The 131,677-nt window shown below is 38.3% G+C and overlaps 4 protein-coding genes, 3 long non-coding RNA genes and 7 pseudogenes across 30 annotated transcripts; 4 read left to right on the top strand and 10 right to left on the bottom strand.

Annotated features, from left to right (window-relative positions):
* Nucleotides 1–2,935: 2,935 nt before the first annotated feature.
* Nucleotides 2,936–5,430, bottom strand: LOC147517865 (putative protein S-acyltransferase 12; annotated as a pseudogene). Its single transcript, XR_015213093.1, has 5 exons — nt 5,307–5,430; nt 4,863–5,213; nt 3,425–3,671; nt 3,099–3,193; nt 2,936–3,015 (listed from the first exon to the last, which is right to left on the bottom strand). The product of XR_015213093.1 is annotated as a putative protein S-acyltransferase 12 (transcript).
* Nucleotides 5,431–6,572: 1,142 nt separating this feature from the next.
* On the top strand, nt 6,573–7,152 carry LOC147517866 (uncharacterized). The gene is made up of 3 exons (XR_015213954.1): nt 6,573–6,655; nt 6,757–6,825; nt 7,017–7,152. It is a non-coding gene; the product is annotated as an uncharacterized LOC147517866 (long non-coding RNA).
* Nucleotides 7,153–11,743: 4,591 nt separating this feature from the next.
* Nucleotides 11,744–12,684, top strand: LOC147517867 (octanoyltransferase LIP2, mitochondrial pseudogene; annotated as a pseudogene). Its single transcript, XR_015213955.1, has 2 exons — nt 11,744–11,874; nt 11,958–12,684. The product of XR_015213955.1 is annotated as an octanoyltransferase LIP2, mitochondrial pseudogene (transcript).
* Nucleotides 12,685–14,203: 1,519 nt separating this feature from the next.
* LOC147517868 (uncharacterized) lies at nt 14,204–16,078 on the top strand. Its single transcript, XR_015211590.1, has 4 exons — nt 14,204–14,493; nt 14,701–14,777; nt 14,857–15,006; nt 15,871–16,078. It is a non-coding gene; the product is annotated as an uncharacterized LOC147517868 (long non-coding RNA).
* A 366-nt stretch (nt 16,079–16,444) lies between these two features.
* LOC147517869 (DExH-box ATP-dependent RNA helicase DExH10-like) lies at nt 16,445–17,987 on the bottom strand. 4 transcript variants are annotated; one of them, XM_086589930.1, is made up of 3 exons: nt 17,047–17,987; nt 16,792–16,940; nt 16,445–16,648 (listed from the first exon to the last, which is right to left on the bottom strand). In XM_086589930.1, the coding sequence occupies exons 1-3, from the start codon at nt 17,054–17,056 to the stop codon at nt 16,508–16,510; spliced, it is 300 nt and encodes a 99-aa protein (XP_086446056.1). In that variant the 5' UTR covers nt 17,057–17,987; the 3' UTR covers nt 16,445–16,507. The 4 variants fall into 4 exon arrangements, with proteins under 4 accessions (XP_086446056.1, XP_086446055.1, XP_086446054.1 ...); XM_086589929.1 differs by having other exon boundaries at nt 16,753–16,940; XM_086589928.1 differs by having other exon boundaries at nt 16,792–16,951.
* Nucleotides 17,988–18,130: 143 nt separating this feature from the next.
* On the bottom strand, nt 18,131–25,823 carry LOC147517870 (octanoyltransferase LIP2, mitochondrial pseudogene; annotated as a pseudogene). 10 transcript variants are annotated; one of them, XR_015211596.1, is made up of 4 exons: nt 21,099–21,233; nt 19,445–19,499; nt 19,155–19,283; nt 18,131–19,071 (listed from the first exon to the last, which is right to left on the bottom strand). The product of XR_015211596.1 is annotated as an octanoyltransferase LIP2, mitochondrial pseudogene, transcript variant X6 (transcript). The 10 variants fall into 10 exon arrangements; XR_015211593.1 differs by having other exon boundaries at nt 19,155–19,331; nt 21,099–21,232; XR_015211597.1 differs by lacking the exon at nt 21,099–21,233 and adding an exon at nt 19,823–20,213.
* On the bottom strand, nt 21,596–40,015 carry LOC147517871 (uncharacterized). The gene is made up of 4 exons (XM_086593736.1): nt 40,003–40,015; nt 39,715–39,770; nt 38,934–39,184; nt 21,596–22,305 (listed from the first exon to the last, which is right to left on the bottom strand). Exons 1-4 carry the CDS (start codon nt 40,013–40,015, stop codon nt 21,825–21,827), a joined length of 801 nt encoding a protein of 266 aa, XP_086449862.1. The 3' UTR covers nt 21,596–21,824.
* Nucleotides 40,016–40,112: 97 nt separating this feature from the next.
* LOC147517872 (metal tolerance protein A2-like) lies at nt 40,113–48,060 on the bottom strand (annotated as a pseudogene).
* A 403-nt stretch (nt 48,061–48,463) lies between these two features.
* Nucleotides 48,464–68,007, bottom strand: LOC147517873 (ABC transporter C family member 2-like; annotated as a pseudogene). Its single transcript, XR_015211601.1, has 27 exons — nt 67,441–68,007; nt 66,941–67,119; nt 66,498–66,537; nt 65,956–66,112; nt 65,313–65,427; nt 65,160–65,241; nt 64,694–64,718; nt 63,212–63,268; nt 60,915–60,980; nt 60,091–60,165; nt 59,825–59,932; nt 58,906–59,041; nt 58,303–58,409; nt 58,119–58,212; nt 57,563–57,731; nt 56,533–56,673; nt 55,330–55,530; nt 54,820–54,918; nt 54,566–54,718; nt 53,226–53,609; nt 52,538–52,718; nt 51,861–52,186; nt 50,714–51,470; nt 50,413–50,534; nt 49,895–50,139; nt 48,998–49,424; nt 48,464–48,850 (listed from the first exon to the last, which is right to left on the bottom strand). The product of XR_015211601.1 is annotated as an ABC transporter C family member 2-like (transcript).
* Nucleotides 68,008–72,676: 4,669 nt separating this feature from the next.
* LOC147517874 (putative transcriptional regulator SLK3) lies at nt 72,677–77,947 on the bottom strand. 6 transcript variants are annotated; one of them, XM_086589933.1, is made up of 4 exons: nt 77,524–77,947; nt 74,995–75,057; nt 74,051–74,224; nt 72,677–73,911 (listed from the first exon to the last, which is right to left on the bottom strand). In XM_086589933.1, the coding sequence occupies exon 4, from the start codon at nt 73,714–73,716 to the stop codon at nt 72,964–72,966; it is 753 nt and encodes a 250-aa protein (XP_086446059.1). In that variant the 5' UTR covers nt 73,717–73,911; nt 74,051–74,224; nt 74,995–75,057; nt 77,524–77,947; the 3' UTR covers nt 72,677–72,963. The 6 variants fall into 6 exon arrangements, with proteins under 6 accessions (XP_086446059.1, XP_086446063.1, XP_086446058.1 ...); XM_086589937.1 differs by having other exon boundaries at nt 74,051–74,212; nt 77,518–77,947; XM_086589932.1 differs by having other exon boundaries at nt 77,518–77,947.
* A 207-nt stretch (nt 77,948–78,154) lies between these two features.
* LOC147517875 (putative sugar phosphate/phosphate translocator At3g14410) lies at nt 78,155–80,871 on the top strand (annotated as a pseudogene). The gene is made up of 7 exons (XR_015211602.1): nt 78,155–78,584; nt 78,663–78,697; nt 78,876–78,988; nt 79,239–79,500; nt 79,586–79,843; nt 80,288–80,448; nt 80,532–80,871. The product of XR_015211602.1 is annotated as a putative sugar phosphate/phosphate translocator At3g14410 (transcript).
* A 560-nt stretch (nt 80,872–81,431) lies between these two features.
* On the bottom strand, nt 81,432–82,382 carry LOC147517876 (putative F-box protein At4g22660). The gene has a single exon (XM_086593738.1). It carries the CDS (start codon nt 82,380–82,382, stop codon nt 81,432–81,434), a length of 951 nt encoding a protein of 316 aa, XP_086449864.1.
* Nucleotides 82,383–83,363: 981 nt separating this feature from the next.
* On the bottom strand, nt 83,364–94,201 carry LOC147517877 (uncharacterized). Its single transcript, XR_015211603.1, has 2 exons — nt 94,107–94,201; nt 83,364–84,314 (listed from the first exon to the last, which is right to left on the bottom strand). It is a non-coding gene; the product is annotated as an uncharacterized LOC147517877 (long non-coding RNA).
* LOC147517878 (eukaryotic translation initiation factor-like) lies at nt 88,447–89,932 on the bottom strand (annotated as a pseudogene). The gene is made up of 4 exons (XR_015214479.1): nt 89,897–89,932; nt 89,757–89,810; nt 89,594–89,597; nt 88,447–89,475 (listed from the first exon to the last, which is right to left on the bottom strand). The product of XR_015214479.1 is annotated as a eukaryotic translation initiation factor-like (transcript).
* Nucleotides 94,202–131,677: the final 37,476 nt, after the last annotated feature.

Raw genomic sequence — 131,677 nt, forward strand, 5'->3', positions numbered from 1 at the left:
TCAAGTTTGATCCCTAGTAGATTTATCTTATCTCTAAGACAACCTACTAGCATGTGGACTTATTATGGTACTCTATCTCTAGAATACCCTAACAAGTCCTAGCTTGTTATCAACATAAACTATTTTGGAGTTGATATTGATAACAAGCTTGTGAAAATTTAAAGTAATGAAAGACTCCATTAATGGAGCTTCTCTTCACATGAGTATCATTAATCCTCCACAAAAAAGGGTTTTAGCTCATGATCCTAGGCCTTATGAACTACTTACAAGAGAATTAGAGATTGAGAAGAAGAAGAAAAAGAGAGTGATGGGCAACAAGGCCACAAATCACAAGTAAATTGGCAAGTTTATTTAGAGCACCACCCTCCTATTTATAGTTTCAAAGGATGAGATGGGTGACCAAGATTACATCTTACATTTTCAATCCAAAGGTTACAAATTAATCTACTTTTTTATATAGAATTTATTTAATCTAAGTGGAGAAAAGTGGGTGAAATAGTAATTCCCATTACAATATAAATAATTAGGAGTGGTTTGTGCACTTATTATGGATAAAGTGGTGATTACATAATCTTCCACTTAATGATATCATGATGAATAGTAATTAGATTTTTACTTGTCTTGGTTCGGACCTGTTTTAATTCCTAGTCCAATAAATTGATGGAAGCTGTATACCATTGTGTAGAGATTGTTATGCTGATCATTTTGACAGGTCACACCCAAAACGGAGTTCGAGTCAAAAGATATGATTTTTGAAATTTCGTTGACTTTTTCAAGTAAGATTTGACGGGGGTTGACCGGGAATTGACCATGCTTGATTTAAGCTTCCAATGGGCTTCTTTTGGACTTGATAAAAGGCTTTATTTCCAATTAACATATTTACCTTGTTTCCATGCCAAAATGCCAATTTTGTTGAAATTTCATCGTTTATGCGTATTTAAACCTGCAAAAACATGGAAATACAATTAATTAGCATTTATTACACACATAATTAACCAATATATAATGTCTCTACAAGGTTTATATTATAGTTTTGGGTGCTTTATCACAACACCCCAAACAACATTTTGCTTGTCCTCAAGCAAAGAGACACTAAAACGATAAGTGGCCAAAAATGCTAGTCTAAGCTAATTCTCGCTTCAGAAATACATTGCATTGACCATGCATATGCAACAAGGCCTTTAAACCACTAGGAATTTCCTAGTAGACGAGTTATAGCCTCGTGAGAGTTTTCCGTAGAAGATACTCACAAACTTCACCTATACTACAACGACTCAAGAACAAAGGGCTTGTTCCCTTTAGTTGATCTCGATATCTATACATCTCATTAGTAGGGAACAAGAACTAATTCCTATGAAACTTAAGTTAATACATTCACAATAATTAAAACATCTACATATGATCATGTATGCAGTGATTTTTATAATGAATGAATCGCAAGCGGGCCGCGTTCTCGATCCTTTGGAGAGCGTTCTTAAGTAGGTTATCACGTGCATGTGTAAAACACAAATTCTTTCATAATTTTTCTACTCAAGTTTCGCTAACTCCAGTGTGCAGTGGGCACACGTTTCCTCACATACTCAATGACATTCAGAAGAGTCGAGGTTGATCGATCACAACTACTACTTATTATCACACTACCCTACTCCTAGTTGAGATAGAGGTCTTTAATAGGAATTATGGGGCTTAAAGTGATAGTGTAGAAGAAAAGGAAATGGAAAATCAAAAATATGATAAGTATGAGAGAACAGGGTCTTCAAAAATTTAACACTAGAGAAATCCTTTGTTTGCTGCTTCTAAAATATATTTTCCATTCTTAGCCCTTTTTGGCTTATTAACTCCTTTTGATTTGATTTTTAGGAGTTCTAACTATGACTTTTACTTGAAATTTTATTTATATTTTCTTTTCCTTTTCTTTTGAAGCAAATAACTAATTTTTGTTTGGACAAGTCTTTCTCTTTACTTTTTGCATTCATCCTATTTCTCATACTCATCAAATAGGTGGCTTATTTTATCTTGGGGTTTAATAGATGGGTAAGGGGCATGTTTGGTGAAAACAAAAAATGGCTAAATGAAAGGTTCAATGGGGGCTTACTAGCGGTAAAATTTGTACATGTATGTATTTATGGCTATATCGATCCAAAAAAAGCCTAAATTCTCTTCTAGGATTAGGATGGTGATCAAGTAGAAGTAGACATGTGATTTCTACTTCGAAATAACTACTCTTCGTGCGGTCATTACTCATAAATCACTCTCATTGGAGGCTTTTAGGCTAGATTCTCACTAGATTTGAAATTAAGTAGTCTAACCATGGGTCCCATAAACTTCTTTGCTAAGTACAGTCAATGATACCATTAAATGAATGTTCATGAAAAGATGTAAATCCATTGCCCACGATTAACCTAAGTTTCAAGGAACAAATTCTCATCCTAGTGCTAAGGTGAGATTTCTAGACAATCTTCTCATCACAAAAAGGAAACAAGACTTTGTATAAACATGTTTTTTATGGTCACCAAACATTCAAACCATACAACATATTAGAGTTAGTTTTGTCTCATAAACCCCACCTTTCATTCTTGAACAAAATGGGCCTATCAAATGGCACTCCAAATGAACCCCTCCACTTTAACCAAACCAACTACAATTCAAGGGAAGCATCATCCCCACCTACCAATTCTTCTGAAAAGATAGACCAAAATATGAAAACCCGTGATTTCTCTTTCTGCTCAAGTTGCTCAAGTCATACACTATCTTGCTTCAATTAATTTTTACCTCTCTTAAACATACAAAGTTCTTTACATTCAACCTTTCCCTAAGTAAAATCAACAACTACTGCATCAGCTGCAAACTTGCAAATACATCTTCTAGGCTAGAGCATATAAGCGCTTAAGTGCCAATAGGTATAAGCAATTATTTTCCTTCTGTTCATAATTCATTAGTTACAAAACCTATGTGAAAATAAAATGTAAACCGTAAATGCATCTTTCCCCACAACAATTTCTGCACAAGAAGAAACTTGATAAAACAAACAAAAGAAATTTCTACAAACATGAAAAATTTCATACTTAAAAAAAAAGAAAAAAAAACCATGCACTTACAAGGAAAAAGAAGAAAGAACTTGTTGTAGTTCAAATTGCAACACAATTCACAACCCAAACACAGTGATGATCCATCTTGAGAACACACCTCTGACCTATGAGAAACACAATCAAATAAACAGGTTACACATAAATTACGAAAGTCTCCCTAAGCTAGATTAACAAAACAAAATGGACTAAGTTATAAAATTGCATTACCAAAAGCATGGATATTAAGAGGTACCAGGAGTTGTGGTTCGTTTTTTGAAAATGAAAAGAAGATATCTTTTCATTCTAACAGATTAAGGGAATATTAATTATATATAAAGTAAGCAGGAAAAACTTACAAACAGAACAATGGTGACATGGGTGGCTGGCTTGCTATTCTGGCAGCTTAATACAGTAGCTTACACATGGTCTTCTTTCCATCCCTTCTGTGGGACAGGAACTAGGTTGTGCAGAAACATACTGTTGTGATGGCATTGAACCACCTGCTTCCATACTCTCCTCATCCAAAATAGGTTTCCAGTTTCCAGGAACAGAACCAGGATCTCTAAAGACTACCATAAAATAGCTCCATGTTAACAAAACAAGCTGCAAGAAAGAATGCTCATTAAAACATACACAAAAGTGCTTTAGAAAAACTATTTTTATTTTGTTCCATTCACGGGCAATGAACATCACGGTTCATGTAAAAGCAGTGTCTGAATCAAAATGTCAAAGATACATTATTATGGCTAGCATAAAAATAATGGAAATATTGTAAAATTATTCATTCAAGTTGCTCAAAATTGATAATGCCCATGGAAAAAAAAAATATCATTAAGTTATTAAGTAACACAACAATAAACTAGCAGCAGTATAGAAAATGCTGATCAACCAAATCTTCCCTTAATATGGGGCCTAGACATCTCTGAGCATATCATCAAACAAATAAGTAAAGAAATAAGACTACTATGTCACATCAACTACATAAGTCATCTGAATACATAAACCAAAAATATGTCATGTCAAATATATTGATCATAATATAACAACTATTAACTGTTTTAGTAGAAGAGGATGAGAAAAGGAACTATGTATGCTAGATTTTCTTAATTAATACAGGTGGGGGTCTGCTTAACCCTAGCTTATTTCTATAAAAAAAAAATTATTAACTATTTTAGCACACATGTGAACTATCATAATGCAGTGGCTGGGTAGACCATGGGTTGTTCATAGATCCACCTCAACATTTTAAACTTATGGCCATCAAGACAAATTGACAATTCCCTGAGTAAAATTATCTCCTAAGCTTATGAGTTATGAGCTCTCCAAAATTTTCCATATGAAAAATATCATCGACATGACCTCTCCTATAGGGGATTACGTAGATCAGTCCAATGCATACTGGATAGGTGTTTGACAGCTAAGACATTCAGATTCAGATACTACTGTAAGCAATCATACAAGATACACCGTACAGATTTTCACTCTCAACTCTCTCAGACAACGAGACACTTATAATATATGCAAAAATCCTACTTAATTTGTCATGCGATGCTTTATGCCATCTTATTCACGTTCTTTGTAACTAGTATCTCATTCAATGTCATCTAACAATTAGTACTGATAAAAAAAATTCAATATTAGTTTTTGGTTGCTATGTACTATTCAAGCATCTACACTGATAATACAAACAAGAAAACTATATAGCATTAACGCAATAAATACAAGTACACCATAATCTAGAGTAAACACATAATTCAAAGTAAACACAAATATTGAGTTACAATACTGAAGTACCAAGACATGGAAGACAGCTACAATGAAGAAGGCCAAAACGGAGATCATCCCTCCATGGAGTAACCTTGGACCCCAAGCAAGAACAACAACAGCATAATACGAAACCGCAATAATAGCCCCAACAAGTAGAATCATAAAATAGCCAAGTACTCTAAGACCAGAACATAACTTGAATAAATTTAAAGCCATTCCAGAACTAATTGAGCTACTACTTCCTCTATTATTCAATTCTATATACGGAACAACAATCCCAATTGATGATTTCCTTCTGCTTTGTTTTGGGAATAACCATTTCAATGTATTTGAATCCAGGTTTACCCAAATTATGCCAAATTTCAGAGTTCTTAGTACCTGTAATATGTTTAAAAGTGATAAAAATTGTTACTTTATGGTGCTAATTGATGTAATTTGAAGTAATTGAAGGAGGGGGAGTTGAAATTTTACCTTAAATGCATTAAATTTGATGCAATTTTGGTTTTTAAGTTGACCTAAATCGGTTGAGTGTGACTCAGTGAGTGAGTCTTTGAAAACGATTTTGTCTTAAAAAGTCAGCAAACGAGACTCTTCCTAGTTTTTAATATCACGATTCTCGAAAACAGACAAAGATTTGAGCCGCCACATAGGACAAAAAATGTTGCTGCGGCATATAAAAATGTCCGAAATATCTAGAGATATTTCGCTTTGGCATTCTATTGAAATTTCGCCAGCTGACCAACGCTCACATATTCCCATATAAAGCCTTTACAGATGGACAGATGGTGTATTTCCAAGCTTATAAATTAAACTAATGCTCTCTTTGAGAGATCTCTCATCTCAAGTTAAGGGAGGTTGTTAACCCGTGCTCTTGATTATGATCTAAAATCTAAACAAACTTTGATGATTAATAGATTTTGCTTTGGTAATTGCTAAGATTGAAAGCTGATCACCTGGGTTAGAGATGAAGCCTTTACAAAAAAAAAAAACATATAAACAAATACATGAGTTTCACTATGTATGTATTTTCAAAATTTCGCGTGTTTGTTTCAAATCAAGTTGGTGTACAGAGAGTGACTCTCCATGACAGATATGGTGAAAAAATAACTCTTTGAGCCAACTTTTTTTTTTAATCACTCACAAAGACTAGGTAGTAGATGAAAAGTCAAATATACTCTTAAGGTGAAATTAAAAACGGCTCGGATAAATGAAAAGTTAAATATACCCCTGAAACGAAATAACAAATGGTCTGCCCAGCCGAAACGACCCGATGTATATAGGTATAAATAATCACTGTTCATATCTAAACATAATGTATGATAACACCTATTGGAGTATGAACAATCACCTTAACATGAGTTATATATGAACACTCGTTGTTCATACCTATTTGGAGTATGAACAATCACTGTTCATACATCAATATAATATATGATCAGTAATAACACTTATTGGAATATGAACAATCAATATTCATACCTATTTGGAGTATGAACAATCACTGTTCATACATCAATATAACGTATAATCAGTAATAACACTTATTAGAGTATGAACAATCATTGTTCATACCACAACTTATGAATATTTAATATGAATACGTTTATTGTCTCATTCTCTTACTTTTAATTGAATACATTTATCAACTATATAGTTGTTTTATTAGTTTGTGGTAATTTTGGTCTGATGTTATTTTTGTGTTTTCCAATAGGTTGGCTATGCACGAGGAATCATCAAGTAGGCACAAGGTGGATGATGAAGTTCATGAAGGAGCTCTTCCTGCTTATCTTCTAGAACGTGAACAAACCACGCGTGCAAAGGTATTCCAGCTTAGTCCAACTTGAGGAAGTTTGGAAGCTTTTCATTTTTATGCAAGTTTGTTTTTATGTTTTGCGAACTAATGGTAAATGCTTATTTCCAGGTTCTAAGTAACAGTATCAAACAAAAGAGGAAAGAGAAAGCTAGTAAATGGGATGTTCCTTTGCCAAAGGTATCGTTTGCCAAAGGTATCGTGCTTCTATTTTACTATTTGCTGAAAATGCATTTTCTTGAAACTCTTGTTCAAGCTTTAGTTTGTTATTTATTTTTATGTAATCTAAAGATGAACAAGAGCTTCAAACCTCCAAGTTAGTGGACTTTTTTTTTGAAAACTTGATTACTTATATTTTGCCCCTTTATTAGGTTCGGCCTGTTGCTGAAGAGGAAATGTTCAAGGTGGTCAGAACAGGTCAACGGAAATGTAAGTTTGGTTTATATGTTTTATGTTATGCTCGAAGTTTATAAGATGTATATGCCTCGACTTCCTCTTAGCTTTTTTTTTTTTGGTAAAGACTTCCCCTTAGCTTTGTCATGCCATATGTTTAAATTATAACTAATCTATCCATTTGAAGATACGCTTTCATTTTATAGTTATCATTGTTCTGTAGTCTAAGTTTACACAAGTTGGCATGCTACGCTGAAGAATTAAATTAGCTTTTTACTGATGAGATTATTCTGTGCTGTGTAGTGGCTTTCATATTCATCACTCGATCACAAAACGAAAGCTCATATGCATGTCATATGCATTAACTTCTTTGGCGGAATTATAATTAAATGTTGCGATTAATTAACATTTTTTTTGTGCCTAGCTCAATTCTAAGTATGTTAATGGTTAAGAGAACACAGAAAAAAAAATGTAATAAATGCGCCATGCTAAAGGATGAAGATCGAGCCAATTTGCAGTCAATTCCAATGAGTACAACGTACAAACATTCAATTATATATTCAACTATTCAACTATTCAACTATTCAAGTAGGTGGCATGTGGAGATGATGGTTCTTTAATAAAATAGAGGGAAAACCCCGACATTTAAAAGGTTTGCCTAGCTCAATGGGGAAACTCATAATTCAAGCAATCAATAAAGAACCTAAGCGTATCATCCATCTAAGAGTCTTCCAAGTCACAAAGTCAAAATAATATGCACTTTGAAATTTTATTGAAAGTTGTGGTGTGAACTGTGAACTAGACGGGCCTAGGATTTTCTAATTAATCAAAGTATCAAACTAAATTTGAGTACATTGTGCTAATGTAAACCGTGTTTTCTTATTTCCAATTCAAAGTAATTCACTAGGCTAAGTGCCCAACCAGGTTTCAGCTCAAATTACTCTCGTTGATCTCGCAATCTGAGTACCTTTTCCAGTACGGAAGGCGCATCCACATTCCACACGTACATTAGTCATTTTTTCAATGGGAATGTCTTTCATCGAAGGCAAGGAAAAATTGGCGAAAATTGAAAAAGTAGAAGACTAAAAATTGGAACTTGCAAAACGTGCCAAGGAGAAATTGAGCTACGATTAATGTCAACTCCAACAATTAACCAGATCTCCAAAGGAAATATTTCACTAGGAACTAACCATCCTAGAACACCCCCACGAACACGCAAAGCCCAACAGACACACAGGCTATGTTTTAGGTGGACATAAAAAAAGGCCCAACACAAATCCAAAAGCATTGTAAGCCCAAGTCCAGGCCCAACCCATAAACCGACTCGTGAATAAGACCACTATCGGCTTTAGACTTTTTTTTTTGGGTTTTTAGGTTTTGGCCTTTTAATAATAGGGTAATTAGGCTTTGGTCCAATAATGATCGATTATTAGGTTTTGGTCCTCCTAAACGTGAGTTGACTTGGTTGACCAACGATGGACGTCCACCCATCTCACATATTTTGTTATTACCCACGATACCCTTATGAGGTCAATGTTGACCGAGTTGACCATCTCCAATTTTGTAGTTTGACGCCAATTCGGCGGTATGTGATGAGACACGTGGTCAATTTTTAACGGGTAAGATCATCTAGATCTTGGCCGTTGTTATCAAAACACGTGTTAATTGTGGATTGATCTCGATAAAATTGGCGGGAATACACTCACTAACTCATGCCATTTCTCTTCGTTCACTCTCTCTCATTTATGTTTCTCATCTGTTCTGTCATTTTTCACACAGAGAGAATGACAGTGTTAACAATCTCTCATTGACGTAGTTTGGATCTTCGAAAGAAATAACAAACTTGGCTAGGAGTTGGAGTTTTATATATTAAAAAAAAACTTGGTTAGGAGTTGGAGTTGGAGTTGGAGTTATATATAAAAAAAATAAAAGAAGCAAACTTGGTTAGGTAAGTTGTCAATGCTCCTTCTTTTGCATGTTTAATTTGCATGTCAATGATTGTTTTGAATATTTAAACCCTAATAACGTTTAATTAGGTCATAAATATTACGTATTTTTTTATTCTAATGGATTAAACCTTTTTGGTCTGTTGGTTATGTTATTTAATTTAAAATGAGGGATTCTCCATGCTGTTGCCATTAAATAATTATTTAAGAATAGTGGATTTATATTTCAGTTTGTATTTTATTGATGTTTATGTCCATTCCTTATTATATAAAATGTTGTGTTTTGGCTTTGGTTCAGTCATGTGGTATGACAAAAGAAAATTTGTTGTTCATTTGGGAGGTGTATGGAAAAAAACTATGCTTGGTTTATTTGGTTTGGAGGAGTACTCTGGTGGATTGAGGAGAGTATATTCAGTAGAAGAAGAAGAGTTAAATTGGATGGAATTCATCAAGGAAATTAGGATGTTTGTTCCCAGGAAAAATGTATCATCTATTTAATGCATTTTAGCAGGGTATTTGTGTCCACTGAGTATTGACAAACAACTTATGGATATGTGGGAGAACATAATGGTTGAAAGTGACAATAAATTTCATCTGTTTGTGTCTTATGATTACCAGAATGTGCAATGAATGACCCAAGATTGGGAGACAAACCCTAGGGTCATAGGTGTATGTCCTTCAATGCCCACACATGAACCTAATTCAATGCCCACACATGAGTCCACACTTAATTCAAAGTCCACCAATTGATGAGTCTAGTTCAGTCCCTTCACATCATCCAAGCCCATCTCTCCTCTTTGACTTGACCATGCCAAATGATGAGTCAAGTAAAAATGTTATTATAGACTTAACCACTTCCACGACCTATGCCAAATGATGAGTCAACTAGAAATGTCATTGTAGACTTAACCACTTCAAAACAACCTATTAGACCAAAAAACCAAATGCAAAACTTCCTAGAATAGTAGTATTCTTTGAAAGATGGGATTCAAAGACTTTTTACAAAGCAAGCTTAATTTCTCATATTTTGAAAAGTCGAGTGATGAAGATGATGTTGAACCAATTCTGGAAGCAAGTGATGAATCATTGGATGAAGGATTTAAGGATGATCGGGGGGGGGGGGGAGGGGGGATTGGCTTTGAAAGTCAAAGTGAGGATGGAGATGGTATGGAAGCAAGCATTGTTGATCAACAAGTTGTTGGGAGTATTCAGGCATGTGTAGAAGAAGTTCTTTATCAATTCAATGATTTGTTTGAGAGTGGTGAGGCATTTGAAAGTCAGAGTCAAAGTGAGGATGATGTTGAACATGGAAACAATGATATATTCCTTGGTGGTAGCTCAGATGATGAAAATGATAGACAGTTTGAGGTGGTTGCTAGATTTAGCCCTTGTAATCAAGATACATTTAATTTGGGTGATCCTGAATTTGAGAAAGAAGATGAGGATTGGGATCCTGTTGATGCACATTCAAGTGAGACTTCCGAAGGTTCACTAGTGTCAAATAATGAAGAAGAAGATACTAAGATGAACAATTTTGTGATATCAACAAGAAATTGCTATGTGGAAGAAGATACTGAGAGGACTGATAACCCAGAAGCAACAGTCTCCAAAAAGAACTTGAAATTGAAAACAAATATGGAATAGAGACACATTGGAGAGTGTAGACAATTTATAAAAGATATGACAGTCTCCCACAGATTTAGTTTCAAATAGAATAAGAATGATAAGGAAATGTATTTTGTAATTTGTAAAGATAAGGACTGCAAGTGGTTTGTGAAATGTAGCAAGAAGATAAATGAGCTTACAATGAAGCTCAGGAAATATAATGACATCTATACTTGTGAAGCTAATGAGGAGAACAAAGTTATGCAAGCCAAAGCATTGGAAGCATTTGCAAGGGCCCATCCAACCTTTGCTCCAGTTGACTTGTTTAATGAGATATATTGTAAGTATGGTGTACACATATCTTATTGGACTGCTTGGAGAGCAAGGATCATGTTGCTAGAGAAAATGCATGGTAATTATGAAGAGGGGTACATGGTGATTTCAGAAATGAAAAAACAAATTTTGGAAAGGAATAAAAGAAGCATTGTTAAGTGGTACAAGGATTCTGTAAATGAGTTTGTGGGTTTCTTTGTTGCATACAAGACATCATTAGATGGGTTTATTGTGGGAAATGTCGTAAAAGCTTGAAATGGAGTAAGATATGATCTAAATTTAATAATTTGTTCATGATGAAGCTATTGCTTACAGTGATGAAGATAATATGTTTCTTTTTGCTATTAAAGTCTTTAGCAGGGAATTTTTAGTTTTTAAATCAACTTTAGTCTATTAGATAGATATATGTGTTGATAGAATTTTTGGTACATTTGACCATCTTCTTGGCGCAACTCGAAGGAGGTTAAAACTACTCGGGGTGATTAGCAATGTGTTAGCAGGGATGCTTAATGCATTGGAAGGTGAATGTGAATGTGAATGTCAAGCATGCGTGACATGCATATACATTCTGAAAACTCTTTGGCATATCAACCAGATCAATTAGAGATCTTTACAAATACACCCTATTAGTTCAGGTTCACTTCTATTTTGGACGAGTTAAAGTCCTTTTCATTATGTGTTTAAATTCGTAGTTCCATTTTTATTTGGTAGTGTTAGATCTTTTTCTCATTATGTTTATGATTTTCCAAGTTTTTATCGTGTATGTTCTATCTAGGAGACTTTGCAATTCCTAAGTCTCGATGAAGAATTTTTGTGGACTTAGGATCTTTGCTTCAGTCAGGCATCTGTGATGTTTTATTTTATGTTGTGAGGGAGAGTTGGGATAAAGGTTGGAGACTTGAACGAGGAGTCTTGGTTTTCTGAAACAGTGTGATAACTGAAGCGTAAACTAGTAAGTTTTAGGGTTTTTGTTTTCACAGCCATAAACAATCATATGATGGAAATTTGATACCATTATCAATTGATGCTCTACAGGAAATGAGAATACCACGGAACCTCAATGTCTGGAAAATGGGGATGGTCAACTACTTGGATGCACTTAAGCTTCAGGAGAAGCTCGTCTCTGACAGAAAACTAGGAAAAATTCCTGACACCATCTTGTCCTTACAACATCCTCCTACATATACACTCGAAAAAAGGAGAACAGATCACAATTTACTTGTTCCCGAGGCTGACCTACGAACTATGGGAGCGGAGCTTCACTACACACAAAGAGGGGGAGACATAACATATCATGGTCCACATCAAGCAATCTTATACCTCATTATATCTCTCAAGGATAAGGGTTTAGGCGCTCGGAAGTATGTTGAAAACCTTGAGTCAATTATGATTGAATTGGCGTCTCTTTATGGTGTGAGTGCCCTTGCTGGAATGAATAAGTGTGAGACAGGGGTATGGGTTGGAGACAGAAAGATCGGTGCAATCGGGGTTCGGATTTCTTCGGAGATCACTTCTCATGGAATGGCTTTTAACATTGATCCAGATCGGAACTACTTTAAGCACATTGTACCTTGTGGAATTGCTGATAAAGAAATCACATCTCTAAAAAGAGAGACAGATATGGTTCTTCTAGCCGAAGAAGTGATTCAGGAGCAGCTGGTTTCTTGTTTTGCTAGATCGTTTGGTTATGATACTCTTGTGCAAAAGGAAAACGTAGCCATAGCGTTGGGAAAAGGGGAATAAGATGAGAATTTGTGACGAATGTTTGGTGTCTCATCATTATTTGGAATGTTTGGTCTCCCATCATTACCCCACTTTATTTTGAAATTTGGAGTGTTAGATCTTTTGAGACTTTATATTAGATCGGACGGTTTACCTTGTATATATACAGTTACAATAAGAGTGTCAGTAGGGGTGGGAATTTGGCCCTAACGACCCCTAACCCGACCACGACCGACCACCTCAAAAGCCTAAAGCCCTCCATGGCTAAAAGCCTCCACGAGTTTAGGGTAGAACGGGTCTACCTAATGCTTCTAGAGGCGGGGCTAGAAATTAAGATTCTAAAACATGGCGGAATGGGCCTCTAACAAGGCCCTCTTACCCATGTTTTATACTTTTACTATAAATACACATCTGTGGTAATCATTCAACTCTTTGTTAAATATTTTCAATTAAAATAACATTTGTCGGCTTTGTAATTTATCACTTACACCCTAAGGGTCTTCCAATAACTTGTTTTATATAACAAAAACTTGTCGACTTAAGCGGTATGAAGAACAATGAACATTAGCCTAATAAAAAAAAAACTTTTATTCCTTTGATCATCAAGTCAAAGTCCATAACTTATTATTCCGATTTAACTTCCGACTATTTCTTTATAAATTATATTTTTATTCACATCCAAGCCAAGTCTAAAACTAAAGGTTTCCTTCCACACCATTAAAGCAAAATACGAAGCGACATTTGTAACATAAAAACCAAAAACAAAAAAAAAAATGACATTTGTAATCTCAAACCTTTCTCCATCACTTGTTCAAAAGCCAATATTTTCATTTCCATATCTGAAAGCTTGAATCACTTTTAAATTAGAAGAAAGGTAATATTATATTTGTTTGAATCTATTATAGAAATAATTTATGATATTACAAATAGTTTAACAACTTCCAAACCCTTAACCAAAACTATTATGTTTATTTTATATCTATTACTTTGAAAAATGATAATATAATTATTTATTTTATGTATTTGATGTTAAATGTAATTTCATTGAGGTTTGAGTCTGAGGAAGAAACAATTCAACTCTCGATGTCTTGATTCATTAGATTGTGGATGTGCATTTTAAATTTTGAACTTATACAAGATTATTCTTAGATTGGTTGGACTTTGAGTTTGTAGATTATTAGACATTTTGTAATATAAATGAGTTTTAAAACGATGTAGTAAAAAGAAAATATATAGGCTAAAAGCCTTAAAAAGGTAAATTTGATTTAGATTTTGTGACATACTATCTACGCCGACTTTAGATGGGCCGACCCGCCCTAATATCCGAGAAGGCTTTAATGTTTAAGGCTTTGTAGCCTTACCCGCCCATTGCCCACCCCTAAGTGTCACTATAGTCATACTTTGTATATATACACAGTGACACGGTATGAATATAGTGACACTCTTATTGTGACGTCCCTATCTCACACCTCTCCTAAACCGTCCGATATAATATAAAGTCTCAAAAGATCTAACACTCCAAATTTCAAATAATAAAGTGGGAGTAAAAACGTATTTTACGTCTCATCTTCTCAACAAAAAAAAAAGAGTTTACCATTGAAGATCTCCGAAATTCACTCTAGTTTTTTCCCTTCTCTTCGTCAACAAAAAATAAAACATGAAGTGAACACTCTCTCTAAAACGAAATTGGAGAAAAACCAGACTCTTGTTGAGTTGTTGCTGACTCTTGAATCAAAATGTCCATATCTACAAATATAAATCAGTTCCTTAAGCTTTCCACCCCAGAATTACCGTGGTTAGATTTGCGGAATACACTGAGAACTTGAGGAAAATTGCAGTCCATCTCAAGGTATGCTTTTCACTTGCAAATTACTGTCTTTACATTTAAAGGAATCTGCGTTACTAATTAGGTGGACGGCTGGACGCTAGGGTGTGCCCACACTCTTGAAATGTTTAGTCACTGAGTTATCCTTCAACCAATTTGAAATTTATCTTTAGATGTCCCAGATGAAAATGGTATATTGCAAGCATTCTAACCTAAACTTTTCCGATCCAGAGCCTCTCAGACAAAACACGCATTATTTTTCTGAGTTGCCCTCCTATCAACGAGGACCAATTCCGTAAATCGACAAGGTGCTCCAATGCCTGTTTAACATTCTTTTTCTCTATCCGCAATAACAATCTGAATTAACATGTCTTTTTCTGAAATCAGTACCGTATTTAGTGAACTTATTCGCTCTAATGAGCTTTGTGGGAGATATTCAGAAGCTTGTGTAGAGCTATGCAAGGATCTGGACGTGAAGATTATTGATCTTTGGACCGCCATTCAAAAGAGAGAAAATTGGAGGAGTACATGCTTTACGTAACTTTGCTTATATCCTTCAAATATCTGTTTACATTTTACATTTCTGCATTGACGATCTTCATATGAACCCCTACAATATTGAACATAGATGTCTGCATTTGTTTCAAGGTCAAATTTAGAGGCTGCAAATTTAGCGACACTCTTAGGGTGACACTCTAATCTCACACCTCTCCTGAACCGTCCGATCTAATCTAAGTTTCAAAAGATCTAACACTCTAAATTTCGAACAACAAAAAGTAGGGGTAAAAACATCTTTTCATGATTTACTATTCTAAGGGCATCTCCAATAGGGGGTATAAAATTACACCTCCACCTAGGCTCCACGTAGGTGCCATTAGGATTTTACACCTCTAATTGTATATTATTGTATAGCTTATAAATATCCACACTCTATACTCTCCAATGGAAGAGTGTAAAAAAAAATAGATTTTAAACTGGGTGGAGTGACGTCCGAGTTAAAAAATTACTTTAGAATTAGAAAGGGACGTTACTCTAAGTGACGTCCGAAAATTATTTCACTCAGACGTCAGTTCGAGTGTCGCCTGGGATTTTTATTAACTAATAGCGAGAGGGGGAATTTCCCACCCTCTCTATTAGCTAATACACTATTACCTACGGTACAGCACCTCCATTGGAGAGAGTTTTTTTATATTTGGGGTGTAAAATTTCCACTCTATACGGTTTACACCCCCCATTGGAGATGCCCTAATGAGGCGTTTTGGAAATAACAATGCAATAGGTAGAACGTACACCAACGCCGCAGGGCAAGCATATGCTTTGTTGATCAGTTAAGAATAACTCAATGTTCTGTTTATGGTCACTGTATTCTGAATTTTGATGCTAATTTTCCAATACTTGCAGGCTTGCAGCAAACATTATATAAGTTCGAGCCAAATTACGAGCAGATGGTCAAACACTCAAACTACAAGCAGTTGCAGGACTCCGTATACCAAATCACTTAGTTAAGTAGTGTGAGAGATGGTCAAACTACAAAGCCAAATTATATAACAGATTCATTGGTGTAAAATTACTTCTTCTCATTAAATAGATCACCAAAGTTGCATCTTCCCAGTTACGGCTTTGTAATCGAGTCTTGCATTGGTCGGTCCCAGATTACTGCAGTTTACTTAAAGTTTTAGTCTCTTGAGAATTTATTCGTCCTTCCTGGATTCTCAAAAGCTTCATACATCTGTAGTTCAAACATGTGGAAAAAAATATTGCGATATAACTACAGATGCATTCGAGCCACTCCTGGTCTCGAAGAACCCCTACATGCAATGTCCGGCCTTTACACCCCACAGGGCCACGTACACTTGGTCTCTTACTAAGGTCAGCGTCAGTCTAACAAAAATAACCTTGTAATTTGGACATGAATTCTCTGAGCATGTCACTCAAAAATGGATACCATTCTAGCATTTTATCAAAAGACGGCTAATCAAGCGAAAACATATTGCTTCAAGAATATACATCACTGTTGCGTAACAGCTTACAACAGACATTATAGTTGAAACACAGACAACGCAAAGTCATGTGTGTACACGGAGTTGGCAAACATAATACCACGCCACAAGCTTTCGCTACTCACTGCAAACTTGCTCTCCAAATCAAGCTCCCCCACAGCATGATCAGCAGAGCGCAACTGAGAAAGACCATACGATAGGCAATTTTAATAAGATCTAACAAATAAACATGTATCTGAAACATATTGAACCAATCAGGTATACCCTTTTTAAGAGAATTTACCAAATCAAGAGTCATGAGGAGTTCTACAAATCCACACACCTCTGCTATTCTCCTCGCACTGTCTTGAAGTTCTTGGAGAGGTTTTGCAAGTTCAGTTCTCAAATGTATTTGCTCATTTGATCTATCTCCAGGAATGAAACAACTTGCTAGAGCTGCAACTTGGCGAGGATCAAGATCGTTAAACGTACCTAAAGAAATACTTGCCCAAATTAGCAAGGCAGATGAATAGTTAATACTGAAGAAAGAAGGAAATAGCAACAAAAGAAGCTGTTGAGTCATAACTCATAAGCTCACCGTTGAACATCAGTTCCGTAACAAGAAGTACGTCTCCTGTGTCTATCAAGCATGCGGCACGGCCCTTTAACTGGACAACACCATCAGCATCAATATGGCCAAGCTTCTACAAAACCCCTGAACGATTTTTTAGTTCATCACAGAAGTTTTGAAGCTGCACAATGAATACCGCAACTCTCTTTTTTTAGACAGAAGAAAAACTTTAATTACTATTGGAAGAGTAAAAGATCTCATCAGAAGAGTGAATCACGAGAACAAAGCAGAAATCACATGGGTAGAGGATATATAAAATCAATGAACAAATCCTCAGGTGACACTGACAGTAATGCTTGACAAGCTAAAGCAGAAGTTTTTTCATACATGACTGACAATTTTTTCCTTCATACATTTCACATGATGCTAAATTTATATCTAAAACAAAGAATCACACGTGACAAAGAGAGACCTCTATCTCTATCAGTTACCAACTGACAAACAAAGCAGCTGAACTAATAGTATAGTAAAAAAAGCAAATGTCTAGAAGAGACCTTCTGATTTCAAAATTCAAACTTCTACATGGGGTATTTATATCTGTAAGAAAGTCGAATCCACTTTGATACGGCTTTTTCTATCAGTTGTAGATTGCCTCAAGATTCGCGTCCCACTTCTCGATGATTTTATACATTGCAAAAAGAAAAATATGGAGAACCCTTAGAGATCAACTTCTTGAAGCATTTGGAATGAAAATAGGAAATTTTTACGCAATATAGATCTGTGGCTATTGGCTACAACATCGTCATGACACTGACACCCTTCTCCTTCGGCCTAAAAGATTCCCCCAGTGAAAAGGGATTCACTACAGGGAATTCTTCGAGGCAGCTAGCAATATCTGGTATTGTAAGTACTGTATTTTGGTTATCATAGTAGGAGGATGTCTCGTTCACTAAAAGTTACAGCTACATGATATTTTAACAGGATTCAGTTGAACAGAGAAATTACGATACTGAGTGCCTTTTTCTTTTCTTTTTTCGTATTTTCTGCTCCCTCTTCTAGTATGCATGAGTCTCCCCCTCACCTTTTTCTCTCCTAATCAATAAGATACTGATTTACCCAAAATAAAAAGACATACCAATGTGCATGTTTCAGTTCTACTTCCTATTAATAATTACAGTTTTTGTCTTAAATGCCGTGAACCATATTATACAAGTCCAATCAGTACAGGGCGCAAAAAGTGTCATTCCAAGTAATCAAATTTCAAACAATAAAGTGGGGTAATGATGGGAGGCCAACCATTCCAAGTAATGATGGGAGACCAAACATTCGTCACAAATTCTCATATGATTCCCCTTTTCCCAACGCTATGGCTACGTTTTCCTTTTGCACAAGAGTATCATAACCAAACGATCTAGCAAAACAAGAAACCAGCTGCTCCTGAATCACTTCTTCGGCTGGAAGAACCATATTTGTCTCTCTTTTTAGAGATGTGACTTCTTTATCAGCAATTCCACAAGGTACAATGTGCTTAAAGTAGTTCAGATCTGGATCAATGTTAAAAGCCATTCCATGAGAAGTGATCCCCGAAGAAATCCGAACCCCGATTGCACCTATCTTTCTGTCTCCAACCCATACCCCTGTCTCACACTTATTCATTCCAGCAAGGGCACTCACACCATAAAGAGATGCCAATTCAATCATAATTGACTCAAGGTTTTCAACATACTTCCGAGCGCCTAAACCCTTATCCTTGAGAGATATAATGGGGTATAAGATTGCTTGATGTGGACCATGATATGTTATGTCTCCCCCTCTTTGTGTGTAGTGAAGCTCCGCTCCCATAGTTCGTAGGTCAGCCTCGGGAACAAGTAAATTGTGATCTGTTCTCCTTTTTCCGAGTGTATATGTAGGAGGATGTTGTAAGGACAAGATGGTGTCAGGAATTTTTCCTAGTTTTCTGTCAGAGACGAGCTTCTCCTGAAGCTTAAGTGCATCCAAGTAATTGACCATCCCCATTTTCCAGACGTTGAGGTTCCGTGGTATTCTCATTTCCTGTAGAGCATCAATTGATAATGATATCAGATTTCCATCATATGATTGTTCATGGCTGTGAAAACAAAAACCCTAAAACTTACTAGTTTACGCTTCAGTTATCACACTGTTTCAGAAAACCAAGACTCCTTGTTCAAGTCTCCAACCTTTATCCCAACTCTCCCTCACAGCATAAAATAAAACATCATAGATGCCTGACTGAAGCAAAGATCCTAAGTCCACAAAAATTCTTCATCAAGACTTAGGAATTGCAAAGTCTCCTAGATAGAACATACGAGATAAAAACTTGGAAAATCATAAACATAATGAGAAAAAGATCTAACACTACCAAATAAAAATGGAACTACGAATTTAAAATTTTATGGCACCATACCAAATGAAAAGGACTTTAACCAATGTTGCATGGACGCGGATGCACGGCGACTCGGCTGTAACTCAAAAAAATAGGACGCGGACACAAATTGGACGCGGGAATTAAATAATATAATTATTTTATTTTATTTTAATAATTGAACATTATAATTTATAAACTAATTCATATGTATCATAAAATTCATGATTACTCAAAATAAACATCCACAAAATTAAAACAGTAATATATTTCCAAAGAGGAGGTTTTTCTTGTGTACTCATTTCAGCGGAATTTTTTAAACTTAACGGTTTAAAAAATGGCCGTGAATTCACTCTAAATACATTCTTTCTATACCTTTTTTTTCCTCCTATATAGATATCCAACCAAAGAAAAAATTACTGTTATTGCCAGTGATTCCCATTGTGAACAAGACGTGAAGGAACCCTCATAGCGTTTCCTGGATACTGATGATAACACGTCTTCGTTGTCCCTCTCCTAGAACTGGAGTAGCAGTAGCAGAAGTAATTGGAGTAATAAAACTTATTGGTATAAGGGCAGGGTGTGGGGCGTAGACATGTGGGTAATAGAAATAAGTTTTAGCAGTGGAATTGGCTTTTAAGTAAGTAGCTGATGGAGGTGGAGAGATTTTCAGTGGAGAGCAAGAAAGGAGATCAGGAGATTGAGAAGCTAGGTCGGTGTGTTTTTTTTTTTCCTTGTCTATTTTTTTGACCTTCGTCTTGACTTGGTTTGACTCGTCCAAAATAGAAGTGAACCTGAACTAATCGGGCGTATTTGTAAAGGTCTCTAATTGATCCGGCTGCCTAAGAGTTTTCAGAATGTATATGCATGTCACGCATGCTTGACATTCACATTTGCATTAAATATCTATAGAAAAAGAAATGCATTCGCACTTAATACTGTTAGCCAAAATTGTACGGGAGCAAGTCTCCTCTTCACTATGACCTTCTAATGCATTAAGCATCCCTGCTAACACAGTGCTAATCACCAGCGAGTAGTTTTAACCTCCTTCGAGTTGCGCCAAGAAGATGGTCAAATGTACCAAAAATTCTATCAATACATATATCTATCTAATAGACTAAAGTTGATTTAAAAACTAAAAATTTCCTGCTAAAGACTTTAATAGCAAAAGAAACATATTATCTTCATCACTGTAAGCAATAACTTCATCATGAACAAATTATTAAATTTAGATCATATCTTACTCCATTTCAAGCTTTTACGATTACTTCCCCACAATTATCATTGTCTTACATTGTTATCTTCTTATGCATCATAATAAATGAAATCCACCTCAACTGCAAATTTAACTTATAAGAACTCCAATGGGCGAATGCCCCCAGTGTCAACAACAATAGCAAACAGAAGGATTGGGTGAAGGAAATTATATGAAGGAGAAGTAACAGATGAATTACTCTTTGCATATATTAATTTGGTTAACATGGATGCACTATACTCATCAGGAACTGAAGCCAAGAACTTATAGCAAGAACCGTGAGGATTTGGATAGCAGATCTACCATTGGCACTGATAGCTGTGAGAATGAATAGTATTAAGGTGTGTCTAACTAAAATCATACGCTTTACAGCTTATATCAAGCATTTCATCAAACACTCACTAGATATTAGAAAAAGATAAATAGAGAAAGTATGCATACCACATTTAGTATTGGTGGTGACCCACTCTCTCGTATCTGATCAAAATAAGTGTGTTATCCGAGGAGAAAAAACACGGACAGAGAGAGAGAGTATTGCAATCTTTTAAGTATGGCCTCAAATTTCAACAAAGTTTCGGGCCTACTTTTTAAGTATGGTCCCCCAATTTTGTCATCTTTGTTTTTCCGTACTAATGAAAAAAGGCTAAATCTACCCTGCGCAAGGCGTACCATACGCTGTGAATTCTGGGCCACTCATGCCAGGGGTGCGTGTGTATTGGACGGCTGAAGTACTGAATCCAACAGCCCATATTACTTGCGCACGATACAGCTCGCGCACTGAAGACCAGCTCATGAAAAAAAAGTGATTTGTGTCTTAATAATTAAGTTGTTGACAGATACACGCACATGAGAATTAGGTCCTACCAGGGAACAGAATGATGTTGACATATATATACTACCTTCTTTCTTTATTTTTATTTTTTTTTTCGATAACCCATCATCTTTATATATAGATCAAAGAGCCAAAACAGACTTTGCAAACTCAAGACACAAAGGGGGCTGACTCCCTGGAACTTGCTTGAGGGCCGAAGATGCAAGTCCATGTGCCAACCCATTCCTTGCTCTATTGACCCATACAAAAGAGCAGCCCTGAAGGATCTTAGTTAAAGATTTAACAAAACAGACAATAGACGAAATGTTCCAGCTAACAGAGGACATATTACAACCCTAAAAACTAGAAATAACAGAAGAGGAATCTCTCTCAAAGATGACAGAAGAAAGCTTCAGATTAAGAGCCAAAAATGCAGCTACTTCAGCTCCTATTGCTTCAGCTTGTTCCACATCCTTCGCATAGAACCTCCTAAAAGCTGCTCCTAGAATCAAGCCAGCTGCATTTCTACAAATAACTCCAGCTGCTACCTTACCATTAGACCTGTCAAAGCCAGCATCGAAATTAATTTTAGTCCAAGGTGCATCAGGAGGACACCAAGATCTAATAGTATTCTGAGGCAACACATCAGAGAATTTGGGGTCATCTCTGGGAAAGAAGGCATCAAAGCATCTCAATCTTGATGCTTCAGTATGATATAAAAGGCTTCTGACATCCACAAAGACCAATTCCATTCTAGCTTTATTCCTTTTAGACCAGATATCATAAAGGAGCAAAAGACAATAATATCCTCTGCGATTTACATCCTCATTCTTCACCCTACACCAACCAATGAATTCATTAAGCCAATCCAAAACATTCCAGTCAGGATGCATATTAACATCCAACATAACTTCCGAAACATACCATAATCTCTTAACCTAATCACAAGAGAAGAATAAATGATGAGCAGTTTCCACACAATTCTGACAAAAACCATAGGAGATGTCACCCCCAAACTTGTGCTTGTAAAGAATATCACCAGTTGGTAACCCATTAGAATAGATTTTCCAAATAAAACAAATTGTGAAGCAAAGATCTAACCTTAATCTCGAGTTTTTAATAGTGAGAGGATTGAAAGACGAACTTGATGGGGGATCAAATTGATTTGTGAGACATTTATATGCAAGCTTAACAGAAATATGACCAAACTTGTTAGAAGGCCAAATGATATGATCTGAACCAGAATGTGGTCTGATAAGAATCGATTGATGGACAAGACAATCCGATTAGGCAACGATTCTCTTAATCTATTTTGGTTCCAAGAAAAAAATCTTCTTGGGAGATGAGATGATTGACTTTAAGATTAAAATTTACGGTCCCACGATCAAGCAAGTCTTTAAGAATAAGAGGGTTTACCAAGATGAAAAAGCCAAGGATCCCGGAAAATAGAGATGTTACTCCCATCCCCCCCCACACGAAACCCTTTTTTTGATGAGCTTGAGGGTTCTCACTATTCCTCCTCAAGAAATAAAAGACATCCCGGGGAAGAGTTTTAATATCCACCATATCTTCCCACACAGGGATAAGTAGCTTTAAAAAGTTGGACCCATTTAGACTGTTCATCTTTCATGAGCTTCCGTCCATGTTTGCTAATCAGAGCTTGATTCATCTCTTTGGTCTTCCTGAACCCCAGACCTCCTCCCCCTTTGCTCCTACATAGCTTATCCCAAATGCTAAGAGTATGATAGCATTTAGACTTATCGGTCCCCATTCCACCAAAAGTCTCTCTCGAGCTTATTTGTGATTTTAAGCTTTTAAAGAATATAAGTACTCATAGCATATATTGGAACAGCTTGAGCAACAGATTTGATAAGACTGGTTCTGCCTGTAGTAGAGAGAATTTTAGCTTTCCATCCCCTAATTTTCCTATGTACATTTTCTACTAGAAATTCAAAATCATTTGCTTTCTTGCTGCCCAGGAGAATAGGTACTCCAAGATAAATCTCCTTCTCATCAAACTTTCTAACTTTCCACCTTTTCATGAGCATCTTCCGGTGCTTAGAAACAACATTACCACTAAAGGAAGCTCTAGATTTATCAAAATTAACAGCTTGACCAGAAACTTTACAGTAATCTTCCACCACTACTCTCATATTTGCAGATTCAATGAGATTTGCCTTATAAAAGATGAGAGAGTCATCAGCATAAAGCAAATGGCTAATTCCTGGGGCTTTTCTTCTGATCTTAAACCCATAAATAGAACCTTCATCCTCAGCAAGTGCAATAAGCCTTGAGAAAGCTTCATCCACCATAATAAAAAGATAAGGAGAGAGAGGATCCCCTTGCCTGATACCTCTTTCAGGAAAAACTTTTTCAATAGGGGATCCATTCAACATAACATTATAGGACACAGTGCTAAGGCATTGCTGAATTAATCTTCTCCATTTCTCAGAGAACCCTAACCTTTCCATGATCTGATCCACAAAGCTTCATTCAACTCTGTCAAAGGCTTTGGTCATATCCAACTTAACAGCCATCCAACCCTATTTCTATTTCTTTAATTTCCTCATCCTATGCATAATTTCACTAGCCAGGCCAATATTGTCCCCAATAGATCTGCCTTTAACAAAAGTCCCTTGAAGAGGTGAGATGAACTTATGTAAATGAGATTTCAACATAGAAGCCAGAATTGTAGAAATAATCTTATATAAAAAAATTACAAAGACTGATAGGTCTAAATTTGGTGATATGTTCTGGATTAGGGATTTTGGGGATGAGAGTGATAAAAGATTCATTGAGGCAAGGTGAAAGTTTCCCATAGATAAAAAACTCTTTAACAGCTAGTGAGATATCTGGACCAATAATATCCTAATATTTATGGAAAAAAATGCCTTGAAAATTATCTGCCCCAGGGGCTTTTAGAGCACCCATGTTTTTAATAGAATTCCAGATATCCAAATTAGAAGGAACTTGGGTGAGAATATTGTTTTCATTTGGGGTGATACAAGAGCTGAAAAGATTGAGAACTTTCTCATATGGAGGAATGTTATCAGAAGTGAAGATATTTTTGAAATATTGATTGACATTCTCACATATATCCTTCCTATCACTGTCCCAGCCTCCTTCATCATTCCTGAGCTTCTTAATATTATTCTTTCTTCTCATGTAGATAGTAGATAAATGAAAAAAAATTGGTATTTCTGCCCCCTTCAACTACCTAGTTAAACCCAGCTTTCTATTTCCAACAGCTTTCCTCCTTTTCCAATAAATCTAACATATCTTTTTTTCAAAGACTCAATCTTAGAATAGTTTTCTTCAACCAGCATATCCTCAGACATAGCCTTCTCCAAAGCTTGCCTAATCTTTTTAATATTTAAGGAAACATTCCCAAAGACTTTCTTATTCCATTTCTTCAGCTTCTTACTAGTGAACTTCATCTTTCTGTGAACAGTTAAGGAAGGCATGCCAACATAATTATCAAGAGAGGAATCCCGCCAGGCATTTGCAATGGTGTCCTTACAAGAAGGATCATGAGTCCACATCTCAAAGAAACGAAAAGGTTTACACAGAGGAACAGTAGAAATACTAAATTCATTGCTATAAAAGTGAGAGAAAATTCCTTATATGGGAGGGGGCAATAAGTCATCTACATGGTACAACGGTATCCTGAGTATGTTCACAACCATGTCCAGACTCCAGGCTTTATACATGATGGTTCAAAACCAAATCCAATCCAACTGCTATTGGCTCAGATTTAACACAATATGGTCAAGTAAGGCTACACTAGGATGCCTCATTGATTAGGATATAGGACCCTGATATATTCAAAATCAACCTAATGACAGCCCTAAGTTGAATGGCATTATCTCATTTAATTGTAAAGTTACTATTGCAACATTTGTGACAATAAGTTAGTGTAACTGAGTAAGACAAATTCAGATATAGGAAGTGTTTGGTCCACGGACTTGCATTACTTCATGGAAAACTTATTTCTAAGAAATTGGTTTTCTAGAAAGTACTTTTTAAAGATTACATTTGTTTAGTTCAGCAAGATTATATAACCAAATAGAGAGCATGTATTTGACATGCCTACAACTCGACAAATATAACAATTCTTTTGCAGCTCTAAATTTGACCTTGAAACAAATGTGGACATCTATGTTCAATATTGTAGGGGTTCATATGAAGATCGTCAATGCAGAAATGTAAAATGTAAACAGATATTTGAAGGATATAAGCAAACTTACGTAAAGCATGTACTCTTCCAATTTTCTCTCTTTTGAATGGCGGTCCAAAGATCGATAACCTTCACGTCCAGATCCTTGCATAGCTCTACACAAGCTTCTGAATATCTCCCACGTACAAAGCTCATTAGAGCGAATAAGTTCACTAAATACAGTACTGATTTCATAAAAAGACATGTTAACTTAGATTGTTATTGCGGATAGAGAAAAAGAATGTTAAACAGGCATTGGAGCACCTTGTTGATTTACGGAACTGGTCCTCGTTGATAGGAGGGCAACTCAGAAAAATAATGTGTGTTTTGTCAGAAAAATAATGTGTGTTACGGAACTGGTCCGCTCTAGAGCCTTTCAGACAAAACACACATTATGTGTGTCAATGAATCTTTTATCACTCTCATCCCCAAAATCCCTAATCCAGAACATATCACCAAATTTAGATCTATCAGTCTTTGTAATTTTTTTATATAAGATCATTTCTAGAATTCTGGCTTCTATGTTGAAATCTCATTTACATAAGTTCATCTCACCTCTTCAAGGGACTTTTGTTAAAGGCAGATCTATTAGGGACAATATTGGCCTGGCTAGTGAAATTATGCATAGGATGAGGAAATTAAAGAAATAGAAACAGGGTTGGATGGCTGTTAAGTTGGATATGGCCAAAGCCTTTGACAGAGTTGAATGAAGCTTTGTGGATCATATCATGGAAAGGTTAGGGTTCTCTGAGAAATGGAGAAGATTAATTCAGCAATGCCTTAGCACTGTGTCGTATAATGTTATGTTGAATGGATCCCCTATTGAAAAAGTTTTTCCTGAAAGAGGTATCAGGCAAGGGGATCCTCTCTCTCCTTATCTTTTTATTATGGTGGATGAAGCTTTCTCAAGGCTTATTGCACTTGCTGAGGATGAAGGTTCTATTTATGGGTTTAAGATCAGAAGAAAAGCCCCAGGAATCAGCCATTTGCTTTATTCTGATGACTCTCTCATCTTTTGTAAGGCAAATCTCATTGAATCTGCAAATATGAGAGCAGTGGTGGAAGATTACTGTAAAGTTTCTGGTCAAGCTGTTAATTTTGATAAATCTAGAGCTTCCTTTAGTGGTAATGTTGTTTCTAAGCACCGGAAGATGCTCATGAAAAGGTGGAAAGTTAGAAAGTTTGATGAGAAGGAGATTTATCTTGGAGTACCTATTCTCTTGGGCAGCAAGAAAGCAAATGATTTTGAATTTCTAGTGGAAAAGGTACATAGGAAAATTAGGGGATGGAAAGCTAAAATTCTCTCTACTACAGGCAGAACCACTCTTATCAAATTTGTTGCTCAAGCTGTTCCAATATATGCTATGAGTACTTATATTCTTCCAGTTAAAATCACAAATAAGCTCAGTAGAGACTTTTGGTGGAATGGGACTGATAAGTCTAGATCCTATCATACTCTTAGCTGGGATAAGCTATGTAGGAGCAAAGGGGGAGGAGGTCTGGGGTTCAGGAAGACCAAAGAGATGAATCAAGCTCTGATTAGCAAACATGGACGGAAGCTCATGAAAGATGAACATTCTAAATGGGTCCAACTTTTTAAAGCTACTTATCCTGTGTGGGAAGATATGGTGGATATTAAAACTCTTCCTAGGGATGTCTCTTATTTCTTCAGAGGAATAGTGAGAACCCTCAAGCTCATCAAAAAAGGGTTTCTGTGGAGGGTCGGGGATGGGAGTAACATCTCTATTTTCTAGGATCCTTGGCTTTCTCATCTTGGTAAACCTCTTATTCTTAAAGACTTGCTTGATCCTGGACCAGAAATTTTTAATCTTAAAGTCAATCATCTCATCTCCCAAGAAGATTTTTCTTGGAACCAAAATAGATTAAGAGAATTGTTGCCTAATCAAATTGTGTTGTCCATTAATCAGATTCTTATCAGATCACATTCTGGTTCAGATCATATCATTTGGCCTTCTAACAAGTTATATGTATATGTGAAATGTTAGTAGTCCATGCACAAGTAGTTGGCTCCAATCCAAATGTCAGAGTACAGCAAAAAGTAACTTCTCCCCATATATATATATATATATATATATATATATATATATATATAACATGTTGATTTGTTCCGATAAATTCCAAATATTTTTGAAGAAACTAGTTTAAATGTAAAAAAAATATAATCAAACAAACATATATACGATGAGGAATGCTAGCGTCCTGACCCTTGAGAGGGGTAGGACCATCCTACCGCTTAAAAAACAAAAATATTCGACCACATAAGGGTAGAACAGGTTAAATGTTTAACACTTTGGAAAATAACTCAGTATCTTTTCCACTTCTCTACCCCATCTCCTCCCCCCACTCTTCTTCTAAATCTTTTAAATCCTTCATTAAATTTCTCTTTTTCCAATATTTTAACTCTTCTCCAAAATCACAATTTTTTTTAATAAATCACCGCTTTTATTAAGCTTCCATGAAATTGTCAATCAGCTTTATTTGAAGCATCCTTAGCAGTAGATCTTCTAATCTGCTTCTAAATATTGATTTTAGTCTAAGATCTATTGGTTCTCTAAATATCTCTCTTTGTAAAAACGAATTTCTCTAAGAACATTGGGTTCTCTACCTTTAACATCATACATTTAAGATATGGATTTGATGTTACAATTGTTAAGATATGGATTTGATTTTTTTATATAATTATATCCACATTTTTAAGTGGTGATAGAGAGGAATTGGTTATTTTTAACAGTCGGTGGCGGCATAAAAATAGTAGAAGAAGAAAAGACAATTCATCAGTAGAAAAAGGAGGAGAGTCGGCCAACTGTACTGGAATAGAAGTGGGAGAGATTGAGTGAAGTCGATGGACTGTCTATTGTTAACAAAAAAAAATTGAACATGTAGAATGGGTCAACAAGTAAGTTTATTTTGTTTTTATAGGGTTAGAATGGTCCTACCCCTCTCAAGGGTCAGGACGCTAGCATTCCTCATATACGATTCCAGAACGTGGCATTTCAAGTTGGCTTTTCTGAAATTTATAGAAAATCATTGGATATGCAACAAGATCTTTAAAGTTAAAAAAATAAGTTTAAAAGTGATTTTACTTGTGACTCTTCACATGATTTTCGAGATTTTGAAGAAGCAGAAACTTTCTGAGATTTAGCAGTGGATGCTTTCCAAGATTTATCTACCTTACGACGCTCCTTCAACCTCAATGCAACTGAGGCGATGACATCATCTCCCCCTTGTGAAATTGCACTTGCTCTTTTCCTTTTACCCATTCTTCTTCAACAACAATTACTAGAAAATTGATTTGCAGTGGGGCGCAAGCGGAGTAATCGGCTTCTTCCTTTGTCGAGAAGAACGAAGTAAACCCTGAAAGGGGAAAAGCAATAAAAAATGATAACCAATATTTAGTCATCAATAAGGCGAAAATGAGCGCTATAAACCGAATCCAGACTAGTTAGACTCCGTCACCAACTAAACGTCACTAAACTGACGAATACATGAAAATAAAATTAATCGACAGCACAAGAATGAAAAGGTATCATAAGAATCAAACTTCTACCACCCCAATTATCCAAAACACCTACAAAATCTATATAGAAGCAATCGCATAGGACACTGGCCATAAACAATCACATAGGAGAAGAATTCATGACGTGCATCGTCTTCCTCTGCACCAGGGTGGACGCCGGCCAGATAGTTCTGAAGACTCAAAATGAACAAATTGTTCAACAATTTATTGTCAAATTTACCTAAAATTGGATTGTAGGCATTAGATGAATGCGTTTATCAACAATTTATTGTCAAATTTACCTAAAATTGGATTGTAGGCATTAGATGAATGCGTTTATCTCCTTGGCAAATCAAGTTACAGTAGAATAACTGCATATGGGGAGTGAGCGGAGCCGCCCCCCCACCCCCCCAAATAATTCTACACTGACACAGGAAATTGACACATTCATTCGACACTACGATGTGTCGGATGATACATGTCATGTATAAACATGATATATGACATGTATACACAATGATACATGCCCCCACCCGAGAACCTTAAAACCAAGCACAACCTGAACAATATCGATATATTAAATTCACATCAATAACTAACAATGAAAGCAAAATTGAAGAAAAAATAACATAAAAAAAAATCGAAGCAGAATCAATGCAAGCAAAATCTAAGGTAGAGAAACGAAAAATCATCAATTAAGAGAGATGAAAAACAATTTGTTAACAGTTAATTGAGAGATGACTGAAGTATCCTACTTACCCTAATTTGTTAACAGTTAATTGAGAGAGAGTGTGATTTTCGGTTTCCAAATTTAGGCAAATTTTGCAGTAGCTTTGGTTTCCTCTTTCACACCAAAATTTTGAAATTTGTATTTACAGTATGACTACGACAGGTGAAATTTGACTAAACTGATTTCGTCCAACTGACTCGATTTGGGTCTAAGTCAAACACAGCCATTTTGAGAACTTGTTTTTTGACCGGATCAGGTTAGACCGGGGTTCAAAGTCTTCCAACTACTATTCAAATAAAACCAGAGCGGTTATTTGTTAAGTAAAAATTGTGCGCCATTAATTTTGGTACAACCTGCACACAGTAGATTTAGCAATATGAATAGTATACTGCAAAGCAGTTGGGGCGTGAGCGGAGAGGGAGAGGGAGAGGGAGAAGGGTGTGGAGAGTGGAGAAGGAGACAAAGAGAAGAAAACTGAGGACAGGCAGACAGAAACCAACCAAATCACATTTTTTGCCTCATACCCTCCCTCGGCCCAGAATGTTCACTCCGGTCACTTGACTGTAATCTCTAATTATAATTGAGGCTACTAAAGGAAGTATTTGGTTGAATCAACTCGGCCGGGTTGAGTAGAAACTCCCAAGTTAAACACCTTTTATTTATAACATTCGAACAACCGAGTTGACCAGTTCATAACTTGAATCGGGCAGTTCAAACTGTAAAAATTTTTGTTCAACCCGGTTCAATAGTAAAAAGTCAATTTGGGGAGTTTCCAATCCAGGTCAAGCCGGGCGAGTTGTAAAACCATGCTTACAAGGGCTCTGTCAACCCGGGCTTGCCAGCATTCTATGTATTAATAAGAGATATGTACACACCAGAGATGATACTGAACATGATGTGTATTGGTGTAGGTTTTACAATTCATTGTGTTCGATTAAAAAGTTTCTTTTGATTGGATACATCACATTTAGTTTTTTAGTTTTTTTTAAACCAAAATCTAGAGTACGCAGGCTATACCTGCGCTATCACATCTGGGCCCTCTAATAAGCAAGAGGTGAGGGTGTATTGCATGGCAAAGTACAAATACCGATGTTTTTTGTCCTGCCTAAGTCTCGAATTCTGTTATAAAAATTAGTACATAACAAATTAGTTACATAAACTAGTATACAAAGTCAGTCTGTATGCTACTCCATTGCAAAGATAGGTCAACCTAGGCTTTTACATCTGAACGAATATCGAACATTGTGTATGAATGAGAGCACCAAAATTTTACACTTCAAAAAGAACACTACAACAAAATGGTGGAAGACTGTCTCGTCAGGTTGGAGAGAGCAATATAATGCTAGTGAAGCTTAGATTTAATTCTATACTTGGTTGGGGATGTTGGAAGGGAATTTATTCGATGTAGAAAGGTGATCCAAGGAGGTAACATAACGGTTTAAAGGCTATCATGATTCAGTATGAAAGTAAATACATCGATCTAGAGAGCAAAACCCCATGGGAAGTAGACTGATTATTCCACATGTGGAAGCAGAAACATGAAGCCTGAATTCTCACGAATGAGTGGAGGTGGTTCAATGTCAGATATGTCAATCCATTGACTTCGATATGTCATCAACTGAAAAGGGTATGCTGTGAGGTAAATGGAAGGAAGAAAATGATCACTACGTTATCAGATTTGCATGTATAGAGTCAAGGAAATGAATGGATAACAAAATTGATTAGTTTTACCTATGTACCTTGAATCATAGGTCAACAAAAAAGAACTGCTGCAGCATTGTTTGAATCTTCAGTCATCAACACTCTCGATCATGTTGGAAATGACCTAGTCAAAGACAATCACTACACCATATCAATCTATTTGTAATGGATATACTACCATTACAAAAATATTAGTAACGGTTATCTTGCGTTGACACAAAAGCGTGACAAATATTAGTAACGAAAATTAGTAACACTTAACATCCGTTAGCAAATTTACTAACGGATATAAAGTGTCACTGAAATTAATTTCAGTAACAGATACGTAACCGTTACAATGTATTAGTAACGGATACCAAATTTTGTAGTTCTCCATCAGTAACGGATATAAGTGTCACTATGATTTTTATAGTAAAGGATTTTGTCCGTTAGTGTTAGAATGTTTCTAACGGTTTTGTATCCGTTACTAATGATTAATTTTTTTTAAAAAAAATTATTGTGCTATATTTTGCTGGCACACCACCTACAGTATTGTTCATGGGCTACCTGCACCTGCTTCTACCATACATTCCAAATATATTACACAACCTGTCCATCCCATTAGACACTAGGGTTTGTCCGTGCCGTATGGCACTGATAACTTCAGCACACCTTTGGCGCTATCTTAAAAACCAAATATTAGTACATACTAAACTCCCCCAGAGGCAAAAGCTTAGCTTACCTCGTGCCCTAGTGAGATACATATACTTGGAGCCACAAATTCAATGATCTTATCTTCTAAGTACATGTGTCATCTCCTCCAGACGTGGACAAAATTACAGCATTGGACAAAATTATAGCATTCTTAAAATTTAAACAATATCCAAATAAAATTTCATAAGAATCTACCCACTAACCTAGCATTTGAATAACGATATAATTTTGATTAACTGAGAAGTAACACAAAAGAAAAAAGAAGTCAGCACAACTGAAAAGTGTGCTCATATAGGTTCTACTATAGGCACAATCTGGTTTGCCTACGAATTGAAGCAACAAAATAACCGACAATTCAACAAAGTCAAATAATTACAACACCGTCGAATTGCATCATGAAAACTATATATTCAATTTGGATTTTGCAGTTCACATTTTCAAGTGAGGCAGTAAACTTGAACACATTTCTCGAGCAAATATGGCTGAATAACTATTTAGCTGCAATATGTGCATGAGATTTTCACTTAAATCCGTGATCTTGAACCTATTGCCAATAAATAGAAAGCATGAATAAGTTGGCAAATAAAAGAGATAAGCAAGCTAGGGATCGGAAAATCCAACTTAGGGGATTAAAAAATTATTCGAAAGGCAAAAGCATCAAGTTCAGACACTCCCGAAAGAGAACACCATCATCTAACTGAGATTGAAAACCCAGTATGACGAGAATAGCTAACATGCAACAAATATCTAACCACAATCAACCTCATTGACTCTTTACTATACTGAGTACATGAGATTGAAGTTAAAAAATGAGACTCGATCCAATATCGATGAATCGCTAAAGCGAAAATTTGATATTAACCAATCAAATTGGTTAAATAGTTTCAGCTTTAGGATTCTACTAATCCACTAACACTGAAAAACTTGTACCCAATAAACAAAAAAACTAAAGTATAAAGAGTAAAGCTAAAACTGACAATTGTATCTTTGAGTACAGGAAAGGGAGCATTCAAATTGACAACCTTTGTCATCAATGCCACACATTCTGACAACAACATACTAAGAATTACTAAACAAATCAAACTAATTGAAAATCATTTAATTGCTTATAGAAGAAAGAGGACAACAACAACATATATAAGAGTGTTTATAATGAGATCCATGGCTATATAAGAGTAAGACCGAGCATAACTTCTGAGTATCGTAGCCAAATGCAACAAAAGAAGATTCACTAGAAAACAATACATAAAATGCTATCTTTTTATGTAGGCTCCTGAAACCTAAATTTGATTCAAACTATGTCAAAAGGCTGCTAGAAATCAATTCAGTGCTACTGGACTGGGCAGACTACAACACCATGTAAAAAGCTAGCTAGCTAGAAAACAAGCAAGCAAACTATTCTATGAATAAATTAGAGTACGTACTTATTATTAATATGTTGACACAAATTACACGACCTGGCCTGTCATCCCAACATTATTAAAATCTATAAGCCTCATCTTGACCTCAGAATTATCTTTTTTTATAATGAATTAAATTATAATCACCATTGCGACTCCATTGTTTCTCCCTCTCATCTTTTTCCTATTACACCTGTCTCACCTTAATGCTATCTCAAAATGACTTAAAAAAAATAAACACAGAAAGACATAATTCTAAGCCTCATTGTCAACTTCAAAATACCCTTAATTTGTCATCCTTCTTTCATCTGAAAACTCGTAAGTCAGAGTATCCCTCATCCATATACGAAAAATTGTCATCCCAAGAAAAAAGGAAGCTACATATCACTTACTTTATGTAAATAATTAGTAATCCTACATTCCTACTCTTCCCAAATCATTTTCCCAAAAGAGGATCCCTTTCCTTATAGGTAGAAGTCACTTATAATGAATATACAACAAATCTCCTATTACATGAATACTCCCAGATAACCAAACTTACCTAGGCAGTCCCCAAAAACTCCTCAATCTAGCACTCAAATATTTAAGTCATGAAAGACTCCATACCAAAAGCTTTAACAGGAAAATACATGTATATTTGTTGAAAAGTACTGAACAACAAAATTAATGGAGTTTAGAAAGTGTGCTTGGAGTAGTTGACACTGATTCACATTTCTCAAATACATGTCGTGCATTTTGGGAGATCTCTCACATCTCAGTATCTTACCAATCTTCAAAATTGTACAGTCTTCAAAATCTAAGAGACTTGAGGCGAGTTCCGAAGGTTATTGAAGCGTAAACTCAATGTCTAAAAACAGCACACTATAAAACTCTAGAAATTATAAGTAAACTAATAACTTTTGCAAAAACATGTAACTGTAAGGCTATTGTAGTATAGCCTCAGTGTACTTTCCCAATGTGAGTGTACGACGCTCTAAGGCAAGCCTCAAGCTGTAAGCTCTGATGTGTTTTTCCAAGGTCTACCTACTCTCTCATCATTAGAGGTCAGTTAAGCAAGGCTAGTCTTTCTTAAAATAGCAATTCCAAATATGGGATAGATGGAATAATTGTTTTGACTGCTGGCATTGTCTACCACTAAACTGCTTTCAATGTCCAAAAAAGTGCACTTTAAGAATCCAGACAATAAATAAATAGATAAATTAATGACTTAAATGTATGGGATTTATATGAGTAAAAGTAAACACAATCCAAGAAGTTATGCCTCTCGCACTGTATGTGAGGCTATACCGCTATAGCCTCAGTCCAGTTTTATGTGTGCAGCCTTGAAGAGTAAGCCTTAATTCACTTTTTCCTATTAAAAACAGTGACTACTCTCTCAAGTCTCATCATTACAGGTCAGTCGAGCAATGATTGTCTCTTTTAAACCACAAGTTCCAAATATTGAACAAATAAAAAGTTACAAATAAAAAGTTTGTTTTGACTGCTTGTGCTTGCATTGTCTCCAATATCCTGACAATATTTCCTCCCTCCCGTAAATTAGTGGTTCAGTTACAATGAATCTAGTTTCACGGTCGTGACCACATGTTTTTTAACACCACTCTCTGTAACTATAACAACCCTATTTTTATTCTCCTTTTTAATTATATATATATATATACAGCCCGGCTCCTAAAAGGACCTTAAATAAGGACCTTAAATAAGTACCAAATCTAAAACACCCATAACTTCACCTACAAAATGATTTAAAACCTAATCTTTTGTGCATATGATATACTAACCATAAAGAACATCTCTACAAAAATTCAACCCGTTTGACAATTTTTAACATTGGCAAAATATTATTGCAAAAACTAGACATTTCTGGACCTTTATATATATTTTCAAAAGTGGAAAACAATTTTATCTAAGTTAGAGGATATCAAATGAGTTGAATTTTTGTAGAGATGTTCTTTATGATTAGTAGATCATATGCACAAAAGATTAGGTTTTAAATCATTTTGTAGGTGAAGTTATGGGTGTTTTAGATTTGGTACTTATTTAAGGTCCTTATTTAAGGTCCTTTTAGGGAGTCCCGTATATATATATATATATATATATATATATATATATATATATATATATATATATATATAAAGTTAAATAATAATAAAAAGAAAAGATAAAGATAAAGATAGAATCATAAAAATGTGGGAAGTGGGATGAGTAGTTGCTAGAAATAAGGGATGGGGGTTTCGGGTGTTTTGGTTTTACCAAACACTCGTTCTTGTTTTTTGGGGGGAGTTTTTTTTAAAAGAAAAAGAAAACAAAAAGAGAAGAGACGTGCTCTAAAAGGGAGAGAGAGAGCTTACGGTTGTGAGAGAGATAAAAGCCGGAGGGAGAAGACAACCTTCATATCTGGCAAGAACGGTGTGACTTTTCGAGTTCACGTTTCTTTTTATTTGGTTTTTGCTTTTCTGATCAATTCACAAGTGAGTAGTCTAAATCTTTTCTTTACAACTTTATTTGATTGATGGGCATACAACTTATTTTAGTTATTTATTTAATTTATTAATTAGAATTTTGGGATGAAAAATTATTAATTGGATCAAAAGAGATAAATGGCGTACTGAGTTACTGACTCAAGGTTTACTTCTGCTATATTTTAGATATTCGTGGGTATGTTGTTATAGCCATGGGTGTTCTGTAGGCTATTGGTTGCTTTCAAGTATTTCAGTATATATATATATATATGTGAGAAGTTTATATTTTCTTTTGTAAGGCTTTGATTATAGCTACTGTTGTAATTAGTAATGAATTGTATAAGTTGAGGTGTTGGCTCTTTAGAAAATCAGCATAAGTTAATGAGGAAGTAGCCTAGAAAACCTATTAAAGCTCCAAGGCAGAACGTAACAAGTTGTTGAGGCAGACAAGATTTTCTTTCAGAGGTCCGTTCTTGTTGTTGTTCAACATTATTAATACTATATATCATAATGAGTTTATATTTTTTTGAAGATATAATATTAGAAATATTACTGAGCTAGAACTCCTGCGAAGGATTTGATCGGACTTAAAAGTGTATGCAACTTTTTGTACTCATTCATATCCGAGTCCAACTCTTCGAATGCCCACCCCCATCATTCTCGTACTCATTCTGAAGGAGATATTATCTTAAGAGCCTCAAACGTGGGCTACAACGGCTTGGACGATTATTTCTCCATTAAATTATAAGATAAAAATACGAGTGTAGAGAAGTTCGATCTTAATATTGCTATTCCTGAGGTGGAGATGGTATTTGAATCAATGAATATTGCTTAGTGGGTTTAATTGTTGGAATTCATACATATGTTGATTTCATGAAACTAAAAACTAGAACACTTATACTTATGTCCTGTTTTGGAGCTGATTTTCTTATACTTCGAGTTTAAGTTAGATTTTCCTCTAAACACGAAAAAGTAAGGTCTGAAAGTCTGCTTTCCAACCCAATTGACCTCGTTGCATTCCGAGGTTTGTGGATGGTTACGGTGTTCGGAAGTTAGCATGTCAGAATTTGTTGACTGCAGAAATCCAGTTTGTGCCTGGTTTGGAATCGAGTTTTCACATAGTTAGGGTCAGATTAAAACTCTCACCAAAACATAAAAAAATGAGTTTTCTGAGTCTTCTTTCCAACCCAATTGGCCTCGAAACATTCTGAGGTCTGTGGAGATAGATATAATATCTGGAAGTTCGGTTGACAGAAAATAGTGCGTCAGAAATCAGTTTCTTCGCACTGTGTTTAAGTCCAGTTTTAAAATAGTTAGGGTGAGAGTTAGAATTCTTATAAAACATAAAAGAGTAAGATTTGGAAGTCTGCTTTCTATTCCAATTGGCCTCATCGCATTCGAGGCCCGTGGAATTTATTTTGGTGTTTGGACGTTTGACTGGCAGAAAACAGTGCGTCAGAAATCAGTTTCTTCGCACTGTGTTCGAGCCTAGTTTTGGCATATTTAGAATGAGATTGGGTTTTTTTGTAAAACATAAGAAATTAAGTTATGTGTGTGAGCTTTTCAACGCAAAAAGCTTCGATGCATTTAGACACCTGTGGAAAGAGTTGTGTCATTCGGAAGATAGTCCGTCAGAAATCTAGTTTGCTGAAAAATTAGGATTTTTACCGTTTTCAACTTAAGTTTTCTTCTAGATGGGCTGAGGTTGGGCCTTCGAGTTCTACATGAAAAAGTATGTCTACATACCCTAGTTTCTAAATATTTAAGTTACATGTCATTTGGATGAATGTAGGAAAAACTATAGCATTGACTATGTGGTTGGTAAGAACTACGAAGGCTTGATTCCAATCTTGAAAGATTTGGATACGTAGGCAGCTTTGAGCAAAAGTGCAGCCACTACACTACACTACACTACACTATATCTATAATATATATATTAGTTTGTGTGATAACTATGTGGTTGTGTTAGAAATTACTGTTGTTTTGAGACTACATAAATATATATGTGTGAGATAAAAATTGTATATGAATATAGACTTTAGTATATGCGGATCTGTTTTGGACATTAGTGTGTGTGGACTTGAATTTGGGCTAATGAACTATTTGTTTATGATATTGTGTATATGAGTGTGGTTATGTAAATTGTATTTGTTTGATTATAAGTCTGTTTACATTCAATGATATTTACGTACTTAATTTGCCTTGACGCGCGAAAATGACTCTCTGCATGTATGATCTGTTTTGACATAAGTAATGCTAGTATAATTATAAGTGATAATAATATTTTAATGTGTCACCCACATCTTTAGAACTCTCCACGCCTTAGAATTTGGTAATGAGATATTATGACTTGTGATGTCATGTGATAGATGGGTATTCATTGAATGTGTCATGAATGACCCGAGTATTCATTGAATATGCCATGAATGACCCAATAGTTTGGACTGCCCTAGAGTCAATAAGTACATTCGCAAACTATTCTTGATAGACACACTGTTCAAACTATGCTACCAAAAAACCCTGAATAAGAGATGATAATAGAGGCCTAATAATGAAATTGGTTTTCTTTTTGTTAAGAGAAAAGAGAAAGGAATACACAAAACAGTTATCATTTGGACATGTTGGTTTAAAGCTCCTCTTTCTCGTGGGGGCTAGCTATGAAGGTACTTTCTGAATAGATGACTAAGCTAGTGACAACCTATCATTTCGAGAAAAGTTAGTTGTGAGAGGTAGGGAGAAAAAAACAAACCTGCTAGTAGTATGTTCCTGCCCGGGAGACCCTGACTCCTTTCCCTCACTAACTTTATCAGGGGTAACAACAAACTGATTTTGTTGTCCTTCCAAGTGTAGGTTCTCGATTGATGTGGTTGGAAGCCATGAATGAAACTTGGTATTTGCTGAGCCTTCATTATGAGGTAGCACAGCCTTCACTCTCCCTGATGCTTTCCGGATCTCAACGGGAGTTTCCAAAAGTGCACCACAAGATTTGAGGAACTTGGCCTGTGAAAATTTGGTAAAACATTTTTATCAGGTCCCATTAAAATTTAATAGACAGAATTTACAAGAAAAGCGATTAGAAGACACTAGTTTGAGAATGCTGACTTAGCTAATTAGCAAAAACAAAATTAGACCTATTCTCACACTTTGAATCAGTGTGTAACTAATCAAACATTGATTCTACCACAGCACACAGCTGAACAGGCCAAACGATTAAACAACCAACTAAAGCGGTGTCACTCCACCATCCAACAAATATATAACATTCCCAATTTCAGGCAATATGTATTGTGACAATAATGAAGCAAAAAATCCTTAGTGGTGACTGTCTAGAAAATTGCGGTATATAGCATCACCATCAGACCAAAAACACAGCTACCCTAATGCTTCTAGGAGTGAATAGTATGATTTAATTAGCACCTTGTAAATGAAGTGAGACTAGTTCTTAAGTATGTTTTATCCTCGATCATCAAGATTCAACCACACACAGTCTAGCAAACTTAACAGAAACTATAATATAGACCATCACTGACCTCAGCCTTGAGTTCACTACCAATACTTTCTTGGCAAGGAGACGATCCTTCATTGCCTACAAAGTAACAACATTAAAAATTCAACTCAGTCACAAAATAAAACATCAAATCAGAATCAGAATCAAAATGCAATATAATTTGGCCAAATGTTTTTAGAACAAAACCTATCTGTAGCTAGAAAGAGAAGCAAACAAAATGAGGGGTTTTAGAAATTTAAATTTTGGGTTTAGAATTAGAATGAGAGGGAGTACAAATTATTTTTTCCTTATTAAAATCAGTGCAGCTCACCAAACTCATTCATTTAATTATTTTCACTCGTGCCTTTACAACAAATTGTTGATTTTGGTTTGAGATACACAACAGCCAAACGTCTAATTTGCAAAAAAAATAGCTACCACTACTAAATATATGTACTTGTTTAGTTGGCCGAGAAAATAATGAAAACGGATACAATATAAAATAAGTTGTCTTCAATTTATGTGCTTGAGAAGCACATCCCATGCAAGAGTTGAATGATCTTCTAGTACGTGACGCATTTCTGAATTGCAGAACTCAAAATAAAATCCTACTCGCGTCCTATCTGTATGGTAACGTGACTGATATTATACTCCCTATTGAGGTAGTCCACCATTTTGTCCAGCACAACATCAGCATCCGCATCTGGCTTGATCTTCACATGGCAAGCCAATAAGATCTTTCCTACAATTATGGCCCAGATGTGCAGCTCATGAATGGCCATCACCTCATGCATCTCACAAAGGCCTTTCTCAATTCTTGTCACGTCAATCTCCTTTGGTGTACTCTCCATTAAGACCTCAAGTATGTTCCGCAGCATCCTAATTGTTGTACCCAGCACAATCACAGAAAAAATGAGGGTGCATATCAGATCAATAATTTTCCATTCTGGTTTGTACCATATGACTGCTCCACCAATCATCACACACACCAATGCTCTGGATGGAGTCTCCAAGAACATGAAGATAAGCCCCCTGTACATTGATATTCCATTGCTTCTTTTCCTTGGTTGTAACCTGTTTGGTTTGTGCATCTTCAGAAGAATCAAGCAAAGGTTCTGTGTGGTCAATATCATTTTTGAAACGAGTCTTCGTAACTACTCCATCGCCATGGCTGTGACTGTGATCATGACTATCATGGTTGTGACTGTGGTCATGCCCAGCATTACTGTGACCGTGGTCATGGCCCAACAAGACAGCCATGACAATATTAACCACCAAACCAAACGTAGCAACAGCAAACATCAGAAAACCCTGAACTTCACCACTTCCATTAATAAGTCTAACAATGGCTTCATAGACTATTATACCAGCTAGAAGCCATATCATTTGAATGGAAACTAATGCACCAAGGATCTCGATTCTGAAGAAGCCATAAGATTGACGTGGAGTTGCCTCCCAACCTGATGCCCACAAAGAGAACAAAGAGATGGCAAATGCAGCTACGTCTGAAAGAAGATGTGCCGCATCAGTTAAAATAGCGAGACTGTTCGCTTTGATGCCACCAACAACTTCTACACCCATATGTTGGGTTTGTGGAACCTTCGAGCTTTGCTCCGGTGATGGTAGTGAGGAACTAACAGTTGTGAAACATAGATGGCTGGATTAAGCCAGTTTTTCACTCTTGGACGCCCGTCAGCACTGTCCCACTTTTGTGTAGTTTTTTCTCTCCTGCATCGAAGTCAGTCTGATCTGACCAACTTTAAGAAGTTTGGACGGCCCAAGAGAACCAACTGAGATTCATGCACATTTCTTCCTTCCTGTTTCGAAGTCGGCTTGATGTGACCAACCTTGAGAAGTTTGGATGGCCCAGGTGAACCGAATCGAAATTGCCTTTGACGAAATATTATGAAATTTTGACAGTTTGTCGAAATTTCAATAACCAAATCCACTTTCTCATGAAATTTTCTCCCCACCTATATAAAGAAACTTATGGTTAGAATTGAGATAACTTTTGAGAGATTCATTTCTTGGGTATTGTGGGAGCTCTATTGAGCTAGGGTTTGAGTGAGGCCTCTTGTTCTTGATTCTTGATATCTCTTGTAAACTCTCCATCTTTGCTATAAAGGAAACTCGCTCTTGTGTGGATGTAGGTAACATTTACCGAACCACCTAAATCTTTGTGTCTCTTTGCATATTTACTTCCTTATTTATTGTTTGCTTGTTATGGGTGATGATAAATTAGTGGCTTTGCTTGTTTGAGTTTGTTGTGATAACTACCAAAGTCTTGGGTGGGTGATTTCCTTGGTGTAATCTCCAAGTTGAAATCATTTGGGATTGAAAGTAGCTAGATTGAGGTGTGACTTTCTAGTGAAATCTCCCAACAAGTGGTATCAGAGCACGGTTTTGAATCATTGGAACAAGGTGTGTGAGGAAATACTCCACCTTTAGCATTGAGAGCTAGGTGTTTGAAGAAATTCCTCTGAGAGAGTCTCCACCATTGTTTTAGTTCAGTGGGAGTCATGACGACCGACAAAGAAAGCTACAAAATAGAGAAGTTTGATGGTACAAACTTCGGCTATTGGAGGATGCAAATTGAGGACATACTCTATCAAAAGGATTTGTATGAACCTTTGATGGGAGAGAAGCCCGGTGAAGTCAGCGAGCAAAGTGAATGGGATTTGCTAGATAGAAAAGCATTGACGTCAATCCGATTGAGTCTCTCGAAGTCTGTGGCCTTCAATATTAAAAATGAGAAGACGACGACGTCTCTCATGAAGGCACTAACGTGCATGTATGAGCAACCTTCGGCCGTGAACAAAGTCTATTTGATTACCAAGCTCTTCTCCATGAGAATGTCGGAGAATGATTCCTTCAAGGACCACTTAAATGAATTCAACCAAACGAAAGACCAATTGGAGTCGGTTGAGATTACATTTAGTGATGAAGTGAGAGCGTTGGCGATAATAGGACAAATGCCTCCAAGTTGGAAGGCTACGGGTTCGCTATTAGTGGCTTCGGCGGAATGAATAAGTTGAAATTTGACGATGTGGTTAGTATGATACTAGCGGAGGAAATTCGAAGGAGTTCGGATGGGGACTCGACATCGGGTTCGGCTTTGAGTACCGAGAGCGAAGGGATGCACATGCACAAGGGTCGTGGTAGACCGAGAAATAGAAGGGGGAGAATGAACTCTCATGCCCCTAGCAATGAGCCTAGAGATGATATTATCATTATATGTTACAATTGTGGTTTGCCTTGCCACTATAGTAACCGATGCCAAGCACCAAGGAATGACAACTACAAAAAGAATCAAGAAGCTAATGTAGTTGAAGTGGAAGATGATGCCCTGATATGTTCGATGGAGAACAATAAGGAGTCTTGGGTTCTAGATTCCGGCACATCATTCCATGTGACCTCAAATCGAGAGTTCTTTGAGAACTACGCCGAAGGTGACTTTGGAACGGTTTTTCTCGGCGATGACCAACCTTGTGACATTGTCGGCAAGGGTGACGTGCATGTCAAGATGAATGGCTCGTCATGGTTATTGAGGGAAGTCAGACACGTTCCGGATTTGAGGAAAAATTTGATTTCTGTGGGGCAATTGGCAAGTGAAGGATTTGTTACAGTCTTCACCAGTAACACTTGGAAAGTCTTGAAGGGTTCAATGGTTGTTGCAAATGGTAAGAAAGATGGTACTCTCTACATGACTACACATGGGTGTGAGTCGATTATTGTGGTACATGGCAAAGAGGATCCGAATGTTTGGCACCGCAGACTTGGTCACATGAGTGAGAAAGGAATGAAAATCCTTCACTCTTCTGGTAAACTCCCAAAGTTACAGTCGACTGAAATTGACTTCTGTGAGAACTGCATATTTGGAAAGCAGAAGCGGGTGAGTTTTTAGAGAATGGGTCAGACCCCGAAAGCTAGAAGGCTTGAGTTGATTCATACAGATGCCTGGGGACCAGCTAATATCTCTTCACTTAGCGGAAAGTTATATTTTGTGACTTTCATTGATGACCATACTAGGAAGGTGTGGGTCTATTTCTTGAGACATAAGTCGGCATTTGAAGTGTTCAAGACTTGGAAGGCCATGGTTGAGAATGAGACAAGCTTGAAAGTAAAGAAGCCGAGATCCGGCAACGGTGGAGAGTATGAGGATTCGTGTTTTAAGAAGCAATCTTGTCTTGACAATGGCATCAAGATGGAAAAGACTTTGCTAGGGACACCTCAAAGAGAATCGGGTTGCAGAGCGGATGAATAGAACACCGGCGAGAGAGAGCTAGGTGTATGCGCACACTAGCGTGCTTGCCCAAGCCAGCTCGGGCGTAAAAGTGTTAGCACAAAGAAATTTTACCCCGATCAATAAAGGACCATCAGCACCTTTGGACTTTAAGATTCCGTGAGGAAGTGTGGAGCGGGAAGGATGTGAACCTTTCCCATTTGAAGGTGTTTGGTTGTGTGTCCTATGTCCACATTAGTGACCAAGCTAGAAGCAAGCTTGATGCTAAGTCACTAAAGTGCACCTTTATCGGCTATAGCGGTGATGATTTTGGGTATCGTTTTTGGGATGATCAAAATCGGAAAATCATTCATAGTAGAGATGTTATGTTTAATGAGAAGGTGATGTACAAGGACAGAGATGAAGCACAAACCAAGGAATCGGGTACAGAGAGCGGCACAGAGTATGTTGAGTTGGAAGACTTCCATGTAAGTCGTGGTATAGTGGGAGTCCCACAGTCAGATAATGACAGTAATAGTGACTCAGAGAATAATAAGGATACTACACCACCGAGTCCATCTTCACCTCGTACCCCAAGGAAGACATCCAGGCCACATGTACCGAGTACGAGATATCCGCCCTCCACCTATGTGAATTACTTGCTACTTACTGATGGTGGCGAGCCTCAATGCTATGATGAAGCATTGAGGCGAAGTGATGCAAGCAAGTGGGAGCTTGCTATGCAAGATGAGATAAAGTCCCTCATCTCTAATGGCACGTGGGGAGTTAGCCAAACTACCCATGGGCAAGAAGGCTCTACGTAACAAATGGGTGTTTAGAGTTAAAGATGAACATGATGGTTCCAAGAGATACAAAGCGAGGCTAGTAGTCAAGAGTTTTCAAAGATAAAGCGTGCATTGACTTCACGGTAGATATTCTCCCCGCTGGTGAAACTAAATACTATTCGGCCGGTGTTGAGTTTGTTGCAAATGAAGATTTGTATCTTGAAAGCAAATGGATGTTAAAACCGCCTTCCATGGTGACCTAGTTGAGGAAATTTACATGCCGCAACCGGAGGGTTTCAACAAGAAAGGTAAAGAGAATATGGTATGCAGTGCTCGTGAAAAGAGCTTGTATGGTTTGAAACAAGCCCCCTAGGGCAATTAGTACAAGAAGTTTGATAACTTCATGCAAGGAAATGGCTACTATAAATGCAACGTCCGACCATTGTTCCTACTTCAAGAGGTTCAACTCCAGCTACGTCATCCTATTGCTATATGTTGATGATATGTTAGTAGTGAGTTCTGATATGTCAGAAATTGGGAGATTGAAAGAGAAGTTAGCAAGTGAGTTCTCTATGAAGGACTTGGGTGCAAATAAAACGCATTCTAGGGATGAGGATCGGGAGAGATAAAGCGTAAAGATATTCTAGAGTTGTCTCAGGCTGAGTATGTTGAGAAGGTATTGAAGAGGTTCGACATGGGTGGTGCGAAACCAGTTTGCACACCTTTGGCAGTCCACTTCAAGTTATCCAAGGAACACTCTCCCAAGATCGTTGAGGAAAGCAACTTCATGGCTAAGGTACCATAATACCGCCATTGGAAGTCTTATGTATGTCATGGTTTGCACGCCAACCGGATATAGCCCAAGCGGTGGGGAGCCGCCGTGATTTATGTCTAATCCTCGCAAGCAACATCGGGAAGCCGCGGAAGTGGATATTGAGATATCCGAGAGGTACTACGAGAAATGCCTATGTTATGGAAGGGGTATTGTGAACCCGCAAGGATATGTGGATGCCGGTTTTGCGGTGAGGTAGATCACGTAAGAAGCACTACCGGGTTATCTCTTTACAAAGGGGTGCTACCGCAGCCGAGTTGGATTTCAATTACGTAAGATCGTTGCTTTGTCTACCACGTATGCGAGTATGTGGTCAAGCTGAAGCAAAGCAAATAGATGATTTGATTACGTGGATTGATGGAAGAGCTTGGGATGAAGCAAGAGAGAAGTGTGTTACACAATGATAGTCGAGTGCTATACATCTTGTTAAGAATTCCGCTTTCATTCTAGGACCAAGCACATTGGTCTCCTGTATCATTTTATCCGATCTCGTTGGAGGATGAGGTTTTGCACTTGAGAAGATCCGGTGGGAGTGAGAATCCGGGCGGATATGTTGACCAAGACCGTGCCTTATCGAGAAGTTGAAGTTGTGTTCAACCTCGTGGGTCTTCTTGCTTGAAGACCATGATGGATGAGCCGAAAGTGTTTCATTAGTAAATTGGATTTGGATGAAGTTTTTACAATTGAGATGTGATGTGCTTGTAGAATCTCGATAGGTTCCAAGTGGGAGATTGTTGGTTTGTGGAACCGCCGAAGCTTTGCTCCGTGATGGTAGTGAGGAACTAACAAATTGTGAAACATAGATGGCTGGATTAAGCCGCTTTTCACTCTTGGACGCCCGTCAAGATCGCCCCCACCTTTGTGTAGTTTTTCTCTCCCCGCATCGAAGTCACTGATCGACCCAACTTTAAAAGTTTGACGGCCCAAGAGAACCAACTGAGATTCATGCACATTTCTTCCTTCCTTTGAAGGTCGGCCCGATCCGACCAACCTTGAGAAGTTTGGATGGCCCAGTGAACCGACCGAAATTGCCTTGATCTAAATATTATGAAATTTTGACAGCTTGTCGAAATTTCAATAACCAAATCCACTTTCTCATGAAATTTTCTCCCCACCTATATAAAAGAAACTTATGGTTAGGGTTGAGATAACTTTTGAGAGATTCATTTCTTGGTATCATTGTGAGAGCTCTATCGAGCTTTAGGGTTTGAGTGAGGCCTCTTGTTCTTGATTCTTGATATCTCTTGAAACTCTCCAATCTTTGCTATAAAGGAAACTCGCTCTTGTGTGGATGTAGGTAACATTTACACCAACCACCTAAATCTTTGTGTCTCTTTTGCATATTTACTTTTTATTTATTGTTTGCTTGTTATGGGTGATGATAAATTAGTAGCTTTGCTTGTTTGAGTTTGTTGTGATAACTACCAAAGTCTTGGGTGGGTGATTTCTTTGGTGTGATCTCCAAGTTGAAATCATTTGGGATAGAAAGTAGCTAGATTGAGGTGTGACTTTCTAAAGGAAATCTCCCAACACCATAAAGATAACGCAGAGAACAACAACAATTAAAAGTTTGCGCATTGATGCAGCTCGTTCTTTGGCATCCTTGGAGTTGCTTCCACTGTCCGAAAATCCACATGCTGCTCCCCCACAAACTTTGTTACCTCCAGCTCTTGATCTCCTAATTGGTAGATCACCACCACTTAGCTCTTCGATATGTCCATGATGGGCGTCCATCTGAAAGATTGCCAGCATAAGATATTACAACCACGGAGTGGGCGGTAACACATTTTATACATCAAAATCTAATTACAGATTTCAGACAACAAATAAGATTTTGACTTCGATCAAAAGCATCTGGCAAACATTCAGAAATATATATGTACTATCAGTTATTAGCTAGGGCCGGTCCAAAATTCTAGATTGTTCCGTAAGGCAAAGGTGGCAAGTGGCACCGTGTTCGATCGTTTGAAGCCATCTCACACTCCTCTAGCAATCGGCATATTATCACCATCCCACCGGGTCAAATATTCTTGAAACCGTTTGTGCAACTCATTCTAATAACTTTCTTCCAGTAACAGATAAATAAATAAATAACAAAACAAGTTACGTACTTGTCAAGCTACTCTCAAATATGCTCATATTCAAATATATATATATATATATTTATATTATATAGCTTGAATTGGGAAGGATTTATTACAACCACCTTGAAAGGTTCATTTTGATAGGTCAATACCGATTATTAACACCAATTTGAAGGCAGAACCGCCAAACGGAAATAACTGTGTTGCATGGGTACGGGACAGAGTGTCTGGTTTGGACACGGGTACAACGATTTGGACACGGCAAGATCTGAGAATTAGGGTCTGTTTTGCTTGTGTCCGGTCCGTACCAGTGTCCGATACAGAGGAAATTAGGGCGTACCCATACAACAGAGGGAAATAATAAAAAGGAAAATAAAATTGTGAGAAAGAAGAATCGGGTTGGCTTGCTGTTTGGGTTGGGTGTTAACAAGAAATTCAGATCTCGTTCCATTTAGCCTACGCTATTCAACCCACTTAACCCCTTTTTTTCAAGCCCCCTCATTAAATATTGTGGATTTTGATTCCTGATCTAATTTTTATTCCCCCGTGTGGGGGCAAGAAGTCGACTTGTTGAGAAAAAAATGGCGTGGAGAGAGCAAAACAAGTACTACTCATATAGTCATACGCACATAATACGATACGTCGTTATTGATGAAATTGTTATGCACACTCGACACCAGTTAATATTTTCCAAAGCATCATTTGAAGTTACAATTGATTACAACAAAAATAATATTATACCGTCCCGAATGTTTGATCGGCACAATGATTGTTGTTTCTCATTCCACACACGTATTTTCAAAATTACTTAACTAGTGTTTCTTTTGTACAAAATATTTTTGCTGCACATGAGCAGAGACGAATCAGAGTGGGGCAGCAATATTTGTTTTTATGTTTCACTCTCTTTCTTTGGTGTTTTGAAAGGTGTGTTTTTTTTGGTAACTGCTAGTTATTACTGCGGAATATACCGTTCTGTACAAGAAGCAGTAATATCAAACAACAGTAAATTACATACAAAGTTTGGCGGTTTCAACCACCAAAAGAAAACACCATCTTCCAGCAATTCCAATAATCCTATTGGAACATTCACTTTCATACCCATTGAAAGGTGTGTTGGCACAGGGAGTTGATGTAACTTTTGGAAAGGCTTGATATCTTCTACATATCGTCATCATCCCAATTGATTGATCTGTTTTCCAAGCCATAATCAAGCTGCTGAAACCTGCTGCGACCCAATCTACTCATCATCGATAGACCTGAAAAAAGTACGAACAGCTCCAGCTTAGATAACTTCATCTTATTTTGAGTTCGAGGTGCAAAAAATATAACCTAAAAGTGACCATAAAGACACGGTCATAATGGATTGCATATTTTGAAGGGAGAGGCTAAAAAAGTATACACACCTTCAACCACTCTGTACAGAGCTGACCACCATCTATCTCTGGGAATCTGGTACTGAGTTAATGTGTCTTCTATAACTTTGTCATGCTTCCCTTCCAACACACCTTGCAGGGTAACGACTGCATCCTTTGTCTTCTTTTAGGATGTTGTTCTCATCTTCAATCTCTAACTTTTGCAGGTCATTTTGGGAAGAAGTGAGGCCAACGCCAAGTGCAAACTGGGCAGCTGGCTGCCCATCGTGAAGAAGCCAGCCATCTCCTCTGCCCATCTTGCTGCATGGCATCTTCTCTACCCAACCTGTTTTTCTTCTTCTCTAAGTAATAAGCTTCGCAAGTGCTGAGCATTTGCTGATCCAGTGCTTTGAACCATCTTAGAGAATGCACTCTTTTCATTTAGCAAGAGATGCCCAGGTGCGTCAAATTCCAAAACCTGAAGAACAAGGTCAAGGGTTTTCACATAATCTGGTAGAAGCCTGTAATACAAACTAAACTCGCAAGAAACATCAATACAACCTGTAGTATAAACCTAACTCTATACATTTATCTGTCTGCTGATTCAGAAAAGTGAGATTTTTATTTAATTATCCACAACCATACAGTTTATTCAGTACACAGGCAAGGAAAACCGCATCCACAACTCTCTCAGCTTATCCTTGATTCCTTGTAATATGACATGGCATATTCCTTTGCATTTATAGTAAAATGTGGTAGATGAGTTGGAAACAATGCTCAGAGCCTCAGACGGCTTTTGCCTAGGACATTTACTAAACGGGTTTCAAGCCAAATGCATCACATATTCACATACAAGTATATTCCTCTGGATTAATGGCAAGAAGGAAACAATTATTGGATGGGCAGGCAAGGTTAAAGACTTAAAGAGTTAAAGCCATGACATCATACCTGACCAGCATCAAGCAGAAGAACCCGGTCACAATCGATGATGGTATTTAGTCGATGAGCAATAATGAGCATGGTGCATGACTTAAATTCTTTCCTAATAGTTTTCTGGATAAGAGCATCGGTTCTCACATCAACAGATGCCGTTGCTTCATCAAGAACAAGAATCTTTGATCTCCGAAGCAATGCACGAGAAGACTTAGTAACTGTCTTTGTCCAACACTGAAATTCTCTCCTGCCTCAGAGACCTTGACACAGCAAAACAATAGTGGTCTTTAGTTAGTAACACATGATTGTTTTCTCCGAGAATTAGAAAACAATTGGCTTATATCATCCATATGAGGGTATCTTGTTTGTTCAATCCGCCTTTATAAAAATATATATCCACATAAGCAAACCCCACAACCATGGTGCCCTTCGAACCTAAATGATCCACAAACTAGAGCTGGAATGTAACTAGATGATATAATCTTCTTTTATACACTTATTCTGTGAACCAACGATTTAAATTAGACCAGTACCTCGGCATCGAGACCTAAAGAATTCCTCCTGATGACATCTTTTAGATGTGCCCTCTCTAACGCCTCCCAAAGGTCAGCGTCATTGTGCTCATTGAAAGGATCAAGATTAAAGCGTACAGTACCTAAACAACAGAAAAGCAATCAAATTTGAAATTGCTTGGCCAATAGACTTTAATATTGGACATTATTTGTCAACCAAGTAATGCCCATTATCTGATTTTAAACTTTCATGATTGGATAACATGTGGGAAAAAGAAAACATATAGCAAACCAAACAAATTTAAGCAAGGGAATAGCATACCTGAGAAAAGAACTGGTGATTGTGGTATTATTCCAAGAACTTTACGTAAATCTGTCAGACCTAACTTTGCAATATCGCAACCATCAATCCAGATTTTTCCTCTTTCCAGTTCCACAATCCGAAATAAAGCATTGAGCATGCTAGACTTCCCTGCCCCAGTTCTCCCAACAATTCCCACTTTCTCACTTGGAGATACTGTGAAGGACAAGCCATGAAGAACGGGTGGAAGTTCAGGTCTATACCGTAGAACAACATTCTCAAACTGGATAAGTCCTGATGAAGGCCATCCATGTGGGGGTCGGTTGCTTTCTATAACACCTGGAGCCTCAGATGGCAATTCTATATATGTGCCGACCCGCTCAACAGCATTCAAACTATTCTCAGCCAAACTTGCCAGTCTGAGGACAGAAGTCAACAAATTTGTGATATTTAATGCATAACTAAGAAGTAGACCCATAGTTGACGCAAAAGCCACTTGGTCATCTGCTCGCTGATTTTGCATGACAGCAAAAGTTGCTGTTAACCAAATCATGAGGCCTCCCAATGTTTCCAAACGGATCGCAAGTCAACGATTCGCACTCATGTTCACAAGGGTGTATCGAACATTATTGTCCATAGAGTCCCCATTAATTTTAGCCATCCGTCATAGGCTTTGTATGCACGAAATGCTCGATAAACCATTTAAAGCTTCCCCAAATTGTGCATAAACAGGAGATCTGGTTATGGAGTCCAAGCGTTTAATCTCACGAGCTGTGCTCTGCAAAACACAAATAGTGATGTAATCTTAATAAGTTCCTATTTACAAGTAAAATGTCAACCACATGATTAATGTTGTTCAACAAATTTGAGGTACTGTATCGAACAGCAAAAGTTGGCAATGAACAAGCAACCATGATACAGATAGTTGGACCTACAAACATGCATACGAATATCTAGTTCTTACATGTTCCATGAGAGGGGTTTTGGGCAATTAACTGTCTCAGACTCTCAGTTACCATTTTAACACAGAATCGGTCCCTTAAATATTACTCAGTTCAACAAAATCAAATTTAAAGTAAATATGAACTAACATTATGTATTTATGTCATTGAAACTACAGTAGAAGAAACTAGAGCACCACTAAAAGTCAAAGAAAGTGATAATGCACCTGATAGTAGAGGTAGGCAGCATAAAACAAGATCAGAAGTGGCATTATGGCCCACAGAGATATGGTGCTCACAATGCCTATCAGCACAAAAAAGTCGAAAAGAAGTTGTGACACTTGGCTTAAGAACATATTTACAAACACAGCAACGTTTGATCAATATCACCCAGATCCTTTGCAAATCTATTGATAATCCGTCCGAGTGGATTAGTCTGGAAGAACACCATAGGAGCTCTTAAGATAGAGTGAAGCATACCATCATGTAGCCTTTTGGAAGCATAAAGACTTGAAGTGATCAACCAATATGAGTTCGTCAATGTCACTAGTACCTGAACCCGCATAAGATTTTGAGTTAAACACTTCCAAGAAACATGAGAATGTTTTTAGAACTTCTCTTTCATTGCTTTGCTTCTTACTATTCATGACAACAAAAATTTAAGAGAAAATAGAGATAATATTGAGAAATATCGGGGTAGAATTGGAATTTAACTAATTCCAACAGACCAACACATGATATACTGCATTCTAGGTCGCCAAATTTCCTAAAAAAACATGGGAACAAATTATTACCTCTTTCCGGCTCTATTAAACCATAACAACAGCAAAAAAGAAAATTGCAAAGCAATGATTATTCTACAAATATCGAACTAAATCCAGTTCAAATGGTAATGATCACGTACCATGCCAAATGATAGGAGTGCATAAACCAGGTTGTAGAAACCAGCCCCATGGCTCTTTGGAGTGCTTTGATCAGTCCAAACACTTAACCATGTGCTACTAGAAACTCGAAGAACTTCAGTAATGATATAGCAAGCGAAGAGTATAAAAACCACCCACAAACCCCCCATTGCATTTTTATACCTGCAAAAGAAATAAATGCCCACATATACATATCAGTTCATAGTACAGCGAAACCATGTTCACAACTATGCCGACAATGAACAGAGATTTGCACCAAAAAAGCATGGTTTGAAAACAGAGTACAGAGAAATACTGGGGATTGTATATGTCAGGCATATTTATTAAAATTTTCTCTTACATAAACATACATGGACACACCATATTCTGACAATAGTCCGTGTGGGATACATGTCTATGTATCCGTGTCGGACACGACACACATATTGCATGTGATGTACCTCAATATTTGGTATTTAACCGTGTTGGACGCTTCATATCCGTGTTGGATATGATACACTTACCCGTGTCAATGCGACTTGGGAAAAAACAATACCATCAAAAATAGCTCTTGGGCACACTGATGGTACTTTAGGATATCAGAAATGCACTTGAAAAGCTTCTCAGTTTCTATTTACAAAACCATTATTCTATCATTACATGAAAACATCTTAGTAGTTCACTATATACCTCATCAGGACATTCAAACTAACAACTCCCCGTTTCACGTTCCTCCTGCTTCACGAGAACAGATTTGCTTTCTTTACTTTTCTTTTTGCACTTGAATCATTTGGCACACCATTGACTTCCCCATTGGCAACACGGCTCAAGGTCTTCTGATCACTGTCCTCACCTTCTACCTTTTCTTCCACATGCTCCTCCATTTTGCCCGATTTTCCATTAGTTTTTAAACAAAATTCCATTGTTAGTGAGTTCCTCAAAGGTTCCCTCCTCTTTGATCATACCTTCGTGAACCAAAAGAATCCTATCCACCTCTGGAAGGAAATGAAGCTGGTTTGTAACAAGCACCCTGGTTTTTCCCTGCAGTTCTTCCTTAATGCATCCATCAAATACCTGGAAATGGAATTGATTGCAGATCAGAGCAGTGTACATATGCAGCAACACAAGGATAAACAATTTTTACTTTAAAATCCAACATCCCGTGTTATTAACAATCATAAGTACACGAGTAAATACATTTTGCAGCAATTCCATTGCTTCTTAAGAATGTCGCCAAAAGGTCAACTATTGCTCCAGAATAGACTGAAGTAGCTTAAACCTTAGTGTCACAATCATGACCAATTCCAAGTTTCCATAGTCTCTGGAGCAGAATTTTCAATGTTCCCTTTGGTTTATCGTGGAAATCTTATTTCAACCTATATAAAGTGGAGAAACTTCCTGCTCTTCCCAATCGCATTCGGTCATATGCTAGGAACTTCTTTGGTGCAATACCAGGGCCACCTCATGATGCTACCGAAGGGTGTATCATGGGTTCCCCACCGCTTTAGGACGGGTCTAGGAACCTAAGTTACATGGAGATGGACACGTGTGTCCATATCCAACACGGATACGGAGTGTCTGACACGGCGAAATATCAAAAACTAAGGTATATCACACACAATATGTGTCCGTGAGTGTCTGATACGGACACGTGGATATGTATCCGACACAGATTTTTTTTGAAATATGGTGTGTCCATGTAACATAGCTAGGAACTGATCTTAGTTGGAGCCTGACTATGTGGATCCGTTGGGGTAGCAAACTTTCCTAGCCTTGCTCACGCTACTCGTGTAGGGCAGGCTTGGTTGTTGTCCCATCATTATCCCCCGTCCAATGGAGTATTGACTATCCTGAGCTTAATATAGGTCACCAACCTTACCGTGAAGTCAATGCAACCTCCTTAACAAATTTAACCATGAACGGTGTCTACTGCTGTATTTTGCAATTATTGAGCAAAAGCCTAGTGAACTTCAAGTCTTCAAATAGATACGCCATAATGAGGGGGAAAAAACATATACTGTATGGATTACCTGTCGACCAACGTGAGCATCTAGGGCACTTAGAGGGTCATCAAATATGTATACATCTGAGTTAGAGTATACAGCCCTAGCCATAGAAACTCTTTGCTTCTGCCCACCACTAATATTTACTCCTCTTTCTCCAATTTCTGTGAGATCGCCACCCTAATAAAGGAGTGTCAATAAAAAATGGTACCAAACAAGTAAACAATATAGGGCTATCAAAAAAGTATACAAGTATACAAGACATGACTTTATAGACTTACAGGAAGTAATTCCAGGTCATGCGGCAATGCAGTCACTTCTATTGTCTTCGCATATCGTGATGCTTCGAAAGTGGATCCGAATAATATGTTGTCACGTACCTGAATGAATTAATTGAGAAGATTTTACTTTCTGGAATATTATCAAACTTATTAACCTATCCACTTTAAACTACAAGTTTGTCTAACACCATTGATCCACCATATGCACCAAGCACCAAATATATCATTGCTCATATCAAATATATCATTGTTTATATAAGCATGATTATTGGCATAAAGTTTGTTCTCTGTACATGGATCACATCAATCCGTTTTTGAATTGATGCTTGACTGTAACAGAAAAGTATTGTGCTAATCCCAGCTTCAGGTCATGTTGTGTCCATGATACATAGGCTAGTTTTAGAATGTGATCCTGCTAGATGAACTAAATGATGACATCTATCTCACAACCCAACAATAGCCACCATCAAAACCGAACAGAAACACATAAATGTGAATGTTGTGACTTACAGTTGCATTAAAAATCCATGAAACTTGTGGAACATATGCTACAGTTCCACGAACAACCGTAGTTGTATCTCTCATTGGAGGCAGTTCCCCTAACATTGCTGATATCAATGATGTTTTTCCTTCTCCGGTACTACCAACAACTGCCACCAGGCTACCAACCGGTATGTCCAAGTTGATTTTTGACAGTGTTGGTTGCTCTGCCTGAAAGGTAAAGTTTGATGAAAACATTATGCATGACTAGTAAATGCAAGTAAGAAGGCTTTTAGTCAAAGTACAAGTACATCATCAAGTTCTAAATTTACTCATAGGTTCGCCAAACCAACCAAATGATCACTTTCTTTGTTCTAATAAAATATATGTTGTCTTTAAAGCTAAAACTATATCTCGTCGAATAAGGTAAAAAAAAAATGTGAATTACCCTTCATCCAAAAAACACCAAAAAAACATATTTCATTGGATGCTTTGACAATAGTAAATCTTAAACTTAAGAGCAAACAACTCCAAACCGTTAGGCAACTAGTGGAGTGGCAGTAGAAACTTAAAACATTAACCGGCTAGGCTTTAAACTCCCTCCTTGGGATTACTAATCTCAACTGGCCCTATCATGCGTGGAGTGACTTGAGTACACAGCCGCCCTTTGGGTCACATACTGGAATAGCCTTCTCTGATACCATCTAAAACATTGGAGCATCCACTTAAAACCAACTTGAAATGAGTGGAGCGCCCCGGCTAGGCTTTAGACTCCCAATATGGGACTAACAATCTCAACAGTAAACAAAGGGTCTCCTTTCGAGATTTTGTTAAAATTAAAAAATGAAAGATAAACTGTAATATCTAAATTGAAGGAAAAATTATTTTATTTGCTTTACAATTTTCATTCAATCCAGCTAATCACTGTTTTAGATTCATCAAAATAAAGAATATGAGATTGCAACTACAAAATGGCAGGGCAAAGCGGGATTTTTATGGGTGGGGGGAATCAAGAATTTAAATCGGTTATTAGTACTTGAACACCCAAAAAAAGGAAATATAGGATCTAATACCACAATTACCAAAAATATTCATCAATTACCCAAGGGAAAATAGTATCAACTTCTCCAAACAAGTAGATAAACTGAGGCAATGATGAATTGATGGCCATACGTTACTACACAATTTACACTCACATAGAAAGATTACTAAAAAAAGGAATATTAGACCGACCTTTGAATCCCAAGAGAAGTATCCATTCTTTATGGATATGGCTGGACTTGTGGGGTCTAGAGGTGGATTTGGCAAAAGCAATCTCTCTTCAGTCAAGAATAGCTCCTCAAGTCGTTTCAACGATACATTTGCATTTACTACCTGGAAAATTCAATATTTAAACAAATTGAGTTAGATACAAAGTACTTTGAGAGCCTTCTTGTGCATATTAAGGAAGTTTGTTCACCATATGCGCTAAATAAGCTTTAACCATATAAACCACACAAAAGCCTGGTTACGATTAAATGAACTATTCATTTTATGAAACTAACTAGAATCATCAAATAAAATTCCATAAGGAAAAACAAAATAGAATCATCAATTAAAATTTCATAAAGAAAAACAAACAAATAGATAGCTATATTCATAACTGGTCCCAATGTTAAGTGATTTGTACTTCCTGTTCTGTTGTAAATTTTGGTTGAGACAGCATCACTTGAAGGACTTATTCGTAGTAGAAGTTACATATACAACTTATATGAGTAACCACTGACGTAAAAATACATATGCAGCTCCCCACCAAAATATCAAAAGTTTTCCCAAAGACATATTGAAAGAATGTATCAGTGCAGATATAAACCTACTGCCCTCTCACGAAGTTTTGGCTTCAAGAATACCTGAAAACCCCAACACTAAAACACGCCTCCACCCAGCCGATATCTGGCAGCATAGGTAACAGGCACTCTTATATAAAGGTTCACCATGTAGGGACACAAAATTTGCTTTAATTAAACCGTATTATTATACAATTCACAGTTAATATACTCCTTTAAAATTAAATCCTAAATTTCTCTTTTTTAGTGATAATTCTAAAGTAACATGTATAAAGAAAATAAAGCATTGAGTCTCCTAAGTCATATCATAAGTGTTTGCACTTTAGAAGCCAGGGAACCTCTTTCTGAATAATCAATACTAACAACCAATTTCAATAATAGCATAACTGTCACAACAACGCCTAAGAAAGCTCAACATGACAGAAGAAAAGTGGCACCTGAGTTATCAGATTAGGAAGCATAAACAGAGGAAACCGTAGCACAGCAAACAGAGCAAGGGATGTAAACGCCCTAGCAGGTGTCAAGTCCCCACCAAGCAAAGTGAACATCCCAAATGAAATAACCGTAAACCACAACTGGTATGCTGTTCAGGATGAAACTATTGAGCTGCACACAAGACAAAAAAAGCTTAAGGTGAGAATCTTATCAGAAAACAAGATATGAACTTGAGAGAAAAACAGAAAAGGAAAAAACATTTTGTAGCTCAGGTTTATCTGGACTTAGTATTAGCTAGGCAATATCTGGTTTAGTTGGCCACTCCCCAGTTGAAATAAACAAATGCAGGACAATGAGTGAGATGTTAGGCAAACACTGTAAAAGAGGGAATGGTAGTGAGAAATTGATTGCTGGTATCACAGAATATCGTGCTGGTATTGAAAAGTGTTTATCAAGAATGGATTTCAAACAAGGGCACTCTATACTTAATAACAATTCTGGGTAACCCTGAAGTGGAAAGGAGTGAAAAGAAAGAATCCAAGATTATGTCAAACCTACCGCTCCCAGTAACTGGGCTTTTCTAAACCAAGAGAGCTCATCATTTCGAACATCTTGAACTTTCAATTGAAAGCTCTGCTCCCATGCATAACATCTGCACCAATGCAGTATATAAGGCACGATCATATTCAGTCATCTTGAATTATAAAAGAATAGCAGAGAACATTGTCAAAACGCTACATACTTGACAGTATCCATGGCAGCCAGGATCTCATTCATCAGGCCAATTCGTTTGTCTGTACGTTGCAGACCCTCTTTGGACCATTTTTGCATCTTGTCAATCACAATTGTCTGTTGCCTCAAAAAAATTGATATAAAGTTAGTGTAGATTGTAGAACATAAGTTCAGACATGGAAGAATGGAGCCATGGACGAAAAATCTTGTATCAGGGTCTGCGAGTACATGAAGCGCATTGCAAAGCTGTGTTTTCTCATTTATAAAAGCTAATGCAGCAATGAATAGCACACCAGCAAATATCTATAGTAGTTTTTGATAAATTGAGTTTATTCCTTTCAGAAAATTCTAGCTCGATTGTGGATACTAAATATGCTCATTTCAAACTTTTCAGATACTAAATGATGAAAATCAAATGTAAAATGAGTTTTTTGAAAACAAAGGACATAAACTGATCACACTTTTGGCAATCAAGTACACTATGAGGACATATTGGACCAGAACAAACTCATACAGTTGATGAAATAGCTGATGCACGCACAGTTTACTGAACAAATAGGAAGCAAGTAGGCTAAACACAAAAGTTGAAAAATGTTGAAGGGGATCTACATACCTGTATAGGAAACATAAAGACTAGCAACAATGAGCCTACAAGTGATGCAACACCAAGTTCGTTGAAGAGAAGAACCATAGCAATCACAATACTTAAAAGGAGCAGACCATAAGCCATGAAGCTGCTGGCAGATTTGCTGTATACAGAACACAGATTAGCTTAGAATTCAACTCTAGAAAAAGAGTGAGATGGACAGTTCGATTTTCTCTCGCTAACTAGCTTCATTAAATCAGGGTAAAAATAACTTAAGTATCTGACGCTTTCTGAAATTTGGGTCTCTTAGTTGTTATTAGATATCTCTATTTAGTATCTACTAAGACCATGATGGTGAGGCTTCATTTTCTTCTAAAATGCTCATATGATGTTTACAGTTTATAAAAATGGTACAGAATAGTTCAGTATATTAACCAGTAGAGTTTTTTGGCTAGATATAAAAAATGGAGGTAAATTACATACAATTTATGAGTCCGTGACATGTCCGACACGGACACATGGATATGTATCTGATATGGATTATTTTCAACGGCATGTCCATGTAACATAGAGATAGAAGAAAAAAAAATCCAAAGATGTAGTAGTCACATGCTAGGAAGGGCACACCTTTCTTGAAAGGGACTTAAAGATAGGACTATGTAAAGTCGGACTAGAAACACAAGAAAAAAAAATACTCCCAAGGTTGACCAGTAACTGAAAACGCATATTGTCACTTTTAAAGAGAAACACAACCAGACTATATCAACGTATATATTTCCGGACTTATAAAAAAAATCCACGCATGAATACATAGGACATAACTTGTGCAAAAATGACATCTATATGAAATCTGGAAGCAGAATATTTGTGTAAACAGATACATCACTTTGGGTTAATTAGCATTAAAAAATATATACAAAAGGATATAGATATCTAGAAATCATGCCTGAAGTGCTTCAGCATCCGTGGTCATCAAATTTGTTATTTTTCCAGAAGCAAATTTATTCCGCCCTTCGTGCGTAAGTTTCAAGGATTTACGAAACACAGCAGCAACCTAAAATTCAATAACATCCCAACCATATGGCTGGATACATTTAGGGTTTCTTTGCAATAGCTAACATCAAAATTTAACCTTATCGCAACAACCAAAAAGTGCCAAACTTTGTTATTATCAAGTATAAAGCACAACAAGGAAGAGACAGAGAAACGTACCAAGGTAGCTCTTAGACGGTAACCCACACGCATGACATTTTGGAAGTATTGTCCCTCCATTAACACCCCCAGTGCCTGGACGGAGCTCGAGTTAATAAACAATTTAACTTAATTAATCGACATATTATTGTGATTCTTGCGTCATTATAGAACAAAGTACAGATTGTGAAAATACTTCATTACAGACTTGATCTTTTTTGAAACAGAGCATGAACGTTTTACTCCCCTAACCACTTCATCCCACACCCCCCGGTGTGTAACATGGCAGAACTTCGCAATACCATACTATTTCGTAAAATGTGACGAAATTTTCTTGTATTTCATTTGGTGGCTCATAATGATTCCACCACCGTAAGACAAATGCATCTCTTCGTTGGGAACATTCAACGGTTCTATAGGGCATTGGTTGCCAATTGATTAGTTTTTAGAGTATCAGCCTAAGAATTAGGGTATTGAACCAAACACGATAATTGTGTTTTTTGGAGGAGCAAGATAGAATCAGCTCGGCCTGATCACGTGCAAAGGCAGAATTTGAAGTGCATGTCCCATGTGTTATGTGTCATGGTGAAAATCAACATCAAAAGCTCCTTAATATGGAAACTTCGATATTACCTAAAGAACCTTTATAGTTTGACCTAGCAGAGAACCTATGAATTTATCGCGGTGCCATGAAAAATGCACATTACCTTTTCCAACACAATAAGAACAAAAGATAGAGCATGTAATCTTCAAGACAGGACAATCACTACACTTAACTTGATTCACTAAGCAGGGGAAAAGTGAACAAAGAAGAAACGGAAAATACTTTCACATTAGAGTCATACCACTCCAGCGAAAATTGAGAAGGCATAGATGTAACCAATCCAAGCGGGATCCCCTTGTTGCATAGACTGTTGAAGGCAACAGAGACAAAAGGTATATAAGGAGCTTTTAATGGTCAAAACAGGAAACAAATTTGTCAAGCTATGTCTAACAAACCACTCTAACATATGTTAAATATAAAATTATAAATCAATAAAAAGCATGAGTAAGCAGAGAGATAAATTCATAACACTGACAGAAAGCTCAAACGAAAAGCATACAATTCAGCTGACAGACAAATAAGGATATTATGGTGTTATTAAAAAGTTATCATATTTCTTAGTTTTTGTTGTTAAAAGTAAAGCGTCTAAAAGGAGACAATATTTGCATCAAATTTAAGTTGTCAAGAGAAGCTTAAATCAGCACCTTTCAGAAGAGTATAACAGGTCAGGTCAAGAAGTATTGATATAAGATAAAGAATAATGATATTTAAATAGAAACGGAATCTATGAGATACTGATCTTTTCTTAGTGAGCTGAAACTAGTAAAATTCATTCAAATTTTACATTACCATAAAGCCCAATATTCTACATTTCATTTAGCGAAAAATGATCATGTGCCTCTTCAACTTCTTAAAGAGAATGTCCTGAACTTTAGTTTATCAAATAATATGCAAAGGCTTTATGTAAACTAGAATATAATCCTTTATTGGTTTGAAGCAATGCCTGTAATGACCATCAGCTGTCTTACAATGCTGAAACTTCAGCTCAACTTTTTAATTGGAAAGAGGTGGATTGAAGAAACTTTGGGTTCATCATAGTGCCGGCCCTGACATTTTTGTGGCCTAAAGCGAGATGATAGAATGTAGCCCTATCTGCGTTAATATTATCATTTTTTTTTACTTGTGTTATTCAATATATTCCAAGAGAGAGTGAGTGACGTGATTTTGTGAGTGATTTTGTTCTTTGACAGATGAGTTTTTTTTTTAGATAAAAGTTTGGGTTTTTAATAAGAACGATGTGAGTTCGTTTAGTGTTTTTTGTTTGTTTTAATTGTTTGTAACGAGTGGAGTACGTACCAAAGAGTTTAGTAAGGAGTTGGGTTTTCGGGGATTAAGGGATTAATTGAAATCGTTTTTATTTTTCCCTTAAATATAGTTTTTTTTTTTGTCCTAAATAAGTGGCAACTAACCTTACTATTTATTTTTTATTAGAAAGTTTACTGTTTTGTGTCATAATAGTGTGGCCCCTACCTTTTGTTTTGGTTTGGTGGCCCAAAGCAACTGCTTGGGTCGCTTTGCTTCGGGGCCGACACTTCATAGAGCTACACAAGCGTATAGAGAGAGTGAGGAGAAAGAGAGCAGGTGGTGATAGTCAAGGTGGTGCCACGACTGTGCAGTGTTAGAGAAGGTGAAAAGGTAGCAATCGGCATCCATAGAGGTACCAGTAAATCCGTGACTCCTAATTCAGAAACTTGTTTTGGTTACCATACTAATCTATTTACAAAAGTACATCAAGAATGCAACTACGCACGGGAGATATGATACTTCAATCATCTAAAAAGATAAGAGAGGAGCCAACAATTACATTCCTTGCAAACAAGTCATAGCCTTTTTTGATACACAATTTATGAAGGAAAAAAATAATGTATATCACATAAATATTAACATATGCATTTTACTAAATTACATGGAATTATGCAATGGCTTATTCTTCATTTTTCACTTGCATGCAACCAATGGATATGCAAATATTTTAACATATCTTGTACAGTAAAATCATGCCATATGTTAACCATCCTTAATACCAATAAGTAGTTAATTAGGAGGGGTGGGGGGTGGTTAGAAGAAAAAGACATTTTTTTTAATAGAAAAAAAAAAAAAAAAAAAAAAAAAAAACATATTAATTGATGTCATAAACACCTACTTACACCGAGAGAAAAACCAATAATGCCTATTTACAATCTAAAATGCTTTATTATAATTTTTACCAAAATACGAGGTAGTTCTGTGGGCATGATGCATTGCTTGTTGTTAACAAGTTAACAAAAAATAATAATACTAATAGATATTTAAAATAATAATAATTGAAAAAAAAAAAAAAAACACGCCACATCCACACCCACAGACATAAGTTAAGTTTATGTATGAGAAAGTCAAAACCATGTCTAAAACTAATAAAAGTTAATATACAACTGAACTGATTAACAAAATATGATTTTCAGGAATGTAAAAGAATTAAAAGTTCTGCAGTACGATCTTTTTTATGTCGAGATTACTAAATTAGTATGCCAACTAAGCGTCGTAAAGAAGATAACCAACCTGTAAAAGGTAATTCAAAATCACTGGCCCCACAAACTGAGACAGATCATTGCCAATCTACAAATTGATTAAAGAAAGAACACATCAGATAAAAACAATAGCCAAGGAACTAAACAGACTATAAACGCACCAAAAGAAAAGACCCTCTAAAAAGTTGAGACGTGAGATGCCTTATGATGAAGGAGAAAGTAAGTACAAAAAACTGAAAGAAATTGACATTCCAGTCCAGAGGATCAGTCGATTTGGCATTCTAAGATAACGTAACAGGTGTAATCCACATAGCCTACGTAAAGTGTGACGCAGCAACAATCTCAATTACTTCAATATTAAACGAAATCATGGAGCCTAAAGAAGGCATGTTGGACTTTAACTCTTTAAGTATCTAAATATACAGGAACAAAAGAAAGTCGTCAATTGAAAGTATAACGTTATAATTTCAAACCCACAAACTCCGACCGATGTACAAGATCAACACTATTGGGATTGTGCTATTGTTTCCACTCTAGTTAAAACGAAAGTTTCAGAAGACTATTTTTTTTCATCATCCCAAGTTATGACACCATTGCTATTACGAAGATTATATATAGTTGCAATTTCATCATTTTTTTTTCGCTCGGTTGCAATTTCATCATTTACGAAAAGATAACTCCCATTATTATATCTAGCTGGTATAATTTTGAATCCTCATTCTATAAGGTAGTAGTTATTTCACCCGTCAAACAATTTTTGCCAAATCTATATTGGAAAACCAAAATAGGTTTCTCAGGAGCTAGAAAACATTTCAAATCTGCAAAACCATTTCGGTGAGATGGTGGTGGCAGTATGGATTTTCTTCTTCATAAGATATGTATAATGACCCTACCACATGTCGATGTTGTTCCCACTTTGCCACAAAAAAGTCCGGTTTCAGAGTCGAGGACGGCTTGCCTCCTAAGGTGGTGGGATTGTGATACCCTGGATTGGGTGTAGTCCCACACTAATTGATAAACCGTCTTGGATCCTGGATATATTAGATCAACTACCACTTACTAGTGTCGAGGCCTTTTGAGAAAAACCCACACCCACAAATGGGTTGGCTTAAGACCTTGGACTTTTGGTGGCAAAGTGGGGATAGTATCAACATATGGGTACATGGTAGTAGGGCCGTTACAATATATTGATTCAACTGTGAAGGTGACATGGACAGGTTGTTGTCCATGATTACGTGGTATGGTCGGTGGTCTTTGTTACGGTGACTGTTGGTACAAATGTAAAATACATCATACTAGTTTGCATGAATTATCTAAAGATATAAATGACTTTCCTAAACCAAATTAGATTTGTTAAAAATCTTGAATAGAGACACTTGTATCTAAGCTTGAAGATAATACCGCATGCAAAGTTTGTGAAGAACTCTTATGAAAGTGATTTGAGTTCTACCATTGATCTTGTGACAATAGTATGTAAGATACCAAAATTCTATTGGGAAGATGAAGTCAGTACCTTAAAGACGCCTCCCCACCAGAATCTGGAAAGAAGAAAAAAAAAAGTGGGTAATTTGATATAATGCTATCAAATATTATGGTATATAAGGAAAATTATTACAACCAAATGCAAGAGCTTATCTTTCAGAAATCTGGATCACTTTCACAAAAATTTCAATGCAGAGAAGTTCTCTAACAACTTGCCCAAAGTTTTAAAAAGCTACAAATTCAATTAAATTGCCTTATCCATACTACCCAAGGGAGGACACTAGATGAAAAGACATCCCATGTACAATATACCTTTTACATTATAACTAGTATACATACTTTTGGATGAAAACACAGACGTTCATTCAGATAAGAACGGGCAAATATTTTATGGTGATTTGGCTGAAAAATCTAGCGACATGGAAAGTTATGGGTGGGAACTGGGAACAAGTAACTAAGCAAACAATATAAAGTATAAACATTGATTCAGTCCACACCTTCCTCCAACACTGCGATGAAGAGCTCTTAGCAGCCATGGCTTCTGCTTTCGAGATTCGGCCAACCCAGCACCTCTGGAACCTATGAACACAGATTGTTAACAGGATGGAACCCATAAATAATTATATAAAGCACAACTACAACATGCATACTTGTTATTGAGGGTTTCAGTCTGATCCCAGGTATCTAGTTTCCAGACATCCTTCTCGGTGATGGGATGTTTATACCCTTGTTGCATGATAGGAGTCATCCATCCGAAGTATATCCCTACCAGAGAAAACCCCAGTACAACATCAGCTAAGGTGAAGTAACCAAAGTTCGTCTTCTATCAGTTTAAGGTACTCATAAGACTCAGCGAAGAACAGTGTAGGAGTAACAATCCCAGGAGCAAACAAAGGTGTTGTAACCAATTAATCGGCCCATCTAATATGAACCAACAAAAGTAGCAAATGGGACGCCTAGGCGATAAAAATCCGATAGAACGGGTAGCAACAATCATTAAAGAAAATATTCCGATTTTGATGTCTCCTGAATGAGAAGTGTCAAGTGATTTTTCATTATTCACAACACCAATGCATTTGCCAAGAGTGTTCGGGTAGCAAGTTCCTTTTTTTACAATGCAGAAACCTAGTTCGTGTATTTAACTCTGTAGACAATTTTGTGCACAACCATTATCTTTATTGAGTAAAATTATCTGCACCTTATAAAATGTAAACTACGGTCTCCGCCTTCAATCAGTACAAACATTAAATGATTTAATGTAAGTGAAATAAGATCAAGCTATCATTTACTTACTGGAAAGTATGTTTGCATGCCTCTCCGGACAAATCTGTTCTCCTGCAGGAAGCACTTCATACTCTGCATCGTCAATGAACTCATCCCTTATTGGAGTGTATCCCGAGTAAGGCTCCACGCTAGGAACATAAAAGAGCAAGAGAATTCCAAATAAAACCTGCACAAGTAATTAGCATCTTTCATTGTTTTTCCTCTTTCTATTTTCTACTGACAAAAAGGATGTCATGGTATGACAGCTATGTCGACTAACAGACCACCAAACTTACTTAAGAATGACATGCAAAGCTCAACTTAGCTGAGATCACTTCCATTCAAAATTACGAACTGACCAATTACATTAACATTTTACAACATCTAAGGTAAGTATCAGCCTTCTTAAGTAATTGATCCCAGGCCTGCCTTGACTTGAGTCCAAGATCAAGTCACAATATTGTACAAAAGTAATGTGAAGTGAAGAATCTAACTAAGGTAATTGTCAATTGGTCGCAGCTCGCTTATTATCAAACCGAATATCAGAAGCATCCGGAGTCAAAGACACAAACCTGGCACAAAACTTCACTGACGTACAAATAGAGTGTAAATCTGCAAGGAGAAATACAAGTATGATTACATACCACCCTCCGCATTCGTAATCAGCCAGACAGGCATATAGATACACATAATTGAAAAAGGCTTTTAATCAAAACTCTAATCATCCAGTACCAAAAATAACTTTACATATAAAATAATGGATTCTGGTTTTTCAAGTCTCCAACCAACAACAACTATTAAGGCACGATGTTTGTATATAGCTGTTGTTGTTCATTGACCCATGCATTGATACGAAAATGAGTAGGAAAGACAACATTCTTGATGCAATGAAAGATACTCAAAAAAGCATCTATTTTATTGCAGTGGTGCAATAATAGAACATGGCAAGGACACATACTACATCTCCGAAATGGATGAAGACAGTTAGCTTTAGCTCCAGAATTAGAGTACTAACCTATTAAAGTAGTCTTGCACTGAGATAATGAGATTGAATATGACCGCTTCCCCAACAAGAACATAAATGACTCCAAACCGCGCATACCATCGGAACTCATGGATGTAGACTTTTGTTTCTACAACAAGCATGACCAGCATAGAACACCAAGCAATAGCTTCGATAAGCAGAGAAACAATCTGTAAAACAAACACCATCACATTTTACCCTCAGCTCCTAACATTCTTTTCTCACTCACTTAAAAGCAAACCAAAAGGTAAGAGCAATGCATTCCCATATACTCAATGAAGCCAGTAAAAAATGACAAATTCTATACATTCCCATATACTCAAATTCACTGTCTTAAGCGTATTCACTTATACGGTACACATGTTCGTCTCATACATGTAGCCTATTACTGGATTCATTCAAAGTGTTCTACATCAAATAATAACATGGCATCGCAAACAATACATACATAAAAATATGAAATATACATGCATACATATGAAAAAGTGTACCTCAAAGGGGGCAAGAGTGGTCTGACCATCAAGATTCAAGATTGAATATTTCATGACCAACCTAAACAAAGTTTCAACAGTAGAATAAAAAGCAAGCAACCCCAACACATAATTATAAATATTCGACTTCAAATGAAACCTCTTCACTTTAAAATCCTTCTTAATCCTCCATATCCGATAAAAACACAACCCCAACAGCACCAAATGAGATATACATATAACCAAAGTGTCTACACCACATGGTGTATATGCACCAAATGCATTCTTCACTACTTGTGTCCATGCCCCGTTTTCCACTGGTTTGCAATACCATTTCAATGGCTTAAACCCGCCCATCTCTTTTCTTCTTCTGTTTTTTCCTTTTGTTGTGGAAAAATGAGTATATGTATGTTCGTGTGTGTAATAATGTTGAAAACATGTTGTGTCAGTGTGTCGGACATATGTATGTATATTTAAAGAGAATCTCGAGGAAAAAAGAGTTTGATTAAAAGGTCAATAGTGACGTCTTCCTTGAGTTGTGGGAAACATCGCATTAGTAAGACAAATTCTTTGGGGCGTCATCACTTACGAGTTACGATTTTGTTTGTTTTTTTTTTTTCTATTTATGTGGTGTTTTGATTTGAGTCCTATTACTGCCGGACTCAATTTGTGTTGGGCATACTCTAAAAAAAAACTATTATTATAAGTGTGTCATTGGTTTTAAAAAATTTATAAAAAAAATAATTATTACAAATTTACCATTGGTCCAAAAAAATTAGATTAGAAAACCCCAAACTTAAATGATCGGGCTGGAATGTCGTTTGAATTAAGTCCCAACGACTTCAAACACACGCCGACTTAAATCAAAACGATGTGCCCACACCGCTCAAAAGCCCAAAAAACATAACTTTATATTTTCAAAGTCCACCGTTTGGACCGAAAAACAGAACTTTATATTTTTTTCAAAATTCAAATCCCAAACGACATGGCCACATTATTTAGGACTAAGTCCAAACGGTGTGGCCATATCGTTGGAGACTTAGTCCAAACGGTGTGTCCATATCGTTGGGGATTTTTCTAAGTCTAAATGTTGTGGCCATTTTTTTCGAAGTCCAATCCCAAACGGCTACGGCCACATCGTTTGGGACTCACCCCGCACGGTGTGTGCATATCGTTTTGGGATTTGAACTTTGAAAAAATTAAAGTTATGTTTTTGGGCTCTTGACCAGTCTGGATAAGTCGTTTGGACTACGCCTTAAACGGTGTGGCCAAGTCGTTTAAATTCAAAACGACTGGCAAATTCGTTTAAGTTTGGGGTTTCGAATTCAATTTTTTTGAGACCAATGACATACTTGTGATAATTTTTATTTTTTTTTTTTTGATTTTTTGAAACCAATGGTACACTTGTAATAATCGTTTTTTTTTGTGGGAGTCCGCCCAACACAAATTGGGGTCCGTCAGTAACAAATACCTTTGATTTTTTAAGATAATTATTTTTTCCTAATTTTTACCTACTAAGATATGCCCGTGCCTATGGCCCGCGAGACCTCGACGCGCCAGCGCTATCTCGACAACTCCAGCGCGAAACAACTCATTGCGCCTTCAGCACAAGGCGCAAGGCCAACCCAATTGCCCATTATACATAAGTTCAATAGCATTAATTGGGTCAGCCAATTGACCCAATTGTGCAATACCATATCAAATTTGGAGGCCCAAAAGTTGATAAGCCCAGCTACAATTATTGACTTTTGGCTGATCCTATGGTATTGATTGCATTTAACAAAATTGCACAAATCCTCTAAATATTTAGATATGCTAAGTCATATTTTGGTAAGAATGATTACCTATACGAGACTTTTTATGCCCCACACTTCTCTATTTTATTAGGTAGATAATTAATTTTAGTTACTTTCGTAGTTCCATTTATACTGTGACACCCAACTTGCTTTTCCGAAAGTATGTTATGGTACTGTTTGTGATAATGGATTTGTGATCAATGCTGGCTGCGAATTTCCAACCACTTGGATTATTATACTGGTTAATGATATATATATATATATATATGATTTCTTTGGTTTTTCAGTGGACTTTTAAAAGTTTATTGAGGAAGGGGTTTGGATTTTTAACTATAATATATTTTAGTTACTTTCTTTGAATACCTCACTTTGAAAAAAAATCATTTAAAATATGGAATTATAGATGCATTTGATTTGAGTGTGACTTGTCTATGTGATAGTATATGGGCATCCATACACATATGTCCATCTTGGTACATAATTAGTGACATCCCGCCAAAGACAAACATTTTGTTACTAGGTGGAGCAAATATGCTAGCTATGTATTGAATCTGATTCCAACCCTATCGTGCAGGCTTTCAGTAAGATTTCAGGAACCTAAAGCCAATAAGGCTTCTCACTTGGAACCTCACCCACAAGAGTTATGATTTGTGATTGGCACTTTTTGCAATTGTCGTGATTTTATTTAGTGCCAATGACCATACAACAATTTTATACTCTGCTCACTTCCTCTGCTATGCCCAGTTTTTGTCAGCTGAAATTTTCAACATTTTTCATCAGCTCAGGCTCACTCAAAAAATTTCAACCCGTGGGCTTCACCATGGACCAAAACTTCGAACTGGGCTTTACAGTCGTTGAAATATCTGGCAAAAACAATCAGAGAAGGAGCTCTCACTTACATTTACATTCTTTTATACATCTTTCTATCCAGCGGTCAGATTTTCTTTAATAAGGTCAGTCACAGCTGATACAAATCTATTTCATATACATATTTATATGTATGATTAATTTGATTGACATTTTTTGTTACGTGGATGCATGCAGTGGGCAGTGGCGGAGCCAGGAAATTGAGTGAGGATGAGCCAATCCCAACCCAGCCAAGCATAAAAACAAAACTCATTTTTTTAACTAATTATTCACAACTCTTATTTGAAACTAGCCATTTGGCCCGGCCTATGGCCGGACTTGCTACATAAATAGCTAATGACTCAAAAGCCTAAAATCTACTTGAATAAATAATATATGTATATTGATAGCTAATGATTCATTGTATACTTTATTTGAAGGGTTTATGTTTTTCTAATTTTTTTAGAAGGGTTTTGACAAAAGGTTTTATTTCTATTTTTGGGTTATTATTATCCTAAATAACAATTCTTATCATCCACCTATATAAACTATATCAAAATATAGCGCAACAATCAAGAAATATAACACGTACTCAAAACATACCATATGTTGGAATATAACACGTACTCAAAACATACCATATGTTTAAGCGATAACCGAATTATATTCATTACGCACAATGCTTTATTCTGCATTTGAAGTTCTTCTACTTGAATATTTGCTTCGTAGAGCTCTTCACGTCTAGTCATGAGTTCGTTGTAGTTCACATCTAGTACTTCAAACTTGTATATATGTTGTAGATAGCGTATGACATTTCCTGCAGCAACATTTTTTGAGTCAACTTTCTTGGTTTGGTATGTTCCAAATGATGTTTGTATGCTAGGATAATTTGGATCTTGATGGTATTCTCTTAGTATAGGCACATTGATTGCGACATCCGCTACGTACTGATAGTTCTCAAATATTGAACTGTAAACTGGTTCTTCATAAATCTTTTCTTTTTTGAAAATTTCTCTAAGTGCACTCTTCAGTGAAACATTGTGTTTTGTTTTGTACTCCACGATCTTCTTGTTGTATGTTTGATTCTTGTTGTATGTTTGATTATCTTTTTTTTTAAAAAAAAACATATATTGTCATGGAATAAATTGTGTTTAGCATGTATGTGGTTGGTATATATATATTTCATAGGGTGAAGAGTCCATTTTGTTTTGTAATTTGACTGTAATTAGAAGTTTTTTTAATTACATCTGGAAAAGGACGACTATGAGATAATGATACTATCCTAAAATATATAGTTATATGAATCTTATACGATTTTATTGCAACATTACTTTTTCCACGCTGATTAATAACTATTTTAAGCATAAAAGGGCCATATCTGGCGAGCTTCTCCATTTGGACTTGCAAATGGCACTATTGTAACCGGCTTTACAAAGACCGTCAGAAATGTCGCTCGTCAAACATTTGCGGCATTCCTGTGCCATCGGTCTCTGTCAAATGCATATTGTTCCAGCTAATTTTGTTGTCTTGAGTGCTTTTTTGGTGGCTTTCCTGATCCTAGACTCCAGAGAATTAGTCCTACTTAAGGTCTCCTGTAAGAATTATCACCAAGTAGAATAGGAGTCAGTCATGTCGCCTTATTAAATTCCTGGTCCTAGACCATGGGCAATGTGTCCATTATATATATAGTAATGAACCGTGAACGAATGTTCTGTATAGAAGACATGAAACTTACATGGAGAACTTCTTGTTGTCTCCCAGAAAACTTTTCTTTCTTCCACATGTTTGATGATATTACCATAATTAATGCTGTTACAGACTAAGAAACTGATGGTCTGAACTGATCGGCCTACAGGCCCACTTCATGAGCCTATGAATCTTTTATATGATTAAATAACGAACTAAGATAGTAAGTTATAATCGAGTGAGCGCACGTCCAGTTTTAATTGCTGATCCTTGATCCTTCCCATTTTATGTTATCTTTTTCTTTCTTTGGAAAATCTCACCACGAAATAGCAAAGTTCACTTATCATATCTTCGTTGCCTATAAAATCAAGCTGGATTTTTATAGCAAATATATATTTCATGTTTTAATTTTTAGAAAATAATCATTGCAGCAGTTAATTTCTATATTTGTATCAATTAATGTTGAAGAGGAAAGTAAATAATTTTTTGCAAAAATTCTGAACTGGACGTCTGGAACTGGAAAAGGGACATAAATGGTGTTACACATGACATGAAAATGAAATGGAGCGAGATCTTATTCCATAAAAATGGCTGAACCCGGTCATCCAATGAGATTCCAAATTATACTCTTGGCTGGAACAACTGGTAGAATTCATGCTACAATTTAATATGATCTTGTTAGTATTCTTAACTGACTTCGGAGATAACTGCAATCATCTAATAACATGGCTGCAATGAAACTCCAACAGCCTGATGTTTAGTCAAAATTGTTTCACAAAAAATAGTAGTCAACAAATAAACGTTTTCAAAACAGTAAGATCTTGGGGAAGAAATGAAAGAGCATTTTTGAAGTGTTGTGTGAGCACCTGGACTTTTTTTAACAGCTAAACAGTTGAAACTGACAATCAGCTGAATACAGAAAACACAACTTAAAAAGTAGACAGGTTTGCAATATCATATCCAGATATTAATGGAGTCACATCAAGCGTCTGATTATAGATTACACTTGATGAATTAGAAATGGCAAACCTGCAAAACTGCCAAACCCCTAATTTAGAAATCCCAGATTATCCAGGTTATATAATCCCCACAATCATTTACTGATTTGCCTAATGGTCTTGTACAAACACGGTGCATCTTGCAACAAATGCAGATGCACCCACAACAACAATGACATCAGCTTTGTCCTCCAGCCATAAGCCATGGCCGGGAGCCTTTATACGTCCCACTCAGGGAATTCGTTAGTTATATCCTGTTCCAATTCAGGCAAGTGAAGATTCTTCGTGTCATCTGAAGATTTCAGACTAAAACTGTCGTTACCACCAAACATGGGGTTGATATTAGCCGAGGTCTTAAAGCTGTTGTTCCTATTCTGCATCTCATTGATAATACCGCCCGGAGCATTACTGCTGTTCCTATTCTGCATCCCAACCATGCCTGTAGCACCCGCCCTCATTGGCAGACCTCCATTTGTGGCCCCATTTAATACATTAAAGGTTGCCTCACCTACAGGTCCATTTGCATTATGCCCACCAGGTGATTGTTGTTGCACCCTTCCTCCACTGTTATTCATCATCTCATGAAGCAACTGCTGGATCATGTGCTGCTGCAAATTCTGGCTGCCTTGAGAAGACTGTGAATGGTTCTGCTGTAGTGCACCGTTTATTGGGTGCTGCTGCTGTTGAGGCTGGCGTGGGGTTGACAATCCATTAACTGGTATGTTTTGCATTGATCCCTGAATCGAAGATTCATGACCTTGAAATGGAGAAGTTTGTGTCTGAATTGGAGTATTGAAGGGAGAAGCCTCTTGTTGAAGCGCATTAGGATTCGAATTCATGGAGTTCTGCCTACGCAAGTTCTGATAATTGCTGAGAGCCAATGCAGTTTGTGCTGAAGTATTCAAGACTCCACTTCCAACCATGTGGTTGTTATTGTTCATATGACTACTAAGACCAGGATGAATTGACATAACATTACTCAGTGTGTTGTGATCATTTGGTAGACCATGAGCACCACCAACCTGCTGCCCAATTTCTCAGGTGTGGAATCCAGTAAAAAACCAAAAGTTCGAGACTCTCTCTTACCTTCCCCCACTTTCAGCCGAGTCTTTGGTGGAATAGCACTGTTAAATCTCGCTCATCATCCATATAAACAAAAGCAAATCCTATAACATAAACAAAAGGAAATAAAATCTGGTAGATACCACACAACTACCAAAGAGGAATAATACAAAATCCAGGATCTCTATGTAACATAATGAAATTAAACAACAACAACAACATGAAAATGATAAAATAGTATACCTTTTATATACCTGACCAAAGGTACCACCCATTACGAAACAATCCATCAGCACACTGATGACCTTCCCAAAGTTCAAGTCCACCAGTAACAATTTCAATCCACGAAAACAACTGGATGGTTCGCTCTCAAACCTTCTTTCTGCAATTTAACACCAGGTGTATCTGGTAATGGACCTGTAATTGCTTCAGTTACATATTGAGGAAACGAAGCAGACTTCAAAGTTCAAACTGATGGCATGTAAATATATAATATCAGTAATGGTACTTTACAAAATGTTAATTTCTACATTTATAATCTATGCAATTATCAGAATAAAAGGAAAGTTACATAAGGCAACCTAATTCACGTATAATAGACTAATAAACATGCAACATGCATCATAGATTTCTCACTCATACCTACAACAAATAAAAAGGAGTGAGCGGCCACCGATAAATGAAATAAAAGGAGATGAATATTAAGAGTGGATTATTAATGACATGTGCAAATTAGTTATCAATGGCTCGCAATTTCATCATAATTATAACAACTTGTAGTGGTCCAACACTCCAACCATTATTTTAGGAGACTATGGTTTGTCTATCGACCGAAATAAAAATTCTAAACTAAACATTGAAGATGTAAAACATGATCTCCGTTGTCGGTGAACATGGAAATGTTCCTCTGTTTTCAGCAAAAATCAGTAATAAGGACAAAAGTGCATCTCCTAACATTATTACACTTTTGGCGGATTTCGCCAAATCAGATGAATATAACTAAAAGTGATAGGAGAGGGCAAGAAAACTCCAAAGTTTCAATGTAGTGTTCCACTGCTGGAAGAAGATTCAAGAACTGATTTTCTGTCTAAATAAAATCAGTTCTTTACCAATACATAATCCTAATTCCAAAATACTCTATAAAATTATACTACCTTAAAGAGAAAAGCTTCAGAAAACCATATAACCTGATGAGCAAAGCGAGAGTTCTGATAACCAGTCTTCATGAGCTGTCCCCAAACCTTGTGAAACTGAAAAGGCAAAGCAGAAATTGTAAATCCGAGTATGAGTGACTGCTCCAAGTGTCGTTTTCATGCAGAGACTCAAGGACAAACGATGTTTAAATAGATCAAGGAGAGAAAAGCTTTGTATTTCATGGTTCAACCCTACAAATTTACCACCTCACCTCAACAGACGTGTACATCCTAACGTAGCATGTTCATTAGACGTACTCATGAGATTGTAGTTCTTTGGTACCAATTACTTTTGAATTATTTACCTCAACACACTCACAAATTTGCTTACAGCAGCAACAACGTATACAGAATGGTAAATGCATCCAATGCCCGACTATCTCAAACATGCATGATGTCAACACAAATAAGTGCAAAAGCACATGGAATTTCTTTCTTCCAATTAAATGTAATTCGTGTAAACGATGTTAATGACTTAATGACCTTTAAATTAGATAATCATAAACAATAACCACACACCTGTTTAGCGACGAATTCAGGATAATTGTCTTGAAGAATAGAGAGAGCTTGATTAGTAGCATGACGAAGTTCCGTCTTCAAAGGTCCAGGTGAGTTCTTTAAGTCATTAACCTGAACAATCTGGACTAAAATCAAGCTTCTAAATACTCTTCTCCAAAAACTGAATCCTCCACCTCAAACAGTTTTTACTCTTCTCTTCATCAGAGAAAGTCTTCTGATACAATTCCTTGTTCTGGAACTCCCCATAAACATTATAACAAACTGGGTGTCCTTCTTTATCAAAACCATTCATGAAAACAACTTTTTCAAGATCAGTACCAAGATCTTCATCAAGAATCCTTCGATACCAAACTCCTTTCTCCACAGCACAGTGTTCTTCACCATAGTGAATGCATCCTTGACCTTGAAATCGCGACCTAGAAGAACTTCAAGAGAATAGTATCACTCTTCTCCCCAAGTGAAGACTTCTTCTGGTGGTACTTGTTCTTCTTCAACAATTGGCGCTTGTAGTCTCTTCTTCCTTGGTTTCTTCAACAACAGTTTCAGTTTTGGTTCTTCTTCTTCTTTGGCTTACAGCCATACTTATTGTTATTTTGTTTCTAGGCAAATTATTTGTAACGAAGAGCTCAACAATAAAAATGTAACCTAGTTATTTCAATAGAAGCTAAACTTCAAAATAAGACCAACAGTAGTAAAACAAAGCCTCTACGGGATAATGGAGCAGTGGGCTACTAACAGTTTAGTAGCCTAAATGCAACATATGAACTACCTTAATTTCCAACCTGATTATCAAGTGGCTAGAAACTGTCAAAGACACCAAAAGCAAATGACAATGGCAGCAAAATACTTGGCTCATCAAGTTAGTACTGCCACATTAAATTGAATTTCCGTAAAGCTTAACAGTGTAGATGCTTTTCTCTAAACAGTCAAAACCGATGAGAGCATCTTTAATAAGATTAATACAAACCATTCTAGTGTTATGAGACACTTTCCAGGATGACATTTGCAAATACAAAGTAACACCATCAATATATTGTACGAATCCAAGATCGGGAACCTCACCACTCCGAATCATCATACAAATGGCATTCCATGTGCTTCCACAACCCTCCCTTCTTTGCAAAGAGCATGCATCAACGTGTTATATGTTATCACGCTTGGCCGAACTCGGCTCCATCATTTCACGGAAAAATTCTAATAGCATCATTCATATAGCCTCCGATAAAATACCCATGAATAATAGAACTGTAAGTGGTGACATTAGGGAATACATTTTATCCCTCATTTCTCCAAACAACTTAAGTGCCTCACCCATAACTCCCTCCTTAACAAACCCATTAATAACTATATTATCTTGCCAACCACATTAGGCTTACAATTCTTCTCCTCCATTTTCCTAAGCAAACCATTAGCATCCATTACCTTACCCGTCCTACAAAACCCATTAATAACAAAACCATAAGTAGGCTTCAGGCGGGCATTTCAACATTCTCATCTTCTCAAGTAACGTTACAGCATCCGATAACCTATTCTCCACACAAAGACCCTTAATCAAAGAACCAAAAATAATCGTATCCGGATTATGCCCTCTTTTAATCCTCTCCCCAAAAACCGCAAACCCGCAATCAACAAAATTCAAATGACAATAACAATGTATCAATATAGTCAATGTATAGTTATCCAGGACGACGCCAATCAAACCTATCTTCCTATACAAGTTAATAACTTCCAAAAACCTCTTCAGTCTATACGTTACATTGCTTTTAATAACATATTAAAAGTGTAAACAGAAGGTGTGGGGCATATTTCGATTGCGCGATTAAAGTAACCCAATGCATGTTCATATGTCTTTAGATAAACATTGGTCAGTTATGAAGTGTTCTAATTGGGCTTTAGTGTTTGGTGTGTTTAAGGTGATGAGTGATATGGTTTGTGAATCTGTTAATGAGTGTTTTGAGAATGAAGAAAAAGAAGAAATATAACGTGATGAGAAAGTACCACTACCCTTTGGAGATAAACAACAACGACATGAAGTTATGGCTGCTCTTATTGCTGCTGCTGCTGCCATTTGTACAGCCAATTTTTGAGAAGGCAGAGATGGGTGTAAACACTTTTTGCTTCTCACATGTAATGGTGTTATGGGCGTATGAGATATGGGTGTTGTGATATTTGCACCCATTGAATTAGGAATGGTTATATTTTTTGCGGATGGATTGATTGGTCTGGGGTTTTGACGAAGAGTCTTTTGCTCTCTTCTTTCTCTCTCTCTCTTTTTTTTTTTAAGGTTCGGTGAGAAGAAGTATGGGTTTTATTTGTTTTGTTTTGTTTTTATTTATTTGGCATTGGATCCAATCTGAAATATAGATGATGGTTCCATTAATGAGCTCTTGCTTCATATTTCATGGTAATGGCGGTGAATAAGAAGTGGTAGGTTTTGTTTTGTTTTGGTCTGGTGAAGAGTTTTGTTTTATTATCTTTGTTTGGGTTACGAACAATTGAAATCTGCAAAAAAATGGGGCGTAGATTTACTTTTTTTAAGAAAAATCTGATGTGTCAGTATCAGAGAAAAAAAGGGAGCTGACGTGGGTCACTGGGAGCATTTTCCACTAGTCAGTATTAATGGTCTTTGATTATTATTTGTCACACAAAATGAAAATAATCAAAATTGAATGCCCTAGTGCAAATCTCTAGACCCATTAGTGTTGTTATGTACTAATGTCCAGATTTTTATGAATAATTTCAACAATTCTTGTGCATCTACATTTCTTATTTTCTAATTATCTTAGGTGTTCTAGATATGATTAGGTTTTACTAATGTCACATAGAGTAGTGATGCAATTGTTCAAAGAGGGGCTCTATTTTTGGTTGAAAGGGGTCGGGACTATATACAGAGATTATTCCAAGTTCTTCGAGAAATTATATACGTACTAAAATTATTTTTACCGGATTGCGAGGTCATGAATAGTAATTTGGAATTTCAATCATCATCTCTAGAATTACAAATTAATCATTAGGTCTAGTATAGGTCTAGAATTACAAATTAATCATCATCTAAAGTTTTCAAGGTACATTTTTTTATATATTGTTGGAACATACTAGTTTTTGTTTATAGGATTCTGCTTAACTTGATTGTGTTCTTGCAGATTATGAAGGTTGAAGAGGGAATGACTTTAGATATGTAAGCATCAAACAAATCCTTCTTCATTATTAGAATGTAGTTTAAGATAATAAGCACGGGAAATCGGTCGGGGATTAATTGCATATAATGGACCGATTATATAGAATAAGATTTTTATTATCTGATAATTGATATGAAAGGGTAGTTTCATGAATTGAATTCTAATTTTGGTGTTCAGATACACTACTTCAGTTATCCCAATTGGTGCAATGTTTGCGATGACGCTGTGGCTGGGGAACACTGCATATATGTATATTTCTGTTGCATTCGCACAAATGTTGAAAGCTATCAGTATGTTTTCTCCAAACTCAACTACCCCTGTATAGCTATGTGCCCATGTTATTACCTTTAATGTAAGTATGTACGCGAGTCAAATCTGTCCATGTAAGTATGTCCAAGTGCCCCTGCGTCAGCTGGGGTAATTGTTACATGGCTAGAGATTGAAGTATCCCAACCTTCACACAGTCTGAAGTGTTCTTCTTACCTGTATACAGCCATTTCTTGGGGCAAATGTTCATAATGTAAGCTTTCAAATGTGCAGTGCCTGTAGCGGTCTTTATTCTTGGAGTAGCAGCAGGACTTGAACTTATGAGCTGCAGAATGTTTTTCATAATGTCGTTGATCAGTTTTGGCGTTCTTGTTGCTTCATATGGAGAAGTAAATGTTAACTGGATCGGAGTGGTTTACCAAATGGGAGGTGTTGTTGGAGAAGCGTTGAGGCTAATTTTCATGGAGATATTTGTGAAAAGGAAGGGTCTCAAACTAAATCCTATATCTGTAATGTACTATGTCAGTCCGTGCAGGTATGTGTAGAACTTTCTTTCATAAGTTTGATTTCCAGCTCTTACGTGAAAAGCTGCCTCCATGACAAAATATTGTTTTCTGCAGTGCTCTATGCCTCTTCATCCCATGGATATTTCTAGAGCTGCCAAAGATGAATGCGAATGGGCCATGGAGTTTTCAACCTCTTGTGCTGACCCTCAATTCCCACACTGAATCTATCGGTGTTCCTTGTCATCTCACACACAAGTGCATTGACTATTCGTGTCGCGGGAGTTGTCAAGGATTGGGTGGTTGTCCTACTGTCAGCCCTTCTGTTTGCTGACACAAAGCTAACTGTTATAAACCTATTTGGTTATGGAATTGGTAAGTAACTGCAAAAACCCTTTTTAATATTGTCATTCGAAGAGGATGTATGGGTTATCATAACCTCATGCATGTGACTGTTTAACTGTCAACCTCCTCCCCTACACACACACCCAAAAAAAAAAATCTACATATATTGTAAAGACAGAAGACACAATCTCAATCTCATTCTGGTTATTAAGTTTTGTTTTCCTCGTAAATTGCCTCTTGAGTCCTATAGACTATAGTACTTGTTTTGCATATCCATATTCTCTTGCTATTTTCAAGTTCACCTCAGTGGGCTTTCCACAATCTCCGAGTACTTGCTTTCGGATTCATAGGAAAAGAGTTACAAATTATAATTTTAATGCATGTTGTAATTTATTAGGGGAAACGGCTTGAAAGAGATCTAGTGTAAACATTCAAACCTCTTTTAAAGTGAAATCCCACCCCCCCTTCCTATAGCGATTGTAGGTGTAGCTGCATACAATAACCACAAGTTGAAAAAGGAAGCTTCTAAAACAAGCTCGGACGAGGTTGAAGAGGCTCAGATGGTACCATTGGTCACATCAACGACTCATCAACAAGCAGATGTATAGAAAAATTGTTCTTGCAAATGGCTTTAGGTATGTAATTTACATAGTAATAACTGGTTTATGATTTTTTAAATGCCTGTTTATCCTTTAACTGACCAAATTATGCTGTGCAGTGTTGTTGTTTAAAAGATGTCCAACTTTAAGGAACAAATCATTTCTGAGCAGAAGCATTACCTGTCTTCTAGATCGCTAACTCAAATTAAAACTGAGCTTGAATGCTGAAGCTGAACCTTCTGAATGGAAAATAATTCATGGGAGGCAGCCGATAAGTTTTTTGGAGCCTAGAGAAGTAAACTTCTGTAAATTCTGGCACTCCTCACATTTGATTCGTGGAATGTTGGTGTACACTGTTAGTATATGATGCTTTGTTGTATATTGATTTTGGAATTCAGTCAGAGTATAGTAGACAAAAGAAAAGCAAAAGATGTGATATTTTTTTTCAAATCTCGGAAATCATTTCAATTGTTGATGCACATGAAGAGAATATATATATGGTAAATTAACTACTGATTACTATTTCCCTCTAGCAATAATAAGTTTAATCCACAAATTTAACCATTCTCGTTCTATGGCTACTTTAATGCTTTCTATGATTGCCACAACACTCTGCCAAGTAATTATCTGCCACACAATGCTTTACCTATAATCAACTTAAAAGTATACTTCATCTTACACCATGTATACCGAGAAAATATATTACACAAACCAAACAAGCTAAGCAGAAAAGAAACTAGGTTAATTAAGTGAGTACAAAGCTAAGCAGCAAAAGAAACTAGGTTAATTAAGTGAGTACAATCCACTTCGACACAAAGGTCCCAACACGCCATAGCAATGGAGTTTTCAAATAATCCAAACAGGAGGTGAAAAGGGAGAAGCTGGAGTAGTGTTGGTGTCTTCCAAATTAAAAACTCGTGTCAAAAGGACTTTCAATGTCGAGATTATTAATTGTATAATAATACTTCGGATGATGGTCTTCAGTGAAATAGATGCAATTCCTCTTGAATATTGTCAAGTCAGAACTCAGAAGCCAACACAGAAACCGAGGTATTATAACCCAAGAACAAGGCATGTTGTCCAAAGCTTTTCACGGGTTGCCGTTCATTATGAGCAAAATCAAGTTTATAAACATATAACGTACAAGTACAGAACATACTTTCTCCTTCTCCCTGTTCTTGATAATCAGCAGCTCGAACAACTTGTAGCAACGCCCCTGAGCATTCCACCAAGTAGTGATTTACGTTTAAGAACCATGAGCAATAATAGGACATGCGCACTTTACTTGCCTTTGGAGGATCACTCTTGATATCACAAATGTATAACTTCCCATTAACACCAATTCCATACAATTGCTCCTTGAAGTATATAATGTCCATAAAAGATGATGTGATGTTTTGTATTGTCGTCCACGTTTTGTCTCCTGGTCTAGCAATTGCTATCGTCCCGGAAGTATGGATAGCTACCGCAATGCAATCTTTAGATGGATCCTTAGGATAGTTAGAGGTTAAAACCACTTTACTTACCATAAGATCACGAAGTTGAGTTCGATTTATTGTTCGATCCTCAAACGGCCAGATATCGATTGTGGATTGTGATGGGAGATTCATATGAACTTTGGAGAATAGATTGAAAATATGCATATCAAGTTCCATATCAACCGTAACAACCCAATTACCTGCGGCTCCAACGCACCTATGCTGATGGATCTCGGGTAAATCAAGCTCGTATACTGTCGTCTTATCGAATTCTTCTCCACCTCTGGTAAGACCAAGAAAGGAACGACGACATGTTGATGTAGTCTTTTCTTGGGGTAGCATGAGTAGAGGAAGTTGTGGCAGTGGATAGTTGTAAGAAACGCATCTCCATGACTTGCAAACAACTCTAAACTGCAAGTACTCAACAAAAGAATCGAGTCGTTGGCAGATGAGTGACAGGAGTTCTTCTGGGATACCAGACCAATCAGCCATTTGAGTAAAGAATGCGTACGTACAAGAACTAAAATAATCAGAAGACATGCCCGTAGTTCTTCTTTTATACTGGGTTAAACCTTGTTTGTGTTGGATTAGGAAAGTCGGATGAAAAAGGTTATAATGGAAGTTTCAATTTAAATCATAAAGCAATTAGAGTACTTAACCAATTACTACATCAAAACGGGGTATAGTCACACTTTCCTATGGTATAGGGCCGTGCGAACCTGAATATCGCCATAAGAGTTAACTCCGGCCAGCCATGGCCTAGTCGCCTCGATGGCTAGATATCTCGTGTGATGACTTGTAGAAACTAGGATGAGTGAGACTGGCCCAAAGTGGATCCCGATAGAAGGATTTGAGTGCATTTTTCATGGTATGGGAACATACAAATCCTTCTATCGGGTATAATTTGAAATGCACTTTCCTTCATGGTATTGCATTTTGTACGTTCCAGTATAAAAGTACTAACATTCTTTCCTTCGTAACACACTGGAACGTTGAGTGCATTTTTCATTGCTTATTGGGCTCTGTTTATGCGCATTTTCAAATTGGGCCATGAGGAAATCGGGCGTTTCCTCTAGCATTCTTCCTTGACAAGTCACAACCAAATAATGTTCATGAGCAAGAGTGGACACAAGAGGCTCTTCTCCACTGCAATGTCAAAGTACTAACACCTAATGCAGTTGCAAGCCTACAGCTTAGAGTGCAGATAAATTTTTGAATAACATTTCGGTTGGATTCTCGGCTTCTCGCATCAATTCAGCATTACTTATCAGATCAAAGCATTAGTTTTAGCAGAAGTGAAGATTTACAGTTTTAAATGTTTTCAAAGTTTGCTATCCTGTGCTTTAATTGGATGCGAAAAGTCATTAATGATTCAAATCTTCACTTTGCCTTTGTGTGAGTGGTGATCAAGATGAAGTACATTCGACAGTGGGAAATAAAGATTCTGCTACTGGTCAGTATAGGGGTACAGTGTAAATTGAGTATGCTGGTTATAATCAATTAATGCATGCTTCACAAATCGCAATTCCAAGCTACATAGGACACACTCCACTGCAGATTTTTTGCAAGGGTCTAGAATAGGTTTTGAATGTACTATACATTTCTAGAGCACTTGGCTAATTCAATCTATAAACCTTCCCTCATGCCTACTGTTTTCCAGGTGTAGTCAGTAATGGTGATTTTGAAATGGCTTCAACAGACAAAGGAGTGAGGGATGGACCTGTTTCTATCCCCGATTGGAAATCAAAAGGAACAGTCCAGATGATAGAATCTGGACAGAGGCAACAAGGGATGATCCATTGATCCTTATAGTACCTCAAGGTTTACGTGCAGTGCGTCTTGGCAACGATGCAGAGATAAGCCAAGAGCTTAAGCTTGAGAAGGGTTCACTGTACTCCGTCACATTTAGTGCTGCAAGGACGCTGCAATGGTCATGATGCATCATCCTCTGTTACCATTGGAGTGAAGCCTCCACACTGCAATGGCCATGATGCGTCATCCTCGGCCAATGGCGCGAAGCCTCAGCATTACAACGGCCATGCTGCGTTATACTCTGTTCCCAATGAAGTGAAGCCTCCACATTCCAATGGGCATAATGCACCACAAAGCATGAGGGGAGCTGACGAGCTGTTCCACCAAATCCGGTAGTCATGGGATCATATGGATCTGATAATTCCAAGAAGCTCATTCCTACCATATCTAAAAGTGATAAAGTTCCTTCAAGCCCGAGAATAAAGTTCAATATCTTGAAGTCTTCCAAAGATCTTCATCCAAATGGAAATGGCGATAATAATGGGTATGTGAGATATCACGTTGACATCAAAGAAAGAAGGGAAAGAGATGAAGAAAATTACAAAAGAGATGCCATCAGTAACCAATGTCGCTCATCGGCTCATGTGAACGAGTCTCTCGATGCTTTGGATCCTGAACCAATGCCACATGCAAACGGTAAAATTGCAGGTAGTAGTGTCATACCAATGAAAACTGAGGGGTCTGAAGGTGGTGCGTTTGCTCTTATTTAAGCACAAGGCAGAAGGCCTGATCACGTGCGAGAAAAACTTATCTAAGAGAAAATTATTGAAAATTATTTAACGAAGTGTTGTTTTAGACAAAATCATTCATTTTGTTTTTATTGTGCAATTGATATTTGGCTTAACATTTGATAGACTCGCATCGAAGGACTTTTCTCAATTTTACTTTAGCCTTTATCTACTAGTATACTGCGTGGCAGTGGGGAGTGAGCGTAGCTGCGGCGGAGAGAGAGAGTTGGGTGATGCGGGGGGAGAGAGAGATGGGTGAAGGAGAAAAGTATTTGGGCGAAAAAAAAATAAGAGAGAAGATGAGGACAGACAGACAGAAACCAACCAAGTTGGTTTTTGTCTCGCATAACCCCCCTTCTCCCAAAATTGTTCGCTCCACTCACTCGAAAATCTAGAGTACGCTCTACTTTATGTGTATTGGTCTAGTGAAGGATGCATCTTCACGTCTTCAGTCATGTGGTCATGCGTGGTAAAAAGATGTGCAGAAAAGCTGAAACGACTGAATTGAAGTAAAATTCTCTTCAACCCTTTTTGCCAGTGTTTAGAAAACTGGACCGGACCGGTGGTTGAACCAGGGTCCAACCGGAACCGGTAAATTTTCAGTTCGGTTCAGTTAAAACTTGAGTTTATGGTTGGACCCTCGGTCTAAGCTTAAACCGTGGTTGAACCGGCAAACCGGTTCAGTTCTAAACCGGATCACCCTTATATAATTTTTTTTTTTTTTTTTTTTTTTTTGAAAAATTGATAATGTGGGGAGTTGAATCTAACACCTAAACAAGATAATCCAAACTCCAAACCAACATACTACTATGTATTTCTTGTATAAGAAATTTATTTTGATATATAATATCAATTAATATTGAATTAAAACATGTATTTATTTATTTTATTATTGTAATTATTAAAAAATTTGCTAAATAAGCATCAATCGGTCCGACCGAGTCGAACCATGGTTGAACCTGGTTGAACCATTTTAACAAAAAATCGGTTCGATTACCGGTTCGGTTTTCAAAACATTGCTTTTTGCTATTTGTGTTTATTAACATGATGGGGTTACTTATTATTAATCTTACTGGCTTAGAAATATGATGCCCAGTTATCTGAAGAGTAGGGAGTTGTGTAAACCAGCATTTGGTCTTAACTACTTTTTCGACAACTATTCTGGTGGGTTAACTACTTTTTCGATAACTATTCTAGTGGGAAATCCTTGTTGATGGAGTGTTTCAAATTGAAGAAGTCATCACAAAAATCAACTTCATGAGGGCCATATATATATATATACTAGCCATTTGGCCCGGCCTATGGCCGGACTTGCTATATAGATAGCTAATGACTCAAAAGCCTAAAGTCCACTTGAATAAATAATATATGTATATTGATAGCTAATGATTAATTGCTTATAATATTCCCTACAGGAGCTTTGTATATAGCCTTAGATAGATTTGCTGGACCTTTATTAGACCCCATTCCCAAGATATAAAGTTCCCAAATCAGCCATACCCAAGAGCTTATATGAACTACTACTCAACTATGTTTCAAATAATCCAATTGAAGACAACACCGCACCAAGTTCTATCCAAATTTTTAACCAGTTACCTGCAATCAGATTACTTGCTTCTGCTAAATACTGGACATGTTATAATTCTAGCTAAAAACAATGCCTTAGGAAACGTACTTTGCGGTTTATCAACTTCACCAGCTAAAATACTTACATTATCCCATAAATTCAAGTTCCAAAACAAAGTAATAAAATATAGAGTCCAATCTGTTTTCTTTCCTTTTTCGCCCAATGTATCCAAAGCATTTTCCTCTTCTGGCTCTTTCCATATCAAATGATCTTTCCATTCATGGAGAATAACACGCCTATACTGACAGTCTGATATTGTCAATTGTACGATATCATGTTTCTCTGTAAAAGACAAAGTCTAAGGAAATCGACACAATTCTAAGTGCAACAAAGGCTCTACGTCATAGTTGTAAAAAATAATATTATTTCAGAGTTTGCAAAAAGTTTGTTCAAAAGTGATTAATTGAAACTTTGAGCAACGCCAAAAAACAATCCTTTGTTTAAATGAACGGAAACAAAATAGAACACTCAAGGAAGAAGTGTACAGATCAATAGGAGTAAAAAAAAGAGATCCTATATTTCTTACCTATCATTAGCAGCTACACCATCGCTAGTGATACATTAAGTTAGTTTACATAATCAAAAATAAACCTCGTTAGTTCTGAAAATACAGAAACGAAATTAAGGGGTGTGATGTGACCTCTCAATATCATTAACTACTGGGATTGGACCACAATTTCTCTTGTAGAAGAAATCCACAGGAGTCACATATGAGGAAATAAATATAATTGAATTAAGAAATTGAGGAAAACAAAAGCTAGGGGAATTACCTGTCAGGGTCTCTTCAAGAAAAAAAGCGATCAATTTGACTTGGAGTAACATAACGTTTAGGCGTATAGAGTTGGAGCAAGCAGTTCAATTCGAACTTCGAAGACACAGGAATTATTGCAACGTTTCAAAAGGCTAGATGATTTTTTTTCTTTTTCTTTTAGAGAGTTTGGGGTTTTCTGGGTGGATGGCGAACAATTGAAAAACCAAAGAAAAAGCAAAAACGGGGCATTTCGCTTTGTTGTTCTTATAATTTGAAATCAAGGGTTTCTTGAGTTAATACTTTGGAGGAGAGGCAGAGGAAATAAAGAGAAATAATCAATTATTCAAAAATAAGAAAATGCTCAGAAGAAATTAAGTATAACAAAACAAAATGGATCACAGAAGAAGCCAAAGCACATTCATATATTCAATTATCTGGAAGTACTAATGCTCAATATGCTCAATTATCTGGAAAAATGTTCTACTGCCCTGACGGTATAAAAATAATATAAAAAGTATTATCATTGTCTTGAGTTGTGACCCCTAAACAAACACACTAAGCACTAACAACCAGGTCGTTTAAAACGTTGGCTCCACTTTGACGTTGTATGCATAGGATAACTGCTGAAGAGACTGATGATTTTTTTGTTGGTGTTGTTGTTTTCCAGTGCAATCACGGACACTTGTATGGCCATGGAAGAATGGGTTGATAATTCTCAAGCAAAGACAGCTCTGAGCAACATTCTCCCATGCGTCGATCCGAGGACGACCAACAGGACCCTAGTCCAGAGTAAAGAAGTCATCAGCAATATCGTGAATGTTGTCAACACGGCAATATACTCCTATGCCAACACAGATCCGTCTCCTCAGGCCATTAACTACTATAATCAGTCTGAGCCGTTGATACCACCTCTTTGTTCCCCATTTGACTCTGAGCTTAATGATCGACAATGTGGACCTCAAGAGGTGTCATTTTCAAATGCATCGTCGGTATATCTACATGAACTTTTAGCTGCCAAACTTATTTTTCTCAAGTTGCTTTAGTGTTGATGAATAATTAACATTAATCCAGGGAAGAAACTATAAAAAGGGTATCAGTTTTGATTAATTCCATTTCTCTGGCTTCTATAAAAAATTTCAGGTGTGGCAAAACTACACATGCGTAACATTGTCATCAGGCTTTTGCACCACAGCTGGGAGGATAACCCCAGACTTCTATACACAGTTAGTAGCAGCTGTGAACGTGAGTTATGCCCTCAATCACTATGCCCCGCCCTTGCTTGGTCTTCAAGATTGCAATTTTGTGAGGGAAACATTCAGAACCATCACTTCTGATTACTGCCCACCCTTGGAACATTACCTTCAGATGGCGGTTGCTGGTCTGGGACTCATTTCTGCAGGTGTCATGCTCTGCATAATTCTCTGGATTCTGTATGCAAACCGCCTCCAAAGGGAGGAAGTGTTTGTGAAACAATCCCTACTAATAAGTGGTCCTGACAGTAACAACATCCATAGTCGCAGCAATAATAAACTATCCCCACCGCGTGGGGACATAACAAAACAAAATGGATCACATAACAGTACAGATTTGTTGAGGTTGAACTCACATAACAAATGCCCATCGAAAGGCCTATCTGTCTCAAGAGAGAAGGCTCTTGCAAGCCTAGATCTCTTCGGCTTGTGCCTCCAACACTACCTGACCAGAAGGATCTGCACTAATGCACTCGATGGTGCCATCAAATATATCATTCTGGATGAAATCATCTTCAACCTTCTTCAAAACCTCCTTCACCACTTTAAAGTCCAAACACCCAGAAAGGACCAGCTTCGCCATTATCTCACCAAAATTGCTGGGTGCTTTAGGTAAATCAATGCCAATCTCGTTCAACTGAAACCCATATAGTAGACATCCAGTACCAATGTCACTGCCAGTTAAAACCTTCCTTGTGAACAAATACTCAAAGGAGTTTCACAATAGGTTCTACCATGTGAGGGCTCATATCCAATCCAACCAAAAAGGCCTCCTTTAATTTACAACATCCAGGTGGAATTCCGTAGCATTCAGCTCGAGCTTTCAGCTCCTCCACACACTGTATAGCTTCATATAGAATGCAAATGCCGAAGTATTCCTTGAGAAGAGAGACTGTTTTCTTACGAAGTTCATCTGGGTTTATTTTTGCAACCGGAGCTGGTCGTTTCTCTGCCGGCAATACAGGTGCTACTGAAGTGACATGCTTAGTAGGAGGACTGTATGCTACAGGATCAATAGTAGTAGCTGTATTGGAAGGACGACCAGGCGAACCTGCACCACTACCTTGCAACAATAGACTTGTTCTCCCAATTATTACGCCACCACAACCCTAAGTTAGAAGCTTTGAGTTGATGGTTGTTGGCTTGTTGGCAAAGGGAGCCTGGACACACACAACAGACTGGCGCTGGACCTCCCAATTGTCAATATTATCAATTCCTGGCATCCTGGGCATCTTCCTCGCTCCAGGCATTCCTGGCATTATACCCCCTGCGCCAGGTCGGTTGGGGAAACCTCCTGGGCTCAAACCCCCAATTGCATCCACGCCAGTACCACGATTAACCCTTATGCTAACGGTTGCACCTGGACGCAACCCAAGAGTCTTTTCTGCGTCCGAATGAATTTCAGTGATGGTCTTAGCTTTGATATGTCAAAACAAATTTGGAAGAGTAAGTAAAGAAAGATGGACTCAAGTATGTAAGGCTTTCATGAGGAAAGGGAATTGAGGAAGTATACCTCCTTGCGGCTGGGGACCCACTTGTCTGTTTGCAGATTCAGAACATCACGAACCATGAATTTCAGCTGTTGTGCCAGTTGGGGGTGTGTGGTGAGATCCTTCATTCGGTTGAAGTAGGCATCATTAACACGCCGAGACTTGGGAATTTCATCCAGCTACTTGCCAATGGTGTTGAGAAACTTACAGTCTCAACATTTCCCTCATCCGGACAAATCTTAGGATCTCGTCCCAACAACTCCTGTAATCAATCATCAGAACAACTTAAGAAACTGAAAAAAACTGAAAAAAGGAGTGACTAAAAATGTAGAGGGTTCTGATAACAACCTGAACAATGTGGTGTATAATCTTCTCAGGCACCATCTTATGTTTTAAAAGTTCACCTATAAGACGAATGTTTCCAAGAGTGTGCAACTTCGATTTTCAGCACCTTCAAATGCTTCTTGACAATTATTCAAGAGGACACGCTTGAAAGTTATATCCTTCTCACCAGGCTCATCAGAAGGGAATGGTGGGAGTTTTTCATTGAGATTGGAACAAAGAATTGTACATGTAACATTTAGACGTCACCTACATGGGAACAGAGAAGGTTACATTTACATAATGAATCAAATCCACAACATAAAGAACTCCAAAAAAAAAAGGGAAGAAAAATGAAAAAGAAAGAGGAGATGATAGTGAAATCCAAGAACAGAGCGTACTCTATGCACTAACCCCAACTTTCTACAGTCGCTTCCTTAAGTGAAACAAAGGAGTCTATCTCATCTTTAGTATAGAAAATACCATGATTTTGAATAGGCGGATAAAGTATGAAAAGACTTTTCCCTTTCTCCTGGTTTTTGATCAGTTACAGATCAATTTATTTGCTTCTTTTTGGACTGACAGATATAAACAATGTCGACTATTTCAAGATTGCAAAGTGTTTGTTATTATAGCTAACCATCTTTTGTAAATGCATGATCTTTTGTACAAAACAATGCATGAGTTGCATAATCCTGTTCTGCAATTAGCTTTAGAAATAAACATATCCAGTAGTATAAGTTGTACGAACTATACAGAACATACTTCAACAACAACAACAATGTCCATATATATATAAGAAATAAAAACATAATGACTGGTATATAATGATTTTTTAAAATATCAGTTTTGGAGGCATCTGATAATTTACATCCAGGAACGGTAGTTTGTTCTATGGTCACAACTGAAGGAAGTGGGACGAAACTATAAAGTCTAATATAGCTAACCTAGTAACCTAGTACTAATAATACCGTATTATCGAATAGGAACAAAGTCAGGAAAAACCCGAAATGAAAATTCGCAATGCACTGTCCAGAAGATATGCAAGAGCCATTATTACCTGGTAAGAAATTTGTGGTTTCTGTAGGATTACCACCACTGCAGACACTGGATTAAGTAGTAGAACCGCCAATGTGCAACACATTCAAATCTGGAAATTTATTGTCATCAGATGCATTTCAAGCAGTGCAATATATCTCTCCGCTAAAAAGGAATATAATCTCATATGCTACAGGTCAACATAAATGACCACTTTTCTTTTAAGATCAGACAGAATAACCCTGAATCCGAAATGTCAGTCAACATAAATGACCACTTTTCTTTTAAGATCAGACAGAATAACCCTGAATCCGAAATGTCAGACGTGTTGTTCATTACTTTGTAAATATGAAATAGTACAGTAACGTCCCTTCACCATTATACGTAGAAGTGAGAAATAAAAAATATTAATCTATTATTGGAGCCTGTGCTGGACCAGTTTGGTTATATTGATTGATTACCCTAAATATCTACAGTGGGCATGCCGGTGCTCGTAATATAGATTCTGTGACACCCTTTTTGAACCATTTAGAAGATTTCACGAAAGCCCATTGTTGAATTTATAGTTTCAGGTTGCAATTTTCGTATACAAATTGTGAAGTCTGACTAATAAGGAACTTTAAATGTCTCTCACTTGGTCCTTTGACAAACTTGTGGAACATGGTTCCTTCAAGAGAAGTACTTCACATGGCAGGTTAACTACTGGTGGGTCATCTACTTCGGAATTCAAGCCTGTAGAACTTCAGTATGCCCAAGCTGGGCCTGTGTTCTAGATCAGCTTTAAAATTAGTCCAGGCTCTGGCTGATATTGTGAGAAGAGCATGCTTGTGTATAAGAATGGGAGAATGAGGTTGACCTTCTAAAACTATCTGCAATTGCCCTGTAATATTCTTGTCTCTTAGTCCTAAAAACCTCAATATATCGCCTACCCATGCTTTTTCTGTTTCTCTGAAGAGCAAAATCAACCTGAAGAGGATACCCCATAACACAAAGAACTCAACGATAAATGAAAGATTAACAGTTATGTTAAAGTTAAAAAGAGGAAAAAGCTCACATGAACCAATGACAACGAAGACAGAGAAGGCAAGCACGATGGGTGTAACTGGATAGTCAGCCCCTTTCTTTGCAGTTGTTTCGGGCAATGCTGTTCTTCTCAAACTTCTCCACCTTCCTATCTGCATGCAAGACGCCTTGAAGTTGTCTACAAAAATTTTGATATCCGGTAATCAGATCTTAATTCAACGGCATAAGCGTTGCCGTTTAAGACCCAAATCACGCCCATCGCCACCATCACCATATTTCCTTTAGAAACAAATAAAAAAAGAAAAAGAGAGAGCGCAAACTCAATATTCACATCGAAGCCCCGATGGGAGGAGGTGTTTAGGTCTTCCCAGAGGCTTGACAGACCCAGATTGCTCAGCTCACTCTGTTGAGTACCATATTGATACCAACTCAATTAGGCCTTTAAGGCTCGAAACTGATACATGGTGCTCCTCAGGATCCTTTTTAAGCAATGGCACTCTTCTTCAAACAGGTGGTTATGGTGAAGGCTATCGAGCGATTCGTTTCTTCCAACCTTGCTTTGATCACCGCTGTGATTGGAGCCAGTCCAGAACTTCTCTTGCAGATAACCGATGGTACGCATCAAATATCTTACTTCCTGAGGAGGACAGAACTATTGTCATAGGGGGATTACGAACTTATACGTATGAATTCATACCTAAACGGTCCTCAAAAGAAAGATCCTTCTATCTCCCCTTATTGTATCAGACAAACGATAGAGATGCGCATGGAAATAACCTTTATCCCTTTATTCACCTATCCCCAGATGGAAATTTGTTCATTTTTGCCAATCGGGATTCAATTCTGTTCAACTATAGGCTAAATAGGGTTGTTAAGACCTTCCCTCGGATACCATAGGGTTGTTAAGACCTTCCCTCGGATACCTGGACGTGGGTCAAGGAACTATCCAAGCAGTGGTTCAACGGTTGCAAGTGTGGGATTTATATTTCCCTTTATATCTCTCAAATGCGTAGTTGTAAATGCAATAGACAATTTACGGTTTGAACAAATAAAGAATAGCAATAAACTCTTTCATGGTTGCTTTCATTCTTAAGGTCGGACTCTCAGCACCACCAAAAACCTGTTAGAAGAGTATCTTTTGGTAACTCTGGACTATTAGATGTCGTGTTTAAGGTTTCTTTTTGTTTAAGAATGGAGAAGGAAGAGAGAAGTTTTACTCACTTTTTCAGGATTCCTTTTATTTAATAAAAGAGATAAGATTTAAGAAAAGAGATAAGATTTAAGAAAGAGGTTTTTATCTATTTTGGGTTACGAACAATTGAAATCACCAAAAAAAAGAAATTAATTTTTTTTATGTAAAATCGATGTGTCGGTCGAGAGAAAAAAAAGTGGCGTGGGTCAGTCACCTGAGCATTCTCAACTACTCAGTATTAATGGTCTTTGATATTCACGACATTTACTTGAACTCATAGTTTGGGATTTTGAAATTTTTGGAATTCCGATAAATCTAAAAATTGAAATTTATTAAATTTCAACCCTATTACATTTGGAATTTCAGATAATTTTGGAATTTTAAATATTTTGACTCAATATTTGAAATTCTGATTTTTTGAAAAACTAAAATATTGGACGGACTATCACGAACACTCCTTGAGCTATTGAGGTGCCTTTTTTTTTTTTTTTTACTTCATGCATTTTCCTATGTACTGTTTGCATAATGTAATGTCAAACTGATTACACGCATCTCGATAAGTTCCTTTAACCTCTGTACCTTCATGCATGTGATCCCATGTTTGACCATCTATCGAATTATGCATGTTCATACACATGGATCATATGAAGGCCTTAAAATAGTGTTCATATATGAGTTAGATAATACAAAAATAAGTTCCTTACTATAACTCGATCACCATCAAATGAGTAGATAAAGTGATAAACAATATATTTCCTTTTTTCTCGTTTTGCTTTTCATCAAGACATCTAGGGCGTATAACCAGATGTTTTTCAACTTCAATTCTAGTATTCAATATGCGGAGAATTTAGGATCTAGAGCATTTCTAATATAGGATGAGGACAGCTAGAAACAAAGAATTGAATGGAGTTTTCTTCCACCAGGTCCAGGAGGACCAGCACCTTAGCTCGTCTTTCGTAATGGAGAAGGTAGTAAAAAGCTAACCTTTCTTCAACTTATCCGATCCAATAAACAAGGAGAATCACATTAGAAGCTTCCACGAGATTCACCATAAAGTTATTCTAGCAACAATGAATAGTTTGTTGCTTGTAGGGGAGGGATATTCTCTATCCAGCACGCGCTTAGCATGGTGGAACTAATGCACCGACCTATGACATCAGGTCGCATCCACGAGCCAACATCGCGCCACAAGACAGATCGCAACATCACGCGAACTACACCAGGCAGTGACACGGACTCCCTATCCATAAGCAATCATGGCTGAAGGAGTACTTGCACTATTCCCCGACCGACAAATGATCGGGATCGACGGCCGCAAGCTACTTGCTCGGTATCATCCCTCATCATCACCGCGGACCTATGTAGATATTTCTCCGTGCTCCCATCCATCCACACCCCGTTGGTGACATCCTCTACGTGGAGGGTGAGGATACACCCGAATCTCTATAAATACCACCCCTATGAACTCGCCCGGACGATTCTACTCGACCCCAAAAGCCCGGAGTAAGATCGTGGCGCGGTTAAACTCAAAAAGCGAACTTCGGTCTCACCCATCCATCCATATCAGTCCCCGAGACTTGTTTGTAAGGGAATATCATATCACACCTTTACATTGGCGCCGTCTGTGGTCTCGATTACTTGAGAAACCAAACCACTTTCACACTAATCAGTAACAAAAACCAAACCAAAAGATTCTCAAGCCCACGAAGCATGGTAAGCCTCGAAGCTCAATTCAACACTTTGGCCGGCCACGGCTAGGAACAATGAGCGAACAAATTGCCCAACTCGGGCAAAAAACGTCACATTACGTGCGCAAGTAGACACCTGAAAGCCCACTCGTTGGCACGCGACAGACGGCGGCGTCATCAACGTCGGTCAACGGATCACCGAGCTAAACCAAAGGCTCGACAAGAATCGCGGTCAAGAAAGATTCTACCCAAATAGTGCGAAAAATGTTGAAGACCTATCAGCAAGATCTCCATTTGTCTTTGAAGTCCTTCACAAGGTCTCACCTCCGGACTTTGTCCAACCACGGTTTCAACGTATGGCGGCCGTACATGCCCGGGCAAAGATATAGCACGATATGCTCAAAGCCTTGCGCTTTTACAAATAGCGAGTTCGACCATCTCGGTCGCGGGCTCTTTCCAAAAACTTCCAAAAGGGCCGGCCCACTCGATTGGTTTTCTCCCTCGAGCGGACTCCATAAGAAGCTTGAGCGGCTTACCGACACGTTCGCGAGCCAATCGCATTACCACAACAGACGCAAAGAAGGGTGATCTCAATTCACTCTTCCAACTCACTCTGGGCGGGGAGGAAACCTACACTCCTTCTTGAGCGGTTCAAAATAGAACTCTTGGACATGGAAAGCGGCCTCAAGGAATCATTTGCCGCGGATGGCTTTCACAACCGCCACTGCCGCTCCCGTAACACCGACCTAACCGGTCGCTCTTGAAAAGACCAACCGAAGCGTTGGCGAAATATGCGCTTTCAGTGGATAAATACATCAAGGCTGCAAGAAGCTTTGCTAAAGCGAAAAAAGAAGAAGAAGGCGAGAAGAGGGAGAGGTTTACAGTAGCATCATCCTCTAGGAAGCGACCCGACAACAAGGGCAACAATCGGACCCAAACCAAGAAATGATCGGGGAATTAGCGATTACTCACCGGATCTCCTAGTTACATACTAGAAAAGATCAAGCGTCTTTGCATTCTACCGACCCGGAGATAAAGCAAACAACGGTCGCCCGGACCGACCCTATCAGCGCTTTTCACAGCCAATTGCCCGCGAGACCGGCGTCTGCTTTGGGGCTCAAGCATTACTTGCAAGACTGATCGGCCGGGCACATCAAGCGATACACTAGTAGTATACGGCGGCGACTGCGCCATAAACTCATGGCTCGCGGAATCTGGCGAGTCCCCACCCGAGACGAGCCATCGAGGTCTCAAAGTCGCCCTCACAAATAGAGGGCGTTCGAGAACGCGTCCATCAAGATCGCCGTCGGCCCGTCAAGAGGTCGCGACCGCAAAGCGGAACCATACACATGATCACTCTTCAAGATGATTCCGCCTCAAGTTCACGGAAAAAGAAGGCGTAGAAAGCCCTCCACGAAGTATACAATTTCTCTTCACAAGGCTGCAGCCATGCCGCGATTCGGGAAGAAAAGAACAGAGATATCACCTTCTCGAGGTTGACCTCAACAAGGTCGCCTCCCATATAACGATGCACTCGTTGGTCCGCGTCAAAATCGTGGCCCGGACCGTCAAAGCGAAGTTTTGATCGACCTGGCGGCTCTTGCGATATTACGTTTCTACCACCTGATCCAAGAGATGAACTTACCAAAGTCGGTCTTCATAGACCCCCATTGCACCCCTCTTGGATTCAACGGCTCGAGCCGACCCAATAGGAGATATCATCCTCCCGGTCTCGGTGGGATCCCGGAAGACAAAGTCGGCTTCAACACGCGCTTTAAAAACCTGGATACCAAGTCGTCCTCTACAACGCATTCTAGGGCGGCGTTGGATACATCAAATGCAGGCCGTACCATCCACGCGCATCGGTCATCCGTTTTCCGGCCCAGGGGAATGATGGAACCGAAGCAATCATTTCGAGGCCCATCATTGCAACCCGGATCATCGCCCCAACCAAGACCACGGAACTTCCCATCTCCGTCGACTCTGAACCTACCAACTATCTGATGGCCAAAGATTTAGTGGGCCGGTGAAAGCTCGCGACAAAAGCGAAACGGGGGATCAACAAGCCCCACCTTCGACCACTATCAAAGCGGCGCGTAACAAAGACACAATCACGGAGGTAAGCCCCATGGGAAAGCGTCCACGAACAAGCAAAGTCTCGACACCACCACCACCTCCTCTCTCCACCCGAAGAAGAAAGGCGGGGAACTGCCCGGTTCTTGTTGTCCGCGCCAACCAGCGATCTTCGACCACTGTTATCGTAACCCGCGAAAGGACATCCCGGTTCCTCGACTACTACAACCCGGGCCGATTACACCAAACGGGACTCTACAAAGAACAATTCTCCGAGAGCGAGCATACCTGAGCCCAAGCACCGACTCAAGACAAGCGACAAGTGAACACGGGAACCGAAGGCGACCCTAAACTTCGTCTATGTGGGAATGACCTTGACCCCACACTTAAGGCTCAACTTGTAAATTTTACGTCCATGAATAAAGATGTATTAAGCAGTGGTATATCGATGTACTGGTATAGACCCTAGTGTTGCATGCCACCGGTTAAATATCAACCACGGTGCCAAACCCGGTTCGACAAATCTGAGGCGATTGTCACTACGCTTTCAAAAAGCAATCAACGGCGAGGTAGATAAGCTCAAACAAATCGGTTTCATCCGGAAGGTCGACTACCCGAGTGGATCGCCAACATAGTAGCGGTCCGAAAAAGAATGGCGCGATCCGTTTGTGCGTCGATTTCACCAACGTCAATCAAAAACTCCAAAAGACTTCCCCTACCAAGAATCGACCCGGCTAATCGACCCGGACTTGTGGGCACGAGCTGCTATCATTCATGGATGCGTATAAGCGGGTACAATCGGATACCACTAGTGAAGAAGATCGGGGAAGACATCATTCATCACTGAACAAGGAATTTACTGTTACAACGTTCTCCCATTCGGACTAAAAGAACGCAGGGCGACCTATCGGACTAGTAACTAACATGTTCCAGGACATGTTAGGTGATACCATGGAGGTCTACATTGGCGACATGGTTGTCAAAAAGCAAAAAGCGGCCGACCACCTCACTCGCCTCGAAAGCAAGCGTTCTCGGACTTCTGACGAACCCGAATGAAGTTGAACCCGGAGAAGTGTCTTTTTGGTGCGTCCTCCGGAAAATTTCTCGGATATCAGGTCTCGCAACGAGGTATCGAAGCAAATCCAGACCAAATTCGGGCGTTCATAGACATGCCCGACCCTCAAAAACAAAGAAACAGATACAAAAGTTGTCGGTGGTCGGTGCACTCAACCGATTCATATCGAGCGTCGGACAAGTGCCGACCATTCTTACAAATACTTTCAAAAAGGCGAGCAATTCTCATGGAACGATCAATGCCACCAAGCATTAAGCCACCCTCAAAAGAGTACCTCCACAACACCTCCCGTCCTCATGAAACCAACCGACGGAGAAACTTTGGGGCTCTATCGGCGGTATCCGATTTATCCATCGGTTCGGTCTGTTCAGGGCGAACCAATTCGAAAAGCCGATCTACTTCACAAGCAAGACACTCCACTCCTCCGGTAGAAGAACTACTCTTACATAGAAAGAAGCGGTCCTTGCTTTGTTATACTCGGCAAGAAAATTCAGGCCCGTATTTCGAGGCTCATCCAATCAAAGTCTTTGAAGCGATCTCCCTTTGAAGAGGATTCTTCACAAAAAAAACAAGACTACCGGGATGGCAATATGGGCGAAGAAGAGGCGAACACCATATGGACTTCGTCCCGCGCATATCCGCGGAAGGGTCGGGTCGTTCTGCGGACTTCCTAGCAGATTTCCGGTTAGCGACCACTTAATGGGAGGGAGAAAGCAGAGGTCGCACCCAAGAAAGCGAAAGCACATAAACGATCACGGTCCCTCTACGTCGATGGTTCCGGCAACCACGGAGGCGATGGTATGGGAATCGTCTTAGTCTCCCCGAGGGAGCTATGGTAGAAAGCGATTCGGATAGACTTCGCAGCGTCAAACAACGGCGAATCTGAAGCACTAATAATGGGAATCTTGTAGCGGCGATCCAGCTGGGAGTAAAGGAGATCCAAATCTTTAGTGACTCATGGCCCCGGTTCGCTCCCGAGTTGCAAAAGAGTACACTACCAGCGAAGGTAACCTCTCTAAATACCTTCAGGTTGTTAACAATTTGCTTCCGTCATTTAGCAGAGCGTCGATACACCATTTTTTGCGTGACGAGAACCGTCACGCAGATAGCTTGGCATATCTAGCTACCCAGACACCGAACTGTGTCCCTCGACAACTGATTATCGAAGTAGTCGACCGACCTGCTTACCAAGCGGACCAAGTCTTGACAATTAGCGACCTGGTCCCACTCTCTGAAGATCAGACGAGTCACTCATGGATGCCTATTATCACGAAGACATCCGGCCGCGGCACACTCCCCCGAGGAGCGCACAAAGGCCAAGAAGGTTCCACACCAAGCGCGTAGCTATTGTTTGGTGAGCGACAAATTATTCCGCCAAATCCAGCGGGGGACCTCATCGAGATGTATCGGCCCGAGCAAGGCGGCTAATTTTTCTTTGAAATTCCGCGAAGGAGAATCACGGCAACCATCTTGGAGGTCGGTCACTAGCCCACAAAGCGATCTCCCGAGGGTATACGGCCTCGTATGCGGTCGATGCTAAAGCGTATGTCCTCAAATGTATCAAATGCCAAACATTTGGTCACAACATCATCAACCATTTCGCGGCCCGATTAACATTCGCGAGTCCTTGGCGTTCCACATGTGGGGCATGGACATTATGGGACCATTCATCCCCGAGGAAGAGCACCGGCTTCCGCTTTGTCCTAACGCCACGGACTACTTCACTAAGTGGGTTGAAGCAATTCCATTAGCACCGTCAAAAGAATCACATGTCAAAAATTTCATTTGGACTCATCTCATCACCGGTTTGGCCTACCACATACACTGGTGATGGATAATGGCTCCCGTTCAAAGGGCAAAACGGTCAAAGAATTTACGGCCAAATGGAAGATCGTTCATGCATTCTCTACACCCGCGATGCGCTCAAAGCAATGGACAAGCGAGAGGCCGACAATAAGGCCGTTACGGAGAATTTGAAAAAGAAAATTGAAAAGAACAAAAGCCGGTGGCCCAATCAATTTGGAGAACATACTCGGGCTCATCGCCTTTCTGGCTTCGCTCAAGCCACCCGGCGAAGTCACCATTCTCCACTATGCTATGGCGCGAAGCCGTCATACCCAATCGGTGACAATCCGACAACCCGATCTGAACCTTGTCGAAACAGGGCCTTAATGACTCGGTTCTAGCTCGAGAGATCGACCTCCTCGAGAGCAACGGCGACCTAGCGGCCGTCCGAGTAGCAACTACAACAGTCCTCAAGAGATCTTACAACAAGCGAGTACATCCACGATCTTTTCAACCGGGGGATCTGCGTGTTGAAGAAAACTCAAGATGATGCTAAGCTAGCACCAACATGGGAAGGCCCACATCGTGGAACGTAATCGTTAACCAACGGCGTATTGGATTAAAACCGAAGGAAGGATCTTTGCCACGACCATGGAACACATACTTGTTAAAGCAATTTTTCCAATAGTTGTATTACGCGCATTGTAATTTCTTGTTCCCGCACAACAAAGTTCAAATGAAAGAAAATCAAGATGGTATCATAAATGGCGGACCTACTCACATCTCCAAACCACACCCTCCCGCAGGCAAGATCCATGGCTAAACCGCAGCTCATACGCGGCGGGGGGCCTCGGGAGCTTACAGCTCAACGCCTCTCCGAGTCTCCGCTAAGTTGAGGACCTATATGCTTCTAGGATCAACTAAAGCGAAACGCCTCCGGGAAGCGAAGCGCCCTCGGGGGCTAAACACGCTCATACAGCGGGGGGGCTCTCGGGGAGCTTACGGGCTCAACGCCTCTCCGAGTCTCGCTAAGTTGAGGACCTATACTTCTAGGATCAACTAAAGCGAGAAGCGCTCGGGAAACACGAACATACTCAGCCGGGGGCTAAACACAGCTCATCTGCGCGGGGCGGCTCTCGGGGAGCTTACGGGCTCAACGCCTCTCCGAGTCTCGCTAAGTTGAGGACCTATACTTAAAGCTAGGGATCAACTAAACAGCTCGAAACTCAACGCCTCTCGAGGCTAAGTTGAGGACCTATACTTCTAGGATCAACTAAGCGAACGCCTCCGAGGCGGGGGGCTAAACAAGCTCGCTCATGGCGGGGCGCTCGGGGAGCTTACGGGCTCAACGCCCTCTCCGAGTCTCGCTAAGTTGAGGACCTATACTTCTAGGATCAACTAAAGCGAGAACGCTCCGGGGGCGAAGCATCCCTCGGGGGCTAAACAGCGCTCATCGCGGGGGGGCCTCGGGGAGCTTACGGGCTCAACCTCTCCGAGTCTCGCTAAGTTGAGGACCTATACTTCTAGGATCAACTAAAGGAGCGAGCATCTCGGGGGGCGAAACCGCAGCTCGCCCTCGGGGGCTAAACCTCTCGCTCATCATCTTCTAGGATCGGGGGCGGCTCTCGGGGAGCTCACGGGCTAATCGCCTCTCGAGTCTCGCTAAGTTGGGGGCATACACTTTTCGAATCAACTAACCGAGCGGCTCAACTAAGCCGGGCCGAAGCAGCCCTCGGGGGCTAAACCGCAGCTCATCTGCAAGACGCTCGCGGCTCTTACGGGGCTCAACGCCTCTCGAGAGTCTACCGCTAAGTTGGGGGCATACACTTTTCCTCAACTAAGTGAGAGCGCCCCGTAGCCTCTTTCATCCTCACTAGACAAGGACCGATACTCTAAGGTTAATCGACCAAAGAAACGCTCCCGGTGAGCACCATAGCCCACGAACTTGGGGGGCAAAGCCCGTTTTAGTCCTAAAAGATCAAATCGGATCAAACTTACATGGCGTGTTCCCATACATTATCATAGCAGCATAACATGTAGCAAGAATACATTTCGAAGCAAAATTCATACCACACAATCAAAGCCATGAACAAATCAAACCAAAACATATATATCATTAATCAAGTGTTAACCAAAACAAGCACACATATCGGACCCTAGTGAAATCATCTCGAGCACCGACCCTGGCTTTGGTCTACCCGGAAAATCCGAGTCGGTTACCGAAATCTACAAAATACCAAATGGAACGAATCGCCACTTCGTGGAAACCGGTTCTCAAAATCAATAGAAGCGGTGGTCCGGGTAAACCCAGCGGCAGCTCTAATGTTTAACCCTCATAGGGGCAAAGAAACAGCGGTCGGATCAAACAAAACAAAAACATATCCTCACCAATAGACAAATTCAACATCACGGGCGACCACATGTTTATCCTCGGGGAGCGGTCTTTGGTTGAGGGAACATGTCTGGCATTTCGCGAGGCAACACGCATACCGGCCTCTTGAGCACCATCCGCCTTCCCGGTGACAATATTTCGTCCGGCTTAAGCGTTACTCCTCTGGCGCAGTGGTATCACAGCGTTACGAAGCCTTCTGAGCAACCCTCGGCATTGCCCAGGCGTACTTTCGGTCACCTCCGTGATCTCCATTTGCAGATCAACAACAGACGCAGCAAGTTTTTCATTTTCATCAGCAACAGCACGACATTTGGCCGACATAGCTTCCAGCCTTTTTTATCGACTGCCGGACTCGCTCACATCCCAACATCCCGGCTCGACTTCGGGCATCAACATCGATGCGGAGGCGTTACCTGGCGTTCTTCAACTTATCATAACCAAAAAGAAACTACAAGTACTGAAAAACAATAAAATCAATCAAAGAACGGCGAGAAACTAACAAACAAGCAGATACTCGCTGGGCATGACTTCGCCATGTCCATGGTCCCCAAGAGCGTATCCATATCGTCGTCCTCGACCTCAGCTTTGTCCCCGCCAGCACAATACCCCTCAGAAGACTCGTCGCTATAGGCGCAGAGTGGAAGCTGCGATCGACGCGCTTCAAGACGCTTCTTCCCGACCTCCCGACGTAGAAGAACTTCGCTCCCCGTCCCCCAACGCGAGGCGCGAACTCCCCACTAGCGGCGTCGCCCCCGCCCCCCGCGTCCCATCCGTTCGGCAGCCCGAGGCGTCCCTCCGATGGGGCGACGATCACCACACCTCGGTGGAAGCCCGCGACCTCGGGGGCGTTTAGCCTTTTGACCCGATGCCACCACCTTCCCTCTTTGCCCCACGGTCACCGTGCACATGCGGATGGAACTCCATCTCCTCCATCGGTAGAGGAGAGCTCTCCGCATGACTGCCCCCCCCCCCACACCAAAAGCGTAACAACGAGCCATGAGGAAAGCTAAAGCAAAAAAGACAAAAACAAAGGCAATGAGGAAGAGATAGCATCTCTTCCTCATGATCAAAAGAATGAAAGAACCACCATACGAGGAGGATGACCAACAAAAGCAAGCACGTTCAGCGAAGCAAAGGCAGCAACAAATGGAAGTCCAAATGCCATCGCTCTCCCCGAACAGGTTCTATTTATGCAAAAGAAACGTCTCTTCCCCGAGGCAACTCATTAAGGCATCGAGGCGCCAAACGCCAATCCAAACCGGCAACCATCATTTCCTATTTCGCCAAACCCGGTCATATCCGCTGCGTGCCAAACGCGCGATCGTAATGGAAGTGACCATTGCTCACAAGACACTCGAGTCGTACTAGTACTGAGTAACCAGAGGACGCTAACACCGACCTCACGCAAACACAGTTCAAGATTGATACAAGTCGACCAACCCAAGGGGCATACAAATCAAACAGACATACAGTACGCAAGGAAGAAAAACAACGGATAACAACATGGCATTAATATAAAAGCGGTTAGCAACCGAAGACCCGCGATCCGACCCAGTCGCCCGGATAAGCCGAAGGTTGGGTCTACCCGAAAAATCCAGCCCGGCTAAAACATCGATTATCATAAAAGCCTGGACAAAGAAAAATGAAACGCGGGTAACCCCGAAAACGGCTATTGTTTTAGGCGGAGGCCGCTTAAAACGCAAAACCGGACATTCAACTTTCAAACAACATCTTCAAAGCCTTCAACCGGAGGGGCGTCCAAAGACTGGGAACGGCTTCGGATCACCGGAAGACGCCAATCTTTGCTTCAATTAAGCGTCCCACCCGACCGCCAACGGCGGAGGTTGATCCGCAACCACCTCACCGGGGAGGAGCAAGAACGACCCATGAGAACCGGCCAGACGACCGACCTCGGCGAGTCGACTGTCGATCTATTGCGAGTCCTTGAGCTCCTCGCGGTCGCCATACCTCGCCTCCAGTTCCTCTATTTCAAGACGGATGGCAAGATAGGCGCGCGCCTCCCATTCGCGGTAGCTTTACAACGTCGGCGGCGTATTAAGCGTAAAAGAACCTTCTTCTTCTTCAGATCATCGACCTCATGCCTCAGCCCAGCCGCCTCGTTCACAGCCGACGTCCTCTCCAGAGACAGTGTAACTAGTTGCGCCTTCAGCGTTTCCAGCTCCACCTTCTCCGATTGAGATATCGCCCGGAGATCGGAGACCTCAAGCCTCAAGGCCTCAACCTCCGACTTCTCCATCTCAAAGAACAAAGGCGGTTGTCTTCGGTTTACGATACCGGCAACCATCTGCGGCGGCTTCGCATTATTACCGCAAACAAACGATAAGCAACAAGTTAACAATAAGGGATAACACAATCAGTAATAACACTTCCACTTACCAGGCAAATCGCCTTATCCACCGCTCTCACATTCGACTCTAGTTCCTTGGAGTCAAGGTCTTTCCTGTCACCATCAAGTGTCATCCCTTCTAGCAAGCAAGCGGCTATGGGTGCGGACTTGTAGCTGCGATCCGACCTCTTCCGCAGGCGCTTCTTCCCGTTACTTCATCAACATACATCGGGTTGCAGCTCCGGCTCGTCCTTGCCGATCGGACGGCTCCTTACCGGTTCCTCTCGAGCCAACCTTCCCGCTTCATCTTGCACGAGGCATCTCCAACCACCGGGGTCGAATGACCTGCAGGGCAACCTCATGCATCCTCATCTAGAACGCTGAAGTCGGGCATCGGCCTCGACCTCGGGTTCGCGAAGCTGCCCCCCCCACCCATTCGCACCTCACCACCACCTCAGCGATCACGGGCCACCCTCGCGATCTTAGCGGTCGGTACTCGAACATCGGAAGGAACGTCCTCAACGTCGAAGGGAGCATCCTCCCGACCCATGCCCGACCCAGACCCGGAGGCCCCAGCACCCCCGAGGGGTCGCTTCACCCCAGTACGGCCCCGGTTTCTATCCTCCCTGGTCACCAAATCACTTCCACGCTTCTCCATAACACGTACTTTGGACGCTCCCTTACCACGAGCCCTACTTTTCTGAGCTTCTCTTCTCTTCCGAACGACAGGTCCTCCACGCTCCTTAAAGAATTCGGCGACCTCTGGCAACTTGGCGATTTTCTCGTCCCGAGTCAGCCGAGCGAATCTCTCGATCACGCTTTCGGTTAAATTAATGCGGGCGGGCGGTTATCTGTACAAAGACAAAACACCAAATGTTAGATCAATTACAAAATCAATCGATATCAAATGAAAAACCTAAGAAAGCGTCTTTGGTACCCACCCGGTCGAAATCACACGTTTTCCTGTCACACCGAACCCGCTTTCGCCGCGGTTACCGACTAGCGAGGACGGTCTTTTATCCCAAGACTTCGTTACTTTCACTCCATCGAGCGGGCGTGAGTAGCTTCGGGTTTGCAAGCTAAAATTGTATGCCCTAGATCGCTTCAAAGTGAAGTGCTCAATAATATCGGCGACTTCGATCACGGTATTCACGGCCGGGCGTTCAACAGTCGAACACCTTTAACAACCGCCGGTGTTACCCACGAATCTACCGCAGGCGCTTTGCCACGGTTCAAAATTGACAAACCAACCCGAAAATGGTATCGTCATATGTGTGCCCTCGGCTGCCCCTCACGACGATCACCCGTGTGGTGCGGGGGCGGGCGTACCTATCGCTAAAGACCGGGGCGCCCGGTCGGGGCTCGTGGATCTCCATCTTCTACGGTTATACCATATCTTTTCCTCGGATATGGAAACGCCTCAAGGCGTTTATTTATCCATTACCAGCGGCTTTCGCTTCGAAGCCGACCTCCTCACGCAGCGTCTGAAGTGCCAACGTCGGCAACCACGAAAGCCGGTCGAGCATCGCCTTCTTCACTCAGCATCCTCATCCCCTATCTTCCTCAAATTTTACCAAATGATTCATCCGTCTCCTCCTCCTCTTCCCAACCAAGGGAAACTTCACGCGACTTCCCGATGCGAGCGAGTGTCATCGAAATCCGACATTCTTCTCCTCTAAACTTAACAAACCTAGCTACTCGGTATCTAACGAGGCACCCTAACTACTCTAGCCGCGGAAACTTAACACTAAACAAGGGAAGCGGGTTCAAAATGGCGAAAAACTAACCTTGAGGGTTGATCGCTAATGAAGTTCTCTCTACCAAACGAAGCGCCAGCCAAATGAAGCCTCAGTCAAGCAAGTAAGATTTTTGAACAACCGCCCCTCCAATTTCCAGCATTATGATTACACCGTAGCCCTAGCCCCCACGACTTCCAAGTAACTGTCTTGTCTTTTCACATCCCGAAAAACGGGCGTTCCACGCTCTTTGTCGCTTTGCTTTCCGGATCATCACGTCTTTGCGTGCAGCGTCCTACGATCACACTAACCAACTTACGCGGTTAGCACTAGCTGTTCTACACTGATCGTGGCCGATCCCCAACTATCACATAGTACGCGCGTGCCACCGTTCTCTCTCAGCAGGTCGTTTTCACAACCTACTAAGAGGGGGCTGTGTAGGGGAGTGATATTCTCTATACAGCACGCGCTTAGCATAGTGGAACTAAGGCACCGACCTGTGATATCAGGTCGCATCCACGAGCCAACAACGCGCCACAAGACAGATCGCATCATCACGCGAACTACATCGGCGATTGACACATACTCCTATCCATAAGCAATCATGACCGAAGGAGTACTTGCACTAATCCCGATCGATCCTTCGATCCGCGACCGCCAAGCTACTTGCTCGGTATCCTCCTCATCATCACACAGCGGACCTATGTAGATATTTCTCACATGCTCCCATGATCCACCCCGTTGGTGATATCCTCTACACGTGGAGGTGAGGATACACTCGAATCTCTATAAATACCACTCCTATGAACTACGCCAGACCTGATTCTACTCTGAGCCCAACCCCCAGAGAAAGATACGTAGGCAGTTCGCTCCAAAAGCCGAACTCGGTCTCACCCATCTATTCATATCAGTCCCCAGAGACTGTTTGTAGAGGAATAACACATCACACCTTTACATACTCCACTTGGGTGTAAGTTTCTCATACAACTCACTAGCCAAATTTTATTCGAGTGGCCATTTTTTTTTTCCCGCATAATTGCAAACGTACAACGAAGAAGATAAGAAAGAAAACAGAAAGAAGTGAAGGGTTTTGGGTTGGGTGGGGTATGAGCTGCAGGCATGGTGGAGACACATATATTAATTGAGAGTGAGAAGCCAAAGTTGTCTTCTTTTCTGGAAGATAGCATTGTATGCAGTACTGTAGAAATTGATATTCAGTGAGTGGTTTGAGTGGCACTATCACATTTCATTTGTTGGATGCATCATCACCAAACGCTAAAATAATTAAAAATACATATAGAATTGAATTATATAATTATAGATGAACTACAACCAGAATAATAATAAAATTAAACTAAAGACGCCAAATTGTAAATCGCAACATACTCCCAAGACATGCTTCATTGTTAGGTACATGAGTACAAATCTTTCAGTATATGATTTCATTCCCAAGGACCCACTATGTTACATTGGTTTTCTCTTGCTTAGTGCACATTGAACTTGTTTAAAAGAAAGTTTTCATGAATTTTGTTTCTTACCTAGGTTGGGTCCATTAAGTGTTTAAATACTAACAACAATTGGTCATGGAATAGAAGAAATCGTTTCACTGCAATTGTCGTCTATTCTTCAGATTCATAAAGTGAATCTTCATGAATCTTCAGAAAATTAGTGTATTTGTAGAATATATATTAGGTTTGCTTGATGATTTGCCCCTCTAATGAGCAAGTGGAATATGCACAAAAATAGATTAGGGTACCCAATAGATTGTTTATGGTGTTCCTGTAAGTTCTTCACTCTTCAAAGAGCCTTCAGGGCTCCAACATTGTGTATTTTATAATTCATCATGGAGGAGTTGAGGCCCATTTCACAAGAGAAATACTATAACCACTCCAGGCACCAAAGAGACAAAGTTCACTGTTTTTCAACTAGAAGTCTAGAATCATTGTGGCAAAAAATAGACTGTTAAAAGAGATATGGGCTTCTTAGGCTGAGTCCAATGGTGCATCCACCCTTTATCTCTATTCCACAAAAAAACAGTATTTTGAGGATGGGGAGTCAATTTTGGTGTCCAATGGTTTAGACCATTCTACGTCCTTCCAAGTGGCACCGTTTGGGTTGGTAATAATTTTAGTTATAATTAGTTTCTGATTTGGTGGGGACACAAACAATTGACTCAATTCCACGCCACTTCAAGTGGTGCCGTTTGGGTTTTTACAAACCACGCCATTTCAAGTGGCGTGGAATGTACTCTTTATTCCTCAATAACACTCTCTATATATGGAGAGTTATATTGAGATAGGGGGGAAAAACTACCCCCACTCCCTTCGCTTTTGAGGGAATGGGGAGTCATTGCACCCAGCCTTAGTCTTGTCTCTGCTGGAGCCCATTTTAACTTTGAGGTTTTTCTTTGAGATCCAAAATCTGTTATGGGTAATGGGCCTACGTGCGAGGCCCATTAAGATATCTTGTGCTCTTCGAACATGGTGTGAAGATAAAGGTACACAGACTAAGAATTTTGTGTTTTCACTACAGCAATGGGCTTGTAAGCCCAACAATGGTATAAATCAATTTTTTACAAAGTCGATAACCATTTTCCCAGTTAGCCTTCTCCTAGACTATGAACATCTCTAGATGGAAGTATCACTTGTACATTTGCCTCCACAATTCAGAATTTTGTGAAAAACCATCTCTAGGTGGAGGCATCACCTGTCTAGCCGCATTCGTGGATGCAAATTTGTGGTTTCGGATGCTAATGCAACCCGCCAGTGGTACTGTCGTGTGCCACTTCTAATGTCATCCAAACTTATTTTTGACTTTGACCGTAACCCACCGTACACTACTAATGTCGCGTTTTTCCATCGTAGCGCCGATATCACATTGTCGCATGCTCCAACGGGAAAAAAAGGGGCAAAAAATGGTCGGAATTCCATATCCATATATCTACACTCATTTCCTTAGCTTCTTCATTTTACATACACTCAACTCAAACATTCTACTCAAACAACTCAACCATTTCACATCAATCCTCAACAAACAACACACACACATTGCCAAAAAATGGATCATGAAGTATATGAGTTTTTCCCCCCTTCAATCTTCATCTTTGTCTTCATCTTCATCTTCGTCTTCTTCTTCATTTTCTTCGGTGGAAGACTCAATAGATAGTCTTGATAAGGAATTTGTTAACGTCATTCCCCTTATCAAACACATTTTTGTTGTACTTGCATAAGCACAAGTGTATGCTCTGAAGGTACCACATGCATGGTGGTTCAAAGAAGGGTCGAAAAGAGAAATTATGGAAACTATGCTTTCACTTTGAAATCTTGAAGGCCAACTACTTCATCGATTGTCCTATTTTTCGAAAAGAGGATTTCAAACAATGCTTTGGTATGATTTTTTTATTCCTTCACATCTTCAACGATCTTTCAGACTCATTTTAAGTACCTTCAGCATAAAATTAACAATGTTGGTAAACCTGGGATAGATCCTGTGATTAAGGTGGTTGTAGCTTTGCGTATTCTTAGTTATGGTACGGTGGCTGATCAAATTGACGATCAATTATACATTTTCGAGCAATCTGGAAACTAGGCGTTGAGGCATTTATGTGATGCAATTATCAAATTGTACGGTTTAGTCTACTTGCAAAGGCCAAACATTGCAGACAAATGCTTGTTTGCACAATCTGCCGAACGTGGATGTCTTGGTATGTTGGGAAGCATTGATTGCATGCATTGTGGATGACATAATTGTCCAACTGGATGGCAAAGTGCTCACAGTGGTCGTTCTAGAAAACCATTTGTTATTCTTGAAGCTGTTGCAACCGAAGACCTGTGGATATGACATTCTTTCTTTGGGATGCCAGGGTCACACAATGACATTATCGTGTTGGACAACTCGTCGGTGTTTGAGCACATGATCAATGGTACTTCCCCACCTGTGTTATTTTGATGTAAATCATCATAGCTAAAATACGGGTTATTATATTATTTAGTTGATGGTATCTAGGGGTGTGCATAAAACCGACAAAACCGAACCGAACCGGTCGGTTTTGGATCGGTTATGTTTATGAGTCAGTTCGGTTTGGTTAAGTATATTTGAAAACCGATAAGGTCAGTTTGGTCATCGGTTTAGTTCCAAACAAACCCAAATCAACCCGCTATATATATAATTGATTTAATTTAAAAAAATGTAAAAACCGGTCAGTTCGAGTCGGTTAACATCAGTTAAATTGTAACCCAGTTGGTTCAGTTTGGGTATCGATTTGGTTGGAAATTAGTTCGGTTTGGTTCGGGTTGGTTAGTATAACACAGCCAGTTCGGTTCGGTTCCAAAAAATTATAGACCGATAGGGTTAGTTCGATTGTCAGTTTAGACCCAAACTCGACCCATGCGTGCACACCCCTAATGGTATCTATCCTAACTATGCGACACTTATACAAACAATTTCAAAACCTAATGTTCTAAAGATGTAGTGGTTCGCAACGATGTAGGAAGCTGCAAGAAAAGATATTGAAAGAGCTTTTAGGGCTTTGTAATCTAAATTTGGGATTTTGGCAAAAGCTTGCAAATTATGGCATGTGGAGACAATGGATACTGTTATCAGAGTATGTATCATATTGCGCAATATGATAATCAGAGCTAAGAATAAAAATTATAAAATGAGGAGTTACATTCCTGATCCAAAAGAGCAACCACATATCTCACCTACTCGAGACACTACATTCAGGGGACTTTATGAGTTCAATCAAAGACTATGCATGATAGACTTAAAAGCAACCTTGTCGAGCATCTATGGAGCATTAAGGGTGACCAACATTAAGTCAATTGTTGTAATTTAATTTAATTTTATAGATGCATGTTTCTTCTTAATCATCAATAAACGATGTTAATCAATTCTTCTTTTATTATATATACTAGTTTCCTGGCATGTGTCTACGCAACGTGTGCGGTCGGTTGCTTTGGGTCGGGCAACACAAAAATCTAACTTTCGGTCAGTGGTAATATCGCAAATGTTTCTAAAATGGAGGGCAATATCATAAAATAGGGATAGGCTGTCAGTTGGTTTATGCTGGGCAGCACAAAAATCTAATTTTCGGTTAGTGGTAATATCTCAAATGTTTGTAAAACTGAGGGCAATGTAGTAAAATCAGGGAGAAACGTCTGGATTTTACATGACAGTTTTATCCATCCCTCACCTATGTTATTACAAAATGTCTTTATGACCATAATTGTAATAATTGAAACCGGATAGGGATATAATTGGAAAAATATACTATTCACCGAACAATTCTCTTTAAAGTAGTTAGATATTTTTTAGTTTAAACTAACATATATTTATAAAAAATAAAAGTTCATTCATATTAAAAAAAAACATATTAAGTTATATATTTATAGAAAATAAATTAATTAACCACTCTTAATCTTTTCCATTACAACACCCAACCACTCACATTTTCCACACACTATACACTTCAATAGATCAAGATTTTTTCCTTCAAGGTTCACGAATTTTTTTAGCTCTCTGAAACCATCACAACTCTTACTAATATTTTATTAAGGTTCAACCAACTCATAGGTATAGAACACTCAAACTTAACCTAGAAATTATCAAATAATAATAAGGGTTAACTACCCACCCACCCCCACTAGATGGGAAATTAGGTCCCCCCTCCAAAAAAAAAAAAAAATAGTCAATATTTTATTTATTTTTTGGAAGGGGGGTGTTAATAATAATAAGGGATAATAAGGGTTATTTAGGATTTGAATATTAAAAAATACTACCATATTTCAAATTAATTAAGAAATAATACCACTTCTATTAGTTGTTCGTCAATTGACCGAGTTTACCAATGTCACACTGTTTCAATTTGTTTGGATATTCATAATGTCCATAATACCTTAATGTGCTTTTCACGTGAGTAGGCATATAACCGTTGACCAACTTAAGTCACTAATACACGAGTCAAAATCAGAGATTCAATCCAATATAATGGCCCAAAAAAGTCAGTTGGGGATTTTGTTTTATAAGAGTTGGGATTACTTGTTACTGCTAGTCCTCTGCTTCTCTTTCTGCAAATCATCTTTCTTCGATCACTTCTTGCAAAAGCTAACAAAGAATCTAGAGATACAAGATGAACTAATTATCATGCACACGTAATGGGGCGGGGAGTGAAATCGAGACCACCACCAAAGGTTCATTGATTGCAATTCAAAAAAATGTGAAGCCATTTGCAGAAGTAAGAAAAAATTGAGATTATAATAGATAGATTGATACTGATATGAAGTGTACACTTGTACTTTATGTATTTTGCTTCATAAAATAAAATATGTATATATTTTTTTATAGTAATCAAACATCTATCAAATTCGTAGCTAGCTAGTATATTATGAGTCTAACTAATTTGTTTCTATTTTTTTTTCCCCTTTCATAGACCGCAAACTTAATAAAGTGTGATGGAATTGGGTCAGCCTGCTACGATCCAAGGTTCGTGGTGGCGATGGAGTCATGTTTTATTTCCATGGAAAAACCAATGAGCATTTCAGCTTAGTTTATGATTTCAACTTACAAATCAATGCTCAATTCACTATTTCCTAAATAATTTGAAATGTAGTAGTATTTTCTAATATCGGTCTAAAAAGTGATACCAAATTAAACATAATCCTAATAATAATAATAATAAAGTTTAGCCAAGTTTACCTTAATGTTGGGCTTGTAATTGAGCCCAAACCAAACCAAATACTAAACCTAAACCAGTAAGGCTTATCGGTTATAGTATTGCCTAATTAAGAAATGTTGGGCATGGTTTATTACTTGCAAAGATGAAGCCCAATCCAAAGCCCAAACTATAAGTTTTATGACTTTAATCTCCTAATATGAGATCTCCCTCTCTTATATAGTCTTCGTGTTATTATCAAAAAATAGTCTTTGTGTTGATGGAGCAAAAGTGAGCGAATTTGTCGAGAGGCTTGTCCACAAACAACAGCTTCTCATTGGTCCGAACCATTTTCGGACACAAATAGTTTTTTCAGGCAGAATAAACAGTTTTTTCGGGCACCAACTCCACCAATCACCATTTGCTGTCTTGTGGACACCAAATAGTAGGCTGTCCACAAATTAAAGTTATTGTGAGCAAAATTTCATACCATAGTTGTGACTTGTTTTGAAACCTAAATCAAACAGCAAAAAAATCACCATTTCTTAGACAAACCCTATAAGGCTGGTTAACAACTATAAGCGCTCATAAGTCATAACTAAAGAACCTGATCAATGAATGTGCTAGGTGATTTATCACTGACAAATCCTTTTAGAATGTTTTGAATGTTTTGAACTAACAAAGTCTGACTTTGACGATTATATATACCTGAAATTGCCAAGAAGAAGTGTTGTATGCATCTCACATGTAAAAAGTAAGCTAAAAGATAATTGTGCTCGCCAATCACCAGTCGTACGTATCCTTTTCAAAGTGATTCAAAGGACGTGCTCATTAGGCTACACCCTTGAGTTAATGAAGCTCTGAATATCACGATCCACGACAAGCTAGATATATACGATTGAGGTTAAGCTGGAACTTTTTGCCAATGGAGAAAAGTGTCATCTAGGATCTTGGAAAAAGAAATGGGCTTGTCTTTTTTGTTTTTGGTGCAGAAGAAATGGGCTTGTCAGATAATTGAAAACAACATGAAATAATCATTTTGCTAGTGCCTTTTGTGTTCATTTTTATACCAAATCAGATCCATGTTTTTTTGGGTTTTTTGCCTGCACCCTAAAGTTCATTTCTTTTTTATTGTCGAATTTTTGTTTTTGGTGCAGAAGAAATGGGCTTGTCAGATAATTGAAAACAACATGAAATAATCATTATGCTAGTGCCTTTTGTGTTCATTTTTATACCAAATCAGATCCATGTTTTTTTGGGCTTTTTGCCTGCACCCTAAAGTTCATTTCTTTTTTATTGTCGAACTCCAAAAGTCTCCAACAACATATGTAAATTCAGAGTAAGTCTAGAACAGACTCCGGCCGTGATTGCGTTCGCGCCAATCTGATATATGATCAATATTCCAGTGGTTAAGTGGTTAACAATGATGACAAGGATAAATTGAACGCTAAGAGTCATGGTGGAGGCAATGACCATTCTACTAAAGATGTCAGACCGGAACCAAAAGCATAAGGCTCCCGCATGGAGCCTCACGCATCTCTCAACATGCTTCACCCAAGCTTAATACTGTCACCACCTTAGCTATCACTGAGCCCAATCCACAATTGGGCCTCATCTATTGTGTAATTAAAACTCAACATACATTCGGAGCTATTAGGCTGGGTGCAATGGCTCTCCATTCCCTCAAAAGCGGAAAGAGTGGCAATGGTTTTTCCCCCCTATCTCAATATAACTCTCCATATATAGAGAGTGTTATTGAGGAATAGAGAGTGCACTTTGAAAAATGAATGATTTCATTAACTTGTAAAACTATTACAATCCTATTTATATATGATTACACTAACCTATCTATGAGTGACAAGTGTCACTTTGTTACAACATAACAACAAACTCTGTAACTGACTATCTTCCAGAAGCTTTAGCTTTACATAACCTGTCTCTACGCACCCCTCAAGTCGGGTACTCTTTGAGAGTATTGAAAGCTTGGATTGCAAGTAAATGTGTCTTTGTCTTGATAATCCTTTAGTGAGTATATCCGCCATTGATCTTGACTACAAACAAATTGTATTTTGATTGCTTTTAATCGAGAACTAACTCTCCTCGACAAAGTGGTAATCAACTTCTATATGTTTTGTTCTCAAGCGAAAAATTGGATTTGAAGCTAAAGATATAGCATTCAAGTTATCACACCACAAAGATTGGTAAGTGATACATTGTTAGTTTCAAATCCTTAAACAATTTCTTCACCAAGATAGCTCTGCAGAAGGTGTGTGCTAAAGATCGATACTCGATTTACGTGGCCGGGCCGAGAGCTACAGTTGGATGCTTTTGGCGTAACAAGAAATAGGGGTTGAACCATAGTAAACAACATATCTACTAGTCGACCTTCTATCAAAAGGAGAACTAGCCTAGTCCGCATTTGAATAGGCATTAACTGAAATGAACCTTTTGTAATCGAAAAGACCATTTGAGATTGTACCTTTCAAATATCTAAGAATCCTTTTGCAACAAAGAAAGTGTGGTGTTCTTGGACAATGTAAAATCTTGACATACTTGATTAATCGAGTATGCAATATCCGGTCGAGTCCATGTGAGATATTGCAAAGCCCCAACCATTGATATGTAGATTGAGATCTTGTAGTTCGTCACCTGATGTAGTATCAAGCTTTTCAGTAGATGATGCTGGTGTTGACATAGGCTTTGCTCCCTCCATATTATATTTCTTCAATAAATCCACTACATACTTTGACTGACAGATAAGCATTCTTTCTTGTGATCTAGTTACTTCAAGGCCCAAAAAGTAACTTAACTCACCAATATCTTTAATGGCAAACTTGCTGGCTAGAAACTCAATAACTTGTTGACAATGAGAAGTTGAAGATCCTGTAATGAGTATATCATCAACATACACTAATAGATAAGTGAGATTACCTTTTTGATCTTGAACAAACAAAGAGTTATTTGCACTTGCTGCATAAAAGCCCATTGATAACAACACAACCATATATGAGCGAAGAGTACCAAGCTCGAGGTGCCTGTTTCAGGCCATAGAGTGACTTCAGAAGCTTACACACATGAGTAGGCTTCTCTTTGTTTTCAAATCCTTGTGGCTACACCTCTTCTCTTAAGATTCCATGTAGAAATGCATTAGAAACATCCAATTGTTTTACCTTCCAATTCTTTTGAACAACAAGAGTTAGAACAAGTCTAATTGTAGCAGCTTTGGCTACATGACTAAATGTTTCAAAGTAGTCCACTCCCTCTTGTTGACTGAAGCCTTTTGCAACTAATCTAGCTTTTAGTTTGTCAAGTGCACCAGTAGGTTTTTGTTTAACTTGAAAAACCCACTTATTCTTAACCACATGCTGATTTCTATAAGGAACTAGAACCCAAGTATTGTTCTTCTGTAATACATTAAACTCTTCTGTTATGGCTTGTCTCCAACCTGAGTCTTTAATGGCTTGACTAAAACATGTTGGTGCATATGGTAAGTTATGAACATTAGCTGAATAGCATTGAGGAAGAGGGTGTTTAGTGCTGTTGAGGGTAGCCAATACTGAAATGATTTTCTTTTTCTTAATAATACCAGCCTTCCCTCTTGTTTGCATTGAGTGCTCTGTAACATTTGTAGTAGATGGTTGCATTGTATATCATGTAATGAAGGATTTGATTCTGATGCAGAATTGTTGTTTATTAGGTATCTGGAAGAATGACTTGAGTCTGATGTTTGGACAAATGAAGAATTGGATGAATTTTCAGAAGGTATGAAGGGGTTGAACATTAATGTTGAAGAATTTGATCGAAGAAGATTGAACTGAAGGAGAGAAGAAAACATGATTTTTGAAAGGAAAATGTTTTTCACTAAAAACAACATGCCGTGAGACATATACTCTTCCTGTAAGACTGTCTAGACATCTATAGCCTTTGTGATTAAGACTATATCCTATGAAAATACATTCTTTGCTTATAGCCTGAAACTTGTTTGTTGTGTAGGGTTTTAACCAAAGGTAGCATGCACAACCATAACTTTTAAGGAAAGTATAATTTGGACTTGTGTTGAATAGTTTTGCATAGGGAGAAATATAGTCAAAATGTTTGATGGGTAACCTATTGATCAGGAAAACTGATGTTTGGAAGACTTCAGTTCAATAGGAGTAAGGCATATTGCTTTGAGAGAATAATGTTCTACTAAGGTCAGTGATGTGTCTTTGTTTTCTCTCTACAACACCATTTTGTTGTGGAGTGTGAGGACATGAAAACTGATGTTTAATACCACTAGTGATAAGAAAGTCTTCAAAGGCAATGCTAGTAAACTCCCTGAATCTGATCTAAAAATCTTTATTTTCTTATCAAGCAAATTTTCTATTTAAGTTTTGAAGTGTTGAAAAATAACATGAAAATCAGACTTCACAAACAAAGGATAGATCCAACAGTAATTTGAAAAATCATCCACAAAGCTAGCATAATATTTGAATCCAAAAGTAGATATAAATGGTGATGGACCCCATAGATCCACATGTACAAGTTCTAGAGGACAAGTAGCTCTAGTTTTGGACCTTTCAAAAGAGAGTTTACAACTTTTGCCAAACTGGCAGTTGCTACAAAAACTTGACTCCGAGTCTTTATTCAAAGGAAGCTGAAACTTGTGAATAATTTTGTTGAAGACAAAAGATGCAGAATGACCAAGTCGTTGATGCCAAAGGATAAGAACAACTCTTTCACCAATAAATGCTTGTGTCTTGTTATCAATGAAAACAGAGGAAGGAAATGTGCTTGATGCAGAAGTTGATAGAGAAATTGGATATAGGCCATGCCTATGTGGTCCTTGAAAAAGGATCCTCTGTGACTTGTTGTCCTTCACAAAGAAATGGGATGATGTGAAAGTCAAAGAGCAATCATTATCAGAGGTAAACTTATGCACAGATAAAAGGTTTTAGGAAATTCTTAGCACATGCAACACATCTTTAAGTAGAAACTTTGAAGAAGGCGTAGATAAAGTAATGTTACCAGTATTAGCTATGTTTATAGCTTGTCTATCCCTAACAGTGACTTGATCAGATCTATTATATGCATGAGGAAATTCCAGATTGGTGTAATAAGTAGTCATGTGATTAGTCGCGCCACTGTCTGCATACCAACTTGTACTCTGTGAACTTGGTGCTTCATTTCTGTGAGCAACTGATAAGTAGTTAATTGGACTTTCTCCAACTCACACTTATATCAATTACCTTACTCTTAAATCATGTTGAAATATAGTTCGAGTAAAGGTATCGTCCCATGCCTAACATTGAAGCACGTTTGGTTTACAACTTAGCTCGACTAATCACAAGAAACCTTTAATGAGAGAAGGCTTTAGGTGGAAGTTTTACACTACACTTACTTTAAATTAACTTTCAAATTACAATAACAAATTTATTCTAAATTACTTAGAGAAGATAGAAGAAAGAGAAAGTTATGGAGAGTTATATATGGAGGATTAACTTTACTCATGCAAGGATAACTATCATTTTTAATCAATTCATTATAAGAACTATAATCATTATTGGGTTCATAGACAAACCCAAGAATAATATCAAGTTTGATCCCTAGTAGATTTATCTTATCTCTAAGACAACCTACTAGCATGTGGACTTATTATGGTACTCTATCTCTAGAATACCCTAACAAGTCCTAGCTTGTTATCAACATAAACTATTTTGGAGTTGATATTGATAACAAGCTTGTGAAAATTTAAAGTAATGAAAGACTCCATTAATGGAGCTTCTCTTCACATGAGTATCATTAATCCTCCACAAAAAAGGGTTTTAGCTCATGATCCTAGGCCTTATGAACTACTTACAAGAGAATTAGAGATTGAGAAGAAGAAGAAAAAGAGAGTGATGGGCAACAAGGCCACAAATCACAAGTAAATTGGCAAGTTTATTTAGAGCACCACCCCTCCTATTTATAGTTTCAAAGGAGTGAGATGGGTGACCAAGATTACATCTTACATTTTCAATCCAAAGGTTACAAATTAATCTACTTTTATATAGAATTTATTTAATCTAAGTGGAGAAAAGTGGGTGAAATAGTAATTCCCATTACAATATAAATAATTAGGAGTGGTTTGTGCACTTATTAAGTGGATAAAGTGGGTGATTACATAATCTTCCACTTAATGATATCATGATGAATAGTAATTAGATTTTTACTTGTCTTGGTTCGGACCTGTTTTAATTCCTAGTCCAATAAATTGATGGAAGCTGTATACCATTGTGTAGAGATTGTTATGCTGATCATTTTGACAGGTCACACGCCCAAAACGGAGTTCGGAGTCAAAAGATATGATTTTTCGAAATTTCGTTGACTTTTCTGCAAGATTTGACCAGGGTTGACCGGGAATTGACCATGCTTGATTTAAGCTTCCAATGGGCTTCTTTTGGACTTGATAAAAAGGCTTTATTTCCAATTAACATATTTACCTTGTTTCCATGCCAAAATGCCAATTTTGTTGAAATTTCATCGTTTATGCGTCGAAACCTGCAAAAACATGGAAATACAATTAATTAGCATTTATTACACACATAATTAACCAATATATAATGTCTCTACAAGGTTTATATTATAGTTTTGGGTGCTTATCACAACACCCCCAAACAACATTTTGCTTGTCCTCAAGCAAAGAAGAGACACTAAACAGATAAGTGGCCAAAAATGCGTAGTCTAAGCTAATTCTCGTTTCGCAGAGTGCGATTGCATTGACCATGCATATGCAACAAGGCCTTAAACCACTAGGAATTTCCTAGTAGACGAGTTATAGCCTCGTGAGAGTTTTCCAGAGAAGATACTCACAAACTTCACCTATACTACAACGACTCAGTAACAAGGGCTTGTTCCCTTAGTTGATCTCAGATATCTATACATCTCATTAGTAGGGAACAAGAACTAATTCCTATGAAACTTAAGTTAATACATTCACAATAATTAAAACATCTACATATGATCATGTATGCAGTGATTTTTTATAATGAATTGTACAAGCAGGGCCGTTTCTGGATCCTTTGGAGAGCGTTCTTAAGTAGGTTATCACAGGTATGTGTCGAAACACAAATTCTTTCATAATTTTTCTACTCAAGTTTCGCTAACTCCAGTGTGCAGTGGGCACACGTTTCCTCACATACTCAATGACATTCAGAAGAGTCGAGGTTGATCGATCACAACTACTACTTATTATCACACTACCCTACTCCTAGTTGAGATAGAGGTCTTTAATAGGAATTATGGGGCTTACGTGATAGTGTAGAAGAAAAGGGAATGGAAAATCAAAAATATGATAAGTATGAGAGAACAGGGTCTTCAAAAAATTTAACACTAGAGAAATCCTTTGTTTGCTGCTTCTAAAATATATTTTCCATTCTTAGCCCTTTTTGGCTTATTAACTCCTTTTGATTTGATTTTTAGGAGTTCTAACTATGACTTTTTACTTGAAATTTTATTTATATTTTTCTTTTCCTTTTCTTTTTGAAGCAAATAACTAATTTTTGTTTGGACAAGTCTTTCTCTTTACTTTTTTGCATTCATCCTATTTCTCATACTCATCAAATAGGTGGGTTTATTTTATCTTGGGGTTTAATAGATGGGTAAGGGCATGTTTGGTGAAAAACAAAAAATGGCTAAATGAAAGGTTCAATGGGGCGACTAGCGGTAAAATTTGTACATGTATGTATTTATGGCTATATCGATCCAAAGAAAGCCTAAATTCTCTTCTAGGATTCGGATGGTGATCAAGTAAGTAGACATGTGATTTCTCTACTCGAAATAACTACTCTTCTGTGTCATTACTCATAAATCACTCCTGTTGAGGCTTTTAGGCTAGATTCTCACTAGATTTGAAATTAAGTAGTCTAACCATGGGTCCCATAAACTTACTGCTAAGTACAGTCAATGATACTCATTGCATGAATGTTCATGAAAAGATGTAAAAACTATTGCCTACGTATTAACCTAAGTTTCAAGGAACAAATTCTCATCCTAGTGCTAAGGTGAGATTTCTAGACAATTTTCATCACAAAAAAGGAAACAAGACTTTGTCACTAAATACGCTTACTTAGAAAAATAAAGATGTATACAACCTAAAAAATGCCAAATTTTTGCAAAAAGGTTCTAACCACCCCCAAACAGAATGACGCTTTGTCCTCAAAGTGTAAGAGAGAGAAAGAAGATACCTGAGAAGCTTGAGCAAAAATTCAGCGAACAAACTGCAACAAAATGTTATTCGAGCACAATATACAATATACCAAAAGAAAACATAAAATATCACACTAAGCAAAGAAAACAAACAACATACAAAGAAACAAACAAATATCACACAAGAAAAAGGGAAGAGCACACCAAATAGATATATATAGCCCAACATGTAAATTCAGGGCGCATCCAATCTAGGATCATCATGTGTGAAGTGCCACTCTTTAGCATCACGCCAGTTGATAATGGCCTGCCATAGCTCGCTCTATTTTGTAGCTCCAGATCGTTCCAAGTGTCGCAACATTTTATTGTCATTTGGGTAGCAAGGACCGTTCTTCAGGTACCTTGAACAACATTTCCATACCCAAAACCGTAAAGAACGAATTATTTTATTTGCAGGACATATGGAATCTACTGTAACCCAGTCAGTAAAACCGGTCGAAAACTATGGGAAGAAAACCCTCATTAAGCGGCTGGCAGTGATGGGTAAAAGTAAATAACGGTGTCGAAAGCCCTGAGCTCGTTTCAAATTCTGAACTACACAGTGAGTGATGTTGAAAAATATATGCTGCTAAGCAAGTGCATTGAAGACGATGCAGGAAAACTCATTGGCAGTAGAAAAATGCCAATCTCCCATGACATTCAGAAGGATAAATAACATGGAATTCCCTACGTTCATCGTCATGCTCGCAAGGGGAATGTTTAGTTCAGGCCAACATAAACCACCAGGTGCAGCGTCGTTCTTCCTGCAGAGACCAGCACCGTAAGCGTAGCGAAAGGTAGGCAAAGAGAAGGAATTGTAAGTGTTTTGAGAGATGTAGGGTAAAGTGGCGGTCGGCTCGTGATATGGTAGGTCCAAAGCCATAGCTATTAGAGGTTCAGGAAAAATATGGTGTGTATCACCAAGTTGGACTGTGAAGCCATCAAGGAAGAAACCATGTGCACGGTTGAAAGCAGTTGTGTCTTCCATATGAGCATAAAAGTATGTAGCCAAACTTGGAGAATAAGTTTGCTTGGGTTGAAAAACGATGGAAGACCAACCAATGTCGGCAATGAAGTCACGAAAATGATGTCCATAAGAGGGAGAGTCCATCATAGCTTGGAAAGATTGTTCAGGAATAATTTGTGGAGTTGACATCTTAAGAGAAAAAGATGGAGCTTGTAAGAGAGGGAGTTTAAGAACAATTATGCAACAAAAACTGAGCTTAGAAAGTGAAGATTAATTCTATTTGAGTGAAGAGAGGGATGAAATATGAGATCTAAGATGTGCAATTTATAACAGTTAAGCCCGACAGACTAGTAATCAGTTTGATTAAAAGTCAAAAAGGTAGTTGAATTGGCTTAAGCACTGAATAGTCCACTCTTTAAAACTCGTGATTATGTTCTCCACTTAAGAGTAAACATGTATTATCCTTGAGGCACACAATGGCTGGAATAGGGAAAGTAAGAAAAGTTGGAATCCAAGAACTGCATTAATGATGAAAGAAGATGGATGATAGTTAGATTGTACTCCCAAGCAGAATTATAAACAAAGGGAGTAAAATGGGCTGTAGGAACAGAATATTATTATAAAACTAATATACTTAATTACAACCTAAAAACACACAAAACTGAACTATCACTAAAAAACACTCCAAATAACACATAAAAACAAAAGAGATGGACCTAGAAAGAAAAATCAAGTAAACAACCCAGAAACAAAGTCTAGTGGTGAGCACAATGAGAAGAGGGAGGCCCTTGTTAATGAGTAGGAAAAGTAGAAGGTTGAACGAAACTTGTCACAAGATGGTGAAGTTCACCAACTTGCCCGAGGACTTGCTGCTGCAGATTGCCCTGGTTCTCAAAAATCTCAGTATTATGCTCCAAGTTGAGGGTATGATTTCCTAAGAACTGAGTGTGGGCTTGCATTAACTCTTTATAGTTCTCGTTGAGCACCGTCTGACGTTCTTGTAGGTCTAGAAATGTCCCGATGAGGATGTTTTGACTATTATAGAGGGCCCTTAGACCTTGGTGAAGAAATCGAATACCTACCTAGGGTTAACTATGTGGGCAAGGGCATCCTCAGCGAAGAAATTCCCAGAAGAGAGAGTGTTGTTAGCTTGGTCATTGCCCTAGTTCATTGCGGCAGATGGTGTCCAATAACCGTCCAAGCAGTTGGAGTGAATTGTTATATTGTGAGCCATTTTAAGAGTGATCAGAGGATATTCAACGTAGAAATCCCACTTCAACATGATTCGTGTGACTATGGTAGGCAAAAGGGTTGCTCCACTTTTGGTACGAGTAATCGAATTCCAGAGATACCGGATTATGCAAAAATATATCATTTCGTTTAGTTTATAACACCCAAAGTAGGTGGAGAAGAGTTTTGTTTATTTCAGATGTTTTGGCGTTGCCAACGACATTGTTTGCCAACCAGTAGACCACTGCTAGTTGATTTTTTTGTAAGGACTTGTGATGAACAATATGAAGTTTGTTGTGGAATTCACCATACCGAATTGTTGCAAGCATGAGTTGTTGCACAATTTCAAAAGGGGTTTCTTGAAGATGAACTTAAGGATTTGTCATGGGAATTTGAACGACCTCAGAAATGAGTTCCCGAGTTAATTCATGTTGCCTTCCATTCCTTAGGAAAAAGAATTTACCATTATGGAAGTTACTATGTTCGTAGAACATCATAACCAACTCTCGGGAAAACGTGATTTGCGAATGATGCAAAAGAGGCTCCCAACCTCAACGTATGATTTCAGTGTCGAAAAAGGGACGAAATAGGCCTTCAAGAAAATTTCTTTCAAAATCTTGCTCGGGCACTATTATTCGCCTATTAGCCATGGAAAGTAGAAAATATCGAAATAGAATGATGAATATGATGGAATGAAAGGGAGGTGGTTGTAAGAAAGAGTCTTGCAGCCAAGATATAAGTAGATGTGGATGAGAATGGGAGTGAGTTGTGAAATCTGGATTATGTGGGGAAAGTCAAGACGAAAAACAAATAATACATGTGTTTTTGCCTGAATTCTCTGATGTGGCATTCACGTGAAAGTGAGTAGTTTTCAAAGTGGGCCTTTTAACGTCAGATTCCCAAGATGAAGAACAAGTTGTGCAAAAATATTAGAAAATACGAAGGAAGGTGTCACAATGAAGTTAGGCCAACACGTATTTTCTACCTTGGATCTCAGAAAATTGGTCATTTAATGTCAGATCCCTAAGACGGTGATCGAGGCTTTCTTACTGAGGTAGAACATATGGAGGAAGGTTTCACTGGATAGTTAAACCAACACATATATTTTGAAAAGATGTATCGAACCCTGAAATTGAAAGCTGTGGAGAGCTGAAAAAGTCGCGTGCTATTGAAAGGGTCGTTAAGATACGATTGTTAGCAGATGGATGCTAATCGTTAATGGGCTTGCTAAGGAAGAAGAATGTACAACGTGAAGGGGGTTGAGGCTTACTGAAGTAAGACTCAACCCCTTTAGTTTTTTTTTTAATTACAACTGTACAAGGGAAGATTAACGTGTTACCATCACTGTTACGGCTATTGAACTCTTTTTTCAATCGAGATGATCCTAGACAACTTTCATGTCGGCTCATAAACAAACCCAATCCAACCAGACAGTGGCTTCACCTTTATATTTTGGGGGATTTACGGCTCAGGACAATACCGTCCTGGACCTTGTGAGGAGCGCGGCGGACTAAGCTACCCTTATTACATATGGCTTATCCTCAAACTGCCTCTAGAAGAATGGAGATTGCATACTTCTAGGGGTTGGTCTGGGTGGAATCCATTGCCCGTGTTCCTAGTAGGTAAACATATGATGGCCTACACGAAATCTTTTTGTGCGCAGCAGTAGCGTAAAGGTGAATTGTAAAAGACATGAGTATATACAATAAGTCTTTTAACGTCAGATCCTCAAGACAATTCCCATCTTGTGGGAGCAACGGCACAACGGCGAAGTTGATCCCGTTTTGCTGGAGTGAGGCAAGTGTACACCTTATACTGGCAAGCATCTCCTAGTGGTTGAAGACCGGGGCAGGAAGGCGTTTGACAACGCATACACCACCCCATCCTTCGCGCACGTCGTTTACGAGCAAAAGAGCTACGACCTTGACCTATTCGAGATGGGTGAGATTTACACCAAATGATGAGCTGAATGTCACTTGGAAGAGAGTAGAAAAGAGTGGAGAAGGAAGGAAGGGAATTTTTGGGTACCCATCTTGTATCAGAATTCATGTTTGCTCAATTATCAGAAGACATTTATACTTAGTTCTGAAATAGAGTTATTGTGGACTAAAGCTCTGGCGCTTGCAACCATACACTCCAAGATAATAGAGAAAGAAAAGAAAGGAGGGCCCGGGTACCAAGATGGTGCACTCCTTTAAATAAGAGTGGAATGGAGTGCACCGAAAGAAAAGACGAGTCGTTTAAAGTCAGATTCTCAAGATTTTAATTCAACATGTGGGGGTCTTCAGTAATAAATACACAACTTATCATATATCAACAACCGAAAAAGCTGTGGGTCTGTCTAACTAACACGTTTTTCACCCCCAAACAGATTCAGACACCAAGATTTATTACTTCGAGGTTTATTAGATCGAGAACCTAAACGAGCATGCACTTTCGTTTTTCTCAAACGCAATGGGATTTATGTAGTTGATGGTGAGAAAAAAAAAAGGACGGAAAGAATATGCAGGAGGTAGATATTTTTGATAAGGTGGAGACGAAAAGAATGAGACAGTGGGTTTAGCTCTAAACTCATTGAAGGAGTGGGTCTCTACAGCTATTTCACATTTGAAAATGAAATGCTCTTGTGGTTTGTTCTTGGGTAATGCGTTATCACTCAAAGGATTGAAAAACTCGTGAAGTACAAGAGAGGCGAGAAAGTCGAGTGCAAACGCAACGTTCTTTTTAAACGGCAGAGGATGTAAAACCTTGGTGGTAAAAAACTGTAGGGTTTCTAGAGATGGTAATGTGCTAGAATGGCGTTTAGCTAGTTCCTGGTCTTCTATATCCGTAGAAACTAACAGATACTCGATGTAGTTTTCAATTGGTGGATCAGAAGGATCAATTGGATAAAGGTTTAGAAATTCCTCCTCTGTCATGTCTTCATAAAAATTGTGATCCTTATTTTCTTCCACCATTGGTGTTGAAACCAATGAGGAAGGTATGACATCATTCGAACTGTCAATCATGTTTATCTCTTCATCCAATGATTGGGTTATCTTAAAGACGTTAATCTCAACATATTGATTCCCAAAAGACAATATTATGGATCCATCACAACAGTTGATGATGGCTTTTGCAGTTGCAAGAAATGGGCGCCCTAAGATGATAGGAATGGAATCGAATGCAACTTCGGTGTCTAGAATGACAAAATCTACCGGGTAAGAAAATCTTGGACCTTTACGAGGACATTGTTCACAATGCCTTTGGGGTTTTTGATGGAGCGATCTGCTAACTGCAATTTCATGGTAGTAAGTTTGAGATCATGTAGACCTAACTGTTTAAACAGATAATAGGGAAGTAAGTTGACACTTGCTCCGAGATCTAAAAGTGCAGTAGTGGTATACTTGTCTCCCAAAGTGCATTGAATGGTGTATCTTCCAGGGTCCTTTGCAGATACAGGTACAATTTCTTTCTCAACTTCAGTTAGGAGAATATCTGACATAAGGATTTGATTGTCTATAGTTCTGTCAGATTGAAGATTGTAGACTGCATTCACTTCACCCTGGTTTGGATTACTGGAACCTGGAGTATTCCTAACTTCAAAGGCTGTGTTTGTGGGTTTCGGATTTGGAACCGCTTGTCCAGGAAACACGCCTTTCAGAGTTTTGTCTTGGGCTAACAGTTGAAGGGATTGTTGAATGGATGTCACTATTTGAGATTGTTGTTGCATGTAAGCCAGAAAGATCTCGCTTGTCTTGTCTGCTGAAGGATGCACAGGTGGTGCTGCAGGAACAAGGTCACCATAGTTGTTGATGGGTTGTTGATCTGAGAAATTGGGATTTACGGGCATAAGGCTGCAGTTGAAATTAGAGTTAGAAGAACTTGGAAACTGGGTTTGTCCTTGCTGGAATTGCTGATTATATCCTTGCTGATATGAATTGAATTTTGGAGATAGCCTAACGGGTTGATTGGCGAAACCTGGAGGTCCTTGCTGTTGTTGGTTGTTACGCCAAGAAATTTTTTGATGTTGTTGCCACGGTGTGTTAGGAATGTTGAAGACACAAACTTCTTCAGGATGAGGCATGGATTCATAAAGCAATGGACAAGAGAGTTCAGTATGGTTTAGGCTCTGACAAAGATAACATGGGGAACTGCTGACGTTCATGACTTGTTGCGGTTTTGTATCATTCACTTGCACGGAAAGAGCATCTACCTTCTTGGTCAGGGACTCGATCAAACTTTTTAATTCTGGATCAGGTTTGATTTCAAACATAGATGTGGCTTTTGGAGGAGTGATGTGAGAGGAACGAGAAGAATATGTGTTTCCCCAAGAGGTACTTCGCGATGCTTGCTTTCCAAGGAATTTGAATGCTTCATTAGCACCTTTATCCAAGAAATTACCACCGTTCATGATATCAAGCGTTTCTTGTTGATGATCGGAAAGACCGTTAAAGAAGGAACGAATGAGGACACCAGTGTCAAGTTGGTAATGGGGACATTCGAGAAGAAGATCATTGAATCTTTCCCAGGCTTCCGTAAATGATTATACAAACAAATATGGAAATACAACACAAACTAAAACATAATTTATACAAGGTACAAAAATACGTAACATGTAAATAACTTATAATCAACAGGTTATAACATGCAACGTAAAAACAAATCTCATATTACTAATATGCTTAGACAACTCAAATTCTAAGTATGCTATATATGACAACTCACGAAACATGCATCTGTTTACACAATATATATGACACTAGTTAACGCATGTTTTGTATAAAGATTCAATTCCGTCAATACTCATTGAGATTGCGAATGTCATATAGAGAGCAGCTTTGCCTCGAAGGGCTTAGAAACAACTTACCCAACTCAGATTTTAACCCTTGTTGGAATGTTCTCCTCTTTCTTGACAAAATCGAATACTTATACAAACATCCAAACTATACATACATACATACATACATACATACATACATATATACTAAACAATCCTAATCATGCAAACAAATATTATAATACATACTATTATACGTATACAAGGTCTAAACAGGTTATATCATGCAAGAAGTTACTCCTCTAGCAAGTGAGTCGAGGAGTGGTAGAAAATAGAACCTGAAAAGCATTCCGCAACTCCACCTTATAGATATAGAAATGATTTTGGAACTTCCTCGCAAGATATGAAACACTAATATCCCCTCCAGTAAGGGGACTTGCACACACCACCTTTTCAGTCGCGTCCCGCGAGAGGAATCTAGTGCCAGAAATGAGAACCTGTGACCAAAAATAAAACAAAAGTTAAAAAATAACAGTAGACAAAAAAGAATAAAGAGAAAAAAATGGAAGGGAGAGAAGTGGGGGGATTCCCCGTGACATAGACGAACTCTGTTGGTGCACTTCGATAGATGTTAGGACGGCAGCGGCGCCATTTGATAAGTAGTTAATTGGACTTACTCCAACTCACACTTATATCAATTACCTTACTCTCAAATCATGTTGAAATATAGTTTGAGTAAATGTATCGTCCAATGCCCAACATTGAAGCACGTTTGGTTTACAACTTAGTTAAACTAATCACAAGAAACCTTTAATGAGAGAAGGCTTTAGGTGGAAGTTTTACACTACACTTACTTTAAATTAACTTTCAAATTACAATAACAAATTTATTCTAAATTACTTAGAGAATATAAAAGAGAGAGAAAGTTGTAGAGAGTTATATATGGAGGATTAACTTTACTCATGCAAGGATAACTACCATTTTTAATCAATTCATTACAAGAACTATAATCATTAATGGGTTCATAGACAAACCCAAGAATAATATCAAGTTTGATCCCTAGTAGATTTATCTTATCTCTAAGACAAGCTACTAGCACGTGGACTTATTATGGTACTCTATCTCTAGAATACCCTAACAAGTCCTAACTTGTTATTAACATAAACTATTTTGGAGTTGATCTTGATAACAAGCTTGTGAAAATTTAAAGTAATGAAAGACTCCATTAATGGAGCTTCTTCTCACATGAGTATTATCAACCCTCCACAAAAGAGGGTTTTAGCTCATGATCCTAGGACCTATGAACTACTTACAAGAGAATTAGAGATTGAGAAGAAGAAGAAGAAGAGAGTGAAGGGCTACAAGGCCACAAATCACAAGTGAATTGGCAAGTTTATTTAGAGCACCACCCCTCCTATTTATAGTTTCGAAGGAGTGAGATGGGTGGCCAAGATTACATATTACATTTTTAATCCAAAGGTTACAAATTAATCTACTTTTATAATAGAATTTATTTAATCTAAGTGGAGAAAAATTGGTAAAATAGTAATTCCCATTACAAGATAAATAATTAGGAGTGGTTTGTGCACTTATTAAGTGGAGAAAGTGGGTGATTACATAAGCTTCCACTTAATGACATCATGATTAATAGTAATTGGATTTTTATTTTGTCTTGGTTCGGACCTATTTTAATTCCCAGTCCAATAAATTGATGGAAGCTGTATACCATTGTGTAGAGCTTGTTACGCTGATCGTTTTGACAGGTCACACGCATAAAACGGAGTTCGGAGTCAAAAGATATGATTTTCTGAAGTTTCGTTGACTTTTCTGCAAGATTTGACCAGGGTTGACTCGAAATTAACCATTTTGACCAGGCTTGATTTAAGCTTCCAATGGACTTCTTTTGGACTTGATAAAAAGGCTTTGTTTATAATTAACATATTCACCTTGTTTCCATGCCAAAATGCCGATTTTGTTGAAATTTTATCGTTTACGTGTTGAAACCTGCAAAAACATGGAAATACAATTAATTTGCATTTATTACATACATAATTAACCAATATGTAATGTCTATACAGGGTTTATATTACAATTTTAGGTGCTTATCAGCAACCATTGCTTTCAGTTGCTTTGGTGGAATTTTATCTTGAAATACATAATGCATCCTATCAAAGCAGTCTATGGCATAATGACTCACTTTGCCACATATTTGACAAAATGGTCTGCTTCTTGGATTGAAATCTTGGCCTACTTGACTGCCATTGTAACCGCTACTTGCTGGTCCAGACTGAAAACACTTATTTTCACCATTATAACCACCATCTCTTCCAGCAGTGTTTCCAAAATTGTTACTTCCACGCCCATTGTCATAAGAACTTCCATTGTTATTGTTATAGTTCCCATAACCTCTTCCATTACTTCTTCCTCTGCCAAATCCTCTTCCTCTGTTGTTATAACTTCCTCTATTATTTCCGCCATTGTTATTATATTGATTATAACTTCCTCTGCCAGCTGCATAAGCTTGAACATTCTCAGATTGAACAAGTGTTCTATGAGATTCTTCCATACTCAATTCCTCACTTAACAAAAGACCATGTAGTTCATCCAAAGGCACATCCTCTTTTCTTGTTCTTATCGAGGTACATAATGGTTTATACTTAGTAGGTAATCCAGCCAAGATTTGAATCAAAATATCGGCATTATCAATATAACAACCTGCTTGAACTAGACTATCAGACACTTCTTTGATTTTCTGCAAGTATTCTGTCATGCTTGAGGTTCCATTCTTAATGGACTAAAGCTTTAATTTCAACTGATGAATATGCGATCTTGATAGAAGAGAGAAGGAATCTCTTTTCTAATGTTAACCATAGTTCTCTTGCTGTGGAAGCACCAACCACATAAGACAACAAACTCTCTGAGATCGTAGCATTCAACTATATTAGCACACATTGATCTTTTTCCATCCATTCACTACACACAGGCTTCTCAATCACTGTAGTAACACCATTTTCGATACCAGAAACATATTCATTTGAACATGATTTTGATCCATCAATATATCCAATGAGCTTACACGTTTTAAGAATGGGTAAGAACATCGATTTCCAAAGAACATAATTGTCTTTGTTTAGTTTGATGGTAACTAGATTTGAGATATTAGAAAAAGACTGATTAAACATCTTTACTTTCAATTGAAATCACAATCGAGTATCAAGAATTAGAATACTATATCAACCAAAACAAAGATCAATATTGAATTGAAATCAAAAGCTTGATTTCAATCAAATTCAAGATATGAAACACAGACTGGAATGAATTTGATCAAGAACTTAGCTTTCACTTGATGATTAAATCAGAAGAATCACTGAAGAAGACATACTATTACTTGAAGATCATTGAAGATTTTGATTTTGATTTTTTTTTCTTTAAGGATTAGGATCAATTGTCGTGAGACAGATTTGCTCCAATACCATGAAGAATGAATGATTTCATTAACTTGTAAAACTATTACAATCCTATTTATATATGATTACACTAACCTATCTATGAGTGACAAGTGTCACTTTGTTACAATAGAACAACAAACTCTAACAAACTCTGTAATTGACTATCTTCCAGAAGCTTTAGCTTTATATAAATGTCT

Source organism: Coptis chinensis, chromosome 2 (genome assembly GCF_015680905.1).
Source record: "Coptis chinensis isolate HL-2020 chromosome 2, ASM1568090v1, whole genome shotgun sequence".
In the NCBI taxonomy this organism is placed as follows: Eukaryota; Viridiplantae; Streptophyta; class Magnoliopsida; order Ranunculales; family Ranunculaceae; genus Coptis; species Coptis chinensis.

Excerpts from the sequence above, each read along its gene's own strand:
- LOC147517876 (XM_086593738.1), bottom strand. The coding sequence starts at position 82,382 with ATGGCTGATTGGTCTGGTATCCCAGAAGAACTCCTGTCACTCATCTGC.
- LOC147517871 (XM_086593736.1), bottom strand. Across the intron at positions 39,185-39,714 it reads GTAGTGAACTCAAGGCTGAG|GCCAAGTTCCTCAAATCTTG; the intron begins GTCAGTGATGGT and ends AAATTTTCACAG. Across the intron at positions 22,306-38,933 it reads CAGGAACATACTACTAGCAG|GGTGAAGAATGAGGATGTAA; the intron begins GTTTGTTTTTTT and ends TGGTTGGTGTAG.
- LOC147517869 (XM_086589927.1), bottom strand. The coding sequence starts at position 17,099 with ATGCTTGATAGACACAGGAGACGTACTTCTTGTTACGGAACTGATGTT. Across the intron at positions 16,952-17,046 it reads TACGGAACTGATGTTCAACG|TATTTCTTTAGGTACGTTTA; the intron begins GTGAGCTTATGA and ends AATTTGGGCAAG. Across the intron at positions 16,649-16,752 it reads TCCTCATGACTCTTGATTTG|TTGCGCTCTGCTGATCATGC; the intron begins GTAAATTCTCTT and ends GGTCTTTCTCAG.
- LOC147517874 (XM_086589933.1), bottom strand. The coding sequence starts at position 73,716 with ATGTCAATTCATCCTGGTCTTAGTAGTCATATGAACAATAACAACCAC.